This window comes from Hyperolius riggenbachi, chromosome 9 (assembly GCF_040937935.1).
Source record: "Hyperolius riggenbachi isolate aHypRig1 chromosome 9, aHypRig1.pri, whole genome shotgun sequence".
Taxonomy (NCBI): domain Eukaryota; kingdom Metazoa; phylum Chordata; class Amphibia; order Anura; family Hyperoliidae; genus Hyperolius; species Hyperolius riggenbachi.
The window spans coordinates 130,563,987-130,708,165 of record NC_090654.1 but is presented as its reverse complement, the minus strand read 5'-3'; the positions used below and the strand labels follow the sequence as shown (position 1 = coordinate 130,708,165).

Sequence of the window (144,179 nt, the reverse complement as noted above, 5' to 3'; positions counted from 1 at the left end):
TTTGGTTCGCGTGAACTTTCGCGAAACCGCAATAAACTTCAATGGGGAGGCAAACTTTGAAAACTGGAAAAAATTATGCTGGCCACAAAAGTGATGGAAAAGATGTTTCAAGGGGTCTAACACCTGGAGGGGGGCATGGCGGAGTGGGATGCATGCCAAAAGTCCCGGGGAAAAATCTGGATTGGACGCAAAGCAGCGTTTTAAGGGCAGAAATCACATTGAATGCTAAATTGCAGGCCTAAAGTGCTTTAAAACATCTTGCATATGTGTACATCAATCAGGGAGTGTAATTAGAGTTCTGCTTCACACTGACACACCAAACTCATTGTGTAACGCACCGCAGCTGTTTGCATTGTGACGGCCGTGCTGGACTGGTGCGCACCATGGCCAGAGTGCAGGCCGTGGCGGTTTTCAAGCCCATACGGTCGCCAAGCTGTGGTAGCTCAATGATAGAACAACAGTGACTGTCCAGCTGATCAGATTTGGTCTGACCACAATGAAGCAACGACCTTACTATCTTTGGTGTGCCAACCCCCGAGACACTCATATAGCTGGCGGTCATTGCTTCATTGTGATACGCAAGCCCCTTCACCGTGGCAAGGTAATGATCACGGAGGGGAATGGGCACATGTACATGCCTTTTGTTTTGTTGTTGCAGCTGCACTGCAGCCAGAAAAATCAGGCAGGCATGTACACGCACCAGAAAAATTATTATAGCGGACGCTGCTAGCAGTGGCCTAAAAAATACAGGAATCCGCCTGGAGTCCTGGAGGCTGTTGGTGGTGGCGGAGAATGCAGTCAAGCGGCCTGCGGGCCGAGGTGTTTTGGGGGGAGCGACTTAGTCTTGGGGCAGGCAGCCAGTCACACGGCGTGCAGGCAGAGATGCTGTGTGTGGGGACTGACTTAGTCTTTCGGCGGGCAGTAGCCTTCTGGGATCCATGCCTCATTCATTTTGATAAATGTGAGGTACTGAACACTTTTGTGACTTAGGCGACTTCTCTTTTCAGTGACAATGCCTCCAGCTGCGCTGAAGGTCCTTTCTGACAGGACGCTTGAGGCAGGGTAAGACAGAAGTTGGATGGCAAATTGGGACAGCTCTGGCCACAGGTCAAGCCTGCGCACCCAGTAGTCCAAGGGTTCATCGCTTCTCACAGTGTCTACATCCACACTTAAGGCCAGGTAGTCGGCTACCTGTTGGTCCAGGCGTTGGTAGAGGGTGGATCTGGAAGCGCTAAGGTGAGGCGTTGGACTAAAGAATGTCCACATGTCCAACATCACCATGAGATCGCTGAAGCGTCCTGTCCTTGCCTGCATGGACATGGGAGGAGGATTACTGGCAGTGGTACCTTTATTGTGTTGTGTGTGCCATGACATCACCCTTATACGCATTGTAAAGCAGACTTGCCAGCTTGTTCTGCATGTGCTGCATCCTTTCTGCCTTCTGGTGAGTTGGTAACATGTCCGCCACTTTGTGCCTATACCGAGGGTCTAGTAGTGTGGCCACCCAGTACAGCTCATACCCCTTGAGTTTTTTTATACGGGGGGTCCCTTAACAGGCTGGACAGCATGAAAGACGCCATCTGCACAAAGTTGGATCCAGACGTACTATCCATCTCCTCTTGCTCTTCCTCAGTGACGTCAGGTAAGTCCTCCTCCTCCCCCCAGCCACAAACAATACCATGGGAACGTCGAGCAGCACAAGCCCCCTGCGACTTCTGTTGTGGTTGTTCTTCTGCCGCCGCCTCCTCCTCCTCCTCCTCCTCCTCCAAAGAAACACCTTCCTCATCATCCGAGTCTGACTCCTCTTCTCCACACAACTCTTCTGATGGAAATTGTTTCCACGACTCTTCCTGCTGTAACTGTTCCTCTTCACGCTCCTCCACAGCTTGATCCACCACTCTATGCACGGCACGCTCCAGGAAGTAAGCGTAGGGGATCAAGTCGCTGATGGTGCCTTCACTGCCACTCACCAGGTTGGTCACCTCCTCAAACGGCCGCAAACCCCTGCCCTAAGACTAAGTCGCTCTCCACATAGCATCTCTGCCTGCAGGCCGATTGACTGCCTTCTTCGCCACCACCTATAGGTTCCAGGACACCAGGCGGATTCCTGAATTTTTAAGGCCGCTGCTAGCAGCGGCCACTATAATAATTTTTCTGGTGCGTGTACATGGACGGTCACTGTTGTTCTATCATTGAGCTACCACAGCCCGGCGACCATATGGGCTTGAAAACCGCCACAGCCTGCACTCTCGCCATGGTGCGCACCAGTCCAGCACGGCCGTCACAACACAAACAGCCTTTGCGGTGCGTTACACAGTGAGTTTGGTGTGTCAGTGTGAAGCAGTACTCTAATTACATTCCCTGATTGATGTATACACATGCAAGATGTTTTAAAGCACTTTAGGCCTGCAATTTAGCATGCAATGTGATTTATGCCCTTAAAACGCTGCTTTGCGTCAAATCCAGATTTTTCCCCGGGACTTTTGCTATCTATCCCACTCATCCATGCAAAAACTCAGATGTTACACCCCTTGAAACATCTTTTCCATCACTTTTCTGGCCAGCATAACTGTTTCTAGTTTTCAAAGTTCGCCTCCCCATTAAAGTCTATTGCGGTTCACGAAAGTTCGCACGAACCAAACTTTTGCAGAAGTTCGCGAACCGAAAATCGGAGGTTCGGGCCATCTCTACCTACAGTATAATCCATTGGAATTCCACAATGCTGCCTATACCAAGGCTGGGCAAACTACTGCCTACAGATCGGATTCAGACCTTTGTCGTTTGTAAACTAGGCCTGCTGATAGATGGCCGGATTCCTCTGCTCTCCTCTCCTCCCTCCCTCTCTCCCTGCAAAATGGCATGCAGTGTGAAACAATAGTTTTAACCTACCTAATCGCACTTTTCAGTGGCGATCTGTGTTGCCATGGCGGCATCATGTGACCCACCATCAGTACATACCATGGCCACCGTGGCCATGGAGATCGCTGCTGGAAAGTGTGATTCATTTTGTAAAAACCTATCAGCATGTGTACTCACCAGGGCCGGACCATCAACCAGGCACTTCAAGCACCTGATTGGGGCCCCATCGATGTCCCAAGGGCCCCCTCTGAGCCGCTCAGAATGTATTCCTATTCCAGGCAGGCTGTGGCTGCAGGGGACATGCAGTTTGCGCTGTTCGTTCTGCCTGTTTTTCGGGAGAAGTATCTATTTGTTGCCATTATTGCAGCACCTCCCTCTTAGCCAATAATCATCTGGTGGGGCTGCTGTGACTGGCTGGATTGGTCGTGCCCCCTGCCTGTAGAGCTAGCAGCCAATGAGGAGGGAGAGCCAGACTCAGCGTGAGCACGTTATTTGAAATGACAGGCTGACATGTGATGGCTTCCTTTCCTGCAGCTTGTCGTGCTCCTGTCTGCTGGTGTTGCTGCTGGCTGAGTCTGCGGGAGAGGAGGAAGAACAGAACTGATTCTTATCAGCAGAGAAGGGGGAGAGAAAGGACATTCCATAGGGGAGGGGGATAGGAATGAAAGCGCTGGGACAAGGCAGTGACTGCACTTACATCTGCTAGGTGAGAAAAGCAGGCTGACAACTGTTGCAGGCCAGATACTTATCATGAATCACTGTGAATCTATTCAGTGATTGTGTCAGGCTGCATCATTAACTGATAGGGCATTGTTAGCCAAACTTAGAGGTTAAACTTTCTCATTCTAGTGTAATAATGGGATCCATTGCCTGTTGATTACTCTGGTTTTTATGTATGCTTTGTAGAATGTGCTGCAGAAAGTGCTGCCTCTTATGGAAAACTATTCCCCATATTGCCATGTTAATGTAGACATCTGTATGAGTTTTGAATTACTTTTCTAAACAGCCGAAACACTATCACTATCTGCTCTGCTTTATATGGAAGAATTAGTTTGTTGAAATAGAATACTTCAACCATGTGCTTTTGGGGTTAAAGCAAAACTGTTAATTCCCTAAAAACAAACTGTTTCCCCAAGCCCCCAGCAGCCGTCCAGTCCCGCACCGGTCCTGCACGATCTCCCGTTCTCCCGCCGTGGTGCAGCTTTGTTACCAGCAACTTACAAGTCGATGGTAACTGCGTCCATGCGCGGCCCAGGCTATGCTAAGCTTTCTTCGTGTTCCAGCCCGCAATACGCACAGGACGCTATAGCCGGCGGGAACCTCAACAAAGCTACGTGTAGCCCGGGCCATGCAGGTGCAGTTGCTGTATGTCGAGGGTAAGGAAGCTGCACCGAGGCGGGAGAATGGAAGATTGTGCAGGACCGGCCTGGGACAGAACGGCTGCTGGGGGTCTGGTGAAGCCCCAGGTAAGTGAAAAAGTTTGTTTTTAGGGAATTTACAGTTCCGCTTTAACGATAGACTAACTAGTAGTGGTTGCGGATAAAGCATTAGAGGAGGCATTAGGCATTGAGGATGGGGGTAGGCACCAGGCAACGAGGATTGTGGTTTGGCACAAGGCTGCAAAGGTTAGTGTTTGGTGTAGTATTAGGTTAGGCACCAATGGCTCCTTTTCTGCCTTCAGCCGCTGGGCTCCTCAGAAAGTTGGCTGACTGAGCCAGTCATGGTCTACTGCGCATGCACTGCCCTGGCTGCACACCTCCTCAATCGCACTCTTGTAGCCAGGAGCGTTTGGTGCATGTGCAGTTGCAGGTACAGTATATGGCCTACACTTATGGCTCTAGGCCCCGCATATGACACTCGCCCCAGGCCCCGTGTACTCTAAGGCTGCCTCAAGAAGGCTGGCTGGCTGACAAACAGACGCTCTTCAGTCCAGTCCTCCGTGAGAGCCAATCAGTGTGCGCTGGTATCCCCCTGTTTTGTTCTCGTCATCACGTCGCAGTGTGAGAGCGCATTGTGCACAGCGCAGGTCAGTGTGTGAGTAGAGGAGAGAGGAGACAGGCAGCATTAGCGTATAATATGAATATATATATATATATATACAGTGGTGTGAAAAACTATTTGCCCCCTTTCTGATTTCTTATTATTTTGCATGTTTGTCACACTTAAATGTTTCTGCTCATCAAAAACCGTTAACTATTAGTCAAAGATAACATAATTGAACACAAAATGCAGTTTTAAATGATGGTTTTTATGATTTAGTGAGAAAAAAACTCAAAACCTACATGGCCCTGTGTGAAAAAGAAATTGCCCCCTGAACCTAATAACTGGTTGGGCCACCCTTTGCAGCAATAACTGCAATCAAGCGTTTGCGATAACTTGCAACGAGTCTTTTACAGCGCTCTGGAGGAATTTTGGCCTACTCATCTTTGCAGAATTGTTGTAATTCAGCTTTATTTGAGGGTTTTCTAGCATGAACCGCCTTTTTAAGGTCATGCCACAACATCTCAATAGGATTCAGGTCAGGCCACTCCAAAGTCTTCATTTTGTTTTTCTTCAGCCATTCAGAGGTGGATTTGATGGTGTGTTTTGGGTCATTGTCCTGCTGCAGCACCCAAGATCGCTTCAGCTTGAGTTGACGAACAGATGGCCGGACATTGTCCTTCAGGATTTTTTGGTAGACAGTAGAATTCATGGTTCCATCTATCACAGCAAGCCTTCCAGGTCCTGAAGCAGCAAAACAACCCCAGACCACCACACTACCACCACCATATTTTACTGTTGGTACAATGTTCTTTTGCTGAAATGCTGTGTTACTTCTACGCCAGATGTAACGGGACACGCACCTTCCAAAAAGTTCAACTTTTGTCTCGTCGGTCCACAAGGTATTTTCCCAAAAGTCTTGGCAATCATTGAGATGTTTTTTTTAGCAAAATTGAGATGAGCCTTAATGTTCTTTTTGCTTAAAAGTGGTTTGCGCCTTGGATATCTGCCATGCAGACCGTTTTTGCCCAGTCTCTTTCTTATGGTGGAGTCGTGAATACTGACCTTAATTGAGGCAAGTGAGGCCTCCAGTTTATTTAGATGTTGTCCTGGGGTCTTTTGTGGCCTCTCGGATGAGTTTTCTCTGCGCTCTTGGGGTAATTTCGGTCGGCCGGCCTCTCCTGGGAAGGTTCATCACTGTTCCATGTTTTGCCATTTGTGGATAATGGCTCTCACTGTGGTTCGCTGGAGTCCCAAAGCTTAAGAAATGGCTTTATAACCTTTACAAGACTGATAGATCTCAATTACTTTTGTTCTCATTTGTTCCTGAGTTTCTTTGAATCTTGGCATGATGTCTAGCTTTTGAGGTGCTTTTGGTCTACTTCTCTGTGTCAGATAGCTACTATTTAAGTGATTTATTGATTGAAACAGGTGTGGCAGTAATCAGGCCTGGGGGTGACTACAGAAATTGAACTCAGGTGTGATAAACCACAGTTAAGTTATTTTTTAACAAGGGGGGCAATCACTTTTTCACACAGGGCCATGTAGGTTTGGAGTTTTTTTCTCACTAAATAATAAAAACCGTCATTTAAAACTGCATTTTGTGTTCAATTATGTTATCTTTAACTAATAGTTAACGGTTTTTGATGAGCAGAAACATTTAAGTGTGACAAACATGCAAAAGAATAAGAAATCAGGAAGGGGGCAAATAGTTTTTCACACCACTATATATATATATATATATATATATATATATATATATATATATATATCTCATTGACATCATGTGTTTGTGTGTGGGGGGGTTGATTGAGAGAGGGGGGCCTAGATCTGCCACATTGCTTAGGGCCCCATTTGGCCTTAATCCGGGTCTGGTACTCACAACTGCAGGGAGGGAGGAAAGAGAGGAGAGCACAGGCATGTGGGTCGGTAGAGAAATGCGGTCTGCAGAGAGAAAAGTTCAAAACAAGAGGCAGCCAGGGAGACATGCCAGACAGTGATCATCCAGGACCAAGTGCTCAGGACTTAATGGGGGTCAGAGGAGCAGCAGATGAATCTGCATCAGTGGCTGCTTGTGATGAAATTGGTAAAAATGATGGTGATAATACAACGTGGGAACCAGCGTTGCATAAGAAGTGTCAGTAGTAGCAGTTCTAACACTAACATTCAGGAAATGCAGCAGCACAGAGGGAGGAAAGTACATGACACTTGATTTCAACTGGCTGACAACTGGCTGAAACTAAATGCAGACAAAACTGAAGTCCTTCTGATTGGAGGGCAGAGCATGATAACAAAACAACTTTACTTGCCGTCTTCACCACTGGGAATAGAAGGCACGGATCTACGCAGCTCTGATCATGTGCGTAGCCTGGGAGTTCTAATTGATGGGGATTTAAACTTCAGAACTCAAATCTCTGCTGTGGTGAAATCATCCTATTTTCACCTGAACAACATTGCAAAAATCAAGCACCTCATCCCCCAGAAGATCTGCCAACCTTAGTCCATGCCTTCATCACATCCCGACTGGACTATTGTAATGCTCTCTACACTGGCCTTCCAAAAAAGGTCTTGTACCGCCTACAGCTGATACAGAATACTGCTGCCAGACTACTAACCAACCAACCTAGTCACTGCCACATAACGCCAGTCCTGCACTCCCTTCACTGGCTACCTATAGAATGGAGGGTCCTATTAAAGATCGGCCTACTGACATTTAAATCCCTGAATAATCTAGGCCCTGGATACATGAAAGATATGTTGCAGCTACGTAGCAATCCCCGCATTCTCAGATCCACAGGTTCTAATAATCTAGTCATACCCAGAGTCCACTTAGAAACTTTTGGTCCCAGAGCCTTCTGTCATGCTGCTCCTACGTTTTGGAACTCCTTACCTCAACAGATCAGGACAGCTCCATCCCTGGACGTGTTTAAATCCAGACTGAAAACCCACCTGTTCAGTTTGGCATTTGCAGAAATATAACTTTTGTTGTGTGAATACTTCATCCTACTACCAATTACTGAATCTGAGAGAGCCTAAGCGCTTTGAGTCCTATGGGAGAAAAGCGCTATAGAAATGTTATTGTATTGTATTTCAAAGCGCAGTCTTTATCAAGTGCTTATAGAACCATTTTGCAACCACATTTAAGTGCAATTATTAGCATAAAACACACACACTGCCTCAGTGGGTACGCACAAAACTTAAAGAGACAGGCTTTAGCATACAATACATAGCTTTATAGTTCATAACGTTACTTCTATGTTCATTCAATCTTCTCCTTGAGGTTTGGCCGACATACCACACATGTTGCTCATGTGAGCACCTTACACATTAACACATTTATTACAAGACACTCATTACATTCAGCAGAAGACACAGTGCTTTGTAGAGGATTTCCACCCTCCTGACAAGGCACTCCAAGGGTGTATGAAGATATGTGGTGATTGCAGGGGGTCCATCTTCACTGAGCCATGCTCCACTGCTGACAGGAAGCTGCTAAATAAAGCTTAGCGGAAACCTCATGCTTGGCAGGTCTCTTCATGCTTGTTACTAGTTTTTATGCCAGAGGTGGGAGTTAGTATACTACATGTCTCTATTTTCAAATGTTTTCTTAGTAAACATGAAATTTAAAATTGAGCTATGCATTTATGTTACATAACAAATGCACAGTTTAACTGTGTGTTATCAGTTACCACCTGCTTCAGACAGACCTTGAGTTAATACTTAAAGAGAACCTGAACTGAAAATAAAAAGTCAAAATAACCATACAAAGGTCATACTTATCTCCCATGTAGTCTACTCATCAATCTCTTTCTCCTTTCCTGTGTTCTGTTTGTCCACTGTGATCGATGGAATTCTCTGTCCTCCATTTTGAAAATGGCCATTACACCATAACAGCTTCCTGGTCAGCACACTGTTACACTGTAATATCGCCCACTTGAGCCATAGGGAAACATGAACATTACGTTGCACATTCAGTTGTAACTGACAGCAGTTGATATATAAATGACAGAAACTGGTATATTTCAGTTCTGACAAAATATTGTCAGAACTAGAAGGGCTCACTGTAAGAAAAAAATGGTGAGGTAAGTATGTAATATTCATTTGCAGCTACATCATGTGTTTATTTTAAATAATTTTAATCAGTTCAGGTTCCCTGTAAAGTGAAATTCCACTGTTGCTAAAATATATATATATTTTGAACAACCAACCATATTTACAGATTGCAGTTATTTACTAGCATTGAATTTGTTTCAATACAGATAGTCCCGGTATTTCCTTTATTGCATGAATAATCTGCTGTGCAAAGCAATGTGTGACTGGAAGCCACATGTACACTCTACACTCTATTGTATGCATGCTCACTAGAACTGTGATAAATGGTAACAGTAAATTCGGGCGCCTGAGGCTAGTGGACAAATCGGGCGCCGCCATTCACTCCTATAATAAATATCGTTTAATGGGCGCCCGATAGGAAAAAAGGGCGCCGGAGAAAAATAACGTTTTAAAAGCGGCGCCCGGAGACTTAATGTTTTATTACTGCTTCTCATGATTACACATTATTTAATGATTTACAGTGGTGTGAAAAACTATTTGCCCCCTTCCTGATTTCTTATTCTTTTGCATGTTTGTCACACTTAAATGTTTCTGCTCATCAAAAACCGTTAACTATTAGTTAAAGATAACATAATTGAACACAAAATGCAGTTTTAAATGACGGTTTTTATTATTTAGTGAGAAAAAAACTCCAAACCTACATGGCCCTGTGTGAAAAAGTGATTGCCCCCCTTGTTAAAAAATAACTTAACTGTGGTTTATCACACCTGAGTTCAATTTCTGTAGTCACCCCCAGGCCTGATTACTGCCACACCTGTTTCAATCAATAAATCACTTAAATAGTAGCTATCTGACACAGAGAAGTAGACCAAAAGCACCTCAAAAGCTAGACATCATGCCAAGATTCAAAGAAACTCAGGAACAAATGAGAACAAAAGTAATTGAGATCTATCAGTCTTGTAAAGGTTATAAAGCCATTTCTTAAGCTTTGGGACTCCAGCGAACCACAGTGAGAGCCATTATCCACAAATGGCAAAACATGGAACAGTGATGAACCTTCCCAGGAGAGGCCGGCCGACCGAAATTACCCCAAGAGCGCAGAGAAAACTCATCCGAGAGGCCACAAAAGACCCCAGGACAACATCTAAATAAACTGGAGGCCTCACTTGCCTCAATTAAGGTCAGTATTCACGACTCCACCATAAGAAAGAGACTGGGCAAAAACGGTCTGCATGGCAGATATCCAAGGCGCAAACCACTTTTAAGCAAAAAGAACATTAAGGCTCATCTCAATTTTGCTAAAAAAAACATCTCAATGATTGCCAAGACTTTTGGGAAAATACCTTGTGGACCGACGAGACAAAAGTTGAACTTTTTGGAAGGTGCGTGTCCCGTTACATCTGGCGTAGAAGTAACACAGCATTTCAGCAAAAGAACATTGTACCAACAGTAAAATATGGTGGTGGTAGTGTGGTGGTCTGGGGTTGTTTTGCTGCTTCAGGACCTGGAAGGCTTGCTGTGATAGATGGAACCATGAATTCTACTGTCTACCAAAAAATCCTGAAGGACAATGTCCGGCCATCTGTTCGTCAACTCAAGCTGAAGCGATCTTGGGTGCTGCAGCAGGACAATGACCCAAAACACACCATCAAATCCACCTCTGAATGGCTGAAGAAAAACAAAATGAAGACTTTGGAGTGGCCTGACCTGAATCCTATTGAGATGTTGTGGCATGACCTTAAAAAGGCGGTTCATGCTAGAAAACCCTCAAATAAAGCTGAATTACAACAATTCTGCAAAGATGAGTAGGCCAAAATTCCTCCAGAGCGCTGTAAAAGACTCGTTGCAAGTTATCGCAAACGCTTGATTGCAGTTATTGCTGCAAAGGGTGGCCCAACCAGTTATTAGGTTCAGGGGGCAATTTCTTTTTCACACAGGGCCATGTAGGTTTTGAGTTTTTTTCTCACTAAATCATAAAAACCATCATTTAAAACTGCATTTTGTGTTCAATTATGTTATCTTTGACTAATAGTTAACGGTTTTTGATGAGCAGAAACATTTAAGTGTGACAAACATGCAAAATAATAAGAAATCAGAAAGGGGGCAAATAGTTTTTCACACCACTGTATACATTTTTAAATATTATTTTTAAACGAAAAACAGTACAATATTTTTTTTTAAACATTATTTTTAAACGAAAAACAGTACATTTTTTTTTTTTTTTTTTTTACATTATTTTTAAACGAAAAAACCAACAGGGGGGTCTTAGGTTTAGGCACCAACAGGGGATCTTAGGTTTAGGCACCAACAGGGGGGTCTTAGGTTTAGGCACCAACAGGGGGTCTTAGGTTTAGGCACCAAAAGGGGGGTCTTAGGTTTAGGCACCAACAGGGGGGTCTTAGGTTTAGGCACCAACAGGGGGTCTTAGGTTTAGGCACCAACAGGGGGGTCTTAGGTTTAGGCACCAACAGGGGGGTCTTAGGTTTAGGCACTAACAGGGGGGTCTTAGGTTTAGGCACCAACAGGGGGGTCTTAGGTTTAGGCACTAACAGGGGGTCTAGGGGTTAGGGGTAGGTACAGGGAGGGTTACTTAGGCACCAACAGGGGGGGTCTTAGGTTTAGGCATCAACAGGGGGGTCTAGGGGTTAGGGGTAGGTACAGGGAGGGTTACTTAGTAATTTTTTTTTTAAACGTTATTATACGTTTCACTATTTAAACGAAAGATTAACGTTTTTACAATTGCCGATTTAATGCACATTATTTAATGATTTATAACTTTATAAAAACATTAATTTTAAACGAAATACAGTACAATACATTTTTAAACGTTATCCATGCTTATCGTTAAAAACCCGGCGCCCTTTTTTCCCAGCGCCCCTTTTTAACGTACGCGTGATAAATACCTACTTGCACCTTAGGGTCCCTGTCCAAGGACCTGTCCAAGGACTTTTTTGATGCATCAGCTGCAATTACAGCTCTTTTTATTGTGTATATCCCCAGCGCAACCTCTTTTCTTATATATATATTCTTTTCTCCAGTATTTGGGGTAGTGGGAACCCAGACTCAGTGGTTGGCAGCGGGTGAAACACATTGGGGCACGACCTCTATAAGCGCCCTCCATCTTTATTCTATTACACATGTACACTCCTAACCTGACAGATTGTGTTTGGATCATGGTGAACAAGGTGGGAAATTGTGTGTTGAGAATTTGAAATAACATTTAGCAATGTGTAGAACTAGGGATTGCATTTTTTTCTCATCAAAATTGTAGTTTACAACAGATATCTAAAAAGCAGTAATGAATAATGTGGTGCACTTCATGAAGTAGGAGGAAAATTGACCTACTTTTTTCTCATATGTGTTTAATGTTAATAAAACAAGAGATCATGGACTCGATTCATAAAGCATTACCGCATTCGGTAATGCAGAAAACAGCTGACTTTACCGAGCACTTAGGAAAATGTCAATTCATCGAGGCTGTTACCGCATGGAAAGCTGAAATTACTGAGCAGTGAGGTAAATTATCAATATGTGCGGTAAATACCTCAACATATGTTATTAAATGTCAATTCATAAAGACTAGAACATGTGGTAAAGCCCAGAAACATTACACCTCTGGTCTGTCGGAAACAGTGTGGAAACCGTGACTCACAGAAGCAGAGAGGGATAATTTATGACTGACAGGAGCAGAGAGCCAATAGCAACAGCCCCTGTCTCCTGCAAGTCTCGCTGATCCAATGTTGATAGGTTGTGAAGGCTTCTTGGAAGGAACAAGCTTTTCTACCCCCCAGGAAGTGAGCAGAGAGAACGGAACAAAAGTGGTTTCCCTTGCGGCCCTTCGGCCTTTTAATCCTTTAGGTTCTTATTTGAAGATGCAGAGGAGGTAGTGGGGAAATCACCTAAGGAGGGTATTTTCAAGTTTCTTGGAGTTCATCTAAGGTGTTGCAATTAAATAAAATGTTAAAGACTAATGAACAGATTTAGAGCGAGCAGAGGCAGTATAACAAACATGTACATTCTAAAGGAATGTCGGTATGCCCCTTACAATTGTAATGCGAGCTGCACAGAACAGCTTGTAACAATACAGAGACAGCTCCACACTCTTCTGCTGTTACCGAACAGGTTCTTGTTAATGGGCTTCGGTAAATTACCGAACTTCTACCGCACCTGTGAAAATGTATATGAATTAGCAGACAAAATTCTAAAATACAAAATGCGGTATTTTAACTACCTGATTTTGTTATTGCACAGCCCTTTATGAATTGAGATTTATGAAAGTGATGTCTGCTTAGCAAAAACCTATATATAGGAGACAAAGTCTACATTAAAGCCAGAAAAGAGAATTAGTGTGTTGGGTCCTTCATATTTGTGTGAAAAAATGTTTTCTTTACTTGAGTTTCTATTTTCAAAACTATCTCCTGTCAAGGCATAGCAGTACTTTAAGATTTACAAGAAAAAAAAATCCCCAGGTTGTTTTGTTTCATGCTGTATGAACACAGATGTTCTAGTCCTGGGTAAGTTAGAAACTATAAAGTGGTGTACATTTTTGTGTCTTCCCTAATTAATACTTTCCAGTCTTCCCATGCTTTGTCTCAGTGAACTGAAGTATACCGGAGCTTCAAAGGAGTTCCGAGCTGCATTTATTTAATAGGCTGCATTGCTGCAGCCTAACTGTGTGCTGCCAGCTGCACCATCTCTCCACTTACCTCCTCTAGGGTGCGGTGTGGGCCTTTTTTGGCCACCTGTTACAAGTCTCAGAAACAGAAAAAGATCAGAAACCACTACGGCAAATGCGCTACCAAATCAGTAGGAGGAGTAATGCAGGAAACAGAACATGAGTTTAGAAACAAGTGCTAAAGGATGTGGGAAACTTACATACAAACAAGTATGAACCCTCTACACTCAAAACACATGCTCGCAACAAGATGAAAGACTAACAGTAATAAAAGCAAAAGAATGAAAGACTAACAGTAATAAAAGCAACTGAGAGTTGACAGAATTTCCAAATAAGACTGCAGTATGTTTTGTACTAGGCCTGTTCACCCATTTGTGGTTCCCTCCGTAGAACTGGTCCCCAATCCACCTACGCCAGTCAACACACAATTAAAGGCTTAATTGTGCCTACAGCTAAGGGCCCCATGAATGTTTTGCTATGGGGCCTCATGATCTCAGTTACACCACCGGCGGCACCTTTAACCACTTCACAACTGAGGGGTTTTACCCCTTTAGCACCAGAGCAATTTTCACCTTTCAGCGCTCCTTCCGTTCATTCGTCTATAACTTTATAATTACTTATCATAATGAAATGAACTATATCTTGTTTTTTTCGCCACCAATTAGGCATTCTTTAGGTGGGACATTATGCCAAGAATTATTTTATTCGAAATGTGTTTTAATGGGAAAATAGGAAAAAATATGGGAAAAAATGTATTATTTTTCAGGTTTTGGCCTTTATAGTTTTTAAATAATGCATGCTACTGTAATTAAAACCCATTAAATTTATTTGCCCTTTTGTCCCGGTTATAAAACCGTTTAAATTATGTCCCTATCACAATGTTTGGTGCCAATATTTTATTTGGAAATAAAGGTGCATTTTTTTTTCAGTTTTGCGTCCATTCCTAATTACAAGCCCGTAGTTTATAAAGTAACAGTTAAACCCTCTTGACATAAATATTTAAAAAGTTCAGTCCCTAAGGTAACTATTTATGTATTTTTTTTAATTGTAATTTTTTTTTAATTACAAAAATAAAATAAAATTGGGGAGTGTGGGAGGTAATGAGTTAATTTTTAGTGTATAATTAATATATTTGTATATGAAAAATGCTTTAGGGTGTAGTTTTACTATTTGGCCACAAGATGGTCACAGTAAGTTTTTGTTTCTGCGACCTGCAAGCGTACAGGAAGTACGCTTGCAGGAAGTTCAGGGAGGCTGGGAAACTTTTTTTTTCCACAATGATCACACTGCTTCTCGTAGAAGCAGCTGATCATTGCGGGGGGCTTAGATCAATGAACGGGAAAGGTTTTTCCCGCTCATTGATCTCCGGGCGAGCGGGCGGCGGCGTGCACGAGCACGTGGGCGTGCGGACGAGTGAACAGGAGTGCGGACAGCGGCGGGAGCGGCGTCAGGTGCGAATTTCTTCGTCCCTTGGTGAATGCACTGAGCTCACACCTACCACCACTGTCACAATGTTAGGTCCCACTTCTAATGCCTAAAATAATCTGCTTTATGTCTGCTTTTTGACAGTCAAGTTACAAAGTAGCAATTAATGTATTTTTCCTGTCCATTATGCAAAGTTCAATATTTTAACAGATTGGGAATAACAAAATTGTTTTGCTACATTTACACCATCTGCATCATGAGGTTTGTACATTCCAGACTGTATTTCCGTGACTTTTTGTCCTATTGTCCCGTTGAATTCCATATTCTCAAGAGCCAGAAGGTATTTTTGAACTTTTTTTTAATCCCCTTGTTCCCACTAGTCACCCCAACATGCGTAGCAAATTTGGTTATTGGAGCTCCCCATGCTGATGTCTCCTCCACTCACTTCCTGGTCAGTATTTAAAGGGGCACTAAAGAGAAAAACTGTAAAATTTAAAATATGTGCAAACATATACAAATAAGAAGTATATTTTTTCCAGAGTAAAATGAGCCATAAATTACTTTTCTCCTATGTTGCTGTCACTTACAGTAGGTTGTATAATTCTGACAGAAGTGACAGGTTTTGGACTAGTCCATCTCTTTATAGGGGATTCTCATGGATATATTTATTTTCAAAAGCACTTGGTGAATGGCATTTGCTCTGTCCAACTTCCAAAAAACTGTGTAGTGAGCAGGGAAGCTGGGCAGCATCATTGTTTAAATCCTTTTTCGGGAATATCTTTATAAAGGATTAAAGCCTTGCTGAAAATCCCCTATGAAGAGATGGACTAGTCCAAAACCTGTCACTTCTGTCAGATTTATACTGCTTACTGTAAGTGATAGCAACATAGGAGAAAAGTAATTTATGGCTCATTTTGCTCTGGACAAAATGTACTTATTATTTGTATATGTTTGCAAATATTTTACATTTTACAGTTTTTTGCTGTAGTGCCCCTTTAAGTGCCATACACTGTGTGCAAACAGTCACCATGCAGAGACTGAAGGTTCATGGTGATTGACTGGCTGCATACCTAGCACGGCTGTTGAAAACTAACCAGGAAGTAAGTGGAGGAGACACGTGCATAATAATGTATAGGATCAGGCCCCCTAGCACTCAGCCTGCCCCACCCATTATGGAGGTGGGGGGCAGGGCCCAGGGGTGCAGCTAAGGTTTTTGTGGCCCCAAGCGGACTGTAGGAAGTGGCCCTAGCTGAAAAATGGGTGTGGCTATCCCGCATAAGTGGGCGTGGCCATGACATGTGGGTGGAGCTGGAGGGTGGATTGGGGCGGGGCTGTTTGCGGGGAAAATGGATGTGGGGGTGATTTAGGCGCGCGCAGATGGATTTGGCCATGACATTGTATGGGCGGAGCTTAACCGTAGCACAGCAAATATAGCCAACTATGACCATTAAATAATAAATGCAGCAAAAGTTACCCCAGACGCCAGAAAATAAAAACGCAATTTGTGCAACATTTCAGCAGAAAACAAACGCAATTTGTGCAACATTTCAACAGAAAACAAACAGAATTTGGGCCACATTTCAGCAGAAATCAAACGCAATTTGGGCCACATTTCAGCAGAAATCAAACGCAATTAGGGCCACATTTCAGCAGAAATCAAACGCAATTTGTGCACATTTCAGCAGAAATCAAACGCAATTTGGGCACATTTTCAGCAGAAATCAAACGCAATTTGGGCACATTTCAGCAGAAATCAAACGCAATTTGGGCACATTTCAGCAGAAATCAAACGCAATTTGGGCACATTTTCAGCAGAAATCAAACGCAATTAGGGCACATTTTCAGCAGAAATCAAACGCAATTTGGGCACATTTTCAGCAGAAATCAAATGTAATTAGGGCACAGTTCAGCAGAAATCAAACGAAATTAGGGCACATTTTCAGCAGAAATCAAACACAATTAGGGAACAGTTCAGCAGAAATCGAACGCAATTAGGGCACATTTTCAGCAGATATCAAACGTAATTAGGGCCACATTTTCAGCAGAAATCAAACACAATTAGGGAACAGTTCAGCAGAAATCAAACACAATTAGGGCACATTTTCAGCAGAAATCAAACACAATTAGGGCACAGTTCAGCAGAAATCGAACGCAATTAGGGCACATTCTCAGCAGAAATCAAACACAATTAGGGAACAGTTCAGCAGAAATCAAACACAATTAGGGCACATTTTCAGAGCTGCAAAAAGAAAAGGATTTACTCACCTGGCACTGGCAGAAGTCTTCTCTCCCCGTCTCCTCTCCTGGCCGGCTCCTCAGGCGCGCAGTTCCCACGGAGCTCCCTCCCTCCTCCAATCTCCTGCGCTGATTGAATCAGGGCTACGGGAAGATGGCCACCCGAAGCCCTGTACTGGAGGCATATAAATAGTCTCCAGAGCAGGGCTTCGGCGGCAGCCATCTTCCCGTAGCCCTGCCCTGCTCTGCTCTGCCAGCCCCGCGGGGCTGCTGGGAAACAGTGACGTCACGCCGACGTCACTGAGCCGCCGAGGCCCCTACGATCTTGAGGCCCCAAGCGACCGCTTGGTTCGCTTTATGCCTCGCGGCGCCCCTGGCAGGGCCTGCCAACAGATCTATGTGTGGGGGACCCGGTCCAGGATAGTTATGCCCCTGCTACTAACCACTAAAGTTGGCCTTGTTGATTTCAAAGCAAATCAGCAAACTTCTTCACAGAAAATTTGCAGAACCATTCAAGTTTGAAGAAAAATTAGTGAGTCTGCCAGAGGCGTTCTTGCTCATCCCTACTCGCAATATGAAAGCTCCAAGCTGCTTGGCCATGGAGGATTAAGTGTACCACAATGCGGTTTACTAGCCGCTCCTCATGCATATTGATCCAGCCATATGACCAAGGGCCACAGAAATGTAGCCAATTCCCATCTTAATAAATGCAGACTTTTAACAGGTGCATCTATAGTTGTATTATTTTACAATGAGTAGTTGTGAAAAAATGTTCACTAATTTACTACCCCAACCAACAGTATTAACTATGTAAACCTCCGTATGTGGAACTACTGCATGTAGCTATGACTATTAAGTACATACACAATACAGTACATTACACATGCTGAGCGGAAGACAGGTGTCACACCAAATATATCCACAAGATGTCACCCCAATCCCATACAAAGCATTAAACTAAATGATATCAAACCAAAAGGAACAGAAAAGAAGGAAGCCAGAAAATGTCAGTCTGTAACAGAATCATGCATGATCACAACAGTAGAGTTGATAAGAGTTTATAGAAACTCTGGAAATTTATATCCACATTCAGACCATTTGGCCTGAACTTGTTTGGCGTGAATTTCCATTGCCTTCACTTTGTAACAGACTAAAGGTGGCCACTAATGATCCGATTTCTAGTGAAAAATCGTTTGAGCGATCAGAAATTCTGATCGGAAGTGAAATATTGTAATACATCGTTCACTACACCATCAACAAACCAATCTTTGCTTCCTATCTATCACAACCAACAAGAAAATCCAAATTTTGGTTAGACGAAAATTAAATCGGATGACATTTTTTTCACTCGTTCATAATCGATTGTGTCCATCAATGGGGGTTATTTGCAACCAATCCGATCAGAATTTCTGAGCGCTCGAACGATTTTTCGCTAGAAATTGGACAGTTAGTGGCCACCTTAACAGTATTATTTAAAACTATGCTTATAGCTGAGCTTTGATTATTTTGTACCTGTTACTGGACATGCTAACATCCTTTTTGCGCCTCTGTTCACGGTCTACAATGGTCAGCTGGTAACTTTCCTCAACCAGTAACACTTTAACACAAATATACACTTTCCTTGCACATCACAGGTCAAAATACAATCTTCTCCTCTTCACAGCCGGTGCACCGGTAAAAGCTGCGGGATAAAAAAGTTAAGTTACACGGATACTTTTACATAAAATTTGCGCTACAATAGATCTTCTTTTACAATCATCAACCACCTTTTAATATAACACCTTTGATCACAGTACCAATTACTGAGGTATAGAAGCTTGGTTAGGGACAGGTCTACTGAGCAATTCAGTTCCTATACAGTTTCAGTCCCTTGCTTCCAAGTCCAAGCTATATTGCTCAGCAAAACCTTAGGGGATTAGTGACTCTCTTTAATATGGTACTGAAGCAATTTCCACAGTACGCTGGTTGGTAATATGGCATCCAAAACAATGTTCACTTTACTCAGAAAATCTCTCAGACTTTTGCTCTATTCACTGTACCTCTCAAATCACTGTACTCTTAGGCACCACTTGCTTGGATTGGGATTCCTAAAATAATAAACAAAATAAAGGAAGAATCAAATAATCAAAAAGGGGTTAGAGAAAATAAAAAGAAACTCAAATAAAACAAACAAATTGACCAATGCACCCAGCTATACCATCAATCTCTCACTTGTTATACTGTTTGAAATTTATGCTGAATAAGCTCACATTTTTGGTATTGCACAACTTGAATCTCCAACTTTGTTGACTATTTGGGCTTGATTTACTAACCGGTGCTAAGCCGGTTAGTGTGCCCTAAGTGTTAGTGTGCTCAAACCATGGCGTTAGGTGGTTTGCGCCCACACAGTTGAAATAATCCCGCTCACTGCGCGCGCAGCGCAGATAATAGTGCGCATTGCTGGCCCTTAAAGTCGCATGACGAAAATGACGCATCGGGTGCCCGTTAAGCAGTGCTATGATACGCCACTTCGGGGGCACCCGATGCGTCATTTTCGTAGCATCGGGTGCGACTTTTAAGGGCCAGCGGGTACAACATTATCATCGCACCGCACGCTAATATGGGCGCACCCATGCTGCGCGCGTAGTGCACGGGGTCACGCGCAAAGTAGGTCTGCGCACACTAGCGGCCAAAAAGGGCTTTTCACACCGGCACTAACACTTAGCCGTTTAGTGAATCAAGCCCTTTATCTCTGGCAGATGTCACTCCACTCTCCACTGTAGTTCTCTTAGTAACACAGGATACAGTGTAGTTCCACCACCAATTTTCTCCTTTAAAAATAAAACAGCATACAGCTCAACAAAAATCAGGTATTGATGAGGCACATAGCCGCAGTATTCACAATATTACAACTTTGCATCTAGTACAATGTCCCTCCAACTTTGCATGAACATTAGCCAGCAAATGTCCACACAAACTCCCTTTAATTGTCCTTCACTGTGCTGATAACTCTTTAAAACTTCCTTCTTTATAAGTACTTCACAGCCTTCATTAATAGTACAAGTACTTATAATGGAGGAAGTTTTAAAGAGTTATCAGAACATTTTCTTGTTACTCCGACTCATATAAGACTATGTCACGTTTTGATATATGCTTGGGGTCCAGGGATGTCCTGACTTTGGTGGAATCAATTACATACTTGCCGCACGGTATTTCTGATCATTCTCCTTTGGTATCTGAGCTGTTCCTTCCAGTGGGCAGAGCGCCATCCCTGTGGAGAATGGGACCATGCTGGCTGGAGGATGAGGAAGTGCTTGGGGAATGTCAAACAGAGATGGCACATTACTGGCGCACCAATGTAGGCACAGCTAGTCCACTGATTTGTTGGGATGCTGGTAAGGTGGCTCTGAGGGGCTCATTCAGGGCTGCGATGTCCAGAATCCGACAAAATGAAGTAGCCTCGCACCAATACTGTGAAAAAGAGTCCAGATTAGCTAAAATTCAGTTAATACAGACCCCGACTCGAGAAAACTACACCCAATGGGAACTAGCTCGTAGAAAATTGGAACTGAAACTATTAGACAGGACAAAACGGACCTAATACATAAGCAGCGATATTTTGAGTTTGGCAATAAATGCAGTAAACTCTTGACATATTTACTTAAATCTGATACAGAATTACTGGCAAATGCAATCCCTAGCATTATAGATGACACTGGGAAACTATGTACTACCTCTGAGACGATTGCTAATACATTTACCACATTCTACTCCACGCTCTATTCTTGTAGGCTGGATGTTGCAGATCTTGGACTCAGAGAGTTCCTGGGGGACTTGGACCTCCTATCTATATCGGTGGAAGCTAGTTTGGAATTAGACTCCCCTATATCCTCTGATGAAATAACTCTAGCTATTTCCTCCTTTAAAACCAACAAAGCACCAGGACCAGACGGCATTCCAGCCGAATAGTATATGAAAAATAAAACATTAGTTGTCCCACATCTTACTAAATTATTTCAATATGTGTTTGAGGCTGGATCACTTCCGGAGACCATGAATGAGGCTCTGATAACCCTTATTTTGAAACCTGATAAGGACCCAATCTCTTGTGATGCATATCGTCCGATTTCTTTAATGAACACAGATATCAAGATTTTCACGAAAATCCTAGCGAACAGACTCAATAAGCATATAGACACTATTATTCATCCTGATCAGACTGTATTTATGTCTGGTAGGTGTACCAGACTAAATATTAGAAGACGTCTAACAAATATTCAGTACCCCCATCCTAATGCTGGGACTAGAGTGATTCTATTGCTTGATGCTAATAAAGCTTTCGATTCAAGTTGAATGGCCATATCTCACGGCTGTCCTGGAGAGGTTTGGGTTCGGCCCTGGTTTCCGGAAGTGGTTCGGCATTCTGTATGGCACACCAAAAGCCAAAATAAGGGTTAATTCCACAATATCTCATAGATTTAACATTGAACGTGGCACACGGTAGGGGTGCTCGCTTTCGCCCCTGCTGTTTGCCATTGCTGTTGAGCCCCTGGCCCAGGCTATTCGGCTATCACACTGGATTCGGGGTCTGCGGGTCAATCAGATAGAAAAATGCATATCCTTATAAGCAGATGATATGCTGGTGTACCTTGCAGATCCTGGACCATCCCTAGATGCAGTGCTAAATATTCATGACAAATTTGGATCCATGTCTGGATTGACAATAAACTGGTCCAAATCAGTTCTTTCCCCCCTGGATACCTTTGACCAGCATATAATCACCCCTTGCTCTAACGTACAGATTGCAGACAAATTTAAGTACCTTGGGGTATGAGTCCAATGCTCCCCCAGGGGTTCTTCGAGTCTAATATTCAACCAATCCTGGATTCTATCGAAGTCCGACTCAAAAAATGGATATCCCTGTCTCTTAATTTGTGTGGCAGAGTTTGTATAATTAAAATAATTGTAGCCCCTAAACTATCTCCTGCAGATGGCTCCAGACCCGATTCCACGATCGGTATTTAAATGCATTGACTTGCTCGTTGTATCTTTTATTTGGTCAAATTCTGTCCCCAGAATTGCTTTGTCCACTCTACAACTACCAACTTCTCAGGATGGACTTGCGGTACCCAATTTTTTCTTGTATTACCTGGCAGCACAACTAATACCTATTAACTACTGGGTCAGCGACCACAGACGAGACTCCTCGCTTGTTCTTGAAGATGACGTAGCCAGCTCTTATGAGTCTCTGTGTGGAGCCATCTATAGGTACTCAATTTCAAACGAGGGCAGGGGCACTACACTCATACAGAATACAATCAAAATTTACAAAACTACTCGTAAGCTCCTGAATGAGCCCCTAAAGCCTGTTTCTCTCAGTTCACCATTATGGTTTAATCAAAACCTCCCAGAACTGCTCACTGTGCTTGATCCTCGCTTCTGGATACAGTATGATATTAAATACCTGCATCAGCTTTTCTCTGATGGTAGTTTCAAAGACTTCTCACAATTTCGTAGGGAATTTGGTATACCCAGAAACGCTTTGTTTAGATATTTTCAACTTAGGCATGCTGTACAGGCCCAGATTGGACTAGACACAGGGGCGTAGGGCCTGTGGTCGCAACGGTCGCCTTGGCGACCGGGCCCGGCTCCTGAAGAGGCGGGGGAGGGGCCCGGGGGGCCCATGTCCGTTTGGACTCGGAGATGGGATCCCTGCGTGCGTTATTGGGAGGGGGGAGCTGCAGCCGTGGGGAGGGCAGTCCGACCTCTCCCCGGGCCCCCCCCTCCCCCTCAGATGCAGAGTGCGCAGCGCACGGAAGCGCTGTAGGCAGAACTCACCTGCCTGCGTTCCAAGCGCCGCTGGTCTCCTCCCGCTCTGCATAGATCTGCTGTTACACACTGCTTCCGGCTAAACAGGAAGCAGTGTGTAACAACATCTATACAGAGCGGGAGGAGACCAGCGGCGCAGGGACGGAGGTGAGTTCCGCCTACAGCGCTTCCGTGCCTATCCGGGGGGCAGCTACCTACTCTAACCTATCCTGGGGGGCCAGCTACCTACCTAACCTATCCTGGGGGGCCAGCTACCTAACCTATCCTGGGGGGCCAGCTACCTACCTAACCTATCCTGGGGGGCCAGCTACCTACCTAACCTATCCTGGGGGGCCAGCTACCTACCTAACCTATCCTGGGGGGCCAGCTACCTACCTAACCTATCCTGGGGGGCCAGCTACCTACTTAACCTATCCTGGGGGGCCAGCTACCTACCTAACCTATCCTGGGGGGCCAGCTACCTACCTAACCTATCCTGGGGGGGCAGCTACCTACTCTAACCTATCCTGGGGGGCCAGCTACCTACCTAACCTATCCTGGGGGGCCAGCTACCTACCTAACCTATCCTGGGGGGCCAGCTACCTACCTAACCTATCCTGGGGGGCCAGCTACCTACCTAACCTATCCTGGGGGGCCAGCTACCTACCTAACCTATCCTGGGGGGCCAGCTACCTACCTAACCTATCCTGGGGGGCCAGCTACCTACCTAACCTATCCTGGGGGGCCAGCTACCTACCTAACCTATCCTGGGGGGCCAGCTACCTACCTAACCTATCCTGGGGGGCCAGCTACCTACCTAACCTATCCTGGGGGGCAGCTACCTACTCTAACCTATCCGGGGGGGCAGCTACCTACTCTAACCTATCCTGGGGGCCAGCTACCTACCTAACCTATCCTGGGGGGCCAGCTACCTACCTAACCTATCCTGGGGGGCCAGCTACCTACCTAACCTATCCTGGGGGGCCAGCTACCTACCTAACCTATCCTGGGGGGCCAGCTACCTACCTAACCCATCCTGGGGGGCCAGCTACCTACCTAATCTATCCTGGGGGGCAGCTACCTACCTAAGCTATCCTGGGGGGGCAGCTACCTAACCTATCCTGGGGGGCAGCTACCTAACCTATCCTGGGGGGGCAGCTACCTACTTAACCTACCCTGGGGGGCCAGCTACCTACCTAACCTATCCTGGGGGGGCCAGCTACCTACCTAACCTATCCTGGGGGGCCAGCTACCTACCTAACCTATCCTGGGGGAAAGCTACCTAATCTATCCTGGGGGGCAGCTACCTAACCTATCCTGGGGGGCACCTACCTCATCTAACCTATACTGGGGGGCAGCTACCTAATCTAACCTATACTGGGGGGCACCTACCTATCTAACCTGGGGGCACTTAATTGTCTAACCTGTATTCGGGGCACCTAGCTAGCCTATACAGGTGGCAACTATACTGGCTACCTATATTGGAGGCACCTACCTAACTAACCTATACTGGGGGCACCTACCTATCTAACCTATGCTGGGGGCAACTATTCTGGCTACCTATATTAGAGGCACCCACCTAGCTAACCTGTACTGGCGGCGCCTGCCTATCTAACCTATACTGGGGGCAACTATACTGGCTACCTATGCTGGAGGCACCTACCTGGCTAACCTATACCGGGGGCAACTATACTGGCGTACCTATGCCTGGCTACCTATACTGGGGGGACCTATAGCTGGCTATAGGGATTCGGATATGTGTGTGCGTCGGGTGTTGCCGGGGGAGGGGGGCTGTTGTTGCCGTGGGGGGGGGGGGCCCACATCCAGATTCCGCATCGGGGCCCAGAGGTTTGTAGCTACGCCACTGACTAGACAATATAGATTTAACACTTTCAGGAGTGGAATGCTTACTTTTATAAAAAGACAGAACTAAGCAGATCTCCAGGTACTACAGCTTTGTACTGACATACCATTATGCCCCCAAAATTCTGGCTGTAAGGAGGCGATGGCTGGACACAGAGACCACTTTCAATAGGGAGGACTGGGTGGATTTTGAAGAATGCTACTATAAATCAGTTATTGCTTCACATGACAGATTCATTCATCTAAAATAGTTCCATCAGACCTACCTATCCCCTGCCCGCTTAAAAAGAATGAGTTCTTTACATAATGGCTGTTGCTTTAACTGTGGTCAAGAACCAGAGGCGTAGCTAGAGCTTTCAGGGCCCGGGGACAAAGACAGTTTATGCCCCCCCCCATGGTGGCAAAGCGCAAAAATGGGGCGTGGCCCCGCTTCAGAATGTGAGCGTGGTCATCGGTGCCGCTATACAAATACATAATAATATGGTAGGACATTACACTATGACTATGGCAGTATTAGATGTACTCTGTAAAGTGCTGCTGCAGAAGATGTTAGTGCTATATAAATACATAATGATATGGTAAGACATTAGACTATGACCATGGTAGGGATAGGGATTAGATTGTGAGCTCCTCCAAGGACAGTCAGCGACATGACTACAGTCTGGTGGGTCAGGTCTGGCGGCTGGAGGCCTCTGGCTCAGGCATAGTGGTGGTGTGTGCTGGGCTCTGGCCCAGTGGGTTCTATGGCTAGAGGCCTCAGGCCTGCCTGGTGGTGTGGTGGGCACCACCAGGCAGGCGTGTAGTGGGCTGGACCCTAGTGGGCTGGAGACCATGGTCAGCAGTGAATGGGGGTGGGTACCTGGGGAGGCTGGTATGTCTGGGAGTGAGGGGTCGCAGCAGCCAGTAGGCAGACAGAAAACTTACAGAAAACAGCCAGCCAGGTTGCAGCCTACTGCTACATGTGCGCTGCCTGAAACTGGATAGTACTGCCTAGATCTGGGTTGGGTGGGCTGGGCTAGCAGGAGCTTGGCTTCTATCTTTTCTTCCCCCAGATACTGTGATAATGGCTGGATGAATGTGTGATAAAATGCTAAAAGCTTTAAGCCTAAAGGGTCAGGGACAGGGTCAATCAGTCAGCAAAAGGGAATGTATGTACAGTATGTATGTATGACATACATACATTCTGTGATTCCATCCCTGACTGCCTGACCCTGTCCCTGACTCTGCAGGCTTCTTCAAGCATTTAGCATTTTACCACACAAGTACCCTATTTTATGGACCATGACTCCCTCCCAGAAACAGTAATTCCACACCCAGTAATCTCCTCCACCCCCTCAGTAACAGTAACCCTCCAGTAACAGTAATTCCACCCCCAGCAATCTCCTCAACCCCCTCAGTAACAATAACCCTCCCAGTAACAGTAATTCTCCTCTCCCACCCCCCCAGTAACAATAATCTACGCTTCCATAACTGCTGCCCCACTTAAGATACAGTACAGTACAGTGGAGACTTCACTTACGCTCCTTCAGCCCCTGGCTAAGTCCATCCGCTGGTCTCTGCTTTTTCACTACTACACACAGCCAGCCCCAGCAGCAGCAGTCTGTCCAGCACTTCACACATGTCCATCCTTGCTCCAGTCAGCCGGGCCTCCCTCAACACACTTACGGGGTTACAGATGCTGCATCCAGCATGTGCACAGCACTTTCCAAAAAGTCAGCTCCTCTTGTCTCTCCCTCTTCACCCGGCTTCAACTGGTCTCCAGTGCGCGGCTCCCTCTGCTCCATACAACAGCATCCAGGGCTCCCTCCGATCCATGTGACCACACGTGGCTCCATCTGGGCACCATACATGGCTCCTTCTGGTCCATGTGGATGCCGCACACGGCTATACCAAGCAGCACAGTCCAATCAGCCAGACCTCCAGCACTCAAACATCCCGGGGCTTCAGTGACAGCATCCTGCACGTGGGTGCACAGCACTTAATGACGTGAGCTGGCACCGCCGCTACTCTCTCCTCATTGGTGGTTCGCTCTGCAGGGGGCAGAACCTCTTCCACAGCAGCCACATAATGTAGATTGCAGGAGCCAGGAGGTAGGTCCCAGCCAGTGCAGAGACAAATTGGGCTTAGCTGGATGCTGGCTCCGCTCACTCTACTCATCCGTCTCCGCCCCCCTCTCCACAGTTGCACTCCACTTCCCTGCCTGCCTCCGGCGCTCCTCCTTACTCACCATCCGGCTTGTGACGTCTCACAGGAAAAGCCCCGAGCAAGGCAGCAGCAGCAGAAGACTCTGGCACAGAGAGGAGATTTACACAAAAAATAAGTGCGGCTGGGCGCCCTTAGTGAGTCAGCGCCCGGGGGCACATGTCCTACCCCGCCCACCCCTAGCTACGCCCCTGTCAAGAACAAGCGGACTTTCTTCGCTGTGTATGGTTCTGCCCCCAGGTGAATAATTACTGGAAATCGGTGACTCATTTTCTTAGAGACATTTTAGATTTGCCTGAAGTTTTTAATTTTAAATCCTGTATGCTGGGAATATTACAAGACATTCCATGTAGTCGACGGGAAATGGCACTCCTTCAGATTCTACTATTTTATGTCAGGAAATCTCTGGTCCTACAATGGAAGCAAAACGCGGTACCAAACCTCCATGATTGGAAGAGATTGGTGAACCAAGCTTTACCTCTTTATAAGCTGACTTACCAATCAAGTCACCAACCCCATAAATTTGAAAAAATCTGCTCCAAATGGGTTGATTCTTCAGATACAACTATACCTAATCTAGACATTACTGGCTCAGTTCAAGATACTATTCAATAAGTGCCTATATATCCCAAATTGTAATATGACAGGAGTTTCTAGTCTTGATCTCTATATGATTATAATTTGTACATTATGCTACCTACATATGTTCTCCTGGCTTATATATTCTGTCGCTATGACTTATTTGCACACAACTGATAGTATGTCAATTTCAATTGAATTATTGATACCCGGATTGTAACCCACCTAGGTTAATTTTATGTTTTCTGTTCTTTTTGTTTGTGTTCTTGCTCCTTTTTAGGGGCCGTTTGTGTGTTAACTCTTTTTTTTAATAAGAGAATTTTTATAAAAATTTTTTTATCAGCACAGTGAAGGACGATTAAAGGGAGTTTGTGTGGACATTTGCTGGCTAATGTTTATGTAAAGTTGGAGGGACCTTGTGCTAGATGCAAAGTTGGAATATTGTGAATACTGCAACTATGTGCCTCATCTATACCTGATTTTTGTTGTGCGCCCTGTATTCTGTTTTATTTTTACTTAAAGTGGTACACACACTTATATAACAGGTGCGATCCAATCCATTTGGACATATTGATTGAGAAAGTCTAACTTGTGAACAATACTGAGCAGCGCACAGTGTGGGTTTATTCCCTCTTATATATAATCTTCTCCTTTACTGCTGACAGGTTAACAGATCTAGTTACGTTTCACTGACAGGTTCTCTTTAGTTACACGGCTCTTGCTCTCTCTCTCTTTCTTAGGTCGTATACTCCAGCAACACAAAACAACACTTTGGTTAACTTCTCACATCAGGCTTTTAGTAGACAACTGAAGAACGAATAAACTGATGAACTGATCAACTGATGACTTATGAACTGAGCAGGCTGACAGGCATATATCTCTGGGTCAGTAACACTGCTTGCAGCTGAGCTATATACAGTATCTCTGAGGGGTCTGACAGAGGCCTTTCACTTTCTGGTAACAAAGTTCTCTCACACTTAGTATAGCTGATCACAGTTCTGTTCCCTTGACAACCTCCACTGATTCCTGGCCCCCAACTGATCACAACCTGTGGCTTGATGCTGGCTCAATGCCTATACTCATCTGCTGAGCGGGTCTCTCTCCTCTTATGCGCACTGCTCTGGCCTGCTGTCGCTTTAAGTGGCTTCCGATCACTGCTGCGCTCTATCTCAGTGGCCCCCGCTCTCTCCTGGGTGGTCTGGTTGCTGACGCCAGGAGTTCCCGCTGAACTCATGGGGTGGCTGCTGCGGCCCCTCTGCTGGCCTCCGGCTCTCTCGCTCACTGCCGCCTGACTGACTGACACTCTCTGAGGGAAACTGGTTTAAACCAGTTCCCTCAGGCTGTGTCTTGCACGCTCTGCCCCTTTATGCCTGCACTCTACTCTGCTTCTGGCTCGTGCGGAGCTTCCAGAACATTCCCCTCTCTGTTATGCGGTCGCCTTAGCAACCAGTCTATGCGACTATCTGGCCGCCTAGGCCTATCTAGATGCGCCGTTTTAGTTCCACAATGCTAATCTCCAAGGTGAATTTTAGCCGTACATGCTAAGTTTACTTTACACATGCAAATACATTTACACAGTACATTAGTCTCTTTTAGAAGGTTACACTTGTCAATGGTGTCGGCATCCAAACAGAAAGGGGAGGCTTTGCAATGGGGATGCCCAGTGCACTCCCACTGCAGCTAAAGACACACCCAGCCTCGGACTGGCCCACCGAACTGCCGACGTAAAATTCGGTGGGCCCCCTTTAAGAGATGTGACGTCACAGTCACATGACCACAGGGCCCCCCCTCTCCTATCCATCATGCGGCTGGGCCTGCACCAGTGACGTTAAGGTCCGGAGGCCACGCTGGGGCTTACCCAGGCTCCAGCCCCAGCCAGTATGTTGGCAGCCCCCCTGAAAGCTCCTCCCCCCACTCTCGGCCGGCCGATGATCAATGCGGCGCACGCATACCAGTCTGAAGGAGGAGGAGACGGATGTCCGTGCATGCCATGGAGCCGCATGGGTACGTCACACGTGACGTCCGTCCACACGCTGCTCACTGTTCTGCCACGGCCTGCCCGCCCACTTCAGCCAGCCAGGCCCAGTAAGACGTCTGTCAGTGCATTCACTACTGCGCACGTGACGCATTGCACTGACAGACAGTGAAAGACACAACTTGTATCACCGCAGGTGTAGGCAACCGAGGAGGAGAGGACGGAGCGAGCGACTGGAGGGAGTAGGACAGCCCAGGCAGGACCCCTGGACAGTGGATTTCCAATCAGGATCCGAGCATCGAGGTGGGTGGAGTGGCCTGACTGACTCTAGTCAGGCCAGGTGCAGTTACAGAGATGGTCTGTGGGTGCCTGGGTGGGTGGTGGTGGGTTAACGGTGAGTGACATTTCAGGTCTGGTGTGCACAAATATGGGCAGTTGGGCACCGGGGGCACAGTCATGTTCCTAATCCTAACTAATGAAGCTCCACCCCACCACCACCACCACCGTCTTGTAATGATTGGTGTAGTGCAGGCAGGCAGCCCACCAGCCAGAGCCAGTTCCATCTGGACATTTTAGGTACTAGTACTAAGTTGTACTAATATGTATGTAGTATGTCTGTGAGCAGGTTGCTCGTTCTCTTACCCAGGTCCCTATAACCACTGCTGAGGCCCTTGGCCCCCAGCCCACCATCTCCAGCCAGGCCTGAGCCTGGGGCCTCCAGACCACCACCAGCCAGGCCTGAGCCTGGGGCCTCCAGACCACCACCAGCCAGGCCTGAGCCTGGGGCCTCCAGGCATCAGCCTTCTTCTGATGACAAGCTCCGCCTCCGTCCGCACCATCACTACACGCCGCCTGGCGCCAGACAGACTGACAGAGGCCTGGCTGGAGACGCCGCAGCCCGCAGGGGGAACGCCTGGACACTCTGGGCCTGAGGGAGAGGCAGCCACTCGCCGCAGCCACACTGATGCCCACCGCTGCCTGCCGGGACCTGCCACGCTGCCAGTCAGGCTCAGCTGCCCTGCACACACGGTGGGCTCTTTGTGTGCATGTGTAGTGTTGGGGGGGATGGCCAGGGAGGAGATGAGACAGGAGAGACTCACTCAGCCCAGCCAGGAGAGTGGAGGAGACTGGGGGAGAGAGAGAGGGAGGGATCACCACCAGACCAGGGACGGTGGGTTGTTGGTTGGTCTCTGTGTGCCGCTGGTCTGGTCTCCTGCACTGACACTGTCCAATCACACTCTCACAGTACTTCCTGTGAGAGCGTGATTGGACAGTGCAGTGCAGGAGGAGACCAGACCAGCAGCGGCACGCAGAGCTATCGATCCCGGTGAGTGATTCCCGCTGCTGCCGCTGGCTGCAAATCCTTGTGGGGATATCTGCCGCCAATCTGATTGCATTTTGTGGGGAAATCTGCCACCAAACTGATTGCATTTTGTGGGGATATCTGCCGCCAATCTGATTGCATTTTGTAAGGATATCTGCCGCCAATTTGATTGCATTTTGTGGGGATATCTGCCGCCAAACTGATTGCATTTTGTGGGGAAATCTGCCGCCAATTTGATTGCATTTTGTGGGGATATCTGCCGCCAATTTGATTGCATTTTGTGGGGATATCTGCTGCCAATCTGATTGCATTTTGTGGGGATATCTGCCGCCAATCTGATTGCATTTTGTGGGGATATCTGCCGTCAATCTGATTGCATTTTGTGGGGATATCTGCCAGCAATTTGATTGCATTTTGTGGGGATATCTGCCGCCAATTTGATTGCATTTTGTGGGGATATCTGTCACCAAACTGATTGCATTTTGTAGGGATATCTGCCGCCAATTTGATTGCATTTTGCGGGGATATCTGCCGCCAATTAGATTGCATTTTGTGGGGATATCTGCCGCCAAACTGATTGCATTTTGTGGGGAAATCTGCCGCCAATTTGATTGCATTTTGTGGGGATATCTGCGGCCAATTTGATTGCATTTTGTGGGGATATCTGCCGCCAATCTGATTGCATTTTGTGGGGATATCTGCCGCCAATCTGATTGCATTTTGTTGGGATATCTGCCGTCAATCTGATTGCATTTTGTGGGGATATCTGCCGTCAATCTGATTGCATTTTGTGGGGATATCTGCCGCCAATTTGATTGCATTTTGTGGGGATATCTGCCGCCAATTTGATTGCATTTTGTGGGGATATCTGCCACCAAACTGATTGCATTTTGCGGGGATATCTGCCGCCAATTTGATTTCATTTTGTGGGGATATCTGCCGCCAATTTGATTGCATTTTGTGGGGAAATCTGCCGCCAATCTGATGGCATTTTGTTGGAAAATCTGCTGCCATTTGACTACTTGATGAATTATCATGAGGCATGTAACTAATTGATTATTTTATCTAAAATAAAGCAGAGGGACACCAAGAGCCCCAATAGTGTAATTCGTCTTGGGGACAACAAAATAAATGAGAAGTTAAAATTATACTTACAAACCAGGGTTACCAATAGGCAACCACTGTATAGGCAGGTGGGGAGAACAATCCTGACCCCACTCAGGAATAAAAAGTCGCTCTCTGTAGACAGGAAAATAGGGTAACAACCCTCCACCCAGGGTGGACTCAATGTAGTGTACAAGATACAGAGGCGCCAAAAGAATAAAAGGTAATTAAATGAACTTAAAAAACCAACTGGTTAAATAGAGGAGGCAGCGGTGGTCTTACCCCCTCCAAACAGACACAGGCAAGGACTGCGATTCAGACAGTCAACAATTTATTCAGAACTCCAAAAAACAATGCAACGCGTTTCACGGGCCATACATCCCGCTTCCTCAGGCAAAATACAGTAGGAGTCACAGCATCTGTATTATATCAGCGAGCTCGGCGCCTCTCAGAGGCGCCGAGCTAGCTGATATAATACAGATGCTGTGACTCCTACTGTATTTTGCCTGAGGAAGCGGGATGTATGGCCCGTGAAACGCGTTGCATTGTTTTTTGGAGTTCCGAATAAATTGTTGACTGTCTGAATCGCAGTCCTTGCCTGTGTCTGTTTGGAGGGGGTAAGACCACCGCTGCCTCCTCTGTTTAACCAGTTGGTTTTTTAAGTTCATTTAATTACCTTTTATTCTTTTGGCGCCTCTGTATCTTGTACACTATTTTATCTAAAATGTATTTGGTCGGACCTAATCTCTGTGAATAACACAGCTACTTATTTTGTGTGGTGTTTTTTTTTTTTTTTGATAGTCTGCCCATGACTCATCATGACCACCCCCATGTTCCAGTGCGTGGTGACACCCATTTATTGTTGCTGCTGTCCTCAGAAGTGCTCACAATCTATTCCCTATCATAAAATCATGCAAAATTTCTAGAGTACATGTGTATGTGAGCCCAAAATGAGGGGGAGGGGGGGGGTTTGGGAGGAGTGGGCCCCAGGCTGAAACTTCCTTGGTGGGCCCTTAGTGTCCCAGTCCGACCCTGGACACACCTCCTTCCCCATCTCACGTACCTAAAGATGTGCCGCCTGCCTGCTAATGATGTGCCCCTTCCCCACCTCTTGCAGCCATTCTACCCTCTTAAAAGATTTTAAAAAAACATACTACATTAATGCATGTCTTCGGGACCCCCTCTGTGACTGTCCCATTTTTTTCACTTCCTGCTGCTTTTTTAAAAATCTAAAATCAATTTACAAAATTTGATTTAATCTGGCAAGATGGCCACAGCCCAGAAAGTAGTTCCAGGTCATGGAAAATTGATTTTAGATTTTTAAAAAGCAGCAGGAAACGACAAAAACTGGACAGAGTGGGTTCCAAAGACACCTGGATTCGACTAGTGTTTTTCTTTTTATGTTTTCAGAACTCACAGGTTTGCTTTAACGTTAGTGTCCATAATTTGGAACAGGATCAATCAAATGTATTTTCTGCTCATACTGATTGGCTCATTTCTAAGCTGCACACAATATGCATGGAATTGGCATGCAAGCCTGAATTATTCGCATCTCACTGACTTTTTTTTTATAACCCGGGTAAAAATACAGAACATTAAGCAACTTGGAACCATAAAAGACTCATCAGGCTCAGCAAAGCAGCTGCATCTGGGCAGCCTGTATGGGAAGTAGAGCAATTTCACAAGAATTCCCATCAAGTTGATCTCTGTTATTTCACAACAGTTTATACAAAAATATCCTTTGTGTGGTTTATTATCCATCTAAAACCCCCGTTATTATACTTTAGTGAAGTGAAACGAGAACAATTATATTTTTTCTACTAGTACTAGTACTAATTTCAAAAGTCCATTTCTTAGCAGCACCAACATTGTACAGTCAGATGAGGTAGTAAAACAGTGATTTCTTTTGCAGTTTTTGAAAAGAAACTTGAAGTGAGAGGACAACAGGAACTGCCGTCACCAGCTGTCTTATAAAACAAAGCTGCACAACTAACTGTTTTCTTAGTCATACATCGACTGAAATATTGATAGAAAATATTTTGGAAAATAATTTGTAATTTAATGTTAAAAAGGGGCCAAAAAATGGGGAGAAAAAGTCACTGCTTCTTATACGGCACAGGCAGGGAATCCCTGACAACGCCCGCTGATATGAACCGTTGATCCGCCACTACCTTAGGGATTTCCTGCCCCTGTGTCTGCTCCTCCCGCGTGCCTCTGCTCCCTCCATGTGTCTCCTGCCCAATTCCCCCTCCCCCCCCCCCCCCCCCCCGAGTGTGTAGCGGTAGCTGGCTTACCTACTCCGTCTGCGGGGATTGTGGGACATCCTTCCCCTATGTGCAGCTTGCTCTAGGGAACAGCTTATATTGATGACCAAATCTATACTTAGCCGATCACTAGAGGGAGCCGTACAGAGGAGAAGGATGTCTGCAATCCCAGCTGGCACATGGATTAGGTGAGCCAGCTACCACTGCACACGGAGGGGCCAGGAGAGACGGGGAGGCAGCAGAGGCACACGGGGGGTTCAGCAGGCACATTTTAGGACAGAAGGGGATCCAGGAGGACACATGGTGGAGACATAGGTGATGCAGGAGGACACATGGGGGAGACATGAGGGACACATGGGGAATACAGAAAGACACATGGGGGACACATGGGGGATACAGGAGAATACAGGAGGAGACATGGGGAATGCAGGAGGGTGCAGGAGGACACAAGGGGGGCCCATGGGGTTACAGGTGGACACATGGAGAACACATGGGGATACAGGAGGACACATGGGGAGACATGAGGAACACAGGACACAGGGTAGATCCAGGAGGACACAAGGGGGACCCATGGGGTTACAGGTGGACACATGGAGAACACATGGGGATACAGGAGGACACATGGGGAGACATGAGGAACACAGGACACAGGGTAGATCCAGGAGGATACTTGGGGGATACCGGAGGACACATGGGGAGGCATGGAGGACACCATTTGAAGGACAACATGTACAAGACACACCAGGCTTAGTATACTGTATATATACAGTATATATTTTTTCCCAGGTTTTTGCCCTCTAAACCTAAGTGCTTCTTATATTCTGGAGCCTCTTATACTGCAGAAAATACGGTAGTAGAATGCAGTAAATTATTCAGGTTACCCACTTTTCCATGAAATGCCCTGGTTTCAGCTTCAGAAACACCTCCTATAGCTACATGTTGCTGTATATTAGTATGTAGCCACACCCTCTCACTGAGGCTTAGCCTAGGCTGTTTATTATGTGTAATTACCCCCACCCCCACCAAAGAGAATTCTGGGTGACCAGGAATCTTTTCTACTGGCTTTAGGACTCTCAGTAAACAAACATTCCACAGAGTTCACATGCCAGTATTAAAAATGTTGCAGCCTGTGATCAATTTCAGGAATGAAACCAGAGAAAAAGTTTAGATTGAGCAAACGCTGTTTAAATAATTTATGAATGAATACTGTAAAAAATAACCAGTTTTATTAACTATGTTATTTTGACAATATTTTAACGCCAGCTAATACGTACAAGTATTTGAATTGTGACTTTGTTGTACCATTTATTTGGTGCACAAACAATATTCCTCCTTTCTCTGCACCACACATGTTGTAAGGATCCGCTCCTCTCGGCAGCAGTATGGTCTGAGGCGACGATTGAGGTAGAGTCAGCAGACACTTAGCAGGGGTTTATTTTAATAATATGAAATTAAAGTTTCTGACCCTGCCTAGGATTGAACCCTAGTCTCCCACATCAGAGGTGGTGAGCTTGACCACTGTGCTATGGCTAATACTCTCAGAAAGCTTTGCTGGTTAGTATTGGGTGGGTCAGCTGACCTGTTGTGGTCATCTGTTTCAGCTGATCTCACTGTCAGCTGATTTATGCCTGCGTGTGATTGGCTGTTGTGTGCATGTGGCCGGCCACTGATTGGTTGCATGTAGTATATAAGTCTGCTGAGTGCTTCCTGTCATTGCCTGTGATAGTGTTAGCTAGTCTAGCTGCTGGGGGTGTATATCCTGGTTGGAAAACTGTTCTTTATTGGATTACTTGGATTTTTGACCTCTGCCTGAGTTTGGACCTTCCTTGCTCGCTGCCTGAACTGACCCCGGAAACTCTCGACTACTCTTTTGCCTGCTCCTTCTATACTGCGAATCTCGTATACCTGTGTATGACCCCGGACTGTTATTGGACTCTGCTTTTGTTTCTCCTGTTTGGTGTTGGTGATCTATCTATACCCACCCTGCATTCAATATCTTGCGCCCTAAAGGCCTGGGTGTAACCGAAGTCGGGTAGGTGTTGTCTCTCACCTCCCGTTCAAGCGGGGACGCGCCACACAAGGTGAACACGGCGGAGGTAGATTGGGACATTGAGGCTGATTCGTGGGTGGATAGGTTGCCAGGCCTTACATTATCACGGGCCCCAACTATTATTATGGAGGAGCTCCAACGCCAGATATTACTACTTACTGGAGCCGTTAACCAGCTTACAGAACGGGTTAATACTCTGCAAAACCAGCAAGCTAATCTGCCGACTCAACCTGTGGACAACGCAGGGTCTCTTCCTGCTTCGGTCTGCGGAACCAAAGCTACCACTTCCAGAGAAATTTTCAGGTACCAGGAGTCAGTTTAGTAACTTTATGAACTCTTGTCAAATGTATTTTCGTGCCAATTGCTTCTGGTTCCGAAACTCAACGTGTGGCTCTTATCATTTCACTGCTCCAAGGGGATCCCCTAACTTGGGCCCTTGGCCTTCCACATGGACATGTGGCCCTTTCTTCTGTTGATGAATTTTTCAAGGCCATGGCAGTATTATCCTCAGATCCTGATCTCTCCACTACAGCCGTTCAGAAGTTAAGAGAATTGAGACAAGGCCGCAGACCTGCTGAGGAATACGCTGCAGAATTCCGCAGGTGGTCAGTCTCTACCAACTGGAATGATCCTGCCTTACTTGATCAGTTCCTGCTTGGTCTGTCGGAGACTGTAAAAGTCATATTGGTCAGTCATCCAGTTCCTGAAACGCTTGAGGATGCTATCACCCTTGCCATTCGGGTGGACCGGAGAGTCGGGCATAGACGCCATGCCAGAACTTTCTTTCCTACTGTCACTTCTGTCCCTCAAGTCACTTCGCCCCCGAAGAACCAATGCAACTTGGTTTCTCTAAGGTGACTCCTACTGAGAAATTAAGGAGACGTTCTGAGGGTCTGTGTCTCTATCGCGCAGGGAAGGGACATATGGCCAAGGATTGTCCTGTAAAAAAGAGGCCGGAAAACTCCAGCGCCTAGGTGGGTCCGAGGAAACTCACCTAGGTGAGCAGGTACTTCCTCTTGAATTAGAATGCATTTTATTACCTGTAAGCATTTTTTGGGGTGACAAGTGTCATTCATGTGAAGCATTTCTTGATTGTGGTGCTGCATGTAATTTAATTGATTGTTCACTGGCCAGTGCCACTAAATTGGGTATTCCTGCCCTGGAATTACAGGACAGGATCCGTGTGACTGCTATAGATGGTTCTCCCCTGCAGGAGAATTGTCCAATAGCAATCACTCTGGAAATCTCGTTTAAAGTTGGTGCATTGCATATTGAGTCTCAGTCATTTTATTTACTGAAAATGCCTACTTGTTCTATGGTGTTGGGATTGCCATGGTTGCAGAAGCACAATCCGCAGATCGATTGGACTTCTGGGCAACTTACTAGCTCGTCCTTCTTTTGCCATAAACATTGTTTGAAACTTGTTCCTTTGCATGGGGTTGAGATAGCTTTTGATACATTGCCTATTTGTTACAGAGAATTTGATGACGTATTTTCTCCTCAGGCAGCTGACAAGCTACCACTCCATAGATCTTATGATTGCCCTATTGATCTTCTTCCTGGTACTATGCCTCCTCGAGGATGTCTTTACAATCTCTCTGGTCCTGAAGATCGGGCTATGAGGGAGTATATTAAGGAAAATCTCAGTAAGGGTTTAATTCGTCCATCCACTTCTCCCGCAGAAGCAAGTTTTTTTTTTTCTTCGTGGAGAAGAAGGATGGCGGATTGTGGCCCTGTATTTATTATAGAAGTCTGAATAAGATTACTGTTAATCACTTGCCGACCACCCGCAGCTGATGTGCGGCGGCAAAGTGGACGCCCGAAAGGACCGCAATACAACATTCGGTGGCGGCTCCTTTGGGCGTGTCGGGGCAGCGATCGCGTCACTGGTGACACGTGCTGCCCCTGGCAATAGGCTCCGCCCACCCACGACATCAGACATCAGAGGTGCTGTGGGCGATCAGGGGGGGCAGATCAGTGTGTTTGGGTGCAGACATGGAGGGCTTCAGCCTGCCCTGGTGGTCCCTCGATCACATGTATACATTACAAAGTGTATTATACACTTTGCATGCGGCGATCGAGGAGTTAACATCCAGCCGGTGCTTACGAAGTATAATACACTTTGTAATGTACAGTATACAAAGTGTATTATACAGGTTGCCTCCTGCCCTGGTGGTCCCAGTGATTGAGGGACCACCAGGGCAGGCTGAAGCCCTCCATGTCTGCACCCAAACACACTGATCTGCCCCCCCTGATCGCCCACAGCACCTCTCAGAACCCCCCCTGAACACCCCCCAGACCCCTGTCTGCACCCAATCACCCCCCCCCCCCCTAATCACCCATCAATCACTCCCTGTCACTATCTGTCAACACTATTTTTTATTTTTTTAAATTCAGTCCTAATCTGCCCCCTGGGTGCTCCTGATCACCCCCCCCTCCCCCGCCGTGTACTGTATACATCTATCCTCCCCTATAATCTCCCAATGGTCATGTAATGGATAGCAGAGAAGCCGCCGCACGGTCTAGCGACGGGGCGGCTGTCTCCGCGTTCAGGCCGGCGGTTTCCGCACAGCAACATGTCTCTGGTTTGCCTGGGCCTTCTAGTGCACACAGATGGAGAGCTACGCGCGCGCCAGAAGACAGCACCTTTATGCCAGTAGGAGAGGTATCAGCTGATCAGGACGATCAGCTGAGCCCAGCGGAACTCATGATTCGGTTAAATGGCTGGGGGCGGCGCTGCAGGGCACTGTAGTGTGTGTATGTATATGTCTATCTATCTATCTATCTATCTATCTATCTATCTATCTATCTATCTATCTATCTATCTATATATATATATATATATATATATATATATATATATATATATTATCTCTATCTATCTCTTACTAAGTCAGTTGCTGGTTGTCTGCCGTTGCGAATAGTGGTGCTCAAATACCCCTTTTTAAAATTCGAGTTTGGTCGAATTCGAATAGTAAATTATTCGAGGTCAGTCGAATATTCGAGTCGAATAATTTTTACTATTCGATTCGACCTCGGACTTCGAGCTGACTATTCGAGTCGGTATTCGAGCTCATTATTCGAGCTGACTATTCGAATTGGCCTTAAATAGCTTCCAACACTTGTTTTGAGGGTGAATGATGCAAGAAACATCTTTTTTTCCAAGTAACAACAGCAAGTGATTATGTGGGGATCTTCTTCTCCTTCTCCTTCTCCTTCTCCTTCTCCTTCTCCTTCTCCTTCTCCTTCTCCTTCTCCTTCTCCTTCTCCTTCTCCTTCTCCTTCTCCTTCTCCTTCTTCTTCTTCTTCTTCTTCTTCTTCTTCTTTCTTTCCATTTTTTTTTTTAAAGAAATGCAGCTATTTTTGAGCGTAACAAATAGCTGGTGGGCGCACGCATGTTGGAAGCGCCATTGTATGTGCTCCCTGGCAGTGGAAACACACAGACAGCAGGAGGTAAATTCAGCAGCAGGAGAAGGAGGATGAGTGTGTGGCAGCAGGCAGTCAATGAGGCAGGCAGCGTGACACAATAGCCCTGGTACCTAGCGGTGATACCAGGGCTGTAAATAAACACAACAGGAGGTCCCAGACAGCGGTCGTGCAGCCCACATCGTGTCCAATACACAACTGGGACAACACAGTTTTCAACCCGGGCACCTCAGAAAAATTAAACCTTTTTTTTTTTTTTTATGGTGTTTTGGTTTTACAACCAATTACACAGATATAGCTATTATTTGACGTAATAGCTGGTGGCAGAGTGGCAGCAGAAGGTAATTCTGTGTACCCTGGCAGTGGGAAACACAGACAGACAGCAGAAGGGCAGTACACAGCAGCCCACTGTAGGTGTAAAATGTGTGGCTGCAGGCGACGTAATAGTCAAAGTGAACCAGGCTGGCTTAGTGAGCAGGAGCCAGGAGGTGGTAAAGGGTGGTAAGGCACATTAACGATGGTTCTTAGCCAGTTCATGTCCCCCTCTCGCCGACAACAGGGGCCAGGAACTCGCCTTCCACCCACGCCTGGTTCATCTTCAGAAACATCAGTCTGTCCACAGACTTGTGAGACAGACGTGAGCGTTTCTCGGTGACCACGCCACCAGCTGCACTGAAGCAGCGCTCGGACAGCACGCTGGAAGGGGGGCAGGACAGCACTTCCAGGGCGTACTGCGCCAGCTCGCTCCAGATCTCCAGGCGCTTGACCCAATACTCCATGGGATCAACAGGGGCATCGCTGTCAAGCCCGCTGTAGGACCCCATGTAGTCAGCCACCATGCGGGTCAGGCGCTGGCTGTGACCGGAGGAGGATGCTGCTGCATGCACCTCCTCTCTAGTCACTGCTGCCGGAGGCTCTACAGTCCTGTAGAGCTCGTGGCTGAGAGACAGCAGGTCTGTGGGGCGCTTGCTGCTGGATGCAGGCACCTGCTGCTGCCTCTGTGCTGGCTGCTGGACAGTGGGGGTGGAAGGCTGGGGGAAGGCTTCCTCCAAGCGCTCAACAAGGGCCTGCTGCAAGCTCCTTATTTGTTGCGCTGGGTCTCCTCCTGCAGGCGGCAGGAACTGGCTCAACTTCCCCTTGAGGCGTGGGTCCAACATCATGCTGATCCAGATGTCCTCCCTCTGCTTCATCTGGATCACCCTGGGGTCTCTGCGCAGACACGTCAGCATGTGCGCTGCCATTGGGAAGAGGCGGGCCACGTCTGCTGGCACATCGACGGCAGTGCTGCTGTCCTCATCCTCCTCCTCTGCCTCGTCAGCCTCATCCTCTCTCCACCCCCGCACCAACTCAGCTGCACTGTGCTGCTCCCCCTCATCAGCAGCAAGGTCAGGGACCTCCACCAAGTCCTCCTCCTCCTCCCCCTCAGAGGTGGACTGTGCAGCTGCTTGCCGCTCCTGCTGGTCCAAGGCTGCCGCTCCCTGTTCCAGCAAAGCATCGAGGGCCCTGTTCAGCAGACAAACCAGGGGCACCCACTCGCAGACCATAGCATGGTCCCTGCTCACCATGTTAGTGGCCTGCAGAAAGGGAGCCAGCACTAAGCACACCTGCTGCATGTGCCTCCAGTCATCATCGGGGACGATGGACGGAATGTTGCTGGTCTTGTCCCTTCTCTGAGCGGCGGAAACAGTGGCCAGGGCAAGGTACTGTTTGACAGCGCGCTTCTGTTCAACCAGACGCTCCAACATCGCCAGGGTGGAGTTCCAGCGAGTTGGAACGTCAAGGATCAGCCGATGGCGTGGCAGATCCAGCTCCTTTTGCACGTCTTCCAGGCTCGCACAGGCTGCAGCCGAGCGCCGGAAGTGACGCACAACGTTCCTTGCCGTTTCCAGCAGTTCGCCCATCCCCTGGTAGGTGCGCAAGAACTTCTGCACCACCAGGTTCAGCACGTGGGCAAGACAGGGGATGTGGGTCAGGTTTCCCCTGTCTATTGCGGCAACCAGATTGGCCCCATTGTCGGCCACCACCTCTCCGACTCTGAGGCCTCTGGGGGTCAGCCAAATCCTCTCCTGCTCCTGGAGTTTGGCCAACACATGGGTTGCCGTCAGCTTGGTCTTCCCAAGGCTGACCAAGTGCAGCAGCGCTTGGCAGTGGCGGGCCTTCACGCTGCTGCTGAGGCGGGGGGTTTGGCCAGGTGTGCTGGAGGATGGCAGAGGATCGGAGGAACCTGCTGCAGTTCCCCTGACCCTGCGGGGTGGCACCACCCACTGTGTTGCTGCTGCTGCTGTGCCCGCTGCTGCTCTCCCATCCTCGCCCCCTTCCACCAAGCTGACCCAGTGGACAGTGAAGGACAGGTAGCGGCCTGTCCTGAAGCGGCTGCTCCAGGAGTCCATGGTGACGTGGACCCTTTCACCAACCGCGTGCTCCAGCCCTCGCTCCACATTGGCCATCACAAAGCGGTGCAGTGCAGGAATGGCCTTGCGGGAGAAAAAGTGTCTGCTGGGGAGCTGCCAGTCTGGGGCTGCGCAAGCAAGCAGCGCACGAATGTCGCTCCCCTCCTGCACGAGCGTGTACGGCAGGAGTTGGGAGCACATGGCCCGTGCCAGCAAGCCGTTCAGCTGCCGCACGCGACGGCTGCTGGGAGGCAGAGCCCTAACCACCCCCTGGAAGGACTCGCTCAAAAGGCTCTGGCGTGGCCTTTTGCTGGCACGGGAATCAGCAGACACAGCGGAGGAGGCCACTGAGGACTGGCTGCCAGAACAGGCCTAAGTGTCGGCGGCAGGAGTTGCAGACAGGGGAGGAGCAGTGCGTTTCCGCACTCCTGCTGGTGCTGCTGGAGGAGCAGGAGGGCGGGTGGCTGCTGTTGCTGCTGCTGCTGAAGGCTGTGCAGTGATGGGTGTGGTGCCACTGCCAGCACCAGATGCCTTCAGCCTCTGGAACTCCTCATGCTGGTGGAAATGTTTCGCAGCAAGGTGGTTGATGAGCGAGCTGGTGCTGAACTTTAAGGGGTCTGCACCTCTGCTCAACTTCCGCTGACAGTGGTTGCAAGTGGCGTACTTGCTGTACACAGTGGGCATGGTGAAATATCGCCAGATTGGTGACAGAAACATCCCCCTACGGCATGGAAGCGCTGCTGCCTGTCTCCCTGTGGTGGTTGGGGGGGGGGGCTTGGGTGCGGCTGGTGGTGGTACTAGCAGATGCTGCTGCTGCTGCTGCTGCTGAGCCTGAGACACCAGCAGGCTGTGGGACCTGCCTACTGCTGCCAATGCTTGCAATGATGCGCCTCCTTGCAAGGCCCACAAGCGCATCCTCCTCCTCCTCCTCAGAGCTGCTGAGGACGACATCCCCTGGAGGTGGTGGCACCCAGTCTCTGTCTGTCACCGGGTCATCATCATCCTCCCCCTCCTGAAACATGTCCTGCTGGGATGATGACCCCCCCAAACTCCTCTCCTGATGCATGGATGGGCTGCTTGACTGTCGCCACAGTCTTGCTGTCCAATCCCTCATCCCCCAAAGTGCCCATCAGCATCTCCTCCTCAAGATCGCCAACAACAGCAGACAATTTACTCATGATGCCTGGGGTCAAAAGACTGCTGAATGACAGGTTGGCGAGTGACGGTGAACTGGCCTCCTCCCCAGACCCTGCTGGGCGGCTGCTGCGAACAGGGGTGGTGGTGGTGGTGGTGAGGGTGGAGGCCTCGGATGCAGAGCTGATGGCGGGCTGCTCATCCTCCGTCATGAGTTGCACCACAGTGTCTGCATGCTTTTCCTCAATGGGACGTTTCCGACCCGGCTGGAGGAAAATCGGAGCAGGTGCTACACGCTGCTGCTGCTGTGTCTCTGCAGCGTGAGTTGCAGATGCTCCTGCTGGGCGGCGCCCAAGGCGTCCACGGCCAGTGGCTATGGGAGGAATGTTAGCCACTGACGCTGCTGCTGCGGAACTGTGCATGGTGGCGCGGCCGCGGCCTGCCACAATGCTGCTCCCTCTCCTCCTGATTCCCTTGCTGCCCTTCCCCTTGCCCAAACAGCGCTGGTTTCCACTTCCAGACATCTTCGATGTTTTGGGCGTATAGACAAAAGTTTTTTAAAAGGGCGGGTGAAAAGTGGGGTACTTTAATGGAGTGGGTTGGTGGGTGAGGTGACTGAGTGAGTGTCCCTAGTACAGTAAGTAAGTAGTAACAGTCAGGAAGTACAACTAGCAGTTACAATAATCAGTAGTAATCACAAGTAAATTTAGTGTGTGTACACTACAGACAGTGAGTGCACGCACGCGCAAACACGCGCAGGAGCTAGCCTATGAACAGTGACTGAGTGAGTGTCCCTAGTACAGTAAGTAAGTAGTAACAGTCAGTAAGTACAACTAACTAATTACAATAAGCAATCAGTAATCAGAAGGAAATAGAGTGTGTGTAGTGTGTGTACACAGACAGTGAGTGCACACACGCAGGAGCTAGTAGCCTATGAACAGTGACTGAGTGTCCTAGACTCCTAGTACTGTAAGAGTAAGTAGTAACAGTAAGTACAACTAACTAATTACAATAAGCAATCAGTTATCAGAAGGAAATAGAGTGTGTGTAGTGTGTGTACACAGACAGTGAGTGCACACACGCAGGAGCTAGTAGCCTATGAACAGTGACTGAGTGTCCTAGACTCCTAGTACAGTAAGTAGTAACAGTAAGTACAACTAACTAATTACAATAATCAATTACAATAATCAATCAGTTATCAGAAGGAAATAGAGTGTGTGTAGTGTGTACACAGAAAGTGAGTGCACACACGCAGGAGCAGCTAGTAGCCTATGAACAGTGACAGTGAGTGTCCTAGTACAGTTACAGTATATAACTACAATACTAATACAATCAGTAGTAAAGGACAGCAGAAATACTGGTATAGAATAGAGAGAAATAAACAGAGGACAGGAGGACAGCTGCCCACACAGGCAAGGCCCTGAGGCCTAAAGCTGTAAGCCTGCAGCAGCTGGCCTGTCTCTATGTAACACAAAAGCTACTAACTAAAATACAATGTCTAACTAACTAACAACAATATAGGTGTGTATAGGAGGTGTATGTGAGCAAAAATGCTAGGTAAATGACCACAATAGAGCTCTTGCTAAGCCAAAGCACAAAGGAGCAACTCTCTCTCTGTACAAGTCTCAGGCAAGCACGGAGAAACCTAACATGGCGGCCGCTATTTATAGGGTAGGGGCTGGCCAGGGTCCCCCTCTGTGATTGGCTGCCGTCAGAGGGCCTGGGAGCCCTCTGATTGGCTCTAAGGACATCAATCTGGGCTATGACGCTATTCGAGCTTGGTACCGAGCTCGAATAGCGCCGTTTTGCTCGAATAGCTCGAATAGTGAATGGGCTATTCGAGTGTACTCGAATAGCCCATTCGAATAGCTACAGCTATTCGGAGCTCGAATACCGAGCTCGAATAGCTGGAAAAGAGCTCGAATATTCGAGCTACTCGAATATTCGAGCTCTGCTGAGCACCACTGGTTGCGAATACTAACGTGTAAGCACTCAGACCTCAGTCAGATCCTACAGTGTGTTAGAACCAGTTGGAACTGGGAATTCACTTCACACTTAGCCAGATTCCGCTCTTGTACTTTACTGTGTTATACTTTAGATCAGTTCCAGGGTGTTGAGACCAAGGACCTCGCACCCAAGCTTGGGATAACTGTATCATTACTGTGTTATCCTTTAGACCAGTTCCGGGTGTTGAGACCAAGGACCTCACACCTCAGACTAGGATTGTACTTATTTGTTATGACCTCTGGCTCTGTTGACCTCTTTCTTGCCTTCTGATTCGGTACCTCTGCCCATCTGTCTTCTAGTTGCCAACCTTGCCTGTACCCGGTTACTGAATCAGCTTTCTGTCTCTGTACTTTATCTGCTCGTGTGTTGCCGACCTGGCCTGTCTGACCCTTCTGGCTGTCACTCATCTCTCGGGTGATCAGTCTAACTGTACTGCTCGTGACACTCATCCATCAGGTGTCAAGTAGCTGCAAGAGCTTCCTGCTCCTCATGAAGTTGTGTCTGCAGTCCAGCCAGGGGCCTCTATCCCATAGGAGTCCACTGGCTGCAGTACAGTCTGATTCTTAATCCATCAGGGAATCCTTGGCTGCAGTACAGTCTCTCTCCTACGCTCGGGAGGACAGCTGCAGTACAGCCAGTGGCCACCTGCACCTCAGGGGTCCACTGGCTGCAGTAGAGTCTGTATCTCCTGCACCTCGGGAGATAACCTTTCTTACTGTTGCACCAAACACTCTACCACACTAGGGGCTTGATTCACAAAGCGGTGCTAACCTACTTAGCACGTCTAAAGTCTTTAGACGTGCTAGTCAGAGTGCTAAGTAGGTTAGCACCGGATTTCTCAATCAGATCGCGCACAAAGTTTTGCGCGCAAAGTTTTGCGCGCGCGCTAAGTCCCATAGGCTTTAATGGGCACTTCGCGCGGAGCGCTCTGTGCAGTGCGCGCGTAAAGTTTTGCGCGCATAATGTTTTGCGCGCAAAAAGCTCGTTTAGACGTGCTAAGGGGGTTTTTGCAGGCGTGCTAACAGTTAGCACCACTTTGTGAATTAAGCCCAAGGTGTCCTGTGTCTCGCTATACTTGCATTATTGGTGATTCTGCAGATCACCACATAATCAGGTATAGCGTCTGTATTATTGGTAATACTGCAGATCACCAATAATCAGACAAACCTGTGTTGCTGACACCATTCGTTACCGGTCACCTGTCAATCACCCATCAATCACCCCCTGTCACCACCTGTCACTGCCACCCATCAGATCGCCCGCAGACCCACCGTCATATCACCACCAAAGTGCATTGTTTACATCTGTTCTTCCCTCTAATCACACACTTATCACCCATCAATCACTCCCTGTCAATATCTGTCAGTGCTATTTCATAGATTAGGTCCCTAACTGCCCTCTGGGGGCTCCTGATCACCACCCTACCCTCAGATCCACCCCAGACCCCCCTCCTGTGTACTGTATACATCTATTCTCACCTGTCAATCACCCATCAATCATCCTGTCACCACCTTTCACTGCCACCCATCCGATCAGACCCTAACCTGCCTCTTGCGGGCATCTGATCACCCCCACACCATCAGATCGCCCGCAGACCCACCGTCAGATCACCACCAAAGTGCATTGTTTATATCTGTTCTTCCCTCTAATCACCCACTTATCACCAATCAATCACCCCCTGTCACCACCTGTCACTGCTACCCATCAGATCAGACCCCAATCTGCCCCTTGCGGGCACCCAATCACCCACCCACACCCTCGGATAGCCCCCCAGAACCCCTCTGATCAACTCACCAGTGCATTGCTTGCATATATTCCCCCTCTAATCACACCTTGAGACACCCATCAATCACCTCCTGTCACCCCCCCCCCCCCTAGCACTCCTATCCAGGCCCTAATCTGCCCCATTTTAGAAAGAAGACACCCCAAGGTATTCTGTTAGGTGTATGATGAGTTCATAGAAGATTTTATTTTTTGTCACAAGTTAGTGTAAAATGACACTTTGTAAAAAAAACAAAACAAACAAAAAAAAACAATAAAAATCAATTTCCGTTAACTAGTGACAAAAAATAAAATCTTCTATGAACTCACCATACTCCTAACAGAATACCTTGGGGTGTCTTCTTTCTAAAATGGGGTCACTTGTGGGGTTCCTATACTGCCCTAGCATTTTAGGGGCCCTAAACCGTTAGTAGTCTAGAAACCAAATGCCTTAAAGAGACTCTGTAACAACAAAAACCTCCCCTGGGGGGTACTCACCTCGGGTGGGGGAAGCCTCCGGATCCTAATGAGGCTTCCCACGCTGTCCTCTGTCCCTCGGGGGTCTCGCTGCAGCCCTTCGAACAGCCGGCGACAGAGCCGACTGTAGCTTCAATATTTACCTTTGCTGGCTCCAGCGGGGGCGCTGTGGCTGCTTTCGGCACGGAAATAGACGGAAATACCCGATCTTCGTCGGGTCCGCTCTACTGCGCAGGCGCCAGAAACTTGCGCCTGCGCAGTAGAGCAGACCCGACGGCGATCGGGTATTTCCGCCTACTTCGGAGCCGACAGCCATCAGAGCTCCTGCGCAGGAGCCGGGAAGGTAAATATTGACGTCACCGCTGCACGGAGGGCTGCAGCGAGACCCCTGACGGATGGAGGACGGCGTGGGAAGCCTCATTAGGATCCGGAGGCTTCCCCCACCCGAGGTGAGTACCCCCCAGGGGACGTTTTGTCGTTACAGTTCCTCTTTAAAATGACCTGTTAATAGGACGTTGGGCCCCTTAACGCACCTAAGCTGCAAAAAAATGTGTCACATGTGGTATCGCCATTCGCCATACTCAGGAGAAGTAGTATAATGTGTCTTGGGGTGTATTTTTACACATACCCATGCTGGGTGGGAGAAATATCTCTGTAAATGATAAATTTACAGAGCTATTTCTCCCACCCAGCATGGGTATGTGTGAAAATACACCACAAAACACATTATACTACTTCTCCTGAGTACGGCAATACCACATGTGTGACCCCTTTTTGCAGCCTAGGTGTGCTAAGGGGCCCAACGTCCTATGAGCACATTTAGGCTTTACCAGGGGTGCTTACAATTTTAGCACCCTCCAAAGTGCCAGGTCAGTAAACACACCCCACAAATGACCCCATTTTGGAAAGTATACACCCCAAGGTATTCAGAGAGGGTGTCACAAGTTAGCAGAAATGGAAACTTTTTTTTTGTTGTTGTTTTTTTTGTTTCGAAGTGTTGTTTTCCGCTAACTTGTGACAAAAAATAAAATCTTCTTCTATGAACTCACCATGCCTCTCAGTGAATACTTTGGGATGTCTTATTTCCAAAATGGTCATTTGGGGGGTATTTATACTATCCTGGAATTTTAGCACCTCATGAAACCTGACAGGTGGTCAGAAAAGTCAGAGATGCTTCAAAATGGGAAAATTCACTTTTGGCACCATAGTTTGTAAACACTAACTTTTACCCAAACCAATAAATATACACTGGATTTTTTTTTATCAGACATGTAGCAGAATAAATTTGGACAAAAATGTATATAGAAATTTTACTTTATTTGAAAAATGTCAGCACAGAAAGTTAAAAAAAATCATTTTTTGACAAAATTCATGTCTTTTTTTTTTGATGAATATAATAAACTAAAAATCACAGCAGCAATCAAATAGCACCAAAAGAAAGCTGTATTAGTGACAAGAAAAGGAGGTAAAATTCATTTAGATGGTAGGTTGTATGACCGAGCAATAAACCGTGAAAGCTGCAGTGGTCTGAATGGAAAAAAAGGCTCTGGTCCTTAATGGGTAGAAAGACTGTGGTCCTCAAGTGGTTAAGAATAAATACCCACTACCTCTCATTGACGATTTGTTTGCCCAGGTCACAGCAGCTCGGATCTTTACCAAATTTGATCAGAATTCGTCAAGGTGACGAGTGGAAGACAGCTTTCAATCAGAGGTGGTGGGGGGGGGGGGGGGGGGCAAGCGGGTATCTTGCCCCAGGCGCAGTTTGTTACATTCTTAAAAAGGCGGCAAAATAAATGGCAGTTTAGGCGCCAAAACCTGACCTTGCCCCAGGCGCAACTTGATTTTGATCCGTTTCAATACAAAGGATGGGCATTATGAATATTTGGTGATGCCATTTGGCCTTTGTAATGCTCCAGCTGTCTTCCAAGACTTTGTAAATGGCATCTTTAGAGAATTCTTGGGGCGGTTTATGGTCATTTACTTAGATTATATTTTGATCTATTCTGCTTCACTTTTTGAACATAGATTTCATGTCAAGACTGTACTGCAGAAATTGAGAGAGAACTCTCTTTACGGCAAATTGGAAAAGTGTGTTTTTGAGACCAATCCTCGTTCCTGGGGTATATTTCAGATTCTGGTATCGCCATGGACCCTGTTAAATTGTCTGCAGTCCTAGATTGGCCCCAGCCTTCCGGGCTCAAGGCTCTCCAACGTTTCCTGGGTTTGCGAATTTTTATAGCAAGTTTATTAAGAGTTTTTCCACTTTGGTCGCTCCTTTGACTGACCTGACTAAAAAAGAACCTGATCCCACTCATTGGCCCCCTCAGGCCTGTCATGCCTTTGAGGTATTGAAAAAGGATTTTTGTACTGCCCCTGTACTTGCTCATCCAGACATCCTTAAACCTTTTATCATTGAAGTTGATGCTTCCGACATTGGCATAGGAGCAGTTATTTCGCAATACTCCAGGTTCTCCAGAACGTCTCCACCCTTGTGCCTTCTTCTCTCGCAAGTTTTCTTCTGCTGAAAGAAATCACAACATAGGGAATAGAGAGCTGTTGGCAGTTAAGATGGCATTCGAGGAGTGGAGACATTGGTTGGAGGGAGCTTTGCACCCAGTCACTGTGTTTACTGACCACAAGAACCTAGAATATATTGAAAGTGCCAAGAGACTCAATCCTAGACAGGCCCGGTGGGCGTCGTCCTTTGCCCATTTCAACTTTACAATTCTAAGCCTGGGTCCAAAAACATTAAGGCAGATGCATTATCACGTTATTTTGAACCTGAAACTAATCAACCTGTAAGTTCAGAATCCATTGTTCCCAAACATTGTATTATCAATGCGCTGTCCACCTCTCAGTTATCACCTGATCTTTCAGTGTTACTGTCTTCCTGTCAGAATGATGCACCTGCCGAGAAACCACCAGGTCTGTTATTTGTTCCATTAACTCTTCGGTTACAGGTTCTACAGCAATTTCATGATTCCAAATTAGCGGGTCATCCTGGAGAAAAAAAGACTGTAGATTTATTCTCTCGTCATGTCTGGTGGCCATCGCTCAGGGTGGATTGTAAGGCCTTTGTTAAGGCATGTCCAGTCTGTGCTCGAAATAAGACTTCTCATCTTGCACCCAGAGGTAATCTGCAACCACTTCCCATCCCTGATAGGCCTTAGACTCGTGTTGATGGATTTTATTCTAGATTTACCTTGCTCTCAGGGGAATACTGTCATATGGGTAGTGGTTGACAGATTTAGTAAAATGGGTCACTTTGTTCCCTTAAGTAAGTTACCCTCTGCAAAAGAATTTGCAGAATTTTTTATTGTTTGTTTTCCGTCTGCATGGTATCCCTGAAAACATTGTCTCTGACAGAGGAGTACAATTCGTCTCGCAGTTTTGGCGAGCATTTTGTTCTCGTATTGGTATATCATTGTCATTTTCCTCGGGATTTCATACTGCGACTAATGAACAAACCAGTCTTTGGAGCAATATCTCCGGTGTTTTGTATCCGATTGTCAGGACCAATGGTCTGAAGTTCTACCGTATGCAGAATTTGCTTTTAACAACCTTGCCAGTACCTCTACTAAAATGTCCCCATTTCAGATTGTCACAGGTTTAAATCCTAAGTTTGCTTCCCTATCCGGTACGTCTTCTGGGTTTCCAGTGTTGGAGGATTGGCTGTCACATATGGTTTCGTTATGAGACCAGGTTAAAAGAAATTTAGAGGTGGCAGTCAAACAGCAGAAAAAAATTGCTGATAAACATCATTCTCAGGAATTTTCCTTTTCACCTGGTGATTTAGTCTGGGTCTCCACCCTGTAACGATCGGTGTCCACACGCAGAGAGAATCTGATTATTGGTGATCTGCAGTATCACCAAGAATGCAGATATATATATATACCTGATTATTGATGATCTGCAGAATCACCGATAATACAGATATATTGCTAACCTCTGGACACCTTTTGGTATGTGAGTGTTTGGTGCAACAGTAGTACTTTGAGTAATGCACCTGCTGAGCAGATGATAATGGACAGTAAAGAGACACTGCTCTGGGAGCACAGGAACCTTCCAGCAGTCTGAGGCTCTCCAAGGGGAGGAGTCAGGCTGGAGACAGGAAGGGCCAGAGAGTGAGTGACACCTAAAGGTGGATGTCACTAACTGATCTGGAGACTATCTCTTAAGGGGAAAGAGAGCTCTCGAGGTCGGGCACGCCGGTTCGGCAACACACTGACAGATAAAGTACAAAGACAGAAGGCTGATTCGGTATCCAAGTCAAGCAAGGTCTGGCAACGGAATATCAGATATGCGAGGTACCGAATCAGAAGACAGAGGAGTAGTCAGAAAAGCTATAAGTCATAACATATATCAAACAATGCCTATTCTGGGTGCGAGGTCCTTGGTCTCAGCACCCCGGAACTAGTCTGAAAGATAACACAGATGGTAGTACAGTTCCCTAAGCTGGGTGTGAGGTCCTTGGTCTCTACACCCGGGAACTAGCTTAAGCATAAACAGAATACAATTCAAATAATCTGGCTAAGTGTGAATTCCCAGGTCCACCTGGTTCAAACACACTGAAGGATCTGACTAGGTCTGAGTGCTTCCACGTAGTGATCGCAACGGCAGACAACTTGCAAGTGACCAGCAGGAACTATATATGGAGTAGTGCTCTCCAGCACCACCCCTAATTGCTCAACCAATAGTATCCTGCTCTGGAGTCAGCTGATCGGCGTGGTCAGCTGACTCTTCCTGCTTAGTATAAGAATTCTGCCTCTCAGCGCATGCAAAAACAGACTAAGCCACACCAGACACATGCTGCCGCATGCAAACCGCCGCACTGGACGCGGGATCAGCCGCCTGCTCAGTAGCACATGCGGCGGCTTTTCCGCGATCTCTCACACACCCGTAACCTTTCTTTGCGGCAGCCTTCTACCAAACTGGGTCCCAAATATATAGGTCCTTACCCTGTAGCAGAGAAAATCAATAACGTCACCTACAGGATTTCCTTGCCTCAATCCATGCGGGGAGTCAATTCATTTCATGTTTCTCTGCTGAAACCAGCAGTTAATACCGTGATATCTGACTCTCCACCACCTCCGGTTATTGTTGATGGAGAACCAGAATACGAAATAGAAAAAATTCTGGATTCTCGTAAAGTACGTAATTCTTTACAATACCTCGTTGACTGGAAGGGCTATGGCCCAGAAGAAAGATGATGGGTCCCGGCACGTCAGGTACATGCTAAAGAATTAATCCATCAATTTCACAAACTGGTGGGCTGGTCATGATTTGAGAAAGGACCTACGATGGCCCGAAACGCCTGTGCGTCATCATTTTTGCACAAACCCACTCATGGATTTTAATTGTTTTTATGAGCTATAAATAAAGATACAATTTTTGATGGTGCGGATCGTATGGAGTATTTAACCTATATGTTCATCTGTATACTTTGAATGCAAACGTTGCACAGTGAAAGAAAGCATTCCCAGAAGTGAAGTGCAGCTGTTTAGAGCAGTGCAGGAGGATCATATTGCACAGCAATCACAGTACCTGCCCTGTCCTAGCCCAGCACGCTGTCTACAAAGTTATTGAGCTGTGCTTCTGAGCCAAAAGTTTCCCATTTGTTCACTGTGCACAACTACAGAACAGACAGCCTATAATGAGCAGCACATTCCAGCCAGTACCTGTGCTCTACACATATCTGGCAGTGGCACCCATGTCCCCTCTCTCATCTACCTGCAAGGCTGGCTCCCCTCCAACAGAGCGATCCATCTCTGATCATCATCTTCCAGGACCCCCCTGCCCACTGAGAGGGGGGCATGCCGCTCCTGGCCCCGCCCCCTTTGTGACCTGAATCACTCATTTTGATGATTCGGATGATTCGATTCACAAAATAGATTCGGATCAAAGATCCGAATCGTTCATGATCCGGACAACACTAACTCCTACACATCCAGGCTAGGATCCGAGTGGAGAAACACAGGATGAAGGGACAGAGTGAGTGGTAAATAAATAAACGTGGCAGAGCAATAACTGTCTGAAAACTGCTGTGAAACTGGTGTCAGGAGGGGGGAAGGAGGCAGCCTGGTACATGCCCTTTCCAAGGTGGGACAGGGCTTCTTGCTGTGACAGTATGGTATTTGATATATGCTGTAAGTGCACTGAATCTATAGTGTATACAGTATGGTCATTTTCTTGTTCCATATAGGATATGATATGTATCTTTGTTTCTAAAATACTTTTTTTTATTATAGCTAAGATAAAATGAATCAGTTTCAGGCAACACAAATAGGAGTTTCAGGGAACAGAAATCGGAGAGACCGCTTTACTGTCCCCATAAACTGTGTGGCCCCTCAGCTTGCTAACCTCCCTGCTCACCTGGCACATGCTTTATCCACTCTGTGCAACATATTTGCTTTTTCCCCTGTGGCTGTGTGCAAGAGCCTTGGCCAGGAGCGTACTGGGTGTTTGCTGTCACAAATCTTTGGCACATGTCTAGAACACTCCTGGCCCTGGCTGCTGTGCAGTTACTTGGGAAGGCAATCAGAGTGGGCAGAGCATGTCCCCTTTGGTGAAGCTATGCCCAACTTTAAAAGCTCCATCAGGGACATAACTCTAAAATGGAGAGGTCGGTGAAGCTGAGGTGCCATGCAGTTAATTGAGGCACTGAAGAAGTCCCAGGTATGACTTCCTCCTTCTAAATGTTGAGATCAGGTACCCCTTGCCAAAAAAGTTAACTGTGCCCCACACACACTCAACCTTGAGCATTATAAACATGATTAATGTCTGTCAAGTTTCTTAACTCTTCCTGTACTGGAAACAATATGAGACTCCTATCTGTGCTACTAAAGGCTGCCATACTCTGGTCGATTGCCACCAGATCGACCAGCAGATAGATCCCTCTGTGATCTAACCTGATGAAAGAGGGATCTATTGGCTGCCTACACTGCAAACAGATTTTGAATTGATTTCACTATGAAATCAATTTACAACCTGTGGAGCTGCCGCTGCCCCCATGCATACATTACCTGATCCGGCCATCGCGACGAGTCCCCCAGTCTCCGCTGTCTCTTCTCAGCTCTGGGCTCCAGCTTCACTTTACTGTTTAAACTTCCCTCGACAGGAAGTAAGTGAAGCCAGCCGGAGCCCAGCGGGAAGGGACAGCGGGGACATGCGCCGGCGGAACAGGTAATGTATTGCCGCTAGCGTCGGTCGTTGGACATTCGAACGCCGCTATCTACGCATGCTCTGTGATGGTCACTTGTCTGAGTCTCACTGACTGGGAACAGTGTGGACACTGGACAGCAATATTATCTACTGTGTGCTGCCTGTGTGCTTTAGATAAGGCTTTGCTTTTTCTTGCTGGCTGGCAAAGACTCACTCCCTTCCTCCTCAAAAGGCAGCCTCTCTAAACCTCTGTCTCTCTCCTTCCAACTCTCACTCTGTCTTTTTCTGCTCTGCCCACCCACTCACCTCTCTGTCCATCTCTCTCACCCTCTGTCACTCTGTGCCTCTGTGCTCTCTCACCCTCCATCTCTCTCTATCTCTCTCACCCCGCCTCACCTCTATTTCAATCTCTCTCACGCCCCCTCTCTCTCACCCTCTGTCTCTCTTCTGCCACCTCTGGGCCCATTGTTGCTGCATTGGTCACTTGGAGGCCTCCTGGTTGCTGAATTGGTCACTTGAAGGCCTCCTGGTTGCTGCATTGGTCACTTGGAGGCCTCCTGGTTGCTGTATTGGCCACTTGGAGGCCTTGTGGTTGCTGTATTGGCCACTTGGAGGCCTCGTGGTTGCTGTATTGGCCACTTGGAGGCCTCATGGTTGCTGTATTGGCCACTTGGAGGCCTCGTGGTTGCTGTGTTGGCCACTTGGAGGCATCGTGGTTGCTGTATTGGCCACTTGGAGGCCTCGTGGTTGCTGTATTGGCCACTTGGAGGCCTCGTGGTTGCTGTATTGGCCACTTGGAGGCCTTGTGGTTGCTGTCTTGGTCACTTGGAGGCCTTGTGGTTGCTGTCTTGGTCACTTTGAGGCCTTGTGGTTGCTGTCTTGGTCACTTGGAGGCCTTGTGGTTGCTGTCTTGGTCACTTGGAGGCCTTGTGGTTGCTGTCTTGGTCACTTGGAGGCCTTGTGGTTGCTGTCTTGGTCACTTGGAGGCCTTGTGGTTGCTGTCTTGGTCACTTGGAGGCCTTGTGGTTGCTGTATTTGTCATTTGCTTGCAATCTCTTAATTTCTAGGCATAGCTAGTCTAATGACCTAGATTAGTAGTTTTATTACCACCATGTTGTTGTTGTTTTTTTTTATACAGCAGTGATATCTTCTGCAGCATGTTACAGAGTACATAGTTATGTCTCTGACTGTCCCTAGAGGAGCTCACAATCTAATCCTACCATAGTCAGTCTAATGTCCTCCCATATTATTATTATTATTATTATTATTATGTATTTATATAGCACTGACATCTTCTGCAGCACTTTACAGAGTACATAGTCATGTCACTGACTGTCCTCAGAGGGGCTCACAATCTAATCCTACCATAGTCCTAGTTTAATGCCCTATATTATTATTATTATTATTATTATTATATTTGTTTATATAGCACTGGCATCTTCTGCAGCACTTTACGGAGTGCATAGTCATGTCACTGTGTCCTTGGAGAAGCTCACAATCTAATTCCAACCATAGCCCTAGTCTGTCCCACCATTGCTAAGTTCTTGTAAATTTGGCTCCACCCATGACCACACCCACATTCTGGTCATGACCACACCCAATTTTTTAGGGGTGCTGCGCGCTAAGCTTTTCTTACATGACAAAATGGATTAGAAGATATAAATTAGATGTAATAAATAATATATACAGTACATTTTTCATTTATAGATGTGTCTGGGGTGTTCTGTGCCATCACTGCTATGCAGTTGCATTTCTACTATTGGGTGCGGTGGGGGGGGGGGGCATGGTGCACTGGGAGTCAGTCTGACAGAGAGGGGTGTCGCCATGACCCCCCCCAAAGCGGCAGAGCAAGAGGGGAAGCAGCACTAGAAGGATGGGCAGCGGGGACAGCGGTGCGGAGGGGGGCCAGAACCCCCATCTCACCTGGGTCCCCTTCTTCTGATCCCTCCCCCTCTATATGGGCAGCAAGCAGAGAATTACTCACCTGACTTCTGCGTTCGAAGCGCTGGAGCGCAGCATCACCTTTGCCACAGCTCTCCGCTTTCAATGCTGCACACTGTGCTTCCTGATTAGTGGAAGCACACTGAGCGGCATTGAAGGCGGAGACCTGTGATGATGGTGACACTGCGCTCCAGTGCTTGGAACACAGAAGTCAGGTGAGTAATTCTCTGCTTGCCGCCCACATAGGAGAGGGATCAGAAGAAGGGGACCCAGGTGAGATGGGGGTTCTGGCCCCCCTCCGCACCGCTGTCCCAGCTGCCCCTCCTTCTAGCGCTGCTTCCCCTCCTGCTCTGTCGCTGTGGGGGGTCATGGCGACACCCCCTTCTCTGTCAGACTCCCGGTGCACCATGTCCCCCCCCCCCCCCCACCACCATGCCCAATGGTAGAAATGCAACTGCATAGCACAGATGGCACAGAACACCCCAGACACATCTATAAATGAAAATGTATATATTATTTATTACATCTAATTTATATATTTTAATCAGGTGAGTAATTATCCACCCGCTGCACCTACTGCCTGCATAGAGGGGGAGAGAGCAGAAGGAGGAGACCCAAGTGTGTGTGTGTGTGTGTGTGTGTGGGGGGGGGGGTTCTGGCCCTGCTCCCCACTGCTGTATCCACTGCCTCTCCTTCTTGTGCTGCTTTCCCCTCCTGGGGCAACTATACCATTTTCACTGGGGGCAACTATACTAGCTATACTGAGGCAACTGTGCTACCTATACTGGGGCAACTATACTACCTACACTGGGTAGTGTAGGGGGAAGCTATACTAGCTACACTGGGGGCAACTATACTAGCTATACTGGGGCAACTTTAGTACCTATACTGGGGGCAACTATACAACTATACTAGCTACATATACTGATATACTGGGGCAACCATGCTACCTTTACTGGGGCGACTATATTACCTATACTGGTGGCACCTATATCTGGCATAACCTGACGTGGTGCGCTTATGCGGTATGCCGTATTCGCTCCTTTCCCTTTTTTTTGTGGGGGGGGGGGGGTGTGTGTCTTATAATTTCCAGCACTGGCTATCAAATGCCCTAGGTACGCCACTGCTGCTATGTATAGGGCACACAAGACCTTAGACCGTACATTAACAAATCTGTTCTTCATTTATTTTCATCAATCAACAACACTACATTTATTACAGTGAACAAATACATTCTATCTAATGTGTCACTTAGATAAAGTTTCTGTATTCTTGAATGTAAACTTAAAATTAGGTTAAATTACGTTCATACAACCTTCAAAAATTGATTTGATTTTTGTAACCTTTCTGATTGATTTTAATTGAAAAAAAATGACGATTTCGATCAACTTTATCGATCAAAAAAAAAATATTTTCTCTCAATTTTTTTCACAGTTTAATTTTTTTTCCTTACATTTCAGCAAGGAATTTTACAGTGGTTTTGTGTTCTGACACTTTTGACACAATTGCAATTGTTAAAAAAAAACAACATCAAATCACTGTAGTTTGAGCACCTTCATTGCAAGACATTGTCACAGCAATTTGTTGATTACCAGTAATCAGCAAAGCTTTGAAAATCACATAGAAAGGGCTGCATTGTGACCTAGTCCTAACACTCATTACGCAAGCATATGTGACTTTGTTCCCTATTTTTAAAAGCACAATGTATACTATACATACAGTACATGCTGGTATCTTACAAAAAGAAAGAAAATAGATGATTTATGTATACTGCATTATTGATTGGGACCTCATTTTAAGTAAAATTACAAATCCTATACATTACTACTTTCATTCTCTCTGAATACCTCAGAAGGAGTGTGGAATTGGACATACAGACTCCACAAGGGAGGAAGTACAGGGCAGTTACATGGAAGATGTTTTCTTTGGTGAAAATAACATGACTGATGGCTGTGAATCACGCTATTTGCTCGTGATTTTTTTTTAGATTATTCTCATTACTCACAAAATCAGTCACAAGTTTAACATCCTTCTTCTTATAAACATACCCTTTCAACTAAACACCAAAATGAACTTTCATACACGTTCCCTTTTTTATTTGATAGCAAGTACAAGAAGTAAAACACTGTTGATTTTAAACCAAAATTTACTTTCCCACATTCTACACCCATTTACTTTCTTCAGTTATTATCCTATCTCGCAGATAATTAAGATCAGTATATGTTCACATAAGATCTGTGCCATCATAACAGTGAATTCTGATTGACTTGAATGTTTCTTAGAGTAATTGTGTATTTTATAAAAATGTGCCCTACTCCCCCAATCATCTGGAGCCCAGGGCACAAGCCACTCCACCCATACCTTGGGTACGCCTGATAGCAGTAGCAGGTAACAGGACTGGTAGTCCAGGCATAGTGCTTAAAGTCCAGCCTAAACAAACATACTGTCATTAAGTTACATTAGTTATGTTAATTAAAATAGATAGGTAATTGTCATGATCGCTTTTGCAGCATGTACTGCTGGCTGCAGTTGTACTGCAGCCAAGCAGTTCTGATTTCTTTACATACATTTTGCTTGCATATCTTTGCTTGCACTCAAATTAAGGGCCTGATTCACAAAGCGGTGATAACTCAGTTATCACGCCTAAAAGACTTTAGGCGTGATAACATTTGCACCGCTGAGTTAGCACCGATTTGTGCGCTTTATCGCGCGCAAAGTTTTACCCGCGCAAATGCGTAATTCCGTGCGCAGCGCCCATAGGGTTTAATGGGCGCATCGCGCGGAATTATGCGTTTGCGCGCGTAATGCTTTACGCGCGGAAACTTCGCGCGAGTTTCATTTTATCATGCCTAAACTGAGTTTAGGCGTGATAAAGGGCTTTTCACAGGCGTGCAAACACTTTGCACCGCTTTGTGAATCAGGCCCTAAGTGTTGATTCCATCTGCAATAGCTCTGCAGTTCATGGCAGCTTGAGATGCTCTTGTGAATTTAAACATTGCCTGTTGCAGCTGAGCTGCAATTCCTTTCATGCAGGTTGCATAGTTTTGTCTGCCTTTTCCTGCTGTCAGCTTGTGACTGATTACCATTCACCTGTGTGGGAATTTGCATGTCCACTCCCATTTGATGACCTCAGTATAAAGAGTTGCTTCCTGCTGTGCTCCCCGCCCATCATAGTTTCAGTCTCAGTCTGTCTAAGCTGTTACTCCTGGGCCTCTGTTCCTGGTTCTCGTGTTTCTTGTGTGGATTGCACTGGCTCTTGCGGAAGAGCAGTGAATCCTTCCAGTCCTGTTCCAGGAGATAAGTCATATAGCTGCGGTTGCTATTGACTATCTCACTCCTGTCTGTTTGTCTACGTATGAACGCTTGCTGCCACTGAGGAGTGACTGGATTAGCAAGCGTTCATTCCGTTTTGTTTCAGTCCTTGTTTATGTGTGTCCTTCGGGACCGTAGTTAGTTCCTGATACGTGCATATATATTGGTTTGCCAGTATATTCGTATCTTAGTTAGATTTATTTTGCTAGTCTTGCGTCATATATTGGTTCATTGCCAATGTATACGCATACTAGCGCGTTTGTTGTTTTCCATATTGCGATGCGGATTATTGCATCTTAGTTGGTGTTGCATCATATATTGGATCATTGCCAATATATATGCATACTAGCGCGTTTGTTGTTTTCCATATTGCGACGTGGATTACTGTATATATTTGTGTATTTCCTGTACCGGTTTCTTGCTCTGCCTTTGTCTTGCCTTGTGGATTGCGCCATCTCTTGTGGAGGAGTTGCAAATCCTTTCAGTCCTGTTCTTACGAGGTAAGCCATCGCTGCGGTCGCGAGTGGCTGCCTCCTTCCAGTCTGTCCTGTTTGTGAATGCTTGCTGTAATTAAGGAGTGACTAGATTAGCAAGCGTTCATTCTGTCAGTCTGTCCCTTTTCTCTCTAAGTTGTGGTTAAGAACGCTCATTGCTGCTTTTGCGCTGAGCAAACTTCATTAAGTGTCATTGTGGTTGCTCGGAGCTACGCCTGCTCTGTGCGCCACATCTCCTGCTGGAGTCAGTCCTCTCCTCCACCAGTGGGTTCGCACTATATACCCTGAGATTCATAGTTTTATGCCTTGCTTGCGTCTTGTGCGTGTGCTTCCTTTACGTCAGAGTGTGCATTGCACTCTGACTGTAGAGGATATACCGCCAAGCGTTACAGTAATATAATCTCTTACCCACACTGTTTTAAAAGAACAGGCAAATGTTTGATTTCATGTTGGCAGCCATCTTTTTGGTTCAAAGGAGGTGACAGGGAGCATGAGACACAGTTCCAACTGTCCTGTGTCCTGAGCACCTCTCCCAGTTGCTAGGCAATGTGAATAACATAGGAAATCCCAATTTATTTATTTTTGATGGGTGGAGCTTAGATAAAAATGCAGCTAAAAATGATGCTTTGGTAAGAAAAACAAAGTTCTGATGCTGTGAAACTGTTAAAGAAACACCAAGCCTTTTCAGTTCTGCTGAGTAGATTTTTAGTCTGGAGGTTCACTTTAAGGAAGCTCTGGCAAAGTCTAGGGAAGAAGGTGGAGTCTTTAAATAGTAAGCCCACAGATGTCTGTATAATTTGCCCAAAGATGGCAGCGAGCCACCTGCTGGTTTTCAGGCTTTCCAGGTAACATGAGGCTTGACTGATCTAAGAAGAACTCCAGCATGCTTGCTATGTCAGCTCAGGACAGCTTAGATTTTCTCTCAGATTTAAGTTGCTGTATAAGACCCCAATTGGTAGGTTTTCTAACCAAAGGTTTAGAGGAAACTTCTCTAAATATAGGGAACATTGGTGATCCACATTGAACGTTGATCCCTAATCTGCCCATCAAGAGCATAAAGAACAATATGAACTTGACAGAAGCTGTAATCCTTCCCTACACTGCAATCTCCACACAGGAATTTGCAGGAGCAAAATGAGCATGTGTAGGTTACTTCATCTAGAGGTGGTAAATGCGATATTTCCTCCATCTCTTTCTGCTCCCCCACCTATATTTACGATTATTGTAGAAAATACCACAATAAACTCAACTCCTATAGCTCGCTGTCTCGGGGTCACTCTGGACTCTGAGCTCTCATTTTAACCACATATTAACACATTAACAACCTCCTGTTACTTTCATCTCCAAATATCTCCAGAATTCATCTTTTTCCTTACGCAAGAGGCTACTAAATGCTTGTACATGCTCTAATAATTTCCCATCTTGATTACGGTTACAAACCTTAGTGGAGGCGGTAACCACGTTGTGCAGCACATACAGCAGATGAGAAATCAGGTATAACAACCTTTTATTGAAGATAATGTGCAATATACTATATACAGCAGTGGAAAAAATGATCAAATGGATAATACAAGCACAGTGAAAAAAATACCACACACCATACAATACTTAATGACAAAACTATATACACCATATACAGATATGGTATGCAGTACCAAACTGTAAATCAAGGTCAAATTAAAACAGAATAGAGTATCAGGAACCAGGAAAGCAATGCAATACAAAATGAGGGCCCAAAGGCAGGGTTATAAACAGACAAGAGGTCAGACAAGGGAAATCAGGAGCAAGTAAAGGGACCAGGTGTTCAGGGCGTACGTTAAAAAAGGGCGCCGGGAAAAAAGGGCGCACGGGTTTAAACGATAAGCATGAATAACGTTTAAAAAAATGGTGCTATATTTTGTTTAAAAATAATGTTTTATAAAGTTATAAATCATTAAATAATGTGTATGAAATCGGCAATTGTATAAACGTTAATCTTCCCTGTTTAAAAAGTGAAATTTATAATAGCGTTTTATAAAACATTAATAAGAATGTTACTAAAGCTATACCTAACCCTACTCTCACACAGAACCCTCCCTGTACCTATCCCTAACCCCTAGATTCCCCTGGTGGTGCCTAAAACTAAGACCCCCCTGGTGGTGCCTAAAACTAAGACCCCCCCTGGTGGTGCCTAAAACTAAGACCCCCCCCTGGTGGTGCCTAAACCTAAGACCCCCCCTGGTGGTGCCTAAACCTAAGACCCCCCCTGGTGGTGCCTAAACCTAAGACCCCCCCTGGTGGTGCCTAAACCTAAGACCCCCCCTGGTGGTGCCTAAACCTAAGACCCCCCTGGTGGTGCCTAAACCTAAGACCCCCCTGTGATAAGCATTAATAACGTTTTAAAAAATATTGTGCGGTTTTTCGTTTAAAAATGTTTTAAAAAAAATTGTACAATTTTCCGTTTAAAATTAATGTTTTAAAAAAGATTGTACTGTTTTTCGTTTAAAAATAATGTGTAAAAAATTATAAATCATTAAATAATGTGTAATCATGAGAAGCAGTTATAAAACATTAAAAGTCTCCGGGCGCCGCTTTTAAAACGTTATTTTTCTCCGGCGCCCTTTTTTCCTGTTGGGCGCCGATTAAACGATATTTATTATGGGAGCGAATGGCGGCGCCCTTTTTGTCCACCTGCCTCATGCGCCCAAATTTCTTGCTTCCATGTTCAGGATGCTAGCAGCACACAGAGGCCCAGTACTGCTGAATCGCTGGCACCTTCCCAGTAAGGGTGGGGTCTTTATACAGGTACTCCACTCCACAGCGACTGCCTGATTACAGCTGGGAAGTAGTGCTGAGGACATCTGTTGCTAGTCAGTGTAAGTACAAGGCACTCTGAGTGCAAAATGCCACCCGCAGGTAGAACAGGCAGTTGCAGTTCTCCACATCAGGCTCAGGAGTGCCAACTGCTGATGAGCCAAAGTCCAAAGGCATTTCAAATGTGCAATGCCACCAGCAAGTGAAGTGAGAAAGGGTGAGACTGGCCCCTTTTCAGTCCCAACTGAACTCTGCTGCTTATCTCATCCACCTCTCCTCCTACTCCTTTGATGCTGCCCATCTCTGCCAATCCCTCCGTTGGCTGACAATCACCCAAAGGATCTAGTTTAAACTCTTAACACTATGATACAAAGCTCTATAAATTCTATCCCCTCCATACATTTCCTTATTAATCTCCAGATATCCTCCATCCTGGAACCTTGGTTCCTCACAAGAGACCCCCTTGTCGTCCAGCTTGGTCTCCTCCTCTCTCTCTCGCATCCAGAACTTCTCACGAGTGTCAACTCTCCTGGAACTCTCTCCCACATACTACAAGACTGGAGATTTTCAAATGTACCCTCAAGACACACCTATTCAGAAAATATTATAATTTGCTATAGCTAGAATTTAAAGATCATTGTGTCATCTGCTAATCCCACCCACCACCCTCTAGATTGTAAGACCACAAGGGCAGGGACCTCCCCCATTTTGTCTCCTGTTGAGCTGTATATAGCATAATGTACCAAGCCCCCCTTCTACCGTAAATTTATTTAATTGTTTCATAGAGATGTGCCTCTTCTCTTTCTTGCATTGATTTAGGCAAAACCTAAAATAAAGGGGAGACAAAAAGAGATCACATACTTAAAGTAATATACTTTACTACTTAAAGTAAATATACTTCATATAATTTATGTGATTTTATAAAGCTGTAGTGGTAGTGTTGATCATATTGTGTAATTTGACTTCCATGCATTTCATGTGATCTTCACAGTTACCATTCTGATTGTAGTTACCATTTTGTGGGTTTTCTTGATTCCGCCTGATCTGAGTGTAATTTTTGCAAGTTACGCAAAATTACGTTCAAAGAATTCACAAGCCTAAAGGCATGAGAAAACGCCTTTTTGCACAAAAGCATTGACGCCTATGGGCATAAGAAAACACATTTTGGCACAAATGCATCGAAGCCTGGGGGCCTGTACCAGGTTCTCATCACATCGTTCAGGTAATCCCTGGACAAAGGAGCAGTTAATAAAAGCGCGGTCAAAAATGGGCACAATTGTTGTTTATCATATTGTTAGCCATTGCGCTATTTAGCAGATTGCCGCAATTAAATTGTTGTTTATCGTATTATTGTTAGTGGGAATCTTATTAAATTGTTTTTTATCTGCTATTAAAAAGGGAGGGTTATTAGTTGCCTGGGGGAGGGTTATTAATCACAGGGGGGGTCTTGGGGTTATTTATTACTGGGGGGGTCTTAGGGTTAGGCACCAACGTGGGGGAAGGGGGGTCTTGGGGTTAGGCACCACTAGGGTAATCTTAACCATTCCTGCTGCCTGGACGTGACTGTCACGTCCAGGCTGCTGCTGCATTGCTGTTGCGCGCTCCTGCACGTGATCGCGCCCGCACATGCCCGTGACGCCCCCCCCCCCCGTTAGTCCGGAGATCAATGGTTCACATTCATTGATCTAAGTCCCCCGCAGAAAAACCTACGACTTCTTATCAGAGACCGCGGTCTTTCTGAGAGAAAAAGTTTCCCAGCCTCCTTGTGCTTCCTGGAAGTGAAGCTTTTCATTAAATAAACATATAGTATTACATCTAAAAATTAACTGTTTAAAAGAAATTACAATTAAAAAAAACAAAACATAAATAGCTACCTAAGGGTATGAACTTTTTTAAAATGTATGTGAAGAGGGTGTATTACTAATATTTTTGAATTATAAGCTTGTAAATAGTGATGGATGCAAAACTGAAAACCTGCACTTTTATTTACAAATAAAATATTGGCGCCATACATTTTGATAGGGACAATTTAAATTGTGTAATAACCGGGACAAATAAGCAAATAAAATATGTGGGTTTTAATTATGGTAGCATGTATTATTTTAAAGCTATAATGGCCAAAAACTGAGAAATAATAATTTGTTTAATTTTTTTTCTTAATATTCCTGTTAAAATGCGTTTATAAAAAAATAGTTCTTAGCAAAATGTACCACCCAAAAAAAGCCTAATTGGTGGCAGAAAAAACAAGATATAGTTCAGTTCATTGTGATAATTGGTGATAAAGTTATTGGCGAATGAATGGGAGGTGAAAATTGCTCTGATGCATAAGTTGAAAAATACCCGTGGGCTGAAATGGTTAAGGTTAGGGACCACCAGGTGGGTCTTCGGGTTAGGCACCACCAGCGGAGGGTTCTGTGTGAGTAGCTATGCACTAAAAAATATTCTTGATACATAGGCTACAATGTGTCTATATCAAATAATTTATGATTTGTTTTTCATACCAAATGTGGGCTTGTTGCTAAAGCATAGACAGTTACAGTATCGACCCTCTGTATCCTTGGTTTAGTCTTAGTTTTGTTGCAGACTTCCTGTATGGATGTCAATAAAAGGAATTAGGTTAATGACACAATAAAAAGCAGCAGTATCTCACAAATATGCACCTGACATTTGTGTATAGCCACCACATTACACCCAAATGCACATCACATTCTTTAAACTGGAAATCTATAAAAAAAAATAGACCCAGTTTTTTTACAAGCAGTGTTACAGTAAGAAAGGTGTGTAATACATACAGACACTACTAAGGTCTCTGTCACATGGGAGGCTGAAGGTGGTGATTTCACAGTCTTTCAGCTGCTCCCCTGCAATGGCCAGGTGCTTGCTAGTGCTCGGTACCAGGGGCAAAAAGGTGCTCCCCCCCCCCCCCCCCCATGGAATCGCATCTGATCAGAGCATGGCCTTGTTGTTCAGGCATGGCATGGAGGCATGTTGGGATTCTCTGCCGCGGAGTAGCAACTCCATTTGTCAAGCACTAAAATGTGTGGTGTTGCAAGTGCTGAAATTAATTGAGGTTATGAATACTCCCATTTGGTTGCATTGTTTTGCAACCGAAGGGAGCTTGACCTTGGCAATCTGAATGGCACTTGACTCCGTTTAACAAGCCATTTAGCTGTTCCTCTGAAAAAGACCTAGTTTACTAACCTTTCAGCAACCCCACTATGTTCTGATGTGACTTGGGTAAGAGCTGCAGGCATGTTGTATGCACATTGCAGTATACAACTTGTAATAAATCCACGTCACGTTAGCCCTCTACTGTTCTCCACTCTCTTCAACCTTAGTAAATAAGGGAAATTGCCCCCTCCCGTATCAGTCAGGAATGCCACTATAAACAATGCTTGTTAAATTCTTCTTTAAAGTAAACCTAAGGCGAACCTAAACCCGATCACCAATCTGACAAGCTCTAGTCAGATTTCTTTTGGAGGGTCCCAGTAAGGAAAAGGTGGAGGAAAGAAGGATGTGGGAAGCCTGTGCTGGATCCAGAGATTTTCCTTTTCTGATTTTTTTTTTTTTTTTTTTATAATCAAATTTTTTTTCTTCATCAGAATCAGGTACACTTTAACTGGCCACTCTTTTGCAGTGTTGAATCTACACCACACTGAGCATGCAGTGGCCAAAAACCAGCCAAAAATCACTGCACCAAATCTGTGGCCCCAAAATGTTATGTGTCTTCTGCATGCCACCCACGTGCAGCAAATGTTCTATGCTACACCATTGGAACTTGCTACATAGAGAATACAAGACCACTTGCCTTTAGTTGTTCTATTTCACAGTAACTGTAATCTGCTTGCTTGGGGACACTTCTGGCAGTGGGCAATTTGAATTTTCTTTTCCATCTCTGCTTAGTCCTGGGGTATAACAAAATATATTTTTAGTTAGTGAGGAAAGCAGTTATGTTCTGAACAGCTGTCTTATACAGGGAGTGCAGAATTATTAGGCAAGTGGTATTTTTGAGGAATAATTTTATTATTGAACAACCATGTTCTCAATGAACCCAAAAAACTCATTAATATCAAAGCTGAATATTTTTGAAAGTAGTTTTTAGTTTGTTTGTAGCTTTAGCTATTTTAGGGGGATATCTGTGTGTGCAGGTGACTATTACTGTGTATAATTATTAGGCAACTTAACAAAAAACAAATATATACCAATTTCAATTATTTATTTTCACCAGTGAAACCAATATAACATCTCAACATTCACAAATATACATTTATGACATTCAAAAACAAATCAAAAACAAATCAGTGACCAATATAGCCACCTTTCTTTGCAAGGACACTCAAAAGTCTGCCATCCATGGATTCTGTCAGTGTTTTGATCTGTTCACCATCAACATTGCGTGCTGCAGCAACCACAGCCTCCCAGACACTGTTCAGAGAGGTGTACTGTTTTCCCTCCTTGTAAATCTCACATTTTATGATGGACCACAGGTTCTCAATGGGGTTCAGATCTGGTGAACAAGGAGGCCATGTCATTAGTTTTTCTTCTTTTATACCCTTTCTTGCCAGCCACGCTGTGGAGTACTTGGACGCGTGTGATGGAGCATTGTCCTGCATGAAAATCATGTTTTTCTTGAAGGATGCAGAATTCTTCCTGTACCACTGCTTGAAGAAGGTGTCTTCCAGAAACTGGCAGTAGGACTGGGAGTTGAGCTTGACTCTATCCTCAACCCGAAAAGGCCCCACAAGCTTATCTTTGATGATACCAGCCCAAACCAGTACTCCACCTCCACCTTGCTGGCGTCTGAGTCGGACTGGAGCTCTCTGCCCTTTACCAATCCAGCCACGGGCCCATCCATCTGGCCCATCAAGACTCGCTCTCATTTCATCAGTCCATAAAACCTTAGAAAAATCAGTCTTGAGATATTTCTTGGTCCAGTCTTGACGTTTCAGCTTGTGTGTCTTGCTCAGTGGTGGTCATCTTTCAGCCTTTCTTACCTTGGCCATGTCTCTGAGTATTGCACACCTTGTGCTTTTGGGCACTCCAGTGATGTTGCAGCTCTGAAATATGGCCAAACTGGTGGCAAGTGGCCTCTTGGCAGCTGCACGCTTGACTTTTCTCAGTTCATGGGCAGTTATTTTGCGCCTTGGTTTTTCCACACGCTTCTTGCAACCCTGTTGACTATTTTGAATGAAACGCTTGATTGTTCGATGATCACGCTTCAGAAGCTTTGCAATTTTAAGAGTGCTGCATCCCTTTGCAAGATATCTCACTATTTTTGACTTTTCTGAGCCTGTCAAGTCCTTTTTTTTGACCCATTTTGCCAAAGGAAAGGAAGTTGCCTAATAATTATGCACACCTGATATAGGGTGTTGATGTAATTAGACCACACCCTTTCTCATTACAGAGATGCACTTCACCTAATATGCTTAATTGGTAGTAGGCTTTCGAGCCTATACAGCTTGGAGTAAGACAACATGCATAAAGAGGATGATGTGGTCAAAATACTCATTTGCCTAATGATTCTGCACTCCCTATAGGTCTGTTAGGTGACAGATCTGTCATTGGCCAACACTATGCAAAACACTGCTACTATGAATTGAAAAATGGCTATGGAATACAAATATGACATGCTCACTGATTGCCCTGTTGTTTCCTCCGGGAGCACCAAACTAGGACGGAGATTGTTATAGAGAGGACCAATAGACCTAGGACGAAAATTGGGATGAGGACACTGTGTTTGTTCTCTGAAACATAAGATGTGATTGTCATAGTTATTGATTGCAAAACAACACAATATATAAATCAGATAAAATGTTATTAAAATATTTTTCTCTACATTGATTCAATAAAAATATTCTGCTGTTGGGGGGAATAATTTATTAGCCATACTTAGATCATGTTTAGGCACACAAAAAAATCCTATTGAGGACACAGTTTTTAAATGGGAAAGGAGGTGCTCATGAGAGGGTTTGGTATGGAATGCTTTTTGCATGCAAGCCATTTTGAAAGCGAATATCCTACATTTAGTGCAACCGAATACAACTTCAAGTTATTTTATCATCACTAGTGTTCCAGCTTGTTGTGAGTGTTTTAGTACAGAGAGTTAATGATTGTTTGTATGTCAATTGATCACTCTCCCTCAGCACCCAATTTCCCATTTAAACACTGTGTATCTCTACCCTTGCTTGTATGTATATTTTAGCAACCATTTTGGTCTCGTCCATGCTGTAGCTCTCCTGCTCCTATGCTAGTGCAGCCCATTTATATAATGATGTCAGTAATGCGTTTTGTCACTTCATGGATATTTTAGACTTCTTTATGTGCATGCATGTGTTCCCTAGAATGGTTAAACTTGGATCTGACAAGCCTTGAGAGCATGAAATGTTTGCTTGCTTGCTGACTGTTACAGGGAGAGTAGGGACCCTTTCGAACTTGGAGAGAACATCAACGCTGGTGAAAGGGTCTAGTATGAAATCAGTTAAAGGGACACTATCGATTAACATGTTTTTTTTTCAATTGAGATAGGACATGTTTGGGAAGTGCTGCTAAGTACTGGTGTATACATTTCACTGCTTATCTATTTGATTACTCTTATCTAATTCCTTTCACATTTTTTGAGGGCAGTCTGATGAAATTCTGACGGCAGACTCAGCCATGAGGGGAGGGGGAAAATTCCCTCACAGTGTATCTGTTAATTCTGTGTGCAGAGAGCTCAGAGGCAGGCAGAGCTTTATCTCACAGAAAGCAGAGGAAATGTATCTTATGTGCAACATAAACATTTGTAATACTGTAGTGTGTGAAACCTGAAACCTGTTTTCCAATAATCTGCTTCAATATTACACTGTTCTTAGCTTGTCAGACTGCAGAGATTCATACCTCTGCAAATGATACATTCCAAACATAGCTAAAATCTACACACAATGAATTAAAGCTTTTGCCTCTGATATTTAACATGAATAGTAGGAAAATGTTAACACAGCTACTTAGACATTATTTGTACGTTGTCATTTTAGAACACTTAGCATTGATAGTGTTCCTTTAATGACTTGATTTTTGTTATTAACTGTTCTTTAATAGGAAATTTAGTAAATAAACTCACTTCAGTTCCACTTTAATAGTAATTTTCAAACTTACTGTATATTAAGAATTTTGTTTTGATTAGTAAGTTTTGTGAACATACTGTATAAACATTCAAATAGAGCGTGATTCTGAGAGCTGGCTTCTTGACACCAAATACTATGCTTTTTTTCAGGTAAGTAGTTTTTCATTCATCATATGACTCCTTTCTTTCCAAGTTTGCAAGTAAGCCAACTCCCAAGTCACACGGCAAACTTGTTCCCAAAATGTTGGCTAACACTTTAGAGAGGTCAGGGTGGAGATGAGAGAGAGCCTGCACTCTGCCTTCCTGCTAAAATGTATTGCTGGTTGTGGAACTGGTATCTCTCAGTTTTCAGCTCCTGTGTGACCTTAAATTGGCTAAAAAGCCATTTTCCTGCAGCCATATGCAAGCCAGGTGCTGCTTGGTTTCAGAGCACCTGCCTTTTCCATTAATGCAAAAATTCAAATGTAATATCTCTTTGTTTCAGGTAAGTAGCTTTTCATTGCATTTTTGTAGCTCAGTGGCTGAGCAGCCCCAGGCATTGCAATGTCTTTCTATTACCCCTCTTTATTTCTGGTAATCTTGCTCCTAGATTCTATTGCACAATGTGTCTCTAATTGGCTGAGCAGCCCTGTATGTAGCAGGTGCAGGCTGGTTTCTAACCTTCTTGCAATGGCCAAATACTATGTAAGTGGCTGTAACTCATTGAGTCTGCTGGATTTCTTACACATTGTTTGTATTCAGTGTTATTGATTGGATTGTGCACATAGCCTGCACTCTATTTATTCAGCTTTCATCTCTTAGTATGCAATAAAGCTTGGTTCACCCTATGAGCCAAAACATTCCATTTTCCACAATGCAACACAATGGACGTGTCAATGAATCATATGTTAACTATAGGATCTGTTCATGATGTGATGATGCAATGCATATTTATAGTAGTGCATGACATTTCTGAACATGGACACAAGTCTTACATGTCATAATAGCAGTACTATTATGCTGTTGTGGCATGTCTGATGTAATCCACAAATGTGAACGTGTGTCACATTCCCATGGACAATGCCAGCGTATGCGCTGTCACCATTCATGGCACTGCACTGTGTGGTGTGGACAGAAATCCAAAGGGTTGATTCACTGCCTGTGCATAAATTACTGCAGCTTTCTTAATGACTTATTACTGCTAAGTGAGCTTTGTCTCACTTGTCACCTGTTGCAACAACAACCAGTACAATTTACCTTATGTGGTATAATAATAATAATAATAATAACAATCCGAATATTTGTTTAGCGTCTTTCTCCTGTTAGACTCAAAGCACTCAAGAAGAGCTGCAGCCACTAAGGATGCGTTAAGGTGCCCATACAGTACTTGATTTGTAGCATCCACCTCTGGCACATTTGATCATAATAATGAAATCTGCTAGAGACTGATGCTGCAATGTTGCCACCTGGTCATATAAGTTTGATTTCTGGCTGACGTTGATCAAAACATTTGATCCAACATGCTGGAAAGATCTCTCTCAAAAGGGGGCCGTTGGGTGCATGCTGGTACTGGCATTCGATTTCCAGATGACAGCCGGACCCCCGGCTGGTGTCCCATATATGAAATACTGTATATACTCTACTATAAATCTAAACATTTAGGTCGAACTCACTAAATAAAAGTATAGGAGTTGACTTGTATGTGAGTCGTAGCTACATTTCTGATTCAGCAGCCTGTGTGCTTTATAACCCCCCCCCCCCCCCCAACACCTTTTGCTCGGAAAAGCACTACTTTGTATAGCTTACATTTGATATGAAAAGGTTTTAGAGGCATCCATTGCCTGTGAGGCAGTGACATTTTTACCAACCAATGTCTGCAACACTATGCACACTGAGTCATGTGTATACTTATTAGTAATGACGTAACGTTCCCATTTTCACCACTTTATCCAGCGGTAAGCGACTCTTTCTTGACAAGGAAAATACCAAGAAATCACAGGTATGAAAGTCCAGGCCACAACAATTGACAAGGAAAGGGTATGGCGAAAGATACTGTGATGCAGTGCTTACTATGGAGGGGAAGTAAATAATTGCTGCACTTGAGGACCTGGAGGAGTAATTGGCTGCACTTAAAGACCAGGAGGGGTTAATAGCTGCAATACTTTATGCAGTGCAGTCATTAACCCCTCCTGATCCCCAAGTGCAGCTGCTACAGTGCATCCAGAAATAAATTAAAAAAGTTAATTTAACCCATCTTGGAATAAGTTCTGTAATACAACAAAATGTGGAAAATGTGATGCGCTGTGAATACTTTCCAGATGCACTGTAATTCCTCCTGGTCCCCAAGTACAGCCATTAACTTTGCAGGGTAGACTTACACGCGAGTCAATAAAAAATTCTGGCTTGACCACTTCAGCCTACAGCAGGCATGGGCAAACTTGGACCTCCAGCTGTTGAGGAACTACAAGTCCCGCAATGCATTGCAGGAGTCTGACAGCCACAGTCATGACTCATAAAGGCAAATGCATTGTGGGATGTGTAGTTTATTAACAGCTGGAGGGCTAAGTTTGCCCATGCCTGGCCTACAGTGTTGTTCACCTTATGCATCCGAGCAACTTTCACCTCCCATTCATTCACCAATAACTTTATCATTACTTATCACAATGAAATGATCTATATCTTGTTTTTTCCGCCACCATTTAGGCTTTCTTTGGGTGGTACATTTTGCTAAGAATTATTTTATTCTAAATCCATTTTAACAGGAAGATTAAGAAAGACATGCTACCGTAATTAAAACCCATGTATTTTATTTGCCCATTTGTCCCGGTTATTACACGATTTAAATTATGTCCCTTTCACAATTTATGGCACCGATATTTTATTTAGAAATAAACGAGTCGTGGCTTGTAGAGTCGGCCGTCAACCCTGAGTAGAAACTGGCCGGTGAAGGAAGAAATGTGCACAGTGGTTTATATTGCTAAAAGTGTATATATACTGTCCATCCATTTATTCTTTCTTTTTTTTTATTTTTTTCCTTTCTTTTGGGTGATGAGGGGGTACTCTATATACGTGTGTACGCATATGCATGTTATAAGTTGAGCGGGAGGCTCCAGTTAAGGTGTTCCTGCAGTAGTTGGTAAGCTGTCCCCCCCCCCCCCCCCAGGCAGACTGTAATACCTTGTCTCTAAGGTATAGGTCTGCTCTACAGGTTTACAAAACTTGTTCAGGGTTATAAGGACCTGTTGATATTTTTCTCAGGTCAGGGAGGGATGGGTGTTCAAGGGTTTCTTTTTCTTTTGGATTTTTCAGTTCTTTTTTTCTTTTCTTTCTCTGTTATTACTATTACCACAGTCAATATGCAAGGTCTCAGTGTTGCTATGAAAACTCCTCATGCTGCATACTCGAAGGTTTAGATACATCACTGCATATTTATGACTACTCTTAGATGTATCAGCTGGAACGTACGTGGGATAAATGACTCCTTAAAGAGGCAAATGCTATTAAACTATTTAAACAGGCACAAACCAGACGTGGTGGCTCTCCAAGAGACGCACCTTGCGGGTGATAAAGTGCAGGCACTTAAACGTAGCTGGATTGGCTAGATGTTCCATTCCACATACTCACAGTACTCCAGAGGTGTCTCCCTATTGATTACAAAATCCCTCACTTTTCAACTGCTAAATATTCGTATTGACCCCATGGGCAGATACCTATTTTTGCATTGCAATATAAGTGGCACCCCCCTGTTAATTTTAAATATATACATACCCCCTCCCTATTGCTCGACAGTGCTTAAAGAAGGCATTGCATTCGGTGCTAGGAACCCCTGCCATCATGCAATATGGATGGGAGACTTTAACGCCGTATGTAATCCAGCTGTTGATAGATTCCCACCCAGGACGGATAAACCCACTCCATTCCATAATCTCATGAATGAAATACAACTAACAGACTCCTGGCGTCACTTTAACCCAAATATAAAAGCATATACCTGCTTCTCCGCGACCTTCGACACCAGATCCCGTATAGATCACTTTCTCGTTACCCCTGCCACACTTGCAGGTGTGTCGCGAGTTGAGATGCTACCACGTCTGGCTTCAGACCACACTCCAATTCAGTTGGAACTAGTGTGGGGCCAAAAACCTCCTTTCCAATTCTGGAAACTAAACCCATTTTGGCTTGAACTTATAAACAAGCATGAAGAGATAGCTGCCCACATTGAAGACTATATATTCAGGCATAGAGACGCAGAAAACCCAGACGTGGTCTGGGATGCCTTTAAGGCATTCCTTCGGAGAGAATTGATAGCAGCTATCTCTTCATGCAAAGGAGACTCTAGACGTAAAGAGCTTGATTTACTTCAATGTCTTTCGCAAGCGCAAGATCACTACTTTGATGATTCCACTCCTAAAAATAAAGAAATCTGGTGTAGGCTGCAGAGACAGCATAAAAGTCACATTGAAGAAATAACCAAAAGCAAGCTTTTCTTCAGCAAACAGGCATTTTACGAGCAGGGGGAGAGAGCGGGCACCTTACTAGCTAAGATATCCAAAACTTACGACTCCCCCCCCCCCAGTCATTACACACATTGCCGACCCACAAGGCCAGACTGTAACAGGTTGCCAAGAAATTAATCAGGTTTTCTCTGCCTATTATTCAGCTCTTTACACCTCCCACACTATTGCTACCCAGTCGGACTCAGAAATATACCTGGCAGAAACAAATCTACCAAAACTATCCCCTGACCAGCGTGAGGCTTTAGATGCGCCTCTAACACGAAAATGTACACTGCAATTGCCAGCTTCCCAAAGAAAAAGGCACCAGGCCTAGACGGCCTGCCAATTGAAATATATAAACAGTACGATGAAAATATAGCACCGCTACTCCTCCAAACTTTTAACGATGCCTTTGAGAAGGGCTCCCTTCCACGCCCCATGCGTGAGGCCTTGATAATTGTACTCCCCAAGCCTGGCAAGGACCCCCTGTTTTGCGACTCCTATCGCCCTATTTCTCTCCTCCCCTCAGATATCAAAATACTGGCTAAACTTTTAGCAACTAGGCTAAATACAGTAATTCTGTCACTTATACATGAGGACCAGACAAGCTTTATGCCGGGCAAAAACACGGCAATGAACATACGCCGCCTCTTTACCAACCTACAGGCTGACCACTCCAATGCTGGGTCCAGGGTAGTGGCCTCACTAGACATGGCCAAAGCATTTGACACTGTAGAATGGCCCTACTTGATGGCGGTCCTTGCCAGGTTTGGCTTTGGAGACAATTTCATAAGATGGGTAAAGTTACTCTCCCAACCGCTAGAGTATGCACTAACAGCTAGATATCCCAGCCCTTCTCGCTGGGACGCGGTACTAGACAGGGGTGCCCGCTCTCTCCTCTGCTATATGCCCTTGCGGTGGAACCACTTGCTTGTCGCATAAGGGCTCATCCTCAGATACACGGTTTCCGCACTTGTAATACTGAGGAGAAAATAGGCCTGTACGCGGATGATACTATTCTCTACTTGGCTGATCCTGCTTCATCTCTGCAGATTGCACTTGACACCATTGAAGAAGCTGGATACTACTCAGGGCTAAAGCTAAAAAAGAGCAAATCAGTTCTGATGTATGTGGATCAACCCTCCCATAGTGATAACTCACAACCCATTCAGTTGCAGGTAGTCCAATCATTCAAATATCTAGGGGTAAAGATACATCTATCCCCCCAACAATATATGCAAGCAGAAATCCTTCCACTTATACATTTAGTCCAAACCAAATGCAAAACCTGGTCCAGGTTGTATCTCACGGTGGTGGGAAGAGTCAATTTAATTAAAATGATTCTTCTGCCCAAACTATTATATGTTCTCCACCAGTCACCCATCTATATCCCACTATCTATCTTTAAAAGGATACTGTAGGGGGGTCAGGGGAAAATGAGTTGAACTTACCCGGGGCTTCTAACGGTCCCCCGCAGACATCCTGTGTTGGTGCAGCCACTCACCAATGCTCCGGCCCTGCCTCCGGTTCACTTCTGGAATTTCAGACTTTAAAGTCTGAAAACCACTGCGCCTGCGTTGCCGTGTCCTCGATCCCGCTGATGTCATCAAGAGCGCACAGCGCAGGCCCAGTATGGTCTATGTCTGCGCAGTACACTCCTGGTGACATCAGCGGGAGCGAGGACACGGCTACGCAGGCGCAGTGGTTTTCTGACTTTAAAGTCAGAAATTCCAGAAGTGAACTGGAGGCGGGGCCGGAGCATCGGTGAGTGGCTGCGCCAACACAGGATGTCTGCGGGGGACCATTAGAAGCCCCGGGTAAGTTCAGCTCATTTTCCCCCGACCCCCTACAGTATCCCTTTAAGCGCATTAGATCCCTATTCATTGCTTTTATTTGGAACAATGGGCGAGCTAGACTTAAACATGCTCTGCTTATTAACCCAAATGGTCTTGGGGGCTTCGCACTCCTGTCCATGCAATATTATTACTTCTCAGCCCAACTACAACAAATATCTGCATGGTTTTCTATGGAGAGACTTTATAACCCGGAAGCCCTGGGATACAGCATAGACCCATGGCAATCAAATGTAGCAATGGAATTAATATGTCAAGCTATCCCCATGGGTAAATCTACAAATACTATACTCGCTCAAGCCCAATTGGTATGGAAAAGGGCCCATTCTCTATACAAAAATGGAGCACTTGATCCACACACACCACTATGGAGCAATAAAACATTGGCAGAATTTACAACCATCCCAGACACACTTTTCTGGCAACGCTCAGGTGTGATTTTTTTTTAAAGCATATCCTGCACCAGGTTTAATTAAAACCCTTTGATATGCTCGTAGCACAATTTCCAAAACTATCCTCCCAGTATTTTCGCTACATACAGCTATTCCATGCCTTCCGCAGACAATTTACTCAGGCCCCTGTTGCAACAATGGCACACCCGGTACTTACACTGATCCAAAGTAGACCCAAAAAACATCTAATAGGCGATATATATAAAGAACTAATCAGCTCTAAAGCTGTGGATCGCACGCAAACATCCAAAAATAACTGGGTAGAGGCAGGATTAGATATAGATGATGATGATGATTGGGAAGATGCCCTAAGCAACGTGCGTAAAAGTCTCAGTATGCTTCAAAGAGCGGGCCACTCAACTGTACATATTGCACCAAGCTTATCTAGCGCCTACTAGAAGGGCCAAGTACAACTCTGAAGCCAGCGCAAATTGTCCTAAGTGCAATATCACCAATCCCACTTTTTATCACCTTATGTGGGAATGCCCACCATTAGTGGCATTCTGGCGGCAGGTGATCAATTTTTTACATGATAAAATGGGCTGACCAGTTTCCCTTGACCCTAAAATGTGCCTACTAGGCCTGCAAATAGACGAGGACGCTCAAGCCTGTACTAAAACATTTATTAATTAGACATTGTTTGAAGCAAGACAGGAAATTGCTTTGAAATGGCTATCCATAGAACCACCGTCACTCTCTGGCTGGAAGAGACGCTTAGACAATACACTTGCATTTAAAAAGCTAGTCTATTTACATAGAAAACGAATACAGCAATTCTCCCTAATATGGGATAGGTGGAAAGATAGATTTTGAACTAAGCTAAAGTCTAGGTGACTACCCACACCTACAGCTACTTTGCCTCAGGGAACCATATGTGCTACGGTGATTATTTTATTTATTCTTAACTGCACCGAATAACATCCTACATGATATACCACTGGGCACTGTGTTATTAACGTTCATGTGTCTATGTCCGTTCCTATTAGCTGTAATATACATTCTACATTGTACATGTCCCTTTTCTCTTATGCTGTGTAGAAGAATCGACTTTGTACGCAATGCTGAAATAATACATGTTTATTTACTGTGACCTTTGAAAATATGCCAATAAACGTGTTTTTGGTTTAAAAAAAATAAATAAATAAATAAACATTCATTTTTTCAATTTGCGTCCATCAGTATTTACAAGCTTATAATTTAAAAAATTATATTGATATACTCTCTTGACATGCATATTCAGTTCAGACCCTTAGGTAACTATTTATGTTGTTTTTTTTTTTTATTGTAATTTTTTTTAATTAAAAAATGTATTTCGGTAATTTTTGGTGTGGGAGGGAATTTTAAATTAATATAATGTAATTATGTAATTATTTAATTAAACATTTATGTGGGTGTAGTTTACTATTTACAGATAAGTCTTGGAAGCGAACAATATCGCTTTCAGGAAGCACTAGGAGGATGGGAAACTTTTTTCTTTTTGCAGAAAGACCTTGGCCTCTGATAAGAGATTGTTGTTTTTTTCTGAAGGGGACTTAGATCGAAGAATGGGAACTATGTTCAGATTCATTGATCTGGGGGCTAACTGCAGGCGCGGCAGCGCGCGCCTCAGGCAGCAGCACAGACTATATGGATGGATATATCCATCCAGATAGACTTAAGTGGTTAAGAAGGTCAAATATTGGAATTGACTCCTACACTAAGCCGAATTATATACGAGGAGTGTTGCAGTGGACTTAAAGAGGAACTATAACGTCCTAATCTACTCAGCAGCACCAGTGTGTAGATCATGCCCACTTTATAGGGGAAAAACAAGTATCTCCTAGTAAAATAATATAAATTTACTTGGTTTTGTAGCTTTAAGCAGTGAGCCACGCCCACCACACTAAGTACATCCACGGCTGTATATTAATTACCCTACTCGCATTGTCTTCTGGGTAGTGATACGTCCAAATCCCAAAAAGCTTTATTGGCAGGACCAAATACATTTAGCATTGCCAAAGCCAAACAAAACATTAACATGGGGGGGGGGGGGGGGGGGGATTGTGGGAATAAGGGAAGGATAAAGGGGGTTGGGGTATATAGTCCATAGGTGTGTGGAGGATGTAAGGGACAGCATGGGGCCTGGGATATACAGTCACAAGCTCTATCCTCATGTTTGAAAAAAAAAAAAAGTCTCCTTCAACAAGAGACAGGCAGCAGAGTAAGCCGGCGACGCCCCCAAATCTCCACTCCAGTCCAGTGCCAGCAGCTTTCAGGAGAGTGAGCAGCGTGTATCTAGCAGTCTGCTCACTCATCCACCATCCTCCTCACTGTTTCTCTCCCCCAGGCATGGCAGGCAACAGGTAATCACCAGCATCTAATAAAATGTATACAGTGTGAAAACCAGCCCCAGGGATGAAAAGGCTGGAGGCAGGGTGCTGTTCTCAAGACCCTGCTGAATACTGAATAGGGACTGTCTACAAATCTTTCTTATCAGTGGACGAGCAGATGCAGTCATTAGCACAATTGTGCAGGGGGCAGAGGGCTTGTTTTAATGTGACCATACATCAGGCGACTTGGCGGCCGATCAACCATCTGACTTTGAGTATTATAATCAAATCGGATGAAAAACACTCCGCCAAGTGCATGCCCGATCGACAATGCATTGAGGCTGAAATTGGTTGCATTAGTGAATCGGAAATGCTGCAAATTGTTACTATCGTGGTTGGTCGGGTGCATGGCGGTAAAGGCAAGCGATATTGGGGTGAGTGACGAAACTCCTGGCGCTGTTTATGTTTGTATAAATATGTGTATGTATTACATGTCCTGTGTCGCAGTGCCCACCCTCTTCTGAATCTGCTGCTACACTTCCCATACTTGCTGCCGGCGCATATCACGCTGGTGCGCGTGCGACATCACGCTGGCCGGCATTTATAGGGAGGAGCTGTGGAAGACAGATACAGGACAGGTAATGTATAAATACACACACATGTACATACATTTATACATAGAGGAACAGTGGTGAGGCGGCGGGCTCGGACGATTTCTGAGAGATTTCATGCTGAAATTGATCAGGAAACGGACTGTAGTGTATGGGCAGGCAACAGATCTCTCTCTGATCAGATTCGATTAGAGAGATCTGTCTCTTGGTCGAATCTGCCCATCATCGCTAGATGTATAGCTACCTTTCGTTTTCAGTCTCTCAAGACATGGAAAAGAAACTTTTTTTTTTTCCTTGGACTGCCAGAAAATTTACAGTGCTTTGTAGACAGCTCTGTGCTTCAGGGCCCTTTTCCACTGCAAAACGCAACTGCAAAGGCATTTGCGTTTTTCTCAATTTTGATGTGCTTTTTTTGTGCATTTTTTTTATGCGTTTGCATTTTCTATTTTTCTTATTGGCAAGTGTTGTCTTGAAAATAGATACTAGTGGTTAAATCAATACAAAACGCATTTCTATGAGTTTTTCATGCGTTCCTATACTTTACATTGAAACACAAAACGCATCTTAAACGCACAGACATGTGTTTGCGTTTTTAAAAAAATTGGATGCAGCAGTGGAAAAGGCAGCAAACGCATACGTTTTGTGTTTGTGGCAAAAACGCAGCTAGTGTAAAAGGGCCCTTAGGCTGTAATGCCAATGGTTTGCCTCTGCTCTTCAGCTACATTACAATTACAATACAATACTCAGCATCTCCAGCTCATTCCCTGTCTGCTTCTCTTTACAAATGTGCATATTACACTTCCTGGGCTTCTGCAAATTAGGGGGGGGGGAAAAAGGTTGGGGAAGGAGGATGTGACAACCTTCACTGTGGGCGTGTTTTCAACTGCTGGGATGAAGAGAAAAAAACAAACTTGCTAATCCTGCCAGTAGTAAACAGGAATCCTCCCAGGCTGCATTTGGCATTTTTACAGCACCTTGCTGACAGGGTTACGAGATGTATTAGTCACTCCTTCCTATCTATACACTTAAATCACTGTCATATACTGCTTTTTAAGGAATCTTTATTCCTTCTTACAGTTCCTCTTTAATGCTCACCTGTCTGCTGGCATGCTCCTCCTTTGTCCTGTGCCTCCTCTCCATCGCCACCAGGCACCTGTACCCCTGAAGGCAGGTATGTGGTCATGGAGGTGCCACTGCGTCAGGGGTACAGGCACCCAGAGGCAATGGAGAGAAGACATAGGATTAGCATGCCAGCGGACTGGTGAGCTTAAAAGGAACATAAAGAGAGAGGAATATGGAGGCTGACATCTTTATTTAATTTTAAGCAATACACTTTGCTTGTTATCCTGCTGTTCCTCTACTTCTAATATTTGTCACCATAGACCCTGAACATTTATATTAGATGTTACTTTCTGACAAAATTTGGGCAGCACAGTGGCATAGTGGTTAGCGCTCTCGTCTTGCATTGCTGGGTCCCTGGTTCGAATCCCAGCCAGGTCAATATTTGCAAGGAGTTTGTATGTTCTCCCCGTCTGTGTGGGTTTCCTCCAGGCACACCGGTTTCCTCCCACATCCCAAAAAACATACGGATAAGTACATTGGCCCTAGACTATGATACATGCACTACATCCTAGGTTCTCAACGTGTGGTACGCGTACCCCAGGGGGTACTTCTGATGGTTCCAGGGGGTACTCGGGCTTGATATATTTAATAAAGACTAACACATTTCGAGTTTTAGAAAAGAATAAATCTTATTTAGACAACACCAAATTAGTGTTTTAGCTAATTAAAAGCAACAGCAAATACTTGGAAATTGTTTAGAACCAATTATCATGTACTACGATTAAATATATATTTGTCAAGGGGTACTTGTGATAATGTTTACTATGCTAGGGGGTACTTGGTAAGTACAGGGTTTTAAAAGGGGTACATACCAATAAAATGTTGAGAAACACTGCACTACATGATACATACATAGACATAGGAGTATGGTAGGGACTAGATTGTGAGCCCTTCTGAGAGACAGTTAGTGACAAGACAATATACTTTGTACAGCGCTGCATAATATGTCGGAGCTATACAAAAAATAAATAATCTGACAAGATTAGCTGAATGTTTGTTTCAGGTGTGTGGATCAGACACTACTGAAACCAATAAGATTGGCAGGACACCAGGCAACTGGTATTATTTAAAAGGAAATAAATATGGCTGTGTCCATTTCCCTCTCACTTCAGGTTCCCTTTAAGCTCCACCTCAACACTTGCCACGGGCCCAGGGGGTATACTTCATTACATGGGAGACATGGGGGAGACCTGGGGGCCCAGCAGGGAAAGAAAGCTGCACAGATTTCATGTTGAAATGTATTAGAAATCTGTGTGCTGTACACTGGCAACAATAGATCCTTATCTGATCAGATTTGATCAGAGAGTGATCTATCTGATGGTTGAATCTGCTGGCCATCTGCTAGTGTACAGTATGTGCATCTTTGATCTCACATTTCAGATCAGCACTACTGCAAGCCAAATGACAATGGCTCTGTGTAGATTGGTACTTATTTTTTTTGCTGCCTACTATTATGTACATATCACAGGAAGACAATTACTGGCTTATGGTCCAGTGCATAAATCTGCATGTCTAGCAAAACAGATCATTTTCTTCTACTTTTTGTGTTCTGCTCTTGATTTTTGTGTTCTGCTTTTGATTTGTTATGACCAGTCAGAGGCATGTGGTTATGTTGTTGTATTTAAGGGGATTCTATATGAGAACTATTTAAATGTTTTATGACATAGCAGTGTCAGAGTCTCCCATTTTCACCCTTGATTGTTGTGGTTAGGGGAATATCTTGGAGCAAGTAAATTGGACAGTGGTGCGACAGTGGTGCATGGTTACACCATTTGACAATGCTTGTCAAAGAAAAAACTGTAATGAAAAACCCTACTGGAGATACTCACCTAGGGAGGGCGAATCCTCTGGATCCTAATGAGGCTTCCCCCATCCTTCTCCAGAGGGGTACTTGGATACCCCTTTTCAAAATCCGAATTGATCCGGATACCCAGATATCTGGATCCGGATCGGATATCTGGATCCGAACGTTCAGATATCCGCGTTCATGCAGCTATCCGAACGCATTATCTGGGCTATCTGGGCGGATTCGGATATCCGGATAGAAAAAACGGAAGTGCCCTTCAAATTGCTTTAGAAACGTTTTTAGGGTAAATGAGGCATGTAGCATCATTATTTTTTTAAAGGGGAAAACTGATTGATGATGTGGGGACTTAAAATCCCCCCCCCCCCCAAACAAAATGACTGTCAATTAATATCAGGAGTCTAGGTTCCAGGATTCAGGAAGCGGTCGTACTGCCGCAGTTGGGGCCTCCCCACAACTGGGACAGCACAAACACCTCCCAAAAAAATACACAGCAGTTGTGTTTAGATAGTTCACCATGGCACTTGGTGTAACCACGGCTCAGTAAAAAATTAGGAGAGGTTCCAGGAAGCGGTCGTACTGCCGCAGTTAGGGCCTCCCCACAACTGGGACAACACAGACATCTGAAAAAAAATTACACAGCAATTGTGTTTAGATAGTTCACCATGGCACTTGGTGGTACCACGGCTTAGTGTTGGGCGAACAGTGTTCGCCACTGTTCGGGTTCTGCAGAACATCACCGTGTTCGGGTGATGTTCGGGTTCGGCCGAACACCTGATGGTGTTCGGCCAAACTGTTCGGCCATATGGCCGAACTAAGAGCGCATGGCCAAACGTTACCCGAACGTTCGGCTAGCGCTGTGATTGGCCGAACGGGTCACGTGTAGTGTTGGGCGAACATCTAGATGTTCGGGCTCGGGCCGAACATGGCCGAACTCCGAACATAATGGAAGTCAATGGGGACCCGAAATTTCATGATTTGTAAAGCCTCCTTATATGCTACATACCCCAAATTTACAGGGTATGTGCACCTTGGGAGTGGGTACAAGAGGGAAAATTTTTTTAGCAAAAAGAGCTTATAGTTTTTGAGAAAATCGATTTTAAAGTTTCAAAGGGAAAACTGTCTTTTAAATGTGGGAAATGTCTGTTTTCTTTGCACAGGTAACATGCTTTTTGTCGGCATGCAGTCATAAATGTAATACATATAAGAGGTTCCAGGAAAAGGGACCGGTAACGCTAACCCAGCAGCAGCACACGTGATGGAACAGGAGGAGGGTGGCGCAGGAGGAGAAGGCCACGCTTTGAGACACAACAACCCAGGCCTTGCATGAGGACAAGAAGCGTGCGGATAGCAATTTGCATTTTGTCGCCATGCAGTCATAAATGTAATACAGATGAGAGGTTCAATAAACAGGGACCGGACACGCTAACCCATCACAGATGTTCATTGTTCATGTTACTTGGGGTCCGGGAGTGTTGCGTAGTCGTTTCCAATCCAGGATTGATTCATTTTAATTTGAGTCAGACGGTCTGCATTTTCTGTGGAGAGGCGGATACGCCGCCGATCTGTGACGATGCCTCCGGCAGCACTGAAACAGCGTTCCGACATAACGCTGGCTGCCGGGCAAGCCAGCACCTCTATTGCGTACATTGCCAGTTTGTGCCAGGTGTCTAGCTTCGATACCCAATAGTTGAAGGGTGCAGATGGATTGTTCAACACAGCTACGCCATCTGACATGTAGTCCTTGACCATCTTCTCCAGGCGATCGGTGTTGGAGGTGCATCTGCACGCTTGCTGTTCTGTGTGCTGCTGCATGGGTGTCAGAAAATTTTCCCACTCCAAGGACACTGCCGATACCATTCCCTTTTGGGCACTAGCTGCGGCTTGTGTTGTTTGCTGCCCTCCTGGTCGTCCTGGGTTTGCGGAAGTCAGTCTGTCGGCGTACAACTGGCTAGAGGAGGGGGAGGATGTCAATCTCCTCTCTAAAGTCTCCACAAGGGCCTGCTGGTATTCTTCCATTTTGACCTGTCTGGCTCTTTTTTCAAGCAGTTTTGGAACATTGTGTTTGTACCGTGGATCCAGAAGGGTATAAACCCAGTAATTGGTGTTGTCCAGAATGCGCACAATGCGTGGGTCGCGTTCAATGCAGTCCTAGGCCGAAGAGGTCATAGCCTAGGGTCACAAAACCTGTTTATTTGGGCAATTTCAATGGTGGCGAGTCTGACGTACATAAATCGCAGCAATGGCCGTTAGCAACGTCTGAATCTCACGAAATGTCTCATGCAGGTAGAAGACATATTGTTAGACTTGGGCTCCAAAGATGGGTTCCCTACATCTCTGCAAACCAGAGTTATAGGGCTCCAAATTTGGTAAAATCCCCCATAGGCTTTCATTGGGCCTCCTATTTACAGTTCCAAAATCTCACATCTTTTCAAAGGGCAATTACTCAGCAGTACCAAATTTTCTAGCATTGTAGGGACCCTTAGGGGGAACATGACTGGTGAGTTTTGGGCCCCTAGGCCAAAGAGGTCATAGCCTAGGGTCACAAAAACCTGTTTATTTGGGCTATTTCAATGGTAGTGATGGTGACGTACATAAATCGCAGCAATGGCCGTTAGCAAAGTCTGAATCTCACGAAATGTCTCATGCAGGTAGAAGACATATTGTTAGACTTGGATTCCAAAGATGGGGTCCCTACATCTCTGCAAACCAGAGTTACAGGGGTCCAAAATTGGTAAAATCCCCCATAGGATTTCATTGCCTCCCTATTTCACTTTCCAAAATCTCACATCTTTTCAAAGGGCAATGGCTCAGCAGTACCAAATTTTCTAGCATTGTAGGGACCCTTAGGGGGAACATGACTGGTGAGTTTCGGGCCCCTAGGCCGAAGAGGTCATAGCCTAGGGTCACAAAAACCTGTTTATTTGGGCTATTTCAATGGTAGTGATGGTGGCGTACATAAATCGCAGCAATGGCCGTTAGCAAAGTCTGAATCTCACGAAATGTCTCATGCAGGTAGAAGACATATTGTTAGACTTGGATTCCAAAGATGGGGTCCCTACATCTCTGCAAACCAGAGTTACAGGGGTCCAAAATTGGTAAAATCCCCCATAGGATTTCATTGCCTCCCTATTTCAATTTCCAAAATCTCACATCTTTTCAAAGGGCAATGGCTCAGCAGTACCAAATTTTCTAGCATTGTAGGGACCCTTAGGGGGAACATGACTGGTGAGTTTCGGGCCCCTAGGCCGAAGAGGTCAGCGCCTAGGGTCACAAAAACCTGTTTATTTGGGCTATTTCAATGGTAGTTATGGTGGCGTACTTAAATCGCAGCAATGGTCGTTATCAAAGTCTGAATCTCATGAAATGTCTCATGCAGGTAGAAGACATATTGTTAGACTTGGATTCCAAAGATGGGGTCCCTACATCTCTGCAAACCAGAGTTACAGGGGTCCAAAATTGGTAAAATCCCCCATAGGATTTCATTGCCTCCCTATTTCACTTTCCAAAATCTCACATCTTTTCAAAGGGCAATGGCTCAGCAGTACCAAATTTTCTAGCATTGTAGGGACCCTTAGGGGAAACATGACTGGTGAGTTTCGGGCCCCTAGGCCGAAGAGGTCATAGCCTAGGGTCACAAAAACCTGTTTATTTGGGCTATTTCAATGGTAGTGATGGTGGCGTACATAAATCTCAGCCATGGCCGTTAGCAACGTCTGAATCTCACGAAATGTCTCATGCAGGTAGAAGACATATTGTTAGACTTGGATTCCAAAGATGGGGTCCCTACATCTCTGCAAACCAGAGTTACAGGGATCCAAAATTGGTAAAATCCCTCATAGGCTTTCATTGGGCCTCTTATTTACCGTTCCAAAATCTCACACCATTTCAAAGGGCAATGGCTCAGCAGTGGCAAAACTCACCAGTCATGATCCCCCTAAGGGTCCCTACAATGCTAGAAAATTTGGTACTGCTGAGCCATTGCCCTTTGAAAAGATGTGAGATTTTGGAAAGTGAAATAGGGAGGCAATGAAATCCTATGGGGGATTTTACCAATTTTGGACCCCTGTAACTCTGGTTTGCAGAGATGTAGGGACCCCATCTTTGGAATCCAAGTCTAACAATATGTCTTCTACCTGCATGAGACATTTCGTGAGATTCAGACTTTGCTAACGGCCATTGCTGCGATTTATGTACGTCACCATCACTACCATTGAAATAGCCCAAATAAACAGGTTTTTGTGACCCTAGGCTATGACCTCTTTGGCCTAGGGGCCCGAAACTCACCAGTCATGTTCCCCCTAAGGGTCCCCACAATGCTAGAAAATTTGGTACTGCTGAGCCATTGCCCTTTGAAAAGATGTGAGATTTTGGAACTGTAAATCGGAGGCCCAATGAAAGCCTATGGGGGATTTTACCAAATTTGGAGCCCTGTAACTCTGGTTTGCAGAGATGTAGGGAACCCATCTTTGGAGCCCAAGTCTAACAATATGTCTTCTACCTGCATGAGACATTTCGTGAGATTCAGACGTTGCTAACGGCCATTGCTGCGATTTATGTACGTCAGACTCGCCACCATTGAAATTGCCCAAATAAACAGGTTTTGTGACCCTAGGCTATGACCTCTTCGGCCTAGGACTGCATTGAACGCGACCCACGCATTGTGCGCATTCTGGACAACACCAATTACTGGGTTTATACCATTCTGGATCCACGGTACAAACACAATGTTCCAAAACTGCTTGAAGAAAGAGCCAGACAGGTCAAAATGGAAGAATACCAGCAGGCCCTTGTGGAGACTTTAGAGAGGAGATTGACATCCTCCCCCTCCTCTAGCCAGTTGTACGCCGACAGACTGACTTCCGCAAACCCAGGACGACCAGGAGGGCAGCAAACAACACAAGCCGCAGCTAGTGCCCAAAAGGGAATGGTATCGGCAGTGTCCTTGGAGTGGGAACATTTTCTGACACCCATGCAGCAGCACACAGAACAGCAAGCGTGCAGATCCACCTCCAACACCGATCGCCTGGAGAAGATGGTCAAGGACTACATGTCAGATGGCGTAGCTGTGTTGAACAATCCATCTGCACCCTTCAACTATTGGGTATCGAAGCTAGACACCTGGCACAAACTGGCAATGTACGCAATAGAGGTGCTGGCTTGCCCGGCAGCCAGCGTTATGTCAGAACGCTGTTTCAGTGCTGCCGGAGGCATCGTCACAGATCGGCGGCGTATCCGCCTCTCCACAGAAAATGCAGACCGTCTGACTCAAATTAAAATGAATCAATCCTGGATTGGAAACGACTACGCAACACTCCCAGACCCAAACCAAGTAACATGAACAATGAACATCTGTGATGGGTTAGCGTTTCCGGTCCCTGTTTATTGAACCTCTCATCTGTATTACATTTATTTTATTTTTTTCCAACAATGTATTTTTATTATATTTTCAGAAGCAATAATACAGAGAATAATACGGAGAATGGAATTGAAAACATTTGTTAACATACAGCATACAGTTGAGGATAATTCTACACTTCAGTGAGATAGTTAACATGCGTTCCTAGAGTAAGCAAATTTGGAGAAGATGCAGTAGGTGTAATATCGGCTTATTGCCGGGTTTACCTTATCTCAGAGCAACCACAAACCTATAAGGCTGGTTGATTAGACCAGGCGCCCAGCTGAACTGGACAATTGGAGCGGTGATCAGGCGATCTACCAATTGTTATGATGGACACGTTTTAGCAGGCCGATGTTTACAATCTAATGAGGCTGAAGTGATATTTAAAGGTGATTTGAGTTGTTTTCAACCTTATAACTAATCATACTAGTAGATTGTAGCAACAACAACTAGGTAACATATAAACAGGTGAACAGGTGACTCACTCATTTTATGATTAGAGAACACTTAGCTGTACATTTGATTACATGTATATGGCTACATTTATTTATCTTAATTAAAGGCATTTTAACTGGGTGTTTTGTTAAATTCTAGTAGTCTCGACCTTAAGCGCGCTTCCATCATCATATTTTGCTTGTATGTGCTAAGGAGATTGGAAAATAAGAGAGGCTCAGCAGATTCCCAGTTTTTAGTAATCATAGATTGTGCAGTTAATATCAGATGACATATCTGGGATTTGTGTATGGGGTCTATTTCTTTGTAGTCTAAATGTAGGAGTGCCATACGTGGTGTAAGGAGAAAATTAGGGGAAATGGTTTGCTTAATATATGATTCTACGGCACACCATAGCATTTTACTTGAGGGACAATCCCAAAACATGTGGACTAATGTGCCTACCTGCGTATCGCATTTCCAGCATTTTGGGGATAGGGTGGGGTTGAATTGCGCTATTTTCCTGGGTGTTAGGTACCATCTGGTAATTATCTTAATAAATAGTTCCCAATGGGTATTGCATTTAGAAAGCTTAGTAACTGATCTGATAGCAGAGACTATTTGTGCACTGTCAATTTGTGAGGATAGGTCGTATGACCAAACTTGTGCATATTTATTAAGAGGAGAAACCGAAGGTGCGATTAGATCATTGTACCATATTGTTATGGAGCCTTGTATTGCTTTTTTTGTGTTTAGCATAGTTACAATTCCACTATTCAACTCTGGTATGGAGATTTGCTTAGATCTTAAAAAACTGATTAGTTTATAACATGCGAATCTTGCCTTGGTAGAAATATTGTATTCAGTTAGTATTTCAGAGAAGGTTTTGATAAGTGAATTTGAATAGAGCTCATTTAAGGTCGAGATTCCAGAATCTTCTAACTCAGCAATATTAATGCCTTGAATTAGGATTTGCATTGTGGATATGTAAATTTTGGGTTTTACACAGATCTCATCATGCGGTGGGTGTTTGAGGTAATACTCCCATGCTAGTAATGTGGATTGAATCGTTAAAAAGTTTGTTTTAGGTGGTCCATGTCCTAGGATTATGCTAGAGAGCACATCTCTCAGTTCATTTTTAAGCAGTTTACCTTCCATAGATACCCATTTTTTTCCTTCAGAGTTCGTCCACCAGGAGTTAACAGGTTCTAAATTGCATGCATAATAATAGGCTTTTATATCAGGGAGGCCAATCCCACCCATTTTCTTTGGCAGGATTAAGATGGAATGTGATATACGAGATTTCTTCCCATTCCAAATAAAGTGATTTATAATTTTTTGGAGGTCTTTAAAGTACGTATTTTTGATAGGTATTGGGATTGTGCGAAATAGGTAAAGGATTTTTGGTAATAAAAACATCTTAAAGGCTGATAACTTGCCTGACCATGAGAGGTAGAATTTTTTAAAAGTCGAACACTCTTTTTTGACCTTTTCCAATAGAGGTATAAAGTTGTATTGGAATAAGTCAGATGCTCTTGTTGTCAATTGTATACCCAGGTACTGTACAGCCAAGTCTGCCCATGGAAATGTAAACTTTTTTTGGATGGCAGTTTTAATATTTGGGGGCAAGTTGAGGCCAAGAACATAGGATTTATGCTGGTTGAGCTTGTAGTAGGAAGCATTGGAAAATTCTTGTAGTTCTTTGGTAAGGTGTGTCAGGGAATGTAAGGGGTTTGTAAGTACTAAAGCCACATCATCTGCAAATAGGCTGATAATGTGTTGATCCTTGCCAATTGTAATACCTTGAATGGTTGGTGACTGTCTAATTCTTTGTGCTAGGGTTTCCATGAGTAGTACAAATATTATTGGTGAGAGCGGGCAGCCTTGTCTTGTACCGTTGGTTATACTAAAGTGGTCAGATAGGAAGCCTGTGGCATTAACTCTAGCCGATGGGTTATTGTATAGCGCCATTATAGCTGTCAGTATGGGGCCTTGTAGGCCAAATTTAACTAGAGTTGCCCTTAAAAAACCCCAGTGGACTCTGTCGAACGCCTTCTCGGCATCCAATGTAAGGAGCAGAGAAGGCGTTCGACAGAGCTCAATGTGACGTAAAATATTCATCATCCGCCTGGTGCTATCAGGCGCTTGCCTTCCCTTAGTGAAACCTACTTGGTCTGTTTTCAATAGTATAGGGGTGATTTCCATAAGGCGGCTTGCTATTATTTTTGCGTATAATTTAATATCAGTGTTGAGCAAAGATATCGGTCTGTAGTTGGTTGTACATGTGTGGTCTTTGTCTGGTTTAGGAATGACTGATATGGTGGCTTCGAGATAGTCCTTCGGGATGGTAGTGCCTAGCATAAATGTGTTAAATAGTTTAGTTAAGGTTGGGGTTAGTTCCTTTGAGAATAAAATATAGTATTCATTAAGGAACCCGTCTGGTCCTGGTGCTTTGTTTCTTTTGAGGGATTTAATGTTCTTTTCAAATTCTCCTTCTGTAAAGGGTCTGTTGAGGTCTGTTAGTTGGGATTGTGAGAGGGTGGGTAGGTCAATAGTGGATAGATAATTGTCAATGAAGATAGGTGAAGGTTGGGCCGTTTGAGTCTGTTTGTAGGTTATACAATTGTGTGTAGTAGTCTTTAAAGGCATTTGCGATATCTTTAGGATTTATGATTTTTTTCTTTGGTTTTAGGGTGAGTAATTGCATGTATTGCGGATTTAATCTGTCTTGCTTTTATCATATTCGCAAGAAATTTCCCTGCTTTGTTACTTTGTGAGTAGTAGTTAGTTTTAGCTCTTTGTAAATTATACTCATATTTGTACAATAGTAGATCGCGGAGTTCTTGTCGTAATAGAAATAGTTGTTTATAAGTAGCACTGTCATTATTCTGCCTGTGGAGTCTCTCAAGGTCATGTATACGTTGTATGAGGTCATTATATTTTTTGTCTCTCTCTTTTTTTTGTCTTGCACTGAATTTAATATAGAGGCCGCGCATATAAGCTTTGTGAGCTGACCATATCATTTGTTCACCGACGTCAGGAGTGGAATTTATATCAAAGAAGTTTTGAATTGATTTTGAGTATGTGGGAATAAGACTGGGATCTGTTAAGATCGCTTGATTCATTTTCCAAGTTTTAGGTCTAGGTGGGTTTAGGGTGTCTTTAATAACCATATGTATAGAGGCATGATCTGACCAGGTAATGCAATCTATGGATGTGGTTATCACTTCCTGTAGTAGGAATCTATCTGTCAGAAAGTAGTCTATTCGGGAGTGTGATTTGTGCACAATAGAGAAATGTGTATACTCTTTATCAGTGGTATGCGATACTCGCCAGGGATCGAAAAGATCATTCCATCTTAAGGTTTTCTCTAAGAGTGGTAAAAGGGATTTCCTGCTGGAGGAGGAGTCTATATTTGAAACGCATGCATTGAAGTCGCCTCCTAGTATGAGGTGGCCAGATTTGATTTTGTTTACCTTTGTCATCAATTTCTGGAGGAAATGGCGTTGTGCTATATTGGGGGCATATAAGGCCACAATGGTTAGTGGATGGTTGTTAATGTGACCTACAAAAATTATGAATCTACCTCCGTTGTCTATTTCTATAGAGGTAGTTGTTAGTTTGAGATTTTTGTGGAATGCTAATAGGACTCCTCTTTTCCTTTTGGTAAAGGTGCTGTGGTAAATCAGGGGAAAGTTAGGGTTTGTGCAGTATTTTGTGTCACTATTTAATAAATGTGTCTCTTGCACTAAGAGAATGTCAGATCGTTTGGAGCGGGCATCCGACCAGAGGAGTTTTCTTTTAAAGGGGGAGTTTAAACCTCGAGCGTTGAGTGAAGTTAGTTTAATAGTATTAACTGGGTTAGCCATAGACAATAATTAGTGTGCAGAGATTCACTTTGCAAATCACCCTTATAGAGTATATAGATAAGTACAGTAGTGCATTAATAGTTATATTTTTGAGGATGAGAGAGTGAGTCATACATGAACAAAAACTTAACAATAACCACATAAACATAAAACAAAACAAACTAAGTAGTGTGGAATATGAGTCCACGATTCTACACTTCATCTTGGGGTGTAGTGCAATAGCGTATATTGCAAGAAAGATAATGTTCCCTATATCAGGAATGGGTGTCATCAAAATGGCCGTGCTCGGCGGTGGATATCCGTGGTATACAGATCTATTGCTGTTTTAAGTAGGAGATGGAGTTGTGAAATTTAGCGATAAGTCACTTGCTGGTTTCGGGGATGCGGATTTGCAGTTTCTTAAGGAGAGCTGTACCTTCTGTGTGAGAGATAATCACATGTTGTTTATTGAGGTAGGAAAATATAAGTTTAGTTGGGAATCCCCACTTGTATGGTATTTGTGCATCTCTCAGAGCTTTGGATAATGGTTGCAGACTTCTCCGCTGCTGTAGTGTGGCCTGGGAGAGGTCGTTAAACAGCTGGATCTTAGAGTAGGGTTCTGGGAGTTGGTCAGGTTTCCTGAGAGCTGCTAAAAGTTCATCTTTGGTTTGAAAGAAGAGGAATCTGGCTATTACATCCCTGGGAATATGATCCGGGAGATGAGAGGGTTTTGGCAGGCGATGTACTCTGTCGATTGTCAGTTCTATAGGTGACACATCAGGCAGTACAGTCTTAGCAAATTTTGTGACATAGCCTCTTAACTCCCCAGTGGTAACTGATTCTGGTATGCCTCTCAGTTTTATGTTGTTTCGCCTGGAGCGATCCTCCATATCAGATGATTTGGTTTTAAGCCAGGTAATTTCTTTAGTGTGCTGCTCAGTTACATCTACCATAGCATTGTGCTCTTTAACTATGTCAGATATTTTGTATTCAGATGCATCCACTCTTGTGCCTAGTGAAGCAATCTCTTGTTGTAAGGAAGCCTGCATGCTAGAGAAGCTGGAGAGTAAGTCTGCTCTGAAGGATAGCAAGATCTCCTTAATAAATGTCTGGGAGGCTGCTTGTTCTGATGCAGGGAAGGCCAGGATGTCAGTAGGGGGTGATGTATTTGGATGCACTGGGCCTATCTCCTGTGCACGCTCCTCGGAGCTTTCAATGCGTGGACGCTGTCTTGCTGGGCTATTAGAGGGGGACTGAGCTTGATTGATCTCTGCAGGGAGGGAGGTCATCGGGGGAGAGCACTCACCAGACTGTGGAATGTTGTTTCTCTGGTTCTTCTCTCTTTCATATTGGCTGTGCTCTGCTGAGTGTGTCTGTCTCCCAGCGCCATCTTGATAACCTCGTGCTGCCCTCTGTGTCTTTTCTGTGAAGAAGTCTGTGAGCTTCTTAGGCTTGTATGATTTACGCTTCTTAGAGGGGTCTGTCTCAAGCTCCATCTCCTCTGTCATGCTTGTGTTGTGCTGATCTGTGCTGATTTGAGCTGCTATTTCTCCACCGAAGCTGGAGCTCAGGGTTCACACATCCTCCCTGGTCTCCGTCGTGGCCACGCCCCCCATCTGTATTACATTTATGACTGCATGGCGACAAAATGCAAATTGCTATCCGCACGCTTCTTGTCCTCATGCAAGGCCTGGGTTGTTGTGTCTCAAAGCATGGCCTTCTCCTCCTGCGCCACCCTCCTCCTGTTCCATCACGTGTGCTGCTGCTGGGTTAGCGTTACCGGTCCCTTTTTCTGGAACCTCTTATATGTATTACATTTATGACTGCATGCCGACAAAAAGCATGTTACCTGTGCAAAGAAAACAGACATTTCCCGCATTTAAAAGACAGTTTTCCCTTTGAAACTTTAAAATCGATTTTCTCAAAAACTATAAGCTCTTTTTGCTAATTTTTTTTTCCTTTTGTACCCACTCCCAAGGTGCACATACCCTGTAAATTTGGGGTATGTAGCATGTAAGGAGGCTTTACAAAGCACAAAAGTTCGGGTCCCTATTGACTTCCATTATGTTCGGAGTTCGGGTCGAACACCCGAACATCGCGGCCATGTTCGGCCTGTTCGGCCCGAACCCGAACATCTAGATGTTCGCCCAACACTACCACGGCTCAGTAAAAAAAAATTTAACCAGGCTTATGGAGCTTGGAGGTTGTGGTGGTAAAGGGTGGTAAGGCAGGCATAGTGATTTCCAGCCACTTCATTTACCCCACTTGCCAACAACAGGGGCCAGGAATTCACCAATCACCCAAGCCTGATTAATTTTAAGGAAAGTCAGTCTGTCCACAGACTAGGTGGACAGATGAGAGCGCTTCTCAGTCACCACGCCCCACACCCACTGGAGTGTTGTGGCCAATGCTGCTGTCCCCTCCTCACCCCTTCCACCAAACTGATCCAGTGCGGCAGGGTATTGGCCAATCCGGCGCTGCTCTCTGCAGGAGCACACGCATGTCGCTCCCCTCCTGCACAAAGGAGTACAGGAGGAGCTGGGAAGACATGGCCCGTGCAAGCAGGCCGTTCAGCTGGAGCATGCAAAGGCTGCTGGGAGGCTGAGCCCTGACCACAAAGAACTCGCTCAGAAGGGTCTGTTGGTGTTTTTTGGTTGCACGGGAAGAGGAGGGGGGAGCAGAGGAGACCGCTGAGGACTGGCTGCCTGAACAGGTCTCAGTGTCGGCAGGAGTGGCACTGGCAAAGGGGGTTCTGGTGGTGCTTTTGGCTGGAACACTGCCAGCGCCAGCTTCCTTCAGCCTCCTGAACTCCTAATGCTTGTGAAGATGTTTGTTGGCCAGGTGGTTGATGAAGCTGGAGGTGCCGTAGTTGGAGGGGTTGCAACCTCTGCTCAGCTTCACCTGGCACACATTACAAGTCATGAACTTGCTGTCCACTGAGGCTAGATCAAAAAAATGCCAGATTGGGGATTGTTATTTGCCCTTACGCCCTGAATGGGCTGCTGCTGCTTTCTTTCGGCCTGCGGTGGTTGGGCCTGTGGTGGTTGGGGCCGGGGGTTGAGTGGTGCGGCTGGTGGTAGCGGCAGAAGATGAAGCAGCAGGCTGTGGGTCCTGCATTCCACGCCCACTGCTGTTCCTGCCAATGTCAGCGATGCTGATCCTCCGTGCCAGACCCATGGATGTATCCCTCTCCTCAGACTCAGAGCCAACATCCCCCTCCTGTGGTTAGTAGTCACGGTCCTGCAAGTCGTCATCATTATTATCATCATCATACTCCCCCTCCTCAAACAATTTCTGGGATGTTGATGACCCCCCCCCCCCCAAACTCCTCTTCTGCGGACACCACAGGCAAGGAATCCGCCCCCAACAATAACCGTCAACATCTGTGACTCCTCCGCAAACTCTCATTGTGGCCAGAATGTCAGTGGTAGCCCTCATTGCGCTCTCTGACTCTGGACTACAGAACGCACTGACTGAGCTTAGGCTGCCCGCTGGGGTCGACATGATGACCGACGAGTTCCCATGCACTGCTGGGCAGCTGCTGCTCCTGCGAACAGGAATGGTGGTGGGGGTGGAGGTGTGTGTTGTAGAGGTGGTGGTGGCCTGCTCCATCAGCTGCATCACAGGCTCGGCGTCTTTATCCTCCAATTTGCGGTGCCGACCCTGCTGAAAAATGGCTGCGCAAAATGCTGCGCATCTGCAGTGTGACTCCCCCTATCAGCTGGCCGCCCAGTGCATCCACGGCCAGTGGCTACCGGCGGAATGGACACTGATGCGGCAGAACTTCTGGCGGTGACGGTGCCAGCAATGTTCCCTCTCTTCTTGGCCTTGATGGCCTTCCCCTGGGTGCCAGTGCCAGCAGACATACTACAAGTTTGTGTGTGATGATGATGTCACCAGATGGATATGGGGTACTTGCACTTTATTCAAATCGGGGTAATTGGTGTTGGACTTGAATGTATCTGCATGCATACCTCCCAACATTTTAAAATTAGAAATCGGGACACAGGCCACACCCCCAACACAACCCCTAACCACACCCCCAAGTCACGCCTACCATAAAGTTTTTTTGAAGATTTTTTTTTTTTTTAATATTGATGCCCTTATATTTTTTAATATATCCCTCATATACCCTGCCCGTGGGTGGGGCTAACTGTAATGTAGTTATATCAGCTAATGTAGTTACATAAAAAAATATGAAGTAAATGCACATGACAGACAGCGTTTCCCCAGTAAATGCATGTAATGAGAGACAGCGTTTCACCAGTAAATGCAGGTAATGAGCGACAGCCTTTCACCAGTAAATGCACGTAATGAGAGACAGCATTTCCCCAGTAAATGCACATAAGAGACAGCTTTTCACCAGTAAATGCACATAATAAGAGACCGCTTTTCACCGGTAAATGCACATAAGAGACCGCTTTTCACCGGTAAATGCACATAAGAGACCGCTTTTCACCGGTAAATGCACATAAGAGACCGCTTTTCACCAGTAAATGCACATAAGAGACAGCTTTTAACCAGTAAATGCACATAAAAGACAGCTTTTCACCAGTAAATGCACATAATGACAAACAGCCAGTTGTCCCCAATATATGTAGCCAGGGATATATGTGCCCAGTATATGTAGCCAGAGGTTCATGTCCCCAGTATATGTAGCCAGGGATATATGTGCCCAGTATATGTAGCCAGAGGTATATGTCCCCAGTATATGTAGTCAGGGGTGTATGTGCCCAGTATATGTAGGCAGGGGTATATGTGCCCAGTATATGTAGGCAGGGGTTTATGTGCCCAGTATATGTAGGCAGGGGTATATGTGCCCAGTATATGTAGGCAGGGGTATATGTCCCAGTATATGTAGGCAGGTGTATATGTCCCAGTATATCTAGGCAGGTGTATATGTGCCGAGTATATGTAGCCAGAGGTATATATGTCCAGTATATGTAGTCAGGGGGTATATGTCCCCAATATATGTAGTCAGGGGGTATATGTCCCCAGTATATGTAGCCAGGGATATATGTGCCCAGTATATGTAGCCAGAGGTATATGTCCCCAGTATATGTAGTTAGGGGTATATGTGCCCAGTATATGTAGGCAGGTGTATATGTCCCAGTATATGTAGTCAGGGGTATATGTGCCCAGTATATGTAGGCAGGGGTATATGTGCCCAGGATATGTAGCCATAGGTATATATGCCCAGTATATGTAGCAAGCGGTATATGTAGCCAGAGATATATGTGCCCAGTATATGTAGCCAGAGGTATATGTCACCAGTATATGTAGTCAGGGGTATATGTGCCCAGTATATGTAGTCAGGGGGTATATGTAGGCAGGGTTTGATCAATACTGAACAGGATTAAAATGTTAAATATCGTTTTATATAACAATTAAGTGTGGCGCTATTTTTTACACGTCGGTGCTGTGCGCCATTTTTACCTGTTCCGAAATATTTACCTACCATGATCAAGCGCAGTAGCGACTTTCCATTCGAGATCAGGCTGAAATAGCCAAGCCTGATCAGGTCCACTCTACTGTGCAGGAACAGGTGACTCGTGCCTGCACAGTAGAGTAGAACCCGATCGGGATCGGCTATTTCCGCCTGAATACGAACAGAAAGTTGCTACTGCTCTTGCGCTGGAGCCGAGGTATTGCAGGTGCTACTGAGTCTACGCCACAGCTGACAGGCTTGTCGGCTGTTGTTTCAGAGAAGCCAGCGCTGGAATGGAGGAAGCAGAAACTGGGACAAGGTCCTCCAGCACCCAAGGCTGAGACACCAAAGTGCGCCCCTCCATCCCTCCCACCCCAGCTGTCACACACTGATTGCTATTAGAATAAGAGGTGCCTCCTGCCCTCCCCCCCCTCCCCACACACACACACACAACCCTTAATCTCTAGTTATCTGGCTTGCAGTTACTGCCATGTATCCCCTTTTCCTATTTCTCTCTGCTTCAACCATAATAGGGGAATGATAGCTGAGTGAGTCCTGTGCCCTGAGGCTGGAGCTTCTCTCGCCTCTGCCTCGGACCAGCCCTGGGAGGAAGAGAGGAGATTGGGGAAGCCTCATTAGGATCCAGAGGTTTCCCCCTCCTGAGGTAAGTATAACTAAGAAGGTTTTTTTTTTTTTCATTAGTGTCTTTTTAAGATATGTGATGATTCATATGCCCTTATATACCCCGCTGTAATCTAGAGTCATGTGACAATGTTGCCTCTTTGTGAACCAGGAGATGTTAAATGAAGTTAGAGAGCAGAGAAAAAAAAGCAAAGCAAAGAGAACAGTGTGTTCCTGAAAGAAACCAAAGCATGGTGTCTGTGTGCAGTTTATCCTCAGTCAGAGATCTGCTGTAACTCACAAGATAAGAAAATGGCAACAATGGTGGTAAATTCAGAAGTAATGCTGGCTATACACTATGCAATTTCCCGCCCGATCAACGGGGGATCGGAGGGGAAGTTGCATTGTGTGTACATGTCCAATGTGCACCCCAGTGATAGAGCGATCGATTCTCCAATTACAAGTGCACAAAATCGATCACTTTATCAATCAGGAGCCAATTGGACAAGTGGGAAATAATCGCCCGCTTCCTGTTTGTCGAGTGGGAAATTGCATTGTGTGTACCCAGCATAACGGAGGAGAGGTCGAGTAGGTGTCAGCGATGCAATCCTGCATAGCTAAACAGATTAGGCTAAGCATCACTGGGAGGCCGGGGTTGCATACCAATATACAGCAATACTGTATGTAGATATATAAAACTGGGATAATTAGCATAAAAGCTGGTATCCTGAATAATAAACTACATTTTATACTATATGTGACTACAGTGCCTCCTTAAATTAGTCTTCAGGAAGGGGGTTTACTGGAAGAGGGGAGGTAAGGTTAGGCATCTGGAAGGAAGTTTAATTGAAAAAGAGAGGTTAGGCATCATGAAGGTGTTCTGGAACAGGGCAAGGTAAGGCACCAAGGGGGAGGTTTACATGAGGTGGATTAGGTTATGTTTAGAGGACAGGAAGGTTTTTTTTCCGTTAAGGTGAAAGGTTATGTTTCCTGAGACAGGAAGGGGTTTTTGGTAATGGGGAGGTTATGGTAATGTGACAGGAAGGGTTTTTTGCCAAGAAACGAGGTTATTATGATTGTGTGACAGGAGTAGATTTTTTTTGTTAGGAAGGATGTTTTGGTTGGGCGTCAGGAAGGGTTTTTTTTCATTAAGGCAAGGGGTCATATTCATGTGACAGGAGGGGGTTTTGATTAAGGGGGAGATTATGGTTATGTGACAGGAAGGTTTTTTTCAATAGGGGAAGTTATGGTTGTGTGACAGGAGGGAGAGTTCATTGGGGTGTAGGATTAGCTGAATGATGGAAGGATAAACATTAGAAATTCTGATATCTAGCGTTGCACAGCAAAACTCTAAATTATGCCAAACCATGTAGCTGAAATGTGCCTCTGGTGACCAAACCAACCACATCAAATTCAAATGTACCTTTCAGATCCAGATAGCAACTGTTAGGGCATCTTTCAATTTTCCAGTGTGATTCTGTTTGGAGGAATGTAATTAGGCAGGTTACATTTCCTATGCGGATTACTGTTATTTTCCAAGTTATATCAGACACAGGGGCATGGACACTAAATATCAGTAAAATTATCCTATGCACATAGTGTATGGCAATTTTACTGGGTTTTACACAACTTGCATAGCATTCACTGTGTACATACTGTAGATCAATTTGCATTAGCTACACAGTTATTGACAATAACACACATTACACTAGCAGTGTGCATTACCCAGGCAACATAAATTGTGCCGTGTGTACAAGAGGTACATCATCAGTTGTGTAAATATGGTACATTTGATGTGCGCGTGCAGAAATTTTACTGGCATTTACTGAATATGCCCCATTGTTTCATGCTGGTCCCCCTGCCTCCTCCATTTCAATGAATAGATGTTTGTTATTGAATTGAAATCATCACACTCAGTGGCTAGAACACTGAAGGGCGGTGCAGTCATCCCTGCACATCCAACAGCCTCTGCAAGTTTGTGCCTGGCTTAAGCATTGTATTGTGTGGGCCTACAAATAAACCTTTGTGTTTAAAGAGGATCTGTACTGTCCAATTTGTAAAATAAAAAACATACCAATTGAGTCATTGTGATCTCCTGGGTACCTATTTGCTGTTTCTCCCGATAACCGCCGTGATCCTACCTTTTAATCGCCAGTGTTAGGCAGTGTTTACAAACAAAAAACATTGCCTCTAACCAGGAAGTGATGTATGTGTAAATATATAGATATATACATTTATACACATACACATACAATAATATGTGTGTATGTGTGTGTGTATATAGATATATATTTATATATCTATATCTATCATGTTACAGTATACTACAAGTTTCTGCACTCCAGTCTGGGATTAGTCACAGTTTCTCAGCATATCACAGGCAGCTCCCTCCCCCCTCAGCCTCACAAACTGCATCACAGACAAGCTGAAAATGAGAGCAGGGAGGCTGTCTGTGAGGAATAAACAAAGCAAGCACACAGAGCCTGGAGGGGGCGTGTATAACTTGTCTCCATCACAACAGAGGCAGCAGATTCCTCCCTGGGTCGACAAAGCTTGACAAAGAAAAAAATATTAGATTTATTACAGAGACAGTGCAACTAGAAAAGGCTGCAGCAATTCAGATCACACTAGAACATGTATAGGAATTTATAGGATAAACGAAGTAAGGCTGAAAATTTAGTAAGTCTCTTTAAGCATAGTCTTTCCATTTGTCCACATTTAGTTATTTATGAGCCCTAGGGAGGTTCAATGATGAGAAAAACAAGGGTGACAGAAGGAAAAGCTAGGGAGGACAATGTTTTTCTGAAATCGGGCATTAGCTTACCGGTCTTACTACTGAGGCAGAAGGTCATTGGTGTCACTGATTTTGAGACATTGGTAGCTGGGTTCCAGGCAGTGCATGTCCAGCTGGAGTTTACGTCTGGATACATAATCTGTAGTGTTGACTTTGTTACATAACCATTCACAGAATTTCTCCAACTGACCAGAGAATCTGTTTTCCGTACGGTACAAGTTAATGTCACCGAACAAGTTTCATTCCATGTAATGTTGTGATCAATCTGTATGTCACTAGCTGTTAGTTTACCTGCAAAGACAAAAACAGTTACTGGTATGTGATTTACCCACAAATTACAGGTTTCTTTAGATTCATTGCTTTAGTTGTATTTAAAATAAACTGCATATTTGACAAACTTCACTTATCGGACCAAAGTGATAATATGTTCAGTGTTCTGGAGCCCCCCCCCCTCCTTATATAAGGCAGCAGCGTCGGCCATGATCTCACTCTGTCTGCTGCTGTAGTGAGAGAAGGGAGAGGAACCTGCTGCAGAGATAGGGAAAGCTTAGTTAGGCTCTTGTAGCTTGCTCCTAGCTGATATTTGTTGTTGAAAAGCACCACAAAAAGAGCTCTGTTCAGAGCTAATGTTCTTGTAAAGTGTTTTTTTGTGTGTGTGTGCCACTGACATTGCATTATACAGCCCTGTGTGTCGCAGCTGGCCCTTGCTAATTGCTATACTGTGCCAGGCCCAGCACATTCAGTGTATACCTTTCACTGGCACTGGACCTGTGCATATTGTGTAATACCAGTCCGTGCATACCTGTAACTACACCTGTGACCGCACATTGTATTATATACCAGCAGTCAGTGCATTCATTTTCACTGGACCTTTGTGTGTGACAGCTGCACATTGTATTGTGTAATACCAGTCCGTGCATACCTGTAACTGCACCTGTGACCGCACATTGTATTATATACCCCCAGTCAGTGTAGTCATTTTCACTGGACCTGTGTGTGTTACAGCTGCACATTGTATTGTGTAATACCAGTTCGTGCATACCTGTAATTGCACCTGTGACCGCATATTGTATTATATACCAGCAGTCACTGCATACCTTTTACTGAACCTTTGTGACTGCACATTGTTCTACCAGCAGTCACTGCATACCTTTTACTGCACCTGTGTGACTGCACATTGTCCTACCAGCAGTCACTGCATACCTTTTACTGCACCTGTCTGTGAACAAAAACAATATAGATAAACAAAACAGGCAGAGCCAGAGGCAGGCCACCCGGCAGGTCTGTTCGAGGTCTTGCTGATGTGATTTCGTGCGTCCCTGGACCAAAGTACAGTGCTCAGAAGGCACGTGCCATCAACTCCATCAAAAAGATTGTCAGGATGTAGTTGACTATTTAACACCGAAAACCTCATCTTCCGCAGCCACTAGCGCTACTACAAGCACCACATCCGCTGCATTTGACACTTTGCAGGAGTTATTTGGTGGGGAATTAACGGATTCCCAGCCATTATTGTTACAACAAGATGAAGGCGCTAAGCAAGTTACACCACCTCATATGTCTGTTAGGCGTCACTATGGACGTAGGGTGTGAGGAGGAGGATGAAGTACATGCTGTTGGTGCAGTTTTGGAGGTGTCTGATACAAGTGAAGTTGTGGAGGATGATTATGATGATGATACTGGCATGGGTGTCACGTGGGTTCCCAATAGGAGATAAACAGGGGGACAGTTCAGAGGGGGAGTCAGAGAGGAGTAGGAGGAGATGAGTTGCTGAAAGAAGCAGGGGAGCTTGTTGTCAGAAACAGCTGGTGGCAGTGTCCGGCAGCATATATATCGCCACCTATGGACAGTCAGCCAACATGCCCTTCAACGTCAGCTGCTGACGCCACCACCAAAGTGCCATCATCCCAGGGCTCAGCGGTGTGGACATTTTTTAGTGTGTCTGCCTCAGATGAGAGCAATGCCATCTGTACTCTCTGCCACCAAAAATTGAGTCGTGGAAAGACCAAGACCCACGTAGGGACCACTACCTTACGAAGGCACATGGTGAAAAAGCACAATCGGCAATGGGAAGACCACCTGAGGAAAAGCAGCAAACAATCACAAAGCCACCCTCTGCCTCCTCTTCCTACTTTAGGTGCAGCATCTTCAGCCACTTTCTCCCTTGCACCTTCACAGCCACCCTCCTCCACTCCGCCTCTCACCTTGAGCGGTTCCTGCTCCTTTGCCCGCAGCAGCAGCCAGGTGTCCATTAAGGAAATCTTTGAGCGGAAAAAGCCAATGTCTGCCAGTCACCCCCTTGCCCGGTGTCTGACAGCTGGCTTGGAGGAACTGTTATCTCGCCAGCTGCTACCATACCGGCTGGTGGACTCTGAGGCATTCCGAAAATTTGTGGCGATTGGGACACTGCAGTGGAAGATTCCAGGCCGCATTTACTTTTCTCAAAGGCGATACCCAAACTGTACCGTGATGTAGAAAGGCAATTGGTGCCATCTCTGGCACACAGCGTTGAGTCAAGGGTCCATCTGACCACGGATGCCTGGTCTGCCAAGCACGGTCAGGGCAGGTACATTACTTATACGGCACATTGAGTCAACCTGGTGACCACTGGGAAGCAGGGAGTATGTGTCTGCGCAGCGGACCTAGTTGTGACACCTTCACGGCTTGCAGGCAGGCCTGCTGCCACCTACTCTCCTTCTCCTCCTACTACATTCTCTTCACTGTCGTCCTCCTCGTCTGAGTGGCAGTGCTACTCTACTGGTGCTGCGATCTCCTCTCCAACTACACACCCCCAACTCCCAGGGCCTATGCTGCATGGCAGGTACGACGGTGTCACGCCATCTTGGACATGTCTTGCCTCAAAGCCGAGAGTCACACTGGAGCAGCTCTCCTGGCTACTCTGAACAAACAGGTGGATCAGTGGCTGACCCCACACCAACTGGAGATTGGCAACGTGGTGTGTGACAACGGCAGCAATCTCATTTCGGCTTTGAGTTTGGGAAAGTTGACACATGTACCCTGCATGGCACATGTGCTCAATCTTATAATCAAAAGATTTGTGTCTAAGTACCCAGGCTTACAGGAGGTCCTGAAGCAGTCCAGGAAGGTGTGTGGGCATTTCAGGCGGTCCTACACGGCCATGACGCACTTGGCCGATATTCAGCGGAGAAACAACTTGTCGGTGAGGCGCTTGATTTGCAATAGCCCGACTCACTGGAATTCAACGCTCCTCATGTTAGACCGCCTTCTACAACAGGAGAAAGCCGTCAAACAGTATCTGTACAACTACAGTGAAAGGACATGCTCTGGGGAGCTGGGGATGTTATGGCCGAAGTACTGGACACTTATGCGTAATGCCTGCAGACTCATGCGTCCGTTTGAGGAGGTGACAAACGGTGAAGGCGCCATCAGCAAATTGATCCCATATGCTTTCTTCCTGGAGCGTGCCGTGCGTAGAGTGGCGGATCAAGCTGTAGAGGAGCATGACCAGGAACAGGAGGATGAAGAATTTTTGGAAACATTACCTGCGGCATCATCAACACCTGCGGCATCACAGAGGGGGGAGGAGGAGTCGTCTGGGGAAGAGGAGTCAGATGAGGAAGGTTTTTTTTTGAGGAGGAAGCGGAAGAACAACCGCAGCAGGCGTCCCAGGGGGCTTGTGCTGCTCACCTTACCAGTGGTATTGTTCGTGGCTGGGGGGAGGAGGAGAACTTACCTGACATCACTGAGGAAGAGCAAGACGAGATGGCTAGTACGGCGGCATCTGACTTTGTGCAGATGACGTCTTTCATGCTGTCCAGCCTGTTGAGGGACCCCCGTATAAAAAAACTCAAGGGGAATGATCTGTACTGGGTGGCAACACTACTAGACCCTCGGTATAAGCACAAAGTGGCAGAAATGTTACCAAATACCCACAAGGCTGAAAGGATTCAGCGCTTGGAATACCATTTGGCAACTATGCTTTACAGTGCGTTTAAGGGTGATGTCACAGCACAACAGAATAAAGGTGCCACTGCCAGTAATCTTCCTCTTCCTCCCATGTCCACGCAGGCAAGGACAGGATGCTCTAGCAATCTCATGGTGATGTCGGACATGCGGACATTCTTTAGTCCAACGCCTCACTTTAGCCATTCCGGATCCACCCTCCACCAACAGCTCGACCGACAGGTAGCCGACTACCTGGCCTAAAGTGTGGATGTAGACAATCGGAGCAGTGATGAACCCCTGGACTACTGGGTGTGCAGGCTTGACCTGTGGCCAGAGCTGTCACAATTTGCCATCCAATTTCTGGCTTGCCCTGCCTCAAGCGTCCTGTCAGAAAGGACCTTCAGCGCAGCTGGAGGCATTGTCAGTGAGAAGAGAAGTTGTCTAGGTCACAAAAGTGTTCAGTACCTCACCTTTATCAAAATGCATGAGGCATGGATCCCGGAGGGCTACTGCCTGCCCGAAGACTAAGTCAGTCCCCACACACAGCATCTCTGCCTGCACGCTGAGTGACTGCCTGCCCCAAGACTAAATCAGACCCCACACAGCATCTCTGCCTGCAGGCTGCTTGACTGCCTTCTCCGCCACCACCAACAGAGTCCAGGACTCCAGGTGGATTCCTGAATGTTTAGGGCGCTGCTAGCAGCGGCCGCTAACAAAAACAAAAATATTTTTTTCTGGTGCGTGTACATGCCTGCCTAATTTTTCTGGCTGCACTGCGGCTGCAACAACAAAACAAAAGGCATGTACATGTGTCAATTCCCCTTTGTGATCGTTACCTTGCCGTGGTGAAGGGGCTTGAGTATCACAATGAAGTAATGACCTATATGAGTGTGTTGGGGCGCACACCTGACCCAAGATAATAAGGTTGTTGCTTCATTGTGGACAGACCAAATACGATCAGCTGGACTCTGTCACTGTTGTTCTGTCATTGAGCTACCTCTGCCCGACCATATGGGTTTGAAAACCGCCAACGCCTGCACTCTCGACATGGTGCGCACCAGTCCAGCACTTCCGCCACTACACAAACAGCTGTTTGCGGTGCATTACACAGTGAGTTTGGTCTGTCAGTGTGAAGCAGTACACTACTTACACTACCTGATCCATGTCTACACATGCAAGATGTTTTCAAGCACTTTAGGCCTCCAATTTAGCAATGCAATGTTATTTTTTGCTTTTAAACCCTGCTGTGCATCAAATCTGGATTTTTCCCCAGGACTTTTGGCGTGTATTCCGCTCCGCCATGCCCCTGCAGGTGTTAGACCCCTTGAAACATCTTTTATCACTTTTGTGGCCACAATTAGTGTTTGTAGTTTTGAAAGTTCGCCTGCCTATTGAAGTTGGCGGTTCGTGAAGTTCGCCGGTTCGCAAACTTTTGCGGAAGTTCATGTTTGAGGTTCGCAAACCTAAAATCGGAGGTTCGAGACAACTCCTTTTACACTTGGTGCAATGTGATCTGCGCACGGTAAATTGCAATTACACTGCACCATTGTAGATACTTTAACATATGCAGTAGACTGCGTTGACAAGGAAATTGGTGACAACCTGCCTTCAAAAAGTATCACCCTCCAGTCACAGGAAGCACAGCATCTGAAAATCTGCATGTGCACCGCACAACGCCAAAAATAATGAATTTGCCCATTACCTCTGACTATAAAGGAAACCAGAGATGGCTTAAAGTAAAGCATTCATACTTACCTTGTGCTTCCTCCAGCCACTTTCAGACTGTGAGCTCCCTTGCCGCCTTCCTGGCTGCTCGGATCATCCGCTGGCCGCCCCAGTACATTAGCTCAGTCGCTGTCTATCGCACATGCGCAGCTCAGCCACACGTACGCCCCCATCGCACTCCCATGGCCAGAACAATTTTTGCGCTTGCACAGTACTACCCATAATTACTCTGTGTGATCTTCTCCCTACTGCAACTCTCCTTGTTGCAGTACATTGCAGTAGAGCCTCACTCTCACGCTGCTCGTGACAGACGGGATCCCTCATGTTTTATCCCACTTCATCTCACAGCCTTTCCCAATTAGTGTTCACCTGCTGAAATTTTTTTAATAGATCTTATTAGATTCTATTTAAAAAAAAAAAGAAAAGTAAATGTCTAATCTATTAAACTGCACAGTTTGTTCCTGGTTTAATGGTGTCCACGAATGATTCAATCTTTTTGTCAAATCTTACAGTTTCTGTGTAATATGAGGGACTACCTAAAATATCCATTCAAATTCTATTCACTCAGTTTACTCATCTACTACTACATAGATGTAACAAGCATGGATATGGCGGCTGCTGACTCGCAGGGGGTGTCTGCAGCCGCCTCTCTCCCTGGCTCTCAAGTGTTATCCGTTCCCTTGGTGTCTAGCACGCCGGGAACGGTGTTGTCTCCAGCTCATAGGGTGTCTGTCTCGCGTGGGCGCGCGCGGAGACAGGACCTTTATGTGGGCAGAAGGCGCATCAGCTGACCTGCCGGTCGGCTGACGTCACTGGTGACTCTCGCCGCTTGGATTGGCGGATTCCGTGGTGGGAGTGGCTGGAAGCGTACCTCCGCTTCATACGCCTCCAGTCTTCATTCCCTGTCTGCTGTCGTGAATACTTTGTGTAAGCGCTCAGACCTTACACTAGTGCCAGGTGTTGAAACCAAGGACTTCACACCAAGACTAGGATTATTGTTAATTATATTTGATTACCTGTGTATGATTCTGGCTATATCTCTGACCTTGCTTTCTGCTTAGCGTTTATGTACTTCTGCCTATCTGACTAGTTGCTGAACCTTTGCCTGTCTACTCGTTATCCTTCTGCCTTACGATTCTGTACTGATACTACATCTCTGTTGCTGAACTTGGCTTTTCTGACCTTCTACTCACCAGTGGGCCCTCGCCACTGGTGAGGCACTATTGGCTCGCCAGCTTCTCAGGTGAGGTAGTCTCTTATTGCTTTATTAGTGACTGATAGCACCTTTCCAGCTCCACTGGAAAGGTCTAATCAAGTCTATACAGTCACTCACTCCACTAGTACCTTGCCAGCTCCTCTGGTGAAGGACTAGTCTGTATATTTCTACTCTTTCTGTTTGTACCTATTCCAGTCCTCTGGAAAGGTCTTTGCTATTTTATACATTCAGTATACTGTTAGGACCTTACCAGCTCCTCTGGTAAGGCCTCTCAATAATAATAAAGTTACAGTTGCACCAATACACAACTCTCTCAGTATCTTTATCAGCTATACTCGCATTATTGGTGATACTGCAGAGCACCTAATAATCAGACGTCTGAGTTGCAGTAACCAACCGTTACAATAGATTTGGTAAGACTGGACAAAAAAGATTGTATCACTATTGGGCTTCTTAAATGTTTTTTAGACAAACAAACAGTTTAGACCCTACCAGGGTCATGTCTCTACCATATTATAATATACTAGCCGACCCACGGCGTAGCATACGCCGCATAAGGGGCAGTGGCGTACCTAGGGCATTTGGCACCCAGTGCTGGGTATTAAAAGACAAGCCCCCCTTTAAAATGGGCGTGGCCACAACCGGCAAAACATTGGGCGTGGTCATGACCGGATGAGGGCGGAGCTAACTGTAATTTAAAGTATTAGCTAGCATAGTTGCCCCCAGTATAGCTAGTATAGTTGCCCCCAGTATAGCTAGTACAGTTGCCCCAGTATAGCTGCCCCAGTGAAGCTAGTATAGTTGCCCCCAGTATAGTTGCCCCCAGTATAGCTAGTATAGTTGCCCCCAGTATAGCTAGTACAGTTGCCCCAGTGAAGCTAGTATAGTTGCCCCCAGTATAGTTGCCCCCAGTATAGCTAGTATAGTTGCCCCCAGTATAGATAGTATAGTTGCCCCCAGTATAGCTAGTTTAGTTGCCCCCAGTATAGCTAGTTTAGTTGCCCCCAGTATAGCTAGTTTAGTTGCCCCCAGTATAGCTAGTATAGTTGCCCCCAGTATAGTTGCCCCAGTATAGCTAGTATAGTTGCCCCCAGTATAGTTGTCACCAGTTTAGCTAGTATAGTTGCCCCCAGTATAGCTGCCCCCAGTATAGATAGTATAGTTGCCCCCAGAGCTGCCCCAGTATAGTTGCCCCCAGTATAGCTAGTATAGTAGCCCCAGTATAGCTAGTATAGCTGCCCCCAGTATAGCTAGTATAACTGCCCCCAGTATAGCTAGTATAGTTGCCCCCAGTATAGCTAGTATAGTTGCCCCCAGTATAGCTAGTATAGTTGCCCCCAGTATAGCTAGTATAGATGCCCCCAGTATAGCTAGGATAGATGCCCCCAGTATAGCTCGTATATATGCCCCCAGTATAGCTAGTTTAGTTGCCCCCAGTATAGCTGCTCCAGGAGGGGGGAAGCAGCGCTAGAAGGAGGGGCAATGGGGGCAGCGGCGGGGAGGGGGGAAGGATCCCCCCTCCCTCACCTGGGTCCCCTCCTTCCGCCTCTCATCCCCTCCAAATGACAGCAGGGGCAGCGGGCAACTTAGAGTAAGGGCGGGCAGGCAGAGACTACTCACTTTACGTCTGCGTTCCAGCAGCTGGAGCGCTCCGTCGCCGTCACGTGCCTCTGCGCCTCCAATGCGTGTCACAGCATTGGAGGCGCAGAAGAGGCACGTGACGGCGACCCAGCGTTCCAGCTGCTGGAACGCAGAAGTAAAGTGAGTAGTCTCTGCCCGCCCGCCCTTACTCTAAGTTGCCCGCTGCCCCGCTGTCATTTGGAGGGGAAGAGAGGCGGAAGGAGGGGGACCCAGGTGAGAGAGGGGGGGGATCTTTCCCCCCTCCCCGCCGCTATCCCTGTCACCCCTCCTTCCAGCGCTGCTCTTCCCCTCCTGCACTGTCTGCGGCTGCAACAATGGGGGGTCGTGGCGACACCCCCCTGGCTGGCTGTCACCCGCCCCCCTGCGCCCTATTGTAGGAACGCCACTGATAAGGGGGTAGTGGGCAGGAAGGGGGTATTGGGCACAGCAGCAGGGAGGGGGGTCGTATCCCCCCTCCCTGACCTGGGTCCCCCATGTGCGCTCCCCCTCCAGCTTAAGCTCAGCAGGACCCCCCCCTCCCTGACCTGGGTCCCCCATTTGCACTCCCCCTCCAGCCTAAGCTCAGCAGAACCCCCCCCCTCACCTGGGACCCCCATGTGCGCTCCCCCTCCACCTTAAGCTCAGCAGAACCCCCCCTCCCTCACCTGGGTCCCCCATGTGCGCTCCCCCTGCAGCTTAAGCTCAGCAGGACACCCCCTCCCTCACCTGGGTCCCCCATGTGCGCTCCCCCTCCAGCTTAAGCTCAGCAGGACCCCCCCTCCCTCACCTGGGTCCCCCATGTGTACTCCCCCTCCAGGGATTGATAAGGCTATATGAAATAGGGCTTGGTTCCTTTTATCCCCCTATACATTCCTAGTAGTTTGGGTCACCCTGAGCTGCTTGGTTACTCTGTTGTACTCGACCAAGCCCTATTTCATACAGCCTTATCAATCCCTGCCATGTACTGATGAGGACCAAAAGTCCGAAACAGGCTGTCTACATGTGGGTTTGATATGGCTGTGTAAAACTTAAAGCTATAGGCTTGCTATAAACCAGCGGTTCTGGATGCTTGCTTGGCTTAACGGCGAAAAGGGATAATTTGCATATTTCATAGGTGTGCATTGTGGGTAACCACAAATATTCATTTATAACTGAATTATTGCAAATTTCCTTCTGTTTTAAGAAGAACAAAATACATATATCCAGGCACATCACATCTAGTTAGGACATTAAATAAGTTAAGGAAAGGGAGGTGCTGAAGGGGGTGTGGCTAGAAAACAGCAAAAATCTATTAACCCTTCGCACTCTCGCATGCAACTGTTCAAACAAATGCATTCACAGATTTACTCATCCAGGCACAACTGTTATCCCTACAGCTAAGTTAAAAGCCGGGGTCTTAGTTCACAGAAGAATGCATTCTTATGCTTAGTCACCTATACTGCGCAGAAGTACCCAGGTAAACATAGGTGTCCTAACTCTAGCCCTGTAACATGCATAGTGCAGACATGCAAACACATTCATTGCATCAAACCTATCAATGGATTAGGAGCACACATCCTGACGTCCTCTCCTGGGACAGATAGTGCATCTTACCAATCGCACAAGGGAGCTAACGTAATGTATCCATGTGCACCATGCACATACACCAGCATAAGCTGTGTGCATGCTGACAAACACATACAGGGGAAGGAGGGAATGCACTAAATTAGACCCTAGCCACAGGGGTCAGTAACAAGAACAAAATACATATATCCAGGCATATCACATCTAGTTAGGACATTAAATAAGTTAAGGAAAGGGAGGTGCTGAAGAGGGTGTGGCTAGAAAACAGCAAAAATCTATTAACCCTTCGCACTCTCGCATGCAACTGTTCAAACAAATGCATTCACAGATTTACTCATCCAGGCACAACTGTTATCCCTACAGGGCTAGAGTTAGGACACCTATGTTTACCTGGGTACTTCTGCGCAGTATAGGTGACTAAGCATAAGAATGCATTCTTCTGTGAACTAAGACCCCGGCTTTTAACTTAGCTGTAGGGATAACAGTTGTGCCTGGATGAGTAAATCTGTGAATGCATTTGTTTGAACAGTTGCATGCGAGAGTGTGAAGGGTTAATAGATTTTTTCTGTTTTAAGAAGGCAATTACACCAAACTATGCTTTTTTAGTAGGAGGGCTTTTTGGTTCCTTTTTATCCCCCTATACATTCCTAGTAGTTTGGGTCACCCTGAGCTGCTTGGTTACTCAATCATCCATGAGGAGATGGACTAGCCTAAAACCTGTCAGATTTTAACTGCTGACTTTTTTTTGCTGGAGTAGTCCTTTAAGAATTTGGCATCACTGTGCATATTGCTTTCCTACAGCTGATGCAAAATTAGTAGCTCTCCTTAAATATTTAAAAGATAATTTCATACGTAACACATTGACTTACTGTACACTGTGAGGTTGTAGAGCAGGGTGCATTCTTTTCCATCCTCCATGAGAAATATATTAGCTGCAAACTCCCCTTGGTCGGCATTAGTCAAATTTGTAACACGCAATGAACCATTTGTCCCATTAAAGAGTCTGTTTTTAAACTGTAGGGCTTTGATATCCACAGGCTGCCCTGGCTTAGTGGTGGCAATGTGTTTTCTATTAACAATCCAAGAAATGTCCTTAATTTGGACCTCATCGACTTGTAGTAGGACGTCACCTGAAACCATACCAGACAAATGCTTCATAGGTCTGCAGTCCTGAAATGTAGACTGAATGCCTGAAAATGAAAAGTAGAGATTAAAGTGATTCGGTAGAGATTAAAGTGGTCATACCCAAATACAATCTTTAGCTGATCACTTTCTAACATTATCAAATCTGTAAAAATTTCCCATGAACCAAATGAAACCATGTGAAAAATGAATTCAGCTATAGCTGATTAGGACTGAATCCTCGGGGCACTGGTGACTTGTTATGATGTTCAGGATATTGTTTTTTTTTATTTGTTACATTTATTTACATACTAGTGACCTAAGCCCGTTTAAAAACGCCGGGCGTGCACTCGGCCGCCGTGCACACGCACGCACCTGGTCACCGGACGCACGCCTGCCACGCGCACACACGCTCGGCTGGCCCGCCCAATGGCACCTGCATCCTGTCCCAATGGCTGTGTCAGTGCTGGACATGCGCAAAAGCACTGACACACAGACATGGGACGCAGGGACACTTGTAGATTATTAGGTAGGATGGACCTGTGCAAGAAAATGTGGAAATCCATTCCGAGGTCCGCTATAGACAAACTTCGGATAGCCAGCTAAATGAACAGAGACAGAAGGGTGATTAACGTAATAGTATTCACAGTTTAGTACAGCTAATAGACTTCTATCCGGATACTCACTATGTAGCAGGGAGAGCAGGAGCAGCAAGAGAGACAAACTCATGACTGGTATTCTGTGCTGACTGTGATGATACTTCACAGATTTCACTTCCCTATTGAAAGTTTATTCCACGGTTACAATGGTTGCTTTATGTCGCTGGAATAAGTATCAGAACATGCAGAAATGCAATGAAGAACACAACAGGCGTTAGCTCAACCTACAGTAGGAAGCAACACTGAAAATCATAACCAGAGGGATAAGTAAGAGCAGCACGGATTACAAAACCAAAACATACTGTAACACTCCTGACTATTCACATACCTCCCAACTTTTTGTTTGTTTTTAAATCTTTTTCTTGTGGCACATATACAACATATCAGACATGCACATTAAGATCAATAGATTACTGGCCACATTTTAACAATTAAAAGAAAAAAAAAACATGTCATAGACAGATAATATAAGGTGTGTTCCTCCCAACTTTTTGAGATCAGAAAGAGGGACACTTAAGCCATGCCCCTGGCACACCCCTAATCACGCCCCTGACACACCCCTAGTCATGCATTCTATACAGATTTCATATAGATTTTTATCATTAAAACCACACTGATCCTTTCTATCCTGGTTCATTTTTATTCATATTAACATTTGAAAATATGAAATATATACAGTACATGTAAAGGATGGGAACAACATTTTGAGTCACACACATTTTTCAGTAGAAAAATACATATATTTGAATAAATCTTTACATCAGTCCTGAAAGAGGAACAAATCAGGGAGAAAGAGGGACAGAGGGATTTGGTTCCCAAAGAGGGACTGTCCCTCCAAAAGAGGGACAGTTGGGAGCTTTGTATTAATTTGCTTCATAATAAACTATAACCGTGTTTTGGAAAAGTTTTAATTGTTCAATGGGCTTGAGTCACTAAACAATGATAGCTCATATCATGGCCGTTTTCATGCGCGTTTTTGCGTTTGCGCGCGATCAAGAATTTTCACGCAACGATGCGTCCGTTTTCATGCGAAAATCGCAATTGTGCACAGAAATATGTGCGAAAACTGTGTAGCCGTGATATGAATTATCACAGTTTAGTGAATCAAGCCCAATATGTGATATTGTGACGAGAGTCCCTTAAACTGTTTAAACGGTGGGGATGTGTTACCCCTTTGTGAATTACTACTTAACCTCTTGAGGACCACAGTGTTAACCAACCCCCCCTAAAGACCAGGCCTTTTTTTGTGTAATTGGCCACTGCAGCTTTAAGGCCAAACTGCAGGGCCCCATGACACCGCACACACGTGATTCCCCCCCCCCCCCTTTTCTCCCCACCAACAGAGCTCTCTGTTGCTGGGGTCTGATCGCCCCCCAGTGGTTTGATTGTTTATTTATAAACATTGATGTGTGTTTTTTTTAATTAAAAACGTTTTTTTTTTATTTACATTCCCTCCCCCCTCCCTCTCTCCCCCAGCCAGCCTATCACAGCGATCGGCTGTGATAGGCTTCAGCCTATCGCTCCTGTGTCCCACATGGGGACAGCCGTGACACACGGCTGTCCCCAGTACAGCGCTGCTGTAGATTGCAGTGCTGTACAGGTAAATAGACGGCGAAATCGCCGTCTAATAGTCTCCCGAGCGGCGAATGCCACTCGGAGACTTAAGGTGCAGCTCCGCTCCGCTCACTAAACAGGAGATGCGTGCGCAGAGCCCCAGGACTTTATGCCGATCTGTGTTAGGCGGTCCTGGGGCTGCCGCCGTGGCCACGCCCATCGGCGTGACGCGGTCGGCAAGTAGTTAATAACATGTTTTGAAAACATGTAGTAGGCATGTAACCACTTTCATAGAACTCATTACATTCATCACACCACACTCACATCACACCACACTCACATCACACCACACTCACATCAGATCACGCCACACTCCCATCACATCAGGCCACACATCACACTCACATCAGCACAGGAAACAAGGTAGGTCATACACATACTCTGCCCTTGTAAGAAAACATATGCATCCATAACTTCTGTCTATAGCACATCTATATCTTTTTTACTTTTACAGTGTCATTAAATTCAATCTGAAGAAAGCATTTTTTTTTTTCTAATTTGGCCTTCGCTCATGTGAGGTATGGGTTAATCATGATTACTTGTTTCTTTACAGAAAGTACTTGTATAGAAAAAAAACTGGAGTGCAATCTTGTAGTACAAAAAATCATTAGAAAAATCTTAAAGAGAAAATCTTCAAATTCACAGGGTCAGTCTTCACACAATCAATGGCACATCAGAACCAATAACAAGAACTGACAAATACTGTGGTTTGGCTTGGCTTGATAAATGGTTGTGTGACCTCTAAAAGCGTAAGTTTAGAGGCAATGACACATGTTCGTTTCAGGCTTTTTTTAAGTATATGCCCTTCATCAGGCCGTAATACACAATTCTGTAAGGCTTAACCAGCAGCAGAAAGCCAAAGAAACATGGAGACAAAAAATATAAAGAAGATAGGCATCTGAGCCAACCAGACGTACACAATAACCCGGTGGCGTAGAAAGAGCAGCTATTCCGGGAGCTCCGTGTTCCAGCCCTGTCTCCCTCGTTTGAGGCTTCAGAGGTCTTCGGGAGGCCGAGTGTTCCTGAAGACAGTTGGCTCTGTGCATGAGTGAGCTTGCGAGAGAGCTATTTACCACCACATATTTGGAACATGCACCACATTTGGTGGAACATGCACCATACATCATTGGTAGTGGCGTAGCTAAGGAGCTCTGGGCCCTAGTGCAAGTTTTACATTGGGGCCCCCCAAGCACTCCGTACATAGCAATTGATACGACTCACTAAAACCTAACAAGGACAGCCACAGTGTCAGAGGTGCAAGAAGGGGATTACGTATATAAACGGGGATCGTTGTAACCTCTGATGAAGCAACATAGTTTGCAATACCTGTGAGGGGTGGCACGGTTGTTGGCTACTTGTGATATCTGCGGTATGTCTTACACTATTTCCTACCCTACTCTGGGGGATCCTTTGCCGTCTTATCCTAGGTGTAGCGCTTTCCAACTATTAGCAGATTTTTTTGCTCATTCTCTTATTGTTCATGCTTCACTGTTCTTTGATTAAATTCATATATTTTGCACCCTAGGTATATGGCCATTGTTGATGGTGATGTATAATTTATAGACTTAATCACAAGAAAATGTATGCGTGCTCTACACCAAGCTTAACCCTTTCAAGTGGGCAGCACGGTGGCGTAGTGGTTAGCTCTCTCGCCTTGCAGCGCTGAGTCCCTGGTTCGAATCCCAGCCAGGGCACTATCTGCAAAGAGTTTGTATGTTCTCTCTGTGTCTGCGTGGGTTTCCTCCTGGCACTCCGGTTTCCTCCCACATTCCAAAAACATACGGATAAGTTAATTGGCTCCCCCTAAAATTGACCCTAGACTACAGTACTTACACTACATAATATATAGACATATGGCAATGGTAGGGATTAGATTGTGAGCTCCTTTGAGGGACAGTTAGTGACAAGATATATATATACATTGTACAGCGCTGCGTAATATGTCGGCGCTATATAAATACTAAATAATAATAATAAAAAAGTCTAGCTGTGCAAATCTGGCTAAAATGGCTTACCATGAGACATGCTCACGCAGAAATGCATCTGCTTTCGCATGCCAAACTTTGCAGGGTCAAAAACCAATACCGCGAAGCGGTTGCCCTGCGGGAATTAGTTCATGCTATACAGCACTATCCAGGAGCGCCTCGGGGAGGTTTCCCATTGCCCCCATACAACCGGGGGGGCTGCGGGGCCCCAGGCTCTCTCACTGCCTAGGGACCACAGCAACACCCCGGAGGTGGAGGCTGGGTAGCGCAGACGACCCCCCCAAGCGTGGCCGGCGCCGGGGGGGGGGCCATCCGCACCCATCTCCCAAAAATTTAAAAACAGGCACTTACCTGAACGTCCATTGCGTTCTGCTGCTCCATTGCGTTCTGCTGCTGCGCATCGACTCGGGGCACTGCATGGGAAAGGAGTGACGCTTGGGTCACCCTGAGCTGTGGGGCTCAGGGCTGGCTCACACTCATCACTCCAGAAGGGGGGGAGGACAGGCACAGACAGCCCACTTATAGAGCAAACCATCCACCACCTGCCTCCAAAGGACAGAATGCAAATATGCTCAATCACAAGAAAATGTATGCGTGCTCTACACCAAGCTTAACCCTTTCAAGTCTAGCTGTGCAAATCTGGCTAAAATGGCTTACCATGAGACATGCTCACGCAGAAATGCATCTGCTTTCGCATGCCAAACTTTGCAGGGTCAAAAACCAATACCGCGAAGCGGTTGCCCTGCGGGAATTAGTTCATGCTATACAGCACTATCCAGGAGCGCCTCGGGTAGGCTTCCCATTGCCCCCATACAACCGGGGGGGCTGCGGGGCCCCAGGCTCTCTCACTGCCTAGGGACCACAGCAACACCCCGGAGGTGGAGGCTGGGTAGCGCAGACGACCCCCCCAAGCGTGGCTGGCGCCGGGGGGGGGGGCCATCCGCACCCATCTCCCAAAAATTTAAAAACAGGCACTTACCTGAACGTCCATTGCGTTCTGCTGCTGCGCATCGACTCGGGGCACTGCATGGGAAAGGAGTGACGCATGGGTCACCCCGAGCTGTGGGGCTCAGGGCTGGCTCACACACATCACTCCAGAAGGGGGGGGGGAGGACAGGCACAGACAGCCCACTTATAGAGCAAACCATCCACCACCTGCCTCCAAAGGACAGAATGCAAATATGCTCAATCACAAGAAAATGTATGCGTGCTCTACACCAAGCTTAACCCTTTCAAGTCTAGCTGTGCAAATCTGGCTAAAATGGCTTACCATGAGACATGCTCACGCAGAAATGCATCTGCTTTCGCATGCCAAACTTTGCAGGGTCAAAAACCAATACCGCGAAGCGGTTGCCCTGCGGGAATTAGTTCATGCTATACAGCACTATCCAGGGTCAAAAATATGCAGGGTTTTTGACCCTGCATATTTAGGCATGCGAAAGCAAATGCTTATTTGCATGAGCAATGTCTCGTGATTAGCCAATAGGCCAAATTTGCAAAGCCAGATTTGTCAGGTTCACTTGGTTGATGCACACATGTTCTTTCTCTGTTGTAATTAGCATTGCATTTCTTTTTTCTGAGGGCAGGTAGTGAGTGGCTTGTTTTAGGAGGTGAGAGCCCTGGAGCAGGCTATTTGCGCCTGTCCGCCCCTTATGTGTCGCGCCCAGGTTATGCGCATATAGCAGAACGCAATGGACGTTGAGGTAAGTGCCTGTTTTTAATCTTGGGAGGTGTGTGCGGGCGGCTCTTCCCGGCGTTGGCCACGCTGGGGAGATCGCCTGCACCCCCCAGCCTCCACCTCCGGGGTGCCGCTGTGTGGGTTCCAGGCGGTGAGAGTGCCTGGACCCCCGCGGCCCCCCGGTTGTATGGGGCAATGGGAAGCCTCCTCGTGGCGCCCCTGGATAGTGCTATATAGCATGAACTAATTCCCGCAGGGCGATTGTTTTGCGGTTTTTGGTTTTTGACCCTGCATATTTAGGCATGCGAAAGCAAATGCTTATTTGCATGAGCAATGTCTCGTGATTAGCCAATAGGCCAAATTTGCAAAGCCAGATTTGTCAGGTTCACTTGGTTGATGCACACATGTTCTTTCTCTGTTGTAATTAGCATTGCATTTCTTTTTTCTGAGGGCAGGTAGTGAGTGGCTTGTTTTAGGAGGTGAGAGCCCTGGAGCAGGCTATTTGCGCCTGTCCGCCCCTTATGTGTCGCGCCCAGGTTATGCGCATATAGCAGAACGCAATGGACGTTGAGGTAAGTGCCTGTTTTTAATCTTGGGAGGTGTGTGCGGGCGGCTCTTCCCGGCGTTGGCCACGCTGGGGAGATCGCCTGCACCCCCCAGCCTCCACCTCCGGGGTGCCGCTGTGTGGGTTCCAGGCGGTGAGAGTGCCTGGGACCCCCGCGGCCTCCCGGTTGTATGGGGGCAATGGGAAGCCTCCTCGTGGCGCCCCTGGATAGTGCTATATAGAATGAACTAATTCCCGCAGGGCGATTGTTTTGCGGTTTTTGGTTTTTGACCCTGCATATTTAGGCATGCGAAAGCAAATGCTTATTTGCATGAGCAATGTCTCGTGATTAGCCAATAGGCCAAATTTGCAAAGCCAGATTTGTCAGGTTCACTTGGTTGATGCACACATGTTCTTTCTCTGTTGTAATTATAATTTATAGACTACCCTGTGTTGTCCCAGTCTTGATTTATGACTCTATTCATGTTATATGGTAATGTTAGCCCTGCCGGCTGTCTGTTTTTAATTGTTTTTATGGGACACGTCCCTGTTCAATATTAATAATAATAAGTACATTTACTTATTGATTATTTGAGAGTACTTTGGTATTATTCTATTACTTTGCTACATGGATATCTTTCTTCTTGGATTACATTGGTGTACTATATCCTAAGCAATGTTATACTGTATATCAGGGGTCCCCAAACCTTTTCGGTCAAGGGACGGGTCAACATCCTTCAAACTAATGGGGGGCCGGAATATACATAATATGATGTAGAAAACATTACATTGAACCTAGATAGTGTAAACTATTACCTGTTAACACTAGAGATGTCGCGAACCTCCGATTTTTGGTTCGCGAACCCCCGCTTAAGGTTCGGTTCTCAAAAAAGTTTGCGAACCGCAATACACTTCAATGGGGAGGCGAACTTTAAATATTTAAAAAAAGTCTACCGGCTGCAATAATGATAGAAAACATTTTTCAAGGGCTCTAATACCTGGAGGCCCGCCTCCCTCCTCCAAGCAAGGTCCTTATGCCATTTCACTCACTTGTCTGCCTACACTAATTAATTAAGGGACAGCTGCCACCCTCCACCCTCTACCCTCCTCCCTCCACCCTTCTACCTATTCCCTCCTACCGGAGGGAGGAGGGTCTCATCTGCCAGGGAATTATACTATTTTAAAAAACAGTTTACATACCATAGCTGGGAATCAAACCTGGGTCTCACTGTGTGGTGGGCAAGTCACCCTAACCACTGTACCACAACAGTAGTAACTGAAGTTGGCCTAGCATTTACTATTTATGCTCAATGCAATAGAAACATTAGGTTGCTTAAAGGGAACCTTAACTGAGAGTGATATGGATGTTTCCTGTTAAACAATACCAGTTGCCTGGCAGTCCAGCTGATCTCTGTGACTGCAATAATGGCTGAATCACACCCTGAAACAAGCATGCAGCTAATCCAGTCTGACTTCAGTCAGAGCACCTGATCTGCATGCTTGTTCAGGGGCTGTGGCTAAAAGTATTAGAGACACAGGATCAGCAGGCGATTCAGGCAACTGGTATTATATTAAAAGGAAAAATCCATATCCTTCACCGTTTAGGTTCCCTTTAAGGATTTGTAGCATAAAAGCCAACTCACATTGGCTGGGATTTGAACCCAGGTCTCACTGTGTGGTAGGCAAGTCACCCTAACCGCTGGACCACATCAGTACTAACTGAAGCTAGCCTAGCATTTACCATTTATGCTCAACACAAGAGAAAAAGTAGACAAGAAAAACAACATTTATATCATGCTTTTCTCCTGGCGGACTCAAAGCACCAGAGCTGCAGCCACTAGGGCATGCTCTATAGGCAGTAGTAGTGTTAGGAAGACTTGCCTAAGGTCTCCTACTGAATAGGTGCTGGCTTACTGAACAGACAGAGCCGAGATTCGAACCCTGGTCTCCTGTGTCAGAGGCAGAGCACTTAAGCATTACACCATCCAGACATTACTTACTAGTGGCTGCAGCCCCGGACGCTTTGAGTCCACCAGGAGAAAAGTGTGATATAAATGTTGACTTGCCTACCACTCAGTGAGACCCGGGTTCAATTCCCAGCCAATGTGAGTTGGCTTTTATGCTACAAATCCTTAAAGGGAACCTAAACGGTGAAGGATATGGATTTTTTCTTTTAAAATAATACCAGTTGCCTGAATCGCCTGCTGATCCTGTGTCTCTAATACTTTTAGCCACAGCCCCTGAACAAGCATGTAGATCAGGTGCTCTGACTGATGTCAGACTGGATTAGCTGCATGCTTGTTTCAGGGTGTGATTCAGCCACTATTGCAGTCACAGAGATCAGCTGGACTGCCAGGCAACTGGTATTGTTTACAGGAAACATCCATATCACTCTCAGTTAAGGTTCCCTTTAAGCAACCTAATGTTTCTATTGCATTGAGCATAAATAGTAAATGCTAGGCCAACTTCAGTTACTACTGTTGTGGTACAGCAGTTAGGGTGCTTGCCCACCACACAGTGAGACCTAGGTTCGATTCCCAGCTATGGTATGTAAACTGGTTTTTGAAATAGTATAATTCCCTGGCAGATGAGACCCTCCTCCCTCCGGGAGGAGGGAGGAAGCTGTCCCTTAATTAATTAGTGTAGGCAGACAAGTGAGTGAAATGGCATAAGGACCTTGATTGGAGGAGGAGGGAGGGTGGGCCTCCAGCAGTGAGAGCAGTGTGTTTGACAATAATGTGCCTGCTGACTGTGATGTAGAGGTTCAAAGTTTTGCTCAATAGAGCATCGAATCGAACTTCCGCAAAAGTCATTCGGCCCACGGGCCTTAGTTTGAGGACCACTAATATATATGCTCGTAATATATATGCTATAATATATATGCTATATATATATGCTCATATGTTGTGTTGCGATTGTGTACCTTATTGTCTATTGTCTGTATTGGGTCGATTGTCACCCCTATAAACGTCTGTAACCATATCTATTGTGCAGTGCTGTGGAATATGTTGGCATTATATTAATCCAATAAATGAAAATTACAATTCTAATAATCACATAACTTTTTCCCCTGTACTCATCACATGTACTAATCTGAGACAAGCTTATGCGCTTTAGGTACTTAGAAAAAAAGTGCTTTACAAATGTTTCAAAGTTGTTGTTGTTGTACTTAAATTCTTTTCAGTTGGTACAACTCTATGTCAAGCCGCTTACCACTACCTCTTTCAAATTAAAAATAGAATGCTTGTAGACTTACTTAAAGAGGAGCTGTTAGGTATAAGGTCTCAGAGAAAATAAACACATATATCAGTAGCTAAAGATTGGCTGTACTTACATTACATATGCATTTCACTGTCCACGTTTGGATTTCACAGAATTTGTATATAGTATATGCAGAGATAGATGCTCCTGACAGCTCATGGCAGGCTCCATGTTTTTCTGTCAAATGTGTCATCATGTCCTGCCTGCTTCCTGATCACAGATAAGCTGGTACTAAATAACACAGTGTGCAGTGAATATTAATGAGCCATGTGGCTAGGAACAATAGTTGACTCCTGCAGTGTACTCTGCCCGAGATTTATCAGTGCTACGCGATTACAAGCTGCTGTAACGTCTCATTAGCAGCCGAGGGGAGAGCCCCAGAATGCTTTGCAGTATGGTATGCGGCTTGCGTCTTCTTAAGAATAACAGACTTGCTGATAAGCACACATCAAAGGTAACTGAGATTTTTATCTTCACTAATTGCTTTTGGGCTTCCTTCTAAACTGTTTAACACAGGAGAATAGAGGTTTAAATTAGCTTCTGCAGCCTGACAGTTACTCTTTAAAGGACCACGATTGTGAAACAATTGGCAGAAGGCAGAAGGGCTAAGAGTTAGTGAATAAGGAGCAAAGGTACATTATTATTTTATTATTTTTTTATATAGCGCCAAAATATTTTGCAGCGCTTGTGTACATGTGTATATGTACGTGTGTGTGTGTGTATATATATATATATGTTACTGTAAATATGATGAATGTGTTATTATGCATAATAACCAGGTTTTTTTTATTTTACAAAATAGTCAATATAAGTAGTTAATGTGATAAAAGATATGCAATTCATTATTTTGGTTATTTTAAACACAAATCAACCCCTCTTGGCTGAAGTGATAAATTATAATATTTTTAGGAAGTAGGGTGCTTTTATTGGGGCTTGTGCGCAAACCATGCCCCTTGCAGGCAGATTTTGTCAAAGGGCATTTTCCTTGCAGTTGTATCTCGTTCATCAAATGTGATTGGTGTAACCAATGTGCAGCTAAGACAGATTGAAACTCGCACAAATGAGCGATTCATCACAATAACCAGAGCGTATTGGATATTATTATAGATTTATGATTAACTAGTGGTAGACCTGGTATTCCCTGGATATGTATTTGGCTGTTTTTGTACCCGCCCACTTTTTCTAACCTTAACACACAGACATTCAAGTCTGTGAGCTTTCTGGTTCCTCTGCATCAATCATTTTAATTTTCCCCGGATCAGAAATCTGATTGGCTGTTTGTGGCTCCACACCCCTTACACACCCCTAGTCAAGCATACATTATGGCCTTTAAATTAAAAAAAATAGACAATTTACCCTGCCCGTGGGTGAGGAGAAGGGTGATGGTGCCCATAGGTAGGTAGGAGGGTCAGGGTGCCTGTGGGTGGGGAGGAGGGTGATGGTGCCTGTGGGTGGGGAGGAGGGTGATGGTGCCTGTGGGTGGGGAGGAGGGTCAGGATGCCCGTGGGTGAGGAAAAGGTTGCCTCTGGAGAGGAGGGGAAAAATGATCGAGGCCCCAGCCGCGCGTATATGGTGTGTGGGATGCTGGATCGGCATAATATTCTCCCTCCATCTGAATGTGCCCCCCTGTGTCCCCCTATTTGCAGAGTAAAGAACGCAGCGGAGCTGGCTGTAATCTTACCGTCCATTCTCGCGTACGGGCATCTGGCTCTTCATTGGGTGCCCCTCCCCTCACTTGCCCTACTACACAGTAAAAGACTAAACCAGGGCCCTGAGGATTGCAAATGACTCCTCACACCCTGGCCACCACTACTTCAGCATCCTGTCCTTGGGACGGAGACTACGAGCCATCTCCACTAAAACCACGAGACATAGGAACTCGTTCTTCTCCTGGGCAGTCAACCTCCTAAACTCTCTCCACGTTCTACCATCAAAGCAAACGTCAACGAGCGGCGAGGCCGGCGGCGCTATGGCTGAACAGCCGACCAGCCCACAAGACTAACTGACTTTCGACATCGTAGGGACACACTGGGATTGGAATGTTTTTTACAATGTTGTGTTAATCTGATTTTGCCTTCTATGCACTCTCTTTCTCTTTCCTCCTTTCTCTTTCTATGCACTCTTCCGGAGCCATTGTATTGTATTGTATTGTGCCAAAAACAATTCCGGGCATGTCCCCTCATGCTTGGCGAAATAAAAGGATTCTGATTCTTCTCCCTGCTTAGTGTGAAGTCACAGGAAGTAGATTGAAGCCATATGCCGGTACGTGAGACTGAATGGTAAGACAGCCCGCTCCGCTGCGCTCTTTACTCTGCAAATAGGGGGACACAGGGGGGCACATTCGGAGGGAGGGAGAATATTATACCAATCCAGCATCCCACACACCGTATAAGTGCGGCTGGAGCCTCGATCATTTTTTTTTTTACATCTGACCCCCAGCCAGCCGGCAGAGCCCCCCCAATCGGGTCAGTCCCGACAAACGGCACGGTTGGGGACTATGTATTAGCATTAACGAGCTAGTAGTTACACAGTATAGGTAGGTAGGATTACTGTGTTATATTGTGTAGTTAGTGCAGTGCTATTAGTTGTTAGAGAGTGAGAGTAGTACTGTGTTAGCTACTACAGATGCAGTGCTGCTGTGCTGCTGACTGAGCAGTGTCAGTGTGTCTTGTTGTACTCTGCTGTCTGTCACTCCGTGCTGATTCACAGTCCAAGCCCGCTAATAAAGTACAAGTACCTGACACATCATCTGTGACGTCATCAACATATATCTTGTACTATGTCTGGCACTGGCAGCCGGGGAAGGGGCAGCAAGGCCAAGAGGAGAGGGTGCAACATTGCGGCCTCTGTCAGCAGTTCTACCGCATCAGTCTCCATTCCGCTGCTACCCACTGGCTGTCCAGCTGTTAGGAGGAGCCACGCTGCAGAGACACAGCAGTGTATTGCGGCCATTTTCAAGCAGGGTCAGCGGCGCAAATTGGAGGAGAAAAATGCCGAGCCTGTGATGCAGCTGATGGTGGATGATGAGCAGGCCACCACCTGCCCTACAAAACACATTCTGGATGTAATGGGCTTTGTGGAAGAGTCTGAGATGGTGACGGTGGTTATTGGGGGGGGGGGGGGGGGGGGAGTCCGTCCATGATGTGTCAGCAGAAGAGGAGTTTGAGGCGGGCTCATCATCCCAGCAGTTATTCGAGGAGGAGGAGTTTGATGTTGATGATGAAGTGAAGGACCCAGACTACCATCGACCGGAGGGGGATGTCAGCTCTGACTCTGAGGATGATTCAGTGGGTCTGGCACGGAGGATCAGCATTGCAGGGATTGGCAGGAGCAGCAGTGGGCACGGAATGCGTGACCCACAGCCTGCTGCTCCATCTGCCACTACTACCACCAGCCGCACCACTCAACCCCAGGCCCCAACCACCACTGGGAGAAAATCAGCAGCAGCATTCTGAGCAATGTAAGGGCAAACTGCAATCCCCAATATGGCAGTTTTTTCATCTGCCCTCACTGGATAGCAAGTTTGTAACTTGTAATGTGTGCCATGTGAAGATGAGGAGAGAGTCTAACCCCTCCACTTATGGCACCTCCAGCTTCATTAACCATCTAGCCAATAAACACCAAACGGAGCATTCGGAATTCAAGAGACTAAAGGAAGCTGGCGCTGGCCCTTCCAGTGGTAAGAGCACCATAACCCACTTTGCCACTCCTGCCAACACTGAGGCCTGTTCAGGCAGCCAGTCCTCCTCAGTGGTCTCCTCTGCTCCCTCCTCTGCTTCCCGTGCAAGCCAAAAATGCCACCACCAACACCAGACCCTGCTGAGTGACTCATTTGTGGTCAGGGCTCAGCCTCCCGGCAGCCGTCGCATACGCCAGCTGAACAGCTTGCTTACACGGGCCATGTCCTCCCAGGTCCTCCTCTACTCATTTGTGCAGGAGGGGAGCCAGATACGTGCGCTCCTTGGCCGGATTGGCTAATCCCCAGCTGGCACAACTTTGCAGGCATGGCCATCCCAGCACTGCACCGCTTTGTGAAGGCCAACGTGGAGTGTGGGCTGGATCAAGCGGTGGGTGAGTGGGTCCATGTGACCATGGACTCCTGGAGCAGCAGGTTCGGGACAGGCCGCCATTTGTCCTTCACGGCACACTGGGTTAGTTTGGTGGAAGGGGGTGAGGAGGGGACAGCAGCATCATCACCCCAGTGGGTGGTGCCACCCCGCAGCAGGGTCAGGGGAAGTGCAGTAGGTTCCAGCTCTGATCCGGTTCCATCCTCCGGCAAACCCACCGCCAAACACCCCCGCCTTAGCAGCAGCGTGAAGGCCCGCCACTGCCAAGCGCTGCTGCAGATGGTCACCCTGGGGAAGAACAAGCTTACGGCAGAAGCCAAGCTCTGAGAGCAGGAGAGGAGTTGGCTGACCCCCAGAGGCCTTAGAGTCGGAGAGGTGGCTGCCGCCATCCACCGGGGAAACCTCACCCACATCCCCTGTCTGGCCCACGTCCTGAACCTGGTGGTGCAGAAATTCCTGCGCACCTACCAGGGGATGGACACTCTTTTGGGAGCGGCAAGGAAAACCGTGGGTCATTTTTCACCGCTCGGGTGGTGCCACAGCGTCCCTGGAAGCTGTGCAGCTGGAGCTGAACTTCCCACGGCACCGGCTCATTATAGACGTTCCAACACGCTGGAATTCCACCCTGGCAATGTGTGAACAGAGGCGGGCTGTCAACCGCAACCTGGCCAAAGCCCCCATGGAGGCCAACTTGTCCGGGACCAGCACCGCCCACCTCTCGGACATCATCCGCCCTGCTGAGTGGGGAAAAATGCAGCTGGTGTGCTTGGTGCTGGCACCCTTCCTGGAGGCCACCAACATGGTCAGCCGGGACCATGCGTCGCTGTGTGAGTGGGTGACCATGGTGTGCATGCTGGAAAAGGCCCTCGATGCTCTGCTGGATGTGGGAGAGGAAGCCTTGATCCTGCAGGAGCAGCAGCAGCAGCAGCAACCTTCACATTCCACCTCTGTGCGGCAGGGGCTGGAGTTTGAGGACTTGGAGGAGTTGGAGGTTCCTGACCTTGAAGAGGAGGGGGCACAGCGTAGTGCAGCTGCAGTGGTGCGGGGGTGGAGAGAGCAGGATGAGGCTCAGGAGTCAGAGGAGGAGGACAGCACTGGGGGTGATGAAGACGAGTATGTGTCAGCAGAGATGGCAGCCCTCATCTCCATGGCAGCGCACATGCTGCAGCGCCTGCGCAAAGACCCAAGGGTAAAGCAGATGCGTGCTCGGGAGGACATCTGGATCACCCTGATGCTGGACCCATGGCTGAAGGGGAAGCTGGCTCAGTTACTGCCTGTAGGAGGAGACAATGTGCGCCGAATGAGGGACTTGCAGTGAATTCTGGGTCGGCGCTTGGAGAAAGCCTTCCCTCAGACTCCAGTCCCACCCCCCTGCTGTCACAGTCCAGCCAGCACAGCAGCAGGTGCCTGCATCCAGCAGCAGAAAGCGCCCAACAAACCTGCTGTCTCTGACAAAGGCGCTCTACGCCACGCCAGCACCGCTGCCTACAGAGGAGATGCCTGCAGCAGCATCCGGCTATCAAAGCCAGAACCAACACCTGACCCAGATGGTGGCCGACTACATGGGGTCCTACAGCGGGCTTAACACCAACACCCCTGTGGCCCCTTGGATTACTGGGTCAAGCACCTGGATATCTGAAGCTAGCTGGTGCAGTACGCCCTGGAAGTGCTATCTTGCGGCTTCAGTGCGGCCGGTGGCGTGGTCACCGAGAAGCACTCTTGTCTGTCCACCTAGTCTGTGGACAGACTGACTTTTTTAAAAATGAACCAGGCTTGGGTGGTTGGTGAGTTCCTGGCCCCTGTTGTTAGCAAGAGGGGGAAATGAAGTGGCTGAGTGGGAATCACTATGCCTGCCTCACCATCCTGTACAACCACAACCTCCTGGCTCCATCTTCATTAAGCCAGGTTCAAATTTTTTTGACAGCCGTGGTACCAACACACTAAGCGCCATGGTGAACTATGTAAACACAATTGCTGATTAATTTTTTGGGAGGTGTTGTGGGGAGGCCCCAACTGCGGCAGTACGACCGCTTCCTGGAACCTCTCCTTTTGTAATGTTTTACCTGTGGCACACTAGGTGCCATAGAGATTATCTGAACACAATTACTGTGTAATTTTTTTGGAGGTGTCTGTGCTGTCCAAGTTGTGGGGAGGCCCCAACTGCGGCAGTACGACCACTTCCTGGAACCTAGTCCTGATGTTAATTGACAGCCATTTTTTTGAGGGAAGGATTTTAAGTCCCCACATCATCAATTAGTGTTCCCCTTTAAAAAATAATGATGCTACATGCCTCATATACCCTAAAAAACGTTTTTAAAGCAATTTAAAGGCCACTTCCGGTTTTTCTATTCAGATATCCGAATCCGGACGGATATCCTGGATACTGGGGTTGGATATCCGATTCGGATTCGGTTTGGAAAATTTGGAACTCGGATTTCCGATCCGGATCGGATATCTGGGTACCTGGATCCGAATCAGCTCCAGATAGTGAAAAGTGGTATCCGAGCAGCACTGTTTGGCATCAATGATTTGCATTATGTAGGCTCCACCCACTTTTCAGAATATTAATCCCAGCCACCCACCAAGTGTGCAAAGTTTGAGAACCTTGCCATTAACAGTGTAAGAATGGCTGCTGTTTACATTTCCCAGTGAAATTTGTATTTGTCTCCACCCACTTTTTAGTTATTGTAATGAATAGTATCATATATGTTATTCCAGGTAGTGTACTATGTGTGTGCCAAATTTCATTCAAATCCGTTCAGCCATTTTTGTGTGATCGAGTAACAAACATACAAACCTACAAATATCCTAACTTTCCCATTCATAATATTAGTAGGATATCCATTCGGATTCTGCAGAATTGATGTAGAGGCTTACTCGCTGCAGTGATAATCATAAATTGGTCTCAGAAACTGGAATTCGGTGGAAATACCACATTACTGCAACTCAGAAATTTCAGTCCAATCACAGAGCTCAAAGCATTGGACCAATCATAGGCTGCAGAAATTTTCTATGGAATAACGCAGAAATTGTAGACCACTCAGTAAAACTCGGTAGTATGTGCTTTGGGACAGGTTAACGAAGAAGGTGGCTGAGTAAGTTTAACACCCCCCCCCCCCCCCCATACACAAACACCCTCCCCCTTCCCCGGCAAACACCCACTCAGCTGCACTAATTAGAGAATGAAATCCAAATGAAACTCATTCAGATTTCATCCAAATTTGATCTACTAAATATTGATTTCATTTTTTGTGGTGTCCAAATTGATGCACCTGCCTAATTTTGTTTAAACAATTATTGCACACTTTCTGTAAATCCTATAAACTTCATTTCACCTCTCAAATATCACTGTGTGTGTCTCCTATATGATATATTTAACTGATATTTTTTATTGTAACAACCAACGATTTATACAGGAAAATCATGACGATTAACAAGGTTGCCCAAACTTTCGCATCCCACTGTATGTGCCAGTCGCATCATTACAACTGAGCAGATGGTTCTTCTCTCTTTGACGCTCACATTTCCCCAAAAGGAAACAAAAGCAACTGTCATTCGATAAGTTCCTTGTTAGTTACGGACACCCATGGCACAGCACCTGCCACCAACCCATCCCCCTGAAGAACGCTTACTACTCACCTGAGCTGCAAAGAAAACAATAGATAACATAAATCATATAACTAAGTAAATAAATACTCCAAACCACGATTGGTTATAAAAAAATGGCCACGCCCCTTTATTAGGGTACAATGTTTAATTTGCATATATTCAGCAGTGTTGCTCTGGGAGACTTCTCAAGCTCACTCCAACCTGAATTATTGCAAATTCTTTCTGTTTTAGGAAAGCAAACTTTTGTTTTTCTTAACATGTTAGTAAGGGGGCTTTTGGGACCATTGTAGTCCCTCACACACTCCAATGAGTTCTGGGTCACCATGAGCTTGCTGGTTAGTTTGTACCATTAGGGTTCAAAGGGAGGTATAAAACGAATCTTTATTATAAATATAAACAGTAATTAAATAATCATAACATAACATCGTATAATAACACATGACCAATAACTTGACTATGCTCAGCCTGCTGGTCCATGAGCATAGATTACCAACAGTCACATCAATCTGATTGACCACCCACAGCATGGATGACACTACCCCTATAAAGGAGCCAGTGATGGATTCAGATAAAATATCTGGTAATTAAAATAGCAGGCATTGTTACAGTGCCCATTATATATTGGGCACCTCGGGTATCCAAAAGCTAATATTTGTACAGGCGCCTATGGCGGCACCCGAGAATTTGCTTTTTTCTTTTCCTTTAGGTTAGGTGTCAGGAAGGTAGTCTCAGGTCCGCCGGTGATGCCGTACGGCAGAACGCCGAGACCCGGCTTGCAGCATGGATTTCCGGGTCTCGGCGGGCCGCTGATGTCACTGGAACGCAGAGCGCTCAGCTCCCATTGGATAAGCGGCAGACGCGTTCTCAGTACACGCTCCACCGCTGTAAACAATGATCACATGTGCACACCGAGTGTCAACTGACTACTGATGCGCTGCTATGGAAGTGGGTGTGGCGAACATTACGGAAAGTCGTGCACAATCGCCAACGATTTTCGTATGGTCCTGCACAATTACTGTCAGTCCTGTGTAAATGTACAATAGATGTCTTTTTCCCTCTCTTCTCTTAAAAACACAGCCCCTCACCCTCACATCCTGTGTCAGGTCGGAAAAGAATTTCACACGTGGCCGACCCCCTGGGCAGAGCCATTTGGCTACACAGCTCATGTCCCAGAAACTAGCTCGAACTGGCTGAGATAAGAGCTCCCTCCAAGCTCATAGACTCAAACAAAGAGAACTTTAATTAATTAATAATTCAAAATAGGTTTGGCACAGCAAGACAAAAATGACATTTCCTGATACCTAGAAATCAGTTCTATCATTCACCTGAATTGCAATTTTCTGGCTATCAGGAATCAGTAGAGAAACGGCTTTATCCGGCCTGTGTAGAGCGAATGCAATAGAATAGGCATGTATAGCCTCGTTTAATACAGGGTCGCAGGCCGCTTATGAATATAGTCTCGGATTTGCGATGCGCCAATCTGGGGCGGAGTCACACAGATTATTAATAATTGGTACATTTCTTGCTCTGAGTCTGGGGGTGGCAACCTTGCTGCCAGGAGATAACCCTGCCTTAAACACACCTACTTTCCAGGTAGTGACAGCCCCAAAACTCAGGTCCTATAAAAGTGGGGCGGGACCAAACCTGCCCAGTTCTCCAAATTCCATCGACCAGGCAAGTCCAGGCAGGCGTTTAAGGAGAGCTGACACCTGCTGTGTTCAAGGACTATTAACATTAATGCCTACTTTTACACTGGACTCCTTTTCTTCATTCTTCAAATGGACTGCTCAGCTAACTAAGAACCTTCCGATTTTATTCCTTTTTATTTTAAGCTCTGTGTGTATATGTCAATTGGTGTATATAACTGTATGTAATGCATTTTTGTTATTAAACGCTTTAAAAATCGTTTAGCGGTTATGACCTGTTGCTGAACATACACAATCATACCTATTCTCCGTAAATCGCTACCCTGTGTTTAGGTGTGCCTTTATAACCCGTATGCGAGAACCCGGCCCAGATATAACGATCTGACCCAGGTTCCTGCATACTGCTAAGGGTTAATAGAGCGTTCTCAAAGTCCTAGTATAATTACAGAAGCGGGCTGTGTAACTCGCTTGGTGGCAGATCTTTGAATTTTATGTGTGAGGTGAATCCGTTGGCATCCGAACGCTCCCTCTGTGAGTCAGTTCATCAAATTGCGAAGTCGGGTTACCCTTTGTGATGAACAAAATGACTGTGTGAGAGGATTTCTGACGCTGATCGATTGACCCCATCCGCAGACCGGCCTTGCGGTCTGTGACAGTGGGCACTTTGGATTCCTTTACTTTCTGATTGGTTCGTCCTTGTATAAATGTAAGGTGACCGCCCTCAGTTATCGCCTGTGATAGCCTATGCTGGGCTTGTTGCTGAGACTGCGCTCACAGCTGATTGATCTTGTTGCCGACTTTGCCTGTATCCTGACCAAGCTTATTTCCAGATTGATTTCCTGTGGCCGACCACCGCTTGTTCCTGACCACGCTTTCCGATTGGATTACCTGTTGCCGACTCTGCTTGTACCTGGATTTCCCTGATTGCCGCCTGGATTGACCCCTGCTTGTTAAAAGGTTTCCCATGAACGCTGCCTGGACTGGCTTGAACTGACCACGTTACCTGTATAGTGTTTGCACTGCCTACAACCTATCCTCTCCAGCCTGAAATCACCTGGCTATCATCTGGACTGCCTCCACCTCCAGGCCTCAGATGACTATATACTTGAGTATACTGTGCCTTGTATTACTCATATTGTTTTGTTTGGTGAATCTGTCAGTCTGTATGCTACATCTACCTGCAGGGTATTGTATTAGGTAGGAGTTTGCGCAGGTGTCACGGGCTTGGCTATAGGTCAGGCATATGGGCATACAGCCTGATCTATAAAAGTTATTGACCAGACAAGCCTGACAGGTAGTTGGGGGGGGGGGGGGGGTTTGTAGGTTAAGGGTTAGGCTTAGTGTTGGGCGAACAGTGTTCGCCACTGTTCGGGTTCTGCAGAACATTACCCTGTTCGGGTGATGTTCGAGTTCGGCCGAACACCTGATGGTGTTCGGCCAAACCGTTCGGCCGCATGGCCGAACTAAGAGCGCATGGCCGAACGTTCCCCGAACGTTCGGCTAGCGCTGTGATTGGCCGAACGGGTCACGTGGTTCGGACCCGAACGCGCTCTGATTGGCCGAACTGTCACGTGGTTCGGGTAAATAAATACCCGAACCACGTCATATTTCCGCCATTTGTCTGTGGGTTTAGCTTTGGGTAGGCAGGCAGGGTAGTTCGCGCTCCAGCCACGCTAGCCAGGGTCCCCCCAGTGTGTCGCTGCTGGGAATAGTAGTACACCGCTCGCTCAGCATTCTGTTTACTGCCACTCTGTGTACCTCGCTCAGCCACACTATATAGCATTCTGTTTACTGTTCTGTGTCTGCTGGGAATAGTAGTACACCGCTCGTGGTTCGGGTAAATAAATACCCGAACCACGTCATATTTCCGCCATTTGTCTGTGGGTTTAGCTTTGGGTAGGCAGGCAGGGTAGTTCGCGCTCCAGCCACGCTAGCCAGGGTCCCCCCAGTCATTGTGTCGCTGCTGGGAATAGTAGTACACCGCTCGCTCAGCATTCTGTTTACTGCCACTCTGTGTACCTCGCTCAGCCACACTATATAGCATTCTGTTTACTGTTCTGTGTCTGCTGGGAATAGTAGTACACCGCTCGCTCAGCCACACTATATAGCATTCTGTTTACTGCCACTCTGTGTCTTCTGGGAATAGTGGTACACCGCTCACCCGCCACTGTATAGCATTGTGCTCTGTGTCGCTGCTGGGAATAGTGGTACACCGCTCACCCGCCACTGTATAGCATTGTGCTCTGTGTCGCTGCTGGGAATAGTGGTACACCGCTCACCCGCCACTGTATAGCATTGTGCTCTGTGTCGCTGCTGGGAATAGTGGTACACCGCTCAGCCACACTATATAGCATTCTGTTTACTGTTCTGTGTCTGCTGGGAATAGTAGTACACCGCTCGCTCAGCCACACTATATAGCATTCTGTTTACTGCCACTCTGTGTACCTCGCTCAGCCACACTATATAGCATTCTGTTTACTGCCACTCTGTGTCTTCTGGGAATAGTAGTACACCGCTCACCCGCCACTGTATAGCATTGTGCTCTGTGTCGCTGCTGGGAATAGTGGTACACCGCTCACCCGCCACTGTATAGCATTGTGCTGTGTGTCACTGCTGGGAATAGTGGTACACCGCTCAGCCACACTATATAGCATTCTGTTTACTGTTCTGTGTCTGCTGGGAATAGTAGTACACCGCTCGCTCAGCCACACTATATAGCATTCTGTTTACTGCCACTCTGTGTACCTCGCTCAGCCACACTATATAGCATTCTGTTTACTGTTCTGTGTCTGCTGGGAATAGTAGTACACCGCTCGCTCAGCCACACTATATAGCATTCTGTTTACTGCCACTCTGTGTACCTCGCTCAGCCACACTATATAGCATTCTGTTTACTGTTCTGTGTCTGCTGGGAATAGTAGTACACCGCTCGCTCAGCCACACTATATAGCATTCTGTTTACTGCCACTCTGTGTACCTCGCTCAGCCACACTATATAGCATTCTGTTTACTGTTCTGTGTCTGCTGGGAATAGTAGTACACCGCTCGCTCAGCCACACTATATAGCATTCTGTTTACTGCCACTCTGTGTACCTCGCTCAGCCACACTATATAGCATTCTGTTTACTGCCACTCTGTGTCTGCTGGGAATAGTAGTACACCGCTCACCCGCCACTGTATAGCATTGTGCTCTGTGTCGCTGCTGGGAATAGTGGTACACCGCTCACCCGCCACTGTATAGCATTGTGCTCTGTGCCGCTGCTGGGAATAGTGGTACACCGTTCACCCGCCACTGTATAGCATTGTGCTCTGTGTCGCTGCTGGGAATAGTGGTACACCGCTCACCCGCCACTGTATAGCATTGTGCTCTGTGTCGCTGCTGGGAATAGTGGTACTGTATAGCATTTCTGTACTGCCACTGTACTGCTGCCAGTCAGCGTGTACTGTAAGGATAAGTGAAATGAGGAAGAAATCCGGTGAAAGAGGGAGGGGCAAGGGAAGAGGTGTTTCCCCTGACGGTTCACGTACAGGCCACAGGGGAGCACCCAAGAAAACCCACTCAATACCGCCCATGTTGTCCAGGACAACAACCCTCACAAATCCAAAAGAACAGGACCAGATAATTACTTGGATGACCTCTCAAGCGTCCAGCAGTGGGTTAAGCAGCACCAGCACATCACGCACGAGGTCCGAGTCCTCAGCCAGTTACAAGGAGCCAGTGGGCACAAAGCTGACACAACCGGCAGCGACACCACGCACACAACTGCCAGATAACCAGTCCGATGAATTACCTCAGGACACAATGGGGTATTCGCAGGAGCTATTCCCAGCCCAACAAACTTCCACCTTTCAAAGGTCAATGGAGGAACAGCCAGAAATGTTGTGCCCGGATTCACAACCATTAACTGTGGGAAATGCACCGCGCACTGAAATACAAGGCGAGTCCGAGGAGGACTCGGAAACCCAAATCCCAGAGCAAGTTGGGCAGGAGGGGTTGCAATTGCAGGAGGTCGGCCAACAAGATCTGGAAGACGACGTTGGAGTGAGCTGTGCAGAGGTTGTTCTGGGGAGCTCTACTCCACGGCGGCGGCCCCCCACAATGACATATGACGAGTTTGAGGAGATGGAAGAGGAGGGTATGGACAATGTGGACAGAGACCCAGATTTTGTTTGTGAATGAGAACATCGCCGTCGTAGCAGCAGCACAGATGAGTCTGTTGAAGAACCCACTGCTGCACGAGTTCGCCTTGTGCCACAAGGTAGGCGGCGCGCAATTGGAAGTTCAAGTGAGAGGCAAAAGAGGAGCAAACAGAAATCGCCAGCAAGGCAGGTGCTCCAAAGTCTGGGCTTTCTTTGAAGACTGCACTAAGGATGTTACCATGGCGATTTGCAAGGTGTGCAAGACCCGCCTGAGCAGGGGGAAAAGTATTAACAACCTCTCCACCACCAGCATGAGCCGCCACATGCTATCCAAACATCCCACTCTGTGGGCAAACGCGGCAGGACAGGGTACCAGCAACACTGCCTCCCTTGGGTTCACCAGACTCATCACCAGACCCGCCTCAGCAGCAGCAGTAGCCCAGCCATTGCGTGGTTCACAACATTCACAAACATCAGACGACGCTGACACTGTCACTTTCCAGAGTAGTGCTCTTGAGGTCTCCCAGTGTTCATCAAACACAACAACCAACAGCCCTTCCGTGTGCAGCGCTACGGTTTAGTTGTCTGTGTCGGAGATGTTTGAGCGCAAGAGGAAATTGCCAGCAAATGACCCCCGGGCCGTGGCAGTAACAGCCAGCATAGCCAAGCTTCTGGCCTGCGAAATGCTGCCATATCGAGTGGTGGAGACAAACAGCTTCAAGGGCATGATGTCAGTGGCCATCCCACGTTACGTGGTTCCCAGCCGCTACCACTTTGCGCGCTCTGCAGTGCCTGAGTTGCATGAGCACGTGGTCAGCAAAATAACCCGAAGCTTGAAGAATGCCGTTGCCTGCAAGGTTCACCTCACCACTGACACCTGGACGAGTGCGTTTGGCCAGGGTCGATACATCTCCCTTACCACGCACTGGGTGAACCTTGTGGAGCCTGGCAGCGATTCCTCACCTGCTACGGCGCGGGTGTTGCCCACGCCGCAAACAGCTGCACCGCCGTCCCATCCACTGGATAACAGCAGCACCTACCTCTCTGACTCCTTCTCCTCCAACGCATCTCAAAGCTGTACCTCATCCGGAAACGCTAACCCAGCAGCAGTAGGATCGTGGAAGCAGTGCAGCACAGCTGTTGGCATGCGTCAGCAAGCGTTGCTGAAGCTGATCTGCCTTGGGGATAAGCAGCACACAGGGGAGGAAATTTGGAAGGGAATAAAGGAACAGACGGATTTGTGGCTGGCACCGCTGGACCTGAAACCGGGCATGGTTGTGTGTGATAATGGGAGTAATCTCATTCGCGCTTTAAGGTTGGCTAAGCTGACACACATCCCTTGCCTGGCGCACGTGATGAACCTAGTAGTTCAGCGGTTCCTGAGGACATACCCAGGCGTGGCCGATCTTCTGTTGAAGGTGCGTCGAGTGGCTAAACATTGTAGAAATTCCAGTACTGCTTCGGGGGCACTCGCCAAGATGCAGGAGCGCTTCAATCTCCCCCACCATCGCTTGCTGTGTGATGTCCCTACGCGCTGGAATTCTACGCTGCACATGCTAGCCCGCTTTTGCGAGCAGAAGAGTGCAGTGGTCCAGTACATGACGGCGCAGTACCGAGGCGCATCCGGACAGCTGCCAAGCTTCTGTGGATCCGATTGGGCCAACATGTTGGACCTCTGCCAAGTCCTCCAAAATTTTGAGCAATCCACGTTGCTTGTGAGCAGTGACAACTCTTCAGTCAGCATTACCATACCACTGCTGTGTTCCGCCTCAGGGAACGCTGGCCCCAGCAGCTATGACGAAGAAGAGGAGGAGGAACAGCTGGATTTGGAGCAGGAATTTCATGCCACCACTGACGAGGGCCAGAGCGGTGCACGTTGGACTTCCACAATTCAGCGCGAATGGTCAGCAGAAGCAGACCAGGAGGAAGGTGACGACTATGATGCATCACAACTATCACAACGCTCACAAGAGGATGATGAAGATTCTGGTAGGACTCTGGCACACATGGCTCAATTCATGCTAAACTGCATTGAACGTGACCTACGCATTGTGCGCATTCTGGACAACACCAATTACTGGGTTTATACCCTTCTGGATCCACGGTACAAACACAATGTTCCAAAACTGCTTGAAGAAAGAGTCAGACAGGTCAAAATGGAAGAATACCAGCAGGCCCTTGTGGAGACTTTAGAGAGGAGATTGACATCCTCCCCCTCCTCTAGCCAGTTGTACGCCGACAGACTGACTTCCGCAAACCCAGGACGACCAGGAGGGCAGCAAACAACGCAAGCCGCAGCTAGTGCCCAAAAGGGAATGGTATCGGCAGTGTCCTTGGAGTGGGAAAATTTTCTGACACCCATGCAGCAGCAGCCCACTGAACAGCAAGCGTGCAGATCCACCTCCAACACCGATCGCCTGGAGAAGATGGTCAAGGACTACATGTCAGATGACGTAGCTGTGTCGAACAATCCATCTGCACCATTCAACTATTGGGTATCGAAGCTAGACACCTGGCACGAACTGGCAATGTACGCAATAGAGGTGCTGGCTTGCCCGGCAGCCAGTGTTATGTCGGAACGCTGTTTCAGTGCTGCCGGAGGCATCGTCACAGATCGGCGTATCCGCCTCTCCACAGAAAATGCAGACCGTCTGACTCAAATTAAAATGAATCAATCCTGGATTGGAAATGACTACGCAACACTCCAGGACCCCAACCAAGTAACATGACCAATGAACATCTGGGATGGTGTAGCGTTTCCGGTCCCTGTTTATTGAACCTCTCATCTGTATTACATTTATGACTGCATGGCGGCAAAAAGCATTGCTGCTATATCCGCACGCTTTTTGTCCTCATGCAAGGCCTGGGTTGTTGTGTCTCAAAAAGCATGGCCTTCTCCTCCTGCGCCTCCTCCTGTTCCATCACGTCTGCTGCTGCTGGGTTAGCGTTGCCGCGTGGTCCCTGTTTATTGAACCACTTATCTTTATTACATTTATGACTGCATGGCGGTACAAAGCATGCTATCCGCACGCTTCTTGTCCTCCTGCAAGGCCTGGGTTGTTGTGTCTCACAAAGCGTGGCCTTCTCCTCCTGCGCCTCCTCCTGTTCCATCACGTTTGCTGCTGCTGGGTTAGCGTTGCCGCGTGGTCCCTGTTTATTGAACCACTTATCTTTATTACATTTATGACTGCATGGCGGTACAAAGCATGCTATCCGCACGCTTCTTGTCCTCATGCAAGGCCTGGGTTGTTGTGTCTCACAAAGCGTGGCCTTCTCCTCCTGCGCCTCCTACTGTTCCATCACGTCTGCTGCTGCTGGGTTAGCGTTGCCGCGTGGTCCCTGTTTATTGAACCACTTATCTTTATTACATTTATGACTGCATGGCGGTACAAAGCATGCTATCCGCCTGGGTTGTTGTGTCTCAAAAAGCATGGCCTTCTCCTCCTGCGCCTGCTCCTGTTCCATCACGTGTGCTGCTGCTGCTGCTGGGTTAGCGTTGCCGGTCCCTGTTTATGGAACCTCTTATCTTTATTACATTTATGACTGCATGGCGGTACAAAGCATGCTATCCGCACGCTTCTTGTCCTCATGCAAGGCCTGGGTTGTTGTGTCTCACAAAGCGTGGCCTTCTCCTCCTGCGCCTCCTCCTGTTCCATCACGTCTGCTGCTGCTGGGTTAGCGTTGCCGCGTGGTCCCTGTTTATTGAACCACTTATCTTTATTACATTTATGACTGCATGGCGGTACCTCATGCAAGGCCTGGGTTGTTGTGTCTCACAAAGCGTGGCCTTCTCCTCCTGCGCCTCCTCCTGTTCCATCACGTCTGCTGCTGCTGGGTTAGCGTTGCCGCGTGGTCCCTGTTTATTGAGCCACTTATCTTTATTACATTTATGACTGCATGGCGGTACAAAGCATGCTATCCGCACGCTTCTTGTCCTCATGCAAGGCCTGGGTTGTTGTGTCTCACAAAGCGTGGCCTTCTCCTCCTGCGCCTCCTCCTGTTCCATCACGTGTGCTGCTGCTGGTGCTGGGTTAGCGTTACCGGTCCCTTTTCCTGGAACCTCTTCTCTGTATTATATTTATGACTGCATGGCGAAAAAAAGCATGTTACCTGTGCAAAGAAACATGACATTTTCCACATTTAAAAGACAGTTTTTCCTTTGAAACTTTACAATCAATTTTCTCAAAAATTATAAGCAATTTTTCAAATATTTTTTTTCCTCTTGTACCCACTCCCAAGGTGCACATACCCTGCTAATTTGGGGTATGTAGCATGTAAGGAAGCTTTACAAAGCACGAAAGTTCAGGTCCCCATTGACTTCCATTATGTTCGGAGTTCGGCGCGAACACCCGAACACCCGAACATCGCGGCGATGTTCGGCGAACGTTCGCGAACCCGAACATCTAGGTGTTCGCCCAACACTAGTTAGGCTTCAGGAAGATACAGAATAGAGACACCAAGAGCCCAATATAGTGTAATGTGTACTGGTATGTGGATATGACAAGTAAGTATCTATTTATACTCACAAACATGGGTTACCAGCCAGGTAACCACTATATCACCAGGTGAGGAGATTAGACCTGTCCCCACTCAGGATTAAGAAGTCGCTCTCTGTAGATAGGAAATAAGGGGCAACACCCCTTCACCCAGGGTGGACTCAGGAACTGTATAAGCAGACAGAGGTGCCAAAAGGAAACAACATTCTAAAACTTTAAAATGAGAGGAGGCAGAGGTGGACTTACCTCCTCCAAGCAGACACACACAAGTGTTGTGTATATTAAAAACAACAAAAATGCTTATACAGTTCAGTGAGATAGTGTGTAGGGGGGTCTAGAGTTATACGTCAGGGACACTATTTTTTTGGGGGGGGGGGGTTAAGGGTTAGGTGTTTGGGAGGTGGTGTTTAACCACCCTGGCGTTCTATTAAGATCGCCAGGGCGTCTGCGGGAGGGTTTTTTTTAAATAAAAAAAAAAACTATTTCATGCAGCCAACTGAAAGTTGGCTGCATGAAAGCCCACTAGAGGGCGCTCCGGAGGCGTTCTTCCGATCGCCTCCGGCGCCCAGAATAAGCAAGGAAGGCCGCAATGAGCGGCCTTCCTTGTTTTGCTTACATCGTCGCCATAGCGACGAGCGGAGTGACGTCATGGACGTCAGCCGACGTCCTGACGTCAGCCGCCTCCGATCCAGCCCTTAGCGCTGGCCGAAACTTTTTGTTCCGGCTACGCTGGGCTCAGGCGGCGGCGACCAGGCAGCACACGCGGCTGGCAAAGTGTGCTGCTCTTTATTTGATGTAAATCGGCCCAGCAGGGCCTGAGCGGCAGCCTCCGGCGGTGATGGACGAGCTGAGCTCGTCCATACCGCCCGGCTGGTTAATAAAGCAGGATCGATTTGCTGCCAATCTTTCCTGCTGTACAAAATACGTAAGTATACTTTTGGCTAGCTGCATCCATGTGCTTCAATCTGCATTCAAATTTTTAGATTGGGAATTAGTACATAATTTGCATCTGATTTGCATTGAAGGCATGTATTTAGCCCCAGTGTGGCTCAGTATGCCTCCGTTGGCTTTCATTTCAGATGCAGCCTTGAGCTCTGTCACTTTTTTGATGAGGTGGAGTTTCATACCAATATTTTGCTATCGGTATTACTGGGGACCCAAATCTTCAGATGCCTTTATTTGATGTGGTGTCTATAACATTGATGTGTTGCTGAAAATCAGACCGGAGCATGCTAGTTTATTCAGGCCCTTAGGCCTAATGGTAGCTGCAATTTTTAATTCAAAAGACAGGTTTTAGAAATATGGCAATTGGGTTTTTGAAATTGACAGTTGTGATCTTGAGTTTTCATTAGAAAAAGTGCCCAAGATTGAAACAAATGTTGGATTTCAATGTTGTCTGTGCTCTCTAAAAAGCCAAATTGTAAGGTTTCTGCAGAGCCGGACCGAGGCAGAGGCTGGGTGGGCTCTAGCCTATGAGCGCAGGGCTGCAAGGGCAGGGAGAGGGGGCACCGACATCTATATCTAATTTCTCCCTCTTGGCCATACTCCTGCAAGTTGTATATGTGTGTTGCTCTCACAGCCCCCCACTCCCTGGCTCCATAACGCTGTCCTGTGTCAGACCTGTCAGCTCTCACTGTACCAGCTGAGCCAACCGACAGGACCTTGATGCTGAAAACGCCCCTGCCATTAGCTGGCTGGACAGAGCTGTGGGTGGGCGGAGCTTCATGCCGGTAGTCTGACTGGATAGACTAGAACTGGTGTCAGTCAGTGCCAACTTAGCTACTTTGTCGCTATATTTAGCGACTTTTGACACCCCTCTAGCGACAGTTTTAAAAAAAAGCTACTAGCTACAAATCTGGCGACTTTTTGTCTCCTGTTATTGGAGACTTGGGAGACTCTGTTGCCAGGGACGTCACTCACAGTAGCCCCTTCCTGCTTCCATCGCAGGCGCTCTTGCAAGTTGCTGGTGTGAGCGGGGCGGTGAGTGATGTGTGGGGGTGGAGCCGTAAGAGGTGCTGATCGGCTCTGCTGCTTGAGTCAGAGAGAGACGGGGGTGGAGCCATTATGCAAATTACGTGATGACGTCATCTAGGGCGTGGTCGGGGCAGAGCTGTTATGCAAATTAAGTGATGACGTCATCCAGCGACTTCTAGCGACTTCTAGGACAGCCAATAGCTACTTTCCTTACTGAGGAGTTGGCAACACTGGTGTCAGTCAGGGGGCGATGGCTCTTGGTGGCAGAGCTCAGCAATGTGCATCTGTGGCTGCAGGAAGCAGCTAGTCACAAGTTTTTGTGTAGCAGTTGTTAGGGCACTACAATACCTCTTTCCCTACTTTCCTGAGCTGAGTTATACAGCATCAGGAAAATACTGTGTGTCGGCACAGCTGTCACCCGACCCTGCTCAGCTAGGAAGGAATGTAAGTGAGAGAGCTGTGCAGTGCATTTGAGGTATCCCCAGCATCCCTACAGACCTGCATACTCCCCTGGGCACAGGCTGCTTGCTCTACTCCTGCTATATACTCCAGCATTATTGTTTACAACTACTCTAAGGTTGGCTATACTGACAGTGCTCATTATCGCCTGGGGGACTCTGTTATTCACTGAGTTATCTGTGCCTGATAGCTGCTATTCATACAGCTCTAGTATGTTAAAGCCCTAGTACCCCATCAATGCATCTTGCATACCTCCCTGATTGGGGGGGATGCACCCACCACCCTATGCTCCTGACGACCACAGTATTTTCTGCAGAGCATGGGCGCAGTGGTAGCCGTGCTTATCTCACTTCCTCCGGGCTCCAGTAACATCCGTCCTTCCTCTACAGCTCACTGCTCACTCCAGTGCCTGATTCTCCCGCGTAGCGAGTAGTAATTTGTAGTAGATGGATGGACATCGGGTGAGCACCTGGAGGAGGTGAGATAAGCATAGCTACTGCTGCGCTGAAACTCTGCTGCAAATACTGGGACTAATAGAGCACAGGACAGGGAAACATTAGGCACCAGGGAGGCTATATGAGGGAGTGGGGAGCCACTAGACACCAGGGAAGCTAGATGACAGAGGGAGGACCACCAGACACCAGGGAACTTTATAGGGGAGGAGTGTGGTATATATACAATTGGAGTGTAGCTACGGCGGGTTCATTGTGTCCCTTTTTCCTGGTTTCAAAATTTGTGAGGTAAGTATGGCCAAAATGGGGGGTGGGGCGCATTTTGGGATCTCAGCCTCTAGTGCTGGAGAACCTTGTCCCAGCCCTGGGTTTCTGCAATGTTCCTAACAAAAAACAACTAAAAAACTACTTTTTTTAGACATCTCATACAAGAACAAGTTTTTAATGTTTTTTTTGTCTGCAATTCAAAATATTTACATGTTTTTGGTTATATTTATATATTCCATTAAGAAAACATATCTTTTATTTTTAAAAACAAGAAAATTCCAATTAAATGGTACCAAAATAAGCCCTATTCGTCCATAAAAAAATACCAAATTTTTGTGACTTAAATCAGACCTGAGGTGGGGGGTTTTGGATTAGGGTCAGCTGGATTGGGTAGTGCCACTTGCCGCTGCTCCCCACCGCTCCTAAGAAATAAAAAAAAAATGGCTGGGACCAGGATGACAATGCAGCTCTACTCTGCGCTTCTCTTGCAGAGCACAGAGAGGGGAGCAAGGGGTGAGGAGAGGTACCAAATGGGCACAGAGAGGCGTGGAAGGGGCGTTTTTGATGCTGGAGAGGGTGGAGGCCAGGGGGGGGGGGATGAGGTGCAGAGCAGAAAGGACACACAGGTATGT

General features: G+C 46.2%; 1 protein-coding gene across 1 annotated transcript; it reads right to left on the bottom strand.

Annotated features, from left to right (window-relative positions):
• Positions 1-67,052: 67,052 nt before the first annotated feature.
• On the bottom strand, positions 67,053-113,462 carry LOC137533564 (SLAM family member 9-like). Its single transcript, XM_068254929.1, has 5 exons — positions 113,383-113,462; positions 112,444-112,764; positions 101,554-101,814; positions 68,907-69,015; positions 67,053-67,176 (listed from the first exon to the last, which is right to left on the bottom strand). Exons 1-5 carry the CDS (start codon positions 113,423-113,425, stop codon positions 67,053-67,055), a joined length of 858 nt encoding a protein of 285 aa, XP_068111030.1. The 5' UTR covers positions 113,426-113,462.
• Positions 113,463-144,179: the final 30,717 nt, after the last annotated feature.

Coding starts and splice junctions, on each gene's coding strand:
- LOC137533564 (XM_068254929.1), bottom strand. CDS start 113,425: ATGAGTTTGTCTCTCTTGCTGCTCCTGCTCTCCCTGCTACATA. Junction 69,016..101,553: donor CTGCCTCAGTAGTAAGACCG/GTAAGCTAATGC, acceptor CTTATGTTTCAG/AGAACAAACACAGTGTCCTC. Junction 67,177..68,906: donor AGGAAACAACAGGGCAATCA/GTGAGCATGTCA, acceptor GTTATACCCCAG/GACTAAGCAGAGATGGAAAA.